Source organism: Papaver somniferum, chromosome 1, assembly GCF_003573695.1.
Source record: "Papaver somniferum cultivar HN1 chromosome 1, ASM357369v1, whole genome shotgun sequence".
Classification (NCBI taxonomy): Eukaryota; Viridiplantae; Streptophyta; class Magnoliopsida; order Ranunculales; family Papaveraceae; genus Papaver; species Papaver somniferum.
The window spans coordinates 192,437,774-192,581,952 of NC_039358.1; the positions used below are offsets into that span (position 1 = coordinate 192,437,774).

General features: G+C 40.0%; 1 protein-coding gene across 1 annotated transcript; it reads left to right on the plus strand.

Moving 5' to 3' along the window:
* The first annotated feature begins 9,051 nt into the window (after positions 1 to 9,051).
* On the plus strand, positions 9,052 to 9,585 carry LOC113356274 (uncharacterized protein Mb2253c-like). Its single transcript, XM_026599370.1, has one exon. The coding sequence runs from the start codon at positions 9,052 to 9,054 to the stop codon at positions 9,583 to 9,585; it is 534 nt and encodes a 177-aa protein (XP_026455155.1).
* Positions 9,586 to 144,179: the final 134,594 nt, after the last annotated feature.

The window sequence follows — 144,179 nt, forward strand, 5'->3', positions numbered from 1 at the left end:
CTAGCCACCCTTATATTCAAAACAGGTGAATGAATCCCCACGAAATCTCTCCTTTCTCTTTGGCAGAAAGTCTCGGCTTTTTATTTTCTTCTCTTACGCGTCTCTGGATTGTTTATTACTTTCCAAACTATCCCTCAGGATCGAACAAAATCAAACAGAATATATTCACTTTCTTCAATCCCACGTAGCATCCAAAATTAAACCCGAGACTCTCTCTTGCCATGTTTTCATGAAACACAAACCTTCCTTTTTCTTCTCCATACGTATCTTCATTTAGTGCAAACTCTTGTAACCATAGAAGTAAATCGTGCAGCGTATATATCCTCCCAATCTCACCACGTTCTTTCCAAGAATACAACCAATAATATCCGATAATATTAATCCCTCCTTGTTTGGTTTCGAATCAATGATCCAGCCCAATTTGATCGATTGAAACACTTATACCAGGCATGTTTTGCTTTAACAGGTCCATGCCAACACAATCCCACAATTGAATCTCTTCAGAAGTCCCTCAAAACTCGAACCCTAAACTGTTCTCGCTACAAAATTATTCCCGCGCCAAAACTGGAAATTCAAATTAGAGAAAAAGATGCCCCTTAACCATTCCCGAGGTATCAATAATACTTTGGATGTGCTGGGGTGTAAATAGCAAGTGGGTGCCCCTTAGTAAGTGAGGTTTCCCTTATCCAAATGAGGGGTGCCTTTGGTGATTTTCTCCCACGAGCGCAAATACCACTTTTCGAGCCAACTTTTCCACACATGTTCATTTCTCCAAAAATACCTACAAAGAGATAAAATACCAAAATAAGTACAAAAATGGGAACTAACAATATACAAAATTGAGATCAGAATAGACACATAAATGCGTCAATCAAATGTTTTGAAAATGAGTAAAAATTCTAGCCCTGTAATTAGAGAAATGTGTATTATAAGCTTTTATACTGCTATGGTTGAACTGTGGTTCTTGAGGAATGCAATTTTTTATGATGATGAGAACCCTATTGTCTATGGTGGTTTTTAGCTTAGGGTTAAAATCGTAAAACCTTGCATCTGATGTGACGTCACTCTGCAAGGAAACAAAACCACGTGTGCTAACCTTTCCACTGGCAAATTTATTGAGCCGCTCAATATACTTACATGAAATTTATCCAGACTGGTGAATCCCAGATGTTCTGTAAATTTCGGCGCCTCGCGTATATTCACTTATTATAAGTTCCTCTGAATGCCTTCTATGCTATGTTCTCCGGATGAACTCTTAATGTTGATATGGCATGACGACTTGTGGTATGACGACTGGCATACCACGGCAACTGACATGCCACTGTGCCGCAGCCACTGGCATGCCACCATGCCGCAGCTCCTGGCATGCCACCATGGCATGCCACCATGCACTATTGTTGGCGCCACTTCGACTAGCTAAAACGAGCCTAGCATCACATGCTATTTACCTGCGGAAAGCCTCTCGATTTTAAATTGCCACACGTAGCAAAGTGCTACATGTTTTCCACGAAAACACGCGATACATCAAAATATGTCACAAACTGGGGGATGCTCATCAGGGTATTGGTCTGGCAGTTTACAGCGTGCGGCGTGCAATGCGCCCGTTACAAGAAAGTGTCATGAAGTGGGATAATTAGTGGTGGTGAAAAGTAACGATGTAAACAATTCATTTCCTCCATCATGGAAGCGTAATGACTGGCGGTTACACGAATTCACTTCCCTCATCATGGAAGCATAACGTCTGGCAGTTACACATTACTCTTTTCTTCCACCACTCAATCGTTTCCACTTCCTAAGAGACCAGGGTACGTTTCACTATGACTTGTATAAATAGGTCTCACCTATTTCCACCAAACAACAAGTTTTGGTCAGGAGAACAATACCACATCCAGAAATCATCTGATAGTTTTCATTCAACTAGCCAGTTCAACTTTCTGATACAAGTCACAAAACACCCACACTTCCAGAATCAACTATTCTGGTCTCAACACTTTCTTCGCTTTCCCCCCTAAGACCAGCCCTTCTCCTTCACTTTGTGACCGAAGCAAGCCTGGAACGACCATTTATTGGTTTAGGCCAGGATTGTACAGATTGATCTCCCGAATCAAAAGTACTCTCGTGCAGTACCTTGTTTAGGGCTTAAACTCGTTTCTCACCCACACACACGAAATTCCTGAAAACAACAGAAACAGTTTTCACCCACAAACAATTGGCGACCACAATGGGAGATTAATCTCTTGGTTAGAACATCAATTTCCAATTTCCAATTACGTTCTTCAACACGATCTCAAGATGGTAGAACTCAAGTCCGGATCGGCAACAAACCCTGAGAACACTAGCGTTGAAATCATCCCTGGTACTAACGCTCCTTCCAGTGGCATTAATACGCCACCCTCCAATGCCAGCAGCGCGTAAAAGGTTCCTTCAGGTGTTACACCATCGATCACCAGAGCCGTTGCCGCCTCTCCCAACGTTTCTACATGTCTAACACCTCCAACCGTCACCAGATCCGCTGCTACTCCATCACCGGGACGAGAGACTGGAGGAGCCAGGGGAAGCCAACCTCCCCTTACCACTGTTGATTTGCCAGAAAGACAAAAGGTTCTCGTAGGGCTCAGACAGACATGGCTATAACTCCGAAGGACATAACTAAATTCCTCAAGACACTAACGAGCGGCTACCACAAGAGTCACGTCAACCCCAGATGGAGCTGATAAGGAATACTTTTAACATCCGGCGTAAGCACTTCAGCAGGATGCACCTTTATAGATGAAGAGTCTCGCGTTTTTCCTAAACACCCAGTAGAAAAGAATCATCAATCCAATTTCATCACAGTGAAGATCAGGAACGGCCTCTCCAAAATTGGGGTAAAGAAAATCAGCAACCCTCCTGAGTTCACAGAGACCCTCTTTCTGTCAGGAGCTGCATGATTTCTGGGAACTTCGCCCACAAAATCGTGCAGTCTATGATGAAACATTTATGTGAGATTCTGTATTTCTCCAAGGCGCAGCGTCAAGACATATTTGCAGCCCTCAACCGCACTGCATCAGGAAAGCAGCTGTTTCCAGCCAGGGAAGCCGTTCCCGAACCCCAACCTCTCCTGAAAAGAACGATTGATAGATGGAACTAAGGACTCCTAACCACTGTTCACTTGAAGGATGTCGAGTTTGACAACACGCTGATTGACGCGGCCTCCGACTTCAACATTGTAACCGTCAAGGCTCTGAGAGTTGCAAGGGAAAATCAAACAGAAGAAGCGTATTCTTTTCTATGAGGAGAAAAACGCTACTTGCCGACCAACATTATTTGTGACGTCTTCCCATATACCATATCGTATCAAGTCGTTTTTTGAAGTCAAGGGTTAATGGCGCCCTCACGGAATTTTTCTTCAGGAGTCGCTTCAACGTTTCTCTCCGGGAGCCGCTTCAACGTTCTCTCCAAAAATCGCTCCGCTTCAACGTTCTCCAACAGCGGCTCCACTTCAACGTTCTCCATCAGAAACTCCACTTTAACGTTCTCTCCATAAGTTGTTTTGCTACAACGTTCGCTCCAGCAGCCGCTCCGCTTCAGCATTTTCTCCATAAGCTGCTCCGGGATCCGAAGCCGAAGCTTCAGCGTTTTGCTCCATGAGATTCAACGTCCTCTCCAAGAGACGAAGCCGCTTGAACGCCACTCCTTCCTTTCAAGGTTCGTGCCCGTAGCCACCACACTCCTCCCTGTCAAGGATCATGATCACAACCAGCAAAGGATCGCAGTTGTGGCCACTTTTTTGATCCATCTCGCCAAACCTCGTGGTCGTGGGCAGTTTACTCGCTTACGCATCCATCCAATCCCTTTGCCTCCATGCTCTCCCATGCAATCCCAGCCAACCTATTTTGGTCCCCACGACGATGTAGTCTCTTCTGATCACATCTGCTGCCAAGAACTGTTGATGCTCGTTTGTCGATACCATCCAGAGCTTTACCATAGCAACAACCACTACAATAAACATATAAACCACACTTGGGGACTGAGGATCTACACGGGATCCCTTCACTATCAAAGCTCAGAAGACACAGTCAACCAAAATTCATAGCTACGACAAGGCCATCCACCCTTCAAAGGTGTAGCGTAAGAATATCATCACCTCTCCGTATAGAAGGCGCCTGCAACACTTTACGAGGCCGCGGCGGATCCCGAGCCTACTCAGAGAAAACAACTTCAACAACCAAAGAGAAGTGCGACTGGAGACTGCTCATCACGGTCCATCCCCGACAATAATCAAGCATTCATGAGATAACTCCAGAGACACGGCTGAAACATTTTTCTTGAAGAGACAGAGGGAGCCACGATTAACGACGCAACCGTCTCACTTCTACCACTTCGTTATCCATAATGTTTCATCCATTCCCAGCATCCCAGCATCACATCCAGAAGAGTATGATAAAATTGTATCAAATAGGCGTGGATTCAAGGCGATGCAATTAAAGTAGGCTACACTTGGGGACTGAGGCCTCCTTCATGTTTGGAAGCTTAAACGCAGTCACCACCTTACCAGTGAACGCAGCAGGAACACATCTTCCACGAGAAAATAGGCTCAGGATAATTACACATGGGGACTACCAGGATGGGACACCTTCACTGCCCACAACCATGTTATTTCCGATTTCAACATCATCACTGTCGAAGTTTTACGAGCCGCAAGAATTTCTCAACATGAAGCTGTACCCGTTCATCAAAGACCCCAAAAGCACGCCACAGAGATACATTCACATATCCGGCCACGCCACGGATCTAACAAAAGTATAACTGGGGACTGCTCACCGCATCCCATTCCATACAATAGTCCAAGATTCAGAAGATGGTTCAAAGGATGTTGCTTGGAATGAAGTCCTGGTATCAGCACATCGACAACGGAGCGCCCCTCAACTCATTTATTTCTCCCGATGGTTCTAGAAGATTTCGACCATACAAGCACCCACTGCATATCATCATCGCAATCAGAAATCCCAGGCACCAAATAACCTAAAGTCAAGGATGGACCAACAACGCAACCACAATCTCCAAGATTAGCCCTCACATGATCATTGCCGAGCTTATATTTCATCCATACATCCCAAGAGTGTAATGGAGTTTGGTAAATTTTAATATCCATTGGAGAGGTTAGATACTCATTCTTCTGGAGTTAGAACCTTATTACACATTCTGGAGAAAATCGATGGTATTGTTGGGTGGCTACATGCTAGAGCACCTACCTTGAGTTCTCCTTGCTCGCCTTGCTGCTAATTATAACTATCGGAGAGTTCTTTGTTGTCGTTAATGCTCACTCTACCACCGACAACAAATGACGAAGAGAAGCCAAACGCTGCAGACGAAAGAACAGAGCCGAACGAGCAACAGAAAATAGAAGAGGATGTAGTGTGCCAATATCTCCGCTCCATGATCGAACCAGCAGCGCGCCAACACGAGGAACACCAGTCGTTCAACCTACAACGCTCCATGGCTCCATCACTCCGTGGTCAAGCCAACTCTGCATGGCTCCAGCACTCTATGGTTAAATTAGCGCCAACGCTCCATCATCACTGTTTGGTAGCCGAAGTTCCAGCGCCTTCATCACCGTTTGGTAACCAAAGTTCCAGCGCCATATTTTCGTCATTCCATGGACTAAAGCCAGATTCAACATTCCACGGACAGAAGCCAGTTTCACCATTCCACAGACTGAAGCCAGTTTCCACCATTCCATGGACTGAAGCCAGTTTCACCATTCTGCGGACTGAACCCAGTATCTACCGTTCCACGAATCAGGAGCCAGTCGTTCCATCTCTGCTTCTCCGCGATCTAGCCAGCCAAGCGCCAACCACCGCTTCACGGACCTAGCCAGAAACACCATTCCATGGATGTAGCCAAGCAAGCAGCGCCGTCCATCATTCATCCATCATTCAAGCCAACTCTGCGTGGCTCCATCTTCACCGCTCCATGGCCATTCCTCCAAGCTAGCCACGCCATTGGCCCTTCCAAGCTAGCCACGCCATTGGCCCTTCCAAGCTAGTCACGCCATTGGTACTTACAAGCTAGTCACGCCATTGGCCCTTCCAAGCTAGCCACGCCATTGGCTCTTCCAAGCTAGCCACGCCATTGGCCCTTCCAAGCTAGCTTCGTTATTGGCCCTTCCAATCTAGCCTCGCCATCAGCCCTTCCAAGCTAACCACGCCATCCACCTTTCCGTAGCCGTTCAAAGAAGCGCCATCTTGGCCGTTCGAAGTAGCGCCATCTCTACCAGCCAAGGAAGCGCCATCTTGGCCGTTCAAGACAACGCCATCTCCATGAATTCCGTAACTTATCCGGCTAGCAACATTCTCCGCTCCGCGGACCAAGTCACAGTACCACCTCTGCCAATTAGTAGCCAAAGTTGCATTGATGAGGCCGGCAACCCATGGCCAAACCAAATTTATGCGAAACCGCCGATGCAAGGATCGCAGATTCTTCGTGCCTCCTGAAAAAGGTTAGCCAAATCTCCCTAACAATCTTTTCATGACTTGTTGTTTCGATTCATCCTCATATGTCACCATCTCATGCTTACCCCGCAACAATGCCACTGTTCCGAGCTAAGCAGGGGACTTAATGTTGATGGTGGTTTTTAGCTTATGGTTAAAATCGTAAAACCTTGCATCTTATGTAACGTCATTCTGCAAGGAAACGGAGCCACATGTGCTAACCTTTCCACTGGCATATTTATTGAGCCGCTCAATATACTTACATGAAATTTATCCAGACTGGAAAATCCCAGATGTTCTGTAAATTTCGGCGCCTCGCGTATATTCACTTAATATAAGTTCCTCTGAATGCCTTCTATGCTATGTTCTCCGGCTCAACTCTTAATGTCGATATGGCATGATGATTTGTGTTCACTCGCAGCAGAGTAACACGAATCTCCAAGTATCAAGAATACGACCTTTGCATAAGGTATTCAATCAGAAAAGCATGCTGCTCTCTGGCAACGAACTTAAAAGAGCTCTGTGTCGACACATAGAATTCAGACGATCGTCTTGACTAACTTGCAAAAGTTAGGGTTTCCCGCCTCGCGCAATATACCAGACCTTGCTTGTCAAAATTAAGCCTAAGCAAACTAAGTAATTAATCCGCCATGGATTAGCAGGTGCAGAACCTCGCTCGGAATAAGAAAAAACAAGGAGTCGCTGCAGCAAGAAGAGGCGTGGCCATGCCCGAGGCCAGCTAGCGCCATTGGCCACGCCTCGACCCTATTTCCTTGACCAATCAAGTCGCTTTAAATCCGCCATACTCACACATAAGTATAGCCACGCCCATGCCTGGCCGACCCTCTTACATTAACCAATCAGGTAACCTTAAACTCGCCATAATGATGAAAAGAAGTAAACCGCGCTGGATGGACCCAAAGCCAATTGGTTTCCCAAAAAACGCACACGTGAGGCACACATGCCAGATGCACATGCCAAACTCGCCAAATATGGCCACTCGCCCCATGCGACGTGCTACATAGGCTAATTAGGGTTTCGACAAGCCAAACCCTCAGCAAGATTTCCACGCCGACGTGCCAAGGTTTCAATGGCTATGGATACACAGCCTCGCCAAAGGCATGCACGAGCCATGCCAGCCATGCCGCATGCCTCTAGCACGATTTGAATGCACCACTGCCAATTGAAGGTAGACATGATCAAAGGCTATCTGTCCTCCTGAGATGCGATCTCAGCCATCCAAGTTCGCCACCAAACTAACAGACTTGTGGCAACATTTGAGAGACCATGCCGCCAAGCCCTAAATTTTGGCCATGGTGCCAAACCCTAAATTGGCCACGACACCAAGCCCTAAACTTTGCCGTGCCGCCAAACCTTAACTTTAGTCACAAAACCAAATCTTAAACTTTGGCCATGCTACAACACCACGGCCACTGGCATGCCACCATGCCGCAACCATTGGCATGCCACCATGCCACGGCCACTGGCATGCCACCGCGCCGCAGCCACTGCCATGCCACCGTGCCACAATCACTGGCATGACACCATGCCACGGCCACTGGCATGCCACCATGACGCAACTACTGGCATGCCACCTTGCCACGGCCGCTGGCATGCCGTCGTGCCGCAACCACTGGCATGCCACCGTGCCGCAACCACTGGAATGCCACCATGCCGCGACCACTGACATGCCACCGTGCCGCAGCTCCTGGCATGCCACAATGCACTACTGTTGGCGCCACTTCGACTAGATAAAACGAGCCTAGCATCACATGATATTTACCTGCGGAAAGCCTCTCGATTTTAACTTGCCACACGTAGCAAAATACTACATGTTTTCCACGAAAACACTCGAGACATCAAAATATGTCACAAACTGGGGGATGCGCATAGAGTATTGGTCTGGAGGTTTATAGCGTGCGGCGTGCAATGCGCTCGTTACAAGAAAGTGTCATGAAGTGGGATAATTAGTGGTGGTGAAAAGTAACTGTGTAAACAATTCATTTCCTCCGTCATGGAAGCGTAATGACTGGTGGTTACACGAATTCACTTCCCTCATCATGGAAGAATAACGTCTGACAGTTACACGTTACTTTTTTCTTCCACCACTCAATCGTTTCCACTTCCTACGACACCAGGGTACGCTTCACTATGACTTGTATAAATAGGTCTCACCTATTTCCACCAAACAACAAGTTTTGGTCAGGAGAACAATACTACATCCAGAAATCATCTGATAGCTTTCATTCAGCTAGCCAGTTCAACTTTCTGATACAAGTCACAAAACACCCACACTTCTAGAATCAACTATTCTGGTCTCAACGCTTTCTTCGCCTCCCTCCCTAAGACCAGCCCTTCTCCTTCATTTTGTGACCGAAGCAAGCATGGAACGACCATTTCTTGGTTTAGGCAAGGATTGTACAGATTGATCTCTCGAATCAAAAGTACTCTCGTGCAATACATTGTTTACGGCTTAAACTCGTTTCTCACCCACACACACGAAATTACTGAAAACAGCAGAAACAGTTTTCACCCACAAACACCTGTCCTTATCAAATTACAACTTAAGATAAATAGGATGGTCCATGACTGTGAAGGGAGAATGAAAGAACTTATGTGGGGTTCTGATTCTGAAAGAGATATTTTACACTACTTCTTTATCCAGGCAAGGAAAATGAGAAGAATGACAATTATTGTGATCTTTTTTCACCTGCCAAATGAGAATGAATTGCTTTTATGTTGTGATGGTGCCTCTAGAGGCAATCCAGGTACTGCAGGATATGGATTTATAGTTAGAAACTATATTGGTGCTTTTATTTTTGCAGAATCTGGTGGTCTGGGAATTACTACTAACTATGTTGCAGAATTTATATTATGTATCAAAGCTATGGAATGGGCTGTTGAAAACCAGAATGTCAGATTAATTCTGCAATCAGATTCGAAGACTTGTATTATAACTTTAAAGCAACAGAAGATTTCATGGTTTTTCTTGGCAAGATGGCAAAAGGTTATGGCTGGTATACATTCAATATCTTTCAATCATGTTTATAGGGAAATCAATTTCTCTGCTGACCATTTTGCTAAAAAAGGAGTTCACTTGCAGAAGGGATAGACCTTGGGTTTCAATGATAAACCTAATAGTCTGGCTTGTCTTGTATTCCTAGATCAGCCTTATTAAAGATTTGAATAGCTCTTTGTATTTTAGTTTTGTTTTGCTTCTTTTCTTGCTTTGCTTTTCTGTTTCTTTGTTTTTATTGGGGCTGTAATTTTTAACCTTGTTATTTTTTAATAAAGTTTTGGTTCTTGGGTTTTACTTTTTTTTTTGTATTGAAAACCCTAATCTAGCTTTAGAGATGAAGGCAAGTCTAATAGATTCCAGACTCAACCAAACAAACATTCAAATCATATAACAATATAAGCAATGAATCATAAACGACAAATTATTGAGACAGATTAAACTAATTCATTGAATAAATATCATGTTTGAGAAATCAACTTAAACCATTAACCAATAATAATAATTTAGCTACTCATATCTATGGAGTTCATCACCGTAATAAATGAAAGAAAGAAGATGAAAATAACCAAAGGAAACCCGAGAAGTGTAATCGGCTATCTCCAAAAGCTCCAAGTAGTAGTGGAATACATCATCTCAACGTTGTAAAATTCTTTCCCTTTATGTCTCTTATTGTTTCCAAAATTAGGTCAAGTCCTCCAAAGTCCAATAGATATAAGTCCTCCAAGCCCATTGATAAACGCATTTATGTGTCTATTTTGTTCTCAATGTTCTGTATTGTTAGACTCGATTAAATACTTATTGTGTTATTTTATGGTTTTGTAGATGTTTTTGGAAAAATAAGCTCTTGCGGAGAAATTGGCTCGAAAAGTGGTGTTTTACACCCTAGGATAGAGTACTAAAGACACCCCAGAAATGCACCGGAGGAACCCAGAAAAATTACTAAAGGCACCCCAAGGGACATGTGTTATTCGGATTCCAGCAACGGATAAGAGGGCGACCAATGGATAAGGGGTGACCTTCTTCACAAATTCAAAAAATATTTTGGCGGGAAAATATTTGCTCTTCATTGGCAGATTTTCTCGATTGCATTTGGACGTGATTTTGTGCGATTCAATCGCTGAAACTTTGTGGAAACATGTAATATATCATAACAAAGCTAGTATGGGTGATTGTCTCGACTGAATTTGGTTGGATAATCACGTGGAAGAAATCAGGGTAACACGGGTTTGAAAATGATATTCACGGATTTTTTCAGCAAGTTTGATGTGTGTTGCTCGTGTTTGGATGACACTTAGTCATTGAAGATGCATGTAGAAGCTAAATAAGGGAGTATCAGAAGCTGTTTACGCGTTGAGAATCATTTCAGGGAAGAAAATATTCGGAAAATATTTTCTTTTAACACCGAGTAATGAAGGATCATGGAGAGTTAATGAGCGTGATTTCTTGTCGTTGTTGGGTATAAATAGGTTCCCTGGGTGTCTTAGAAGGGTGTCGAGAGTTTGGGGAGTTAGTAGAGACAAGAGAACGAAGAAATCACGAGTTGCAGGAAAAGTTTTCTGCTGCTGCAACTCAAGAACATGAAGAACATAAGACCCGTCAAGGAAAGTCGTTGAAAACTGTCGTAGTTTCTCGACAGTTTGCAATACCTTTCCAACGACTTCGGAACAGTGTTTGCGACGCTTTCCTTTTATCGTTCTGTAACAGTGTATTCTGTAACGCCTATAAACGTTGCAGTTTCCCGATTTTCACTATTTTCTTCATTTTCTCTCCATTGTAAACACCATTGGAGCTATAATAAATTATTTTGAGCGTCATGATGATCTAAACCCAACACTAGGATGACAGAGGAGGTTGAATTTCATACATGGGTAAATTTATTTTATTCTTTTTATGACTTTTGCATTAATTTAAAATTGAAATATGATTTGAATTAATTGGTTGTTATTTAATTTGATGATGTATGCTTAGCTTAGTTGTTTTGATACATCATGCTTAGGACTTACAATCAATGTTTTAAGAATCTATCTTGGCAAAATCAGAGTCTATGTTAATTTTATTGAGTTTTATTTCTCAAAGAATATATGAATGAACCTTGTGTAGTGAATTCATCCAAATCCTTAGTCCCAGTACCTCTCACCCATTGTTAATATTTTTGTGTATATAATTTTATTAAACCTAAAATTCCATTTCCTTCACAAGTCTGAAACGAATCCTATTTACTACAACCCCATCAAAAATCTAAAATCATTTTGGCGCCGCCGACGCGGATTTGTGCTTAGTTAAAATTTTTAGGTTTTTTTCTAATTTCATTTGTTCTTTTTACGTTTCTTTGGGTGTGTCTTTGTATTACAGGTTTGAAGTTGGATACTAAAGACTTGGAATCAAAGCTTAAAGCTAAAAGAGAAGGTAAAAGACAAAGCAAAAAAAAAAAAAAAGAGCGAAAGAAAAAATTAAAAAAAAGAGAGAGAGAATTTATTTTTTTTATCTTTTTTAGAGACCTTCCATTTTTGTAATTATTATTATTTTTATTTCTTTTCTTTTGCACTTTATTTGGACTTTGGACTTGGACAATTATTTTATTTTTTTTAAACCCTAAGGAAGGGTACATTAAATATAAAACTGTTTGCAGGGAAGGACGACGATTACAATATCGTCTCGGCCCCTCGGGTTCGCACATGACATAGGAGTCGTGGCCCGAGTCGACTTCAGCGGTTCTGCGCCCGTCTGGTACGGGAGGTAAGCTTTCGAAACACCCGCGAGTCCCCTGTCAGCGGGTTTATTGTATGCCTTAAGGTGAATATATGTTGAGGATTTGAATACGGTTGTTTTAATTTCCTAGTAAAGGGCAAGGCCTGTCCAAATTAAGATAAGGACTCGTATTTCATCACCGTTTCCTTCTAGCCCGCTTTAGGAAAACGAAACCAAACGCGAACCTAAGCTTAAAATTTTGACTAGAACGAGACCTATAGGGTAACGAGCTTAGTAGGAAAGTCGTTCGAAAAATATTGGTTACTCTTTTAGCATACTTCGAAGTTCATGATGATTTCTGTGAGTTGAATGCGTGACTGCGCCGCCTTGTGATAGCAGTGAGGCCTTGGGTATCAAAGCTCCACTGAGCTTCCCTCGCCTCAATTCAACTTACTTTGACTCGGATTGATTCCAGAGGGGTTTGCTTAAATTGTAACGAATTCCCTTTCGAATGATTAAAAGCTGGTCTAGAAACAATCTAAGTGGAGCCATCATGCTTGTTGTTTGCTAGATTTTATAGGTTTGATTTGGTCGAGTCAGCCTTGTTTGTGATTGTGTAGAATTCCCTTGCAATTAAGAATGTCGAACTGGTATGATAGAAGCCAATACAATGATTATCGACCTGAATTTGAATATGGACATCATCCTTTCTATGAGCATGTTGGGAATAGTGGTTGGGAACGCCATCCTTTGGAAGGATATGGGTCATACCCTGGTGAGCCCAATTACTATCCACACATGCATCAGTCTTACGAGCAAGAAGATTATAGTACTAGTTCTTCTTCTCTAGAGGATACAATCAAACTATTGAAAAGTAGTCCTTTTTATGATCCCTATGTTCCTATTCCTCCTTTAGAAGAGTCCGTCAGGGAGTTAACTGAGTCGACGCGTAAGTTAGCTGAGATGAATAGTGTAATTATAGACGAAAGAACTACAATAATGAGTGAACTTTCTATAGAGGAATCCCTCAAGCTGATGGCTGAGACGAACGAAAGACTTGCTCTAAATAATCTTACTTTCCAATATAGTGTTTCCAATAATACCCTTAAAAATGAGGATAGTTATTTGCATAATCAAGATGACGAGGTTAGAATTGGTAACATTACTTGTTTTGATGAGGTTCGATCTTTTTCATGTTATTATGATAAGGATAGTGTTGATGAAGAATCATACTTATGTAGGAATAGTGATCAGGAAATGGTTACTCCAATTGAGTTTTACAATGATAATATTATTTCTAGTTCAAATCCAAATAATTTTAATAATTATTCACCTATTCAAAAGGACGAGGATTTGACTAGAGATACCCTCGTTTTAGACGATGCAGTATTTCCTGTTTACAAAGCCGATAATGATTTAGAGGAACGAGTTTATTTTGAGAATAATGTTTTAAAGTCTAGAGATTTAGAAACAATAGTCTTAGACGAAGAAGATGAAATCGTAGAGATGAGTGAGGATGAACCTGACTTAGAAGAATCAATTGACCATTTCCAGGAATCTGATGACCTAGAAATTAGGGAAGTTGTGACTAGTCTTTCTAGAGACACAAAAAACTCTAAGTTTGGGGGTGATTATCATTTTCAATGTGCTTTAACTCTTAGAAAGTTCCCTCGTGTAGGACTTGACATTTATGCCTCAACCATATTACAAGATTATCTTCATACATGTTTTCCCGAACCTAATGATGTCCATAGAGAAGCTCAGTTGTTAGAAACCCATCCTCTGGTTGATGTGGTTAACCCAGGCTATGATACCAAGATTGACTTTGTTTTCCCACCAACAACTTTTCTTCCAATTGTGGGAACATATGATTTTCAGATGTGTCGGATATTAAGTTTCGAGACTAAACCTAATTACTTTAGGATATTAGGGTCGACACATTTTCTTAAGGATGACCATTATTATGGTCAACTTTGTGAGTCAAATCTAATTGACTTAGAGGATCCCCAATTATTCAGGTTGTTGTTATGTGCTTCTAAGTTCTTAGTTGAGTTTTTCCAGACTCTAATACCTGAACCGGATCTTATCTTTGAGGAAATCCAACCGATGAAAACCTTTTATTTAGACCTTTTTATAGAGCCTGAACCTGAACCACAACTAGATGTAGTTGTCTTAAGCAAGGGTATGTTCGGTATCTTCTTGGTCTGTTGCAGTTTCCTCTTCTTGTGGGTAACACTTTTTGATCCAGATGACCCACAGTTATTCCCGCTACTATTATATGATTCTACGTGGTGACTAATCCTTGCTTAGTCTGGCTGAAGACTTTAAACTTAGCACTTCTTGGGAGGTAACCCAATATTCATGCGACACGGTAATATCTTTCCTTATCTCTTTTGCTTCATTGGTAACAGTTTCTCCTTGTTCATGCTTTTAATTTCATCTTTAGAACATTGAGGACAATGTTAGATTTAAGTTTGGGGGTATGAGAGAAAGTTCTTAGTTGCAATAAATAAGCTTCAGAGACTAGAAATTTATGCTTATTAAGGTTGGCACTAACTAATCTAAGTGGATGGAAGCATTTTGGTTTTAGGATTTGAGGAACCAATCTGATTAGATGGAAACATCTAAAGAGTCTATTCATAAAAGCACAGAGCTCAGGTGTTAGAAAAAGAAAACATGGTAGTTTCGCCATATCCTCGTGATGGAAACATCGAAAGAATCCTGATCACTTCTTTTTTTTTCTTTTTACCATTACTAGGGTGAAATAAAGTGACTGAGATGAAAAAAAAAATTGAGACCAGACCACCAGACCAACCGGAATAAATACAATAAAGTCGACCAATGGTACCCTTGTATATGCCAGCTGAGTTGACCTAGAGTTAGGATTATCGACCACTGGTTCCCTTGTATTTGCCAGTGTGTTGATATTAGTCCAGAACAGTATCTCAGTCCATTAGGATAGGTTCACCTTAGTCAACATCATCCACATTTTTCTCTACATCCATCTTCTTAATCTATCCATGTGATTGGTTGACTCCGGTTTATGATGTCCAGAAACTATCTGAGTAGAGCTCTGTCACTTTATATGAATTTTAGTATGCTTGAGTGCAAACTCGTGTACATCAATTGGAATTTCGCATCAGGGTAATTCCTCATGTAGTCAATAAGTATCCCAACCAAGGAGATTCTTTAGTGCCTTCCAAGGTTCTGCATAGATAGCTAGGGTCTGGAGTAATGGTTTTGTGGGCACACCTCTGGTAAACCCTCCCGAGATTAACTCGGTTTTATTTATTTTTTATTAGTTTTGCTCGAGGACTAGCAAATAATAAGTTTGTGGGTATTTGATAGACGCATTTATGTGTCTATTTTGTTCTCAATGTTCTGTATTGTTAGACTCGATTAAATACTTATTGTGTTATTTTATGTTTTTGGAAAAATAAGCTCTTGCGGCGAAATTGGATCGAAAAGTGGTGTTTTACACCCTAGGATAGAGTACTAAAGACACCCCAGAAATGCACCGGAGGAACCCAGAAAAATTACTAAAGGAACCCCAAGGGACATGTGTTATTCAGACTCCAGCAACAAATAAGGGGGCGACCACTGGATAAGGGGTGACCTTCTTCACAAATTCAAAAAAATATTTTGTCGGGAAAATATTTGCTCTTCACTGGCAGATTTTCGCGATTGCATTTGGACGTGATTTTGTGCGATTCAATCGCTGAAACTTTGTGGAAACATGTAATATATCATAACAAAGCTGGTATGGGTGATTGTCTCGACTGAATTTGGTTGGATAATCACGTGGAAGAAATCAGGGCAACACGGGTTTGAAAATGATATTCACGGATTTTCAGCAAGTTTGATGTGTGCTGCTCGTGTTTGGATGACACTTAGTCATTGAAGATGCGTGTAGAAGCTAAATAAGGGAGTATCAGAAGCTGTTTACGCGTTGAGAATCATTTCAGGGAAGAAAATATTCGGAAAATATTTTCTTTTAACACCGAGTAATGGAGGATCATGGAGAGTTAATGAGCGTGATTTCTTGTCGTTGTTGGGTATAAATAGGTTCCCTGGGTGTCCTAGAAGGGTGTCGAGAGTTTGGGGAGTTAGCAGAGACAAGAGAACATAGAAATCACGAGTTGCAGGAAAAGTTTTCTGCTGCTACAACTCAAGAACATGAAGAACATAAGACCCGTCAAGGAAAGTCGTTGAAAACTGTCGTAGTTTCTCGACAGTTTGCAATACCTTTCCAACGACTTCGGAACAGTGTTTGCGACGCTTTCCTTTTATCGTTCTGTAACAGTGTATTCTGTAACGCCTATAAACGTTGCAGTTTCCCGATTTTCACTATTTTCTTCATTTTCTCTCCATTGTAAACACCATTTGAGCTATAATAAATTATTTTGAGCGTGTTTTCATCATGATGATCTAAACCCAACACTGGGATGACGGAGGAGGTTGAATTTCATACATGGGTAAATTTATTTTATTCTTTTTATGACTTTTGCATTAATTTAAAATTGAAATATGATTTGAATTAATTGGTTGTTATTTAATTTGATGATTTATGCTTAGCTTAGTTGTTTTGATACATCATGCGTAGGACTTACAATCAATGTTTTAAGAATCTATCTTGGCAAAATCAGAGTCTATGTTAATTTTATTGAGTTTTATTTGTCAAAGAATATATGAATGAACCTTGTGTAGTGAATTCATCCAAATCCTTAGTCCCAGTACCTCTCACCCATTGTTAATATTTTTGTGTATATAATTTTATTAAATCTAAAATTCCATTTCCTTCACAAGTCTGAAACAAATCCTATTTACTACAACCCCATCAAAAATCTAAAATCCCATATGTGAGAAAAAATCCATATAGAAACTATGCACAAAAAGTTTTTGCCAGAGTCCATAAAAACTACCAGAAACCGGCTGGAAATGTCGTCGGAAATCGACTTCAGGTAACCGGAAAGTTAACGGTCACCGACAAACTAACAGTCAACCGTCAAAATTGACGGTTGACTAATGGTCAAGGGAACTGAGTCATGTGTCTAGTCAGATGAGTCAGTACTAAGTCAGCAGGTGACTGGTCTTGGCTAAAGGCCTAAGATGTTGCAACGGCCTAAACTAATAATGCGCCACCATCCGTTCCAGCCATGATGGCGCTACATCCAGCAAAATCCTCAAGCTATTATTTCTATTTCAGTTCCCTGCAACCATTGTTTCTCTTAGCATCCATCCATTCAAAATACATCACAACAGCAGCATCATTCTATCATTTCAATGCCACACCCATTATCTCAAGCCTGCACCTGCAATCATCTCAATCTTTCTGTAGCTTCTGAAATATCATCAATTCATCATTCAATGCACTAGTACTACCAACACCATACCCATTGATAACCATAAATCTATAGCTCAATTTTACCCACTTAAACATAGCCATGTCTCCTTCATCTCTTATACATTGCACAAATCTCCCTAGACCTGTAGCAACAACATAAATCCAATCCATAATTCTGTTGATCCGCAATATCAACAACACCAGTTACCTGCTACTTCATTCTCATTTCAATACCCTTTCATTTATCAGTATATTCGACACAGACTCCCTTGCTCACAGACATAAAAATTTATGTTTACAACTCATTCTACCTCAGCCACCACTTTCTCAGCTACGACTACTTAACTGCAACCTTAGCCTATATCTCAACAACACAAGAATCTCCAAGTCAATACATCACCGGTACCATTATTAGTAGCTTATATACTCCTGCTCATATATTCTTGACCTAAATCACCATCAACACTTCCATGCAACCTAGTTTCAACTGATCATCTTCAACTCAGGTCCATCTTAGCCAAACACACATCCAAAATTTCTTCTTATCTATGGAAACACAAACAACACCATCGTCTTCATATGAATAGTCAAGAATATCAAATACAACCCAGAAAAAACCCCTGAATTCTACCATATCTTAACATACATCTAACCCTAGAATTCCAACTAACTCATCTTTCTCGATTTGGACTTCAATTACTGACTCCATCTCTGTTAATCAAGGACAACCCGAGATTCAATTCCACTGTAGAAACTCAAGACCCTTTTTGCAAAATCATACCACCTCGAATCCTAACTCCAATTATTCTTCATAAATTCTTTCATCTGATTCCTCCCTGTGAAAACTAATCTCATCAATTCAGAAGCCAATTCAATAATACTTCATACCTATCATAATTTCATCATAGAACTCATCAAACAAACAACATCAACTCAATTTCTTTCCTGCTCTTCTCGTTTTTGTAATTACAACGTCTTAGTGTAAGAGAGTATAAGGAGTTTGAGAGAGTTTGGTGTTTTGAGTGTAGGGAGTTTGAGAGACTCTCCCAAAATCTCTCTACTCTATTGAGAGATTTGTAGTGAGGAAAAATATACTGTAAACTCCCATGAACTCCCCAAAACAAACCAGCTCCCTAACATTCTAGTTTTTACCATTAACATGGAGTTCAAGAGTGTGAGTGGGGAAAAACGATTTGCTGGTTTTTACGGAATTGAAGAGTCGACCGTGTGGAGACTCGTTGAACCAAGCGAAATGGTGAACCTCACACAGATGCACTGCAAGAAGGGAGTGCTTTAAGTTCGAGAGATCAATCTGTAAAACCCCGACCTAAACCAAGAACAATGGCCATTCCAGAGTCAATTCGGTCACAAGAGAGGATGGGTTGATCTGTAGGAGGGAAGCTGAGAAATGCGTGAGATCAATGGTGATCTGAGATTGTAGGTGTGTTGTGAATTCAGCGTGAAAATGCTCTGAATGATTAAATTTTTCTCAATAGAGAGTAATTTCTGTGAGTTCGTGTAGACAAAAGATTGTCTGTATGAACTTTGATGAGAAATTGCTCGTTTTGGCGAATGTTGTTCGATTGTTCGAAAAGCCTCTGTCTTTTCAATCAGGATTCAGAGACATTTTATAATGTCGTAGTTGAAAACACCATGATCCGATGAAGTGTGACAGTTGTTGGAATCAGAGAATGGGAAATGGGGAAATCGTGTTAAAACCAATTACTCATAGTGCGGAGACTTGGTTAACTTTCCATCCACTACTTTGCTGACTCTTCCAACTGATTGCACAACTTGCTCACATTATCATCGTGGGTAAACACACGTGTCGTAGACCTCCAGACCAAAACCCTAGTTAGTATCCCCCCATGTGACACGATTGAAATCTCGTGATTGTGGAGTCAGTTGCTGACTTTATGGGACGACGAGTCCATGTATTGCTGAGTTGAACATGATTAGCAAATGTTTCTAAACTCATGAATTTAATGTGTCTGCTGAGACGGGGTATCATTATAACCTAAGACGAGCAAAATTGTGTTGCTGAATTGTTGAATATTGGTAGTTGAACCAATATTCTTTGATTTGAGCAAATATTGCTAGTCTGAGCGAATATTGCTAATTGAATAAATATTGCCGGTTCGAACGAATATTGCTAGCTCGAGCAAATATTGTTCTTTTGATGAATTGTTGGTAGCTGGACCAAATAAAATATTAATTTAAGTTACTGACTTCTGGGTCGAGCAAAATAAATATGAATATCAATCATGGAATCAACATAAAATTACCAGAGTGTTCGAATCTGCACAGAATCACGTTTCTGCAGAGCTCTAGATTCAAAACCCTAATTTTACCGAAATGATGATTTATTGCAAATCAACACGGGACTGGCTACATGGGATGACGGGTTCACCATATAACGCCCAGATGCTCGAATGAGCAAAAAATACCAAATTCTCTTGAGGACCAGTTGGTGAAAGAATGATTAAATGCTGGTTTAATCATTTACTGAAATAATGCTCGTGTGAGCAACAAATCATAAAACCTGATGTAGAAAATATGAGGGGACGACCAAGAGGTCATGAGACCGGCTTTTGATGGTTGTGGGATCAGTAGATGGTCGTTTGAGCGAACTTCCAATTGTTTGGAAAGAGTTCGAACCTAATATGAGCAACTGAGAAAATTAGGTTAAAATCATTAAAACATGCGGGACCAGCTGTTTGCAAGCCTCAGGGTCACCCTTGGTCGGTCCAGGGGATGTGCCTGTGTCACCATAGTGTCCGTGCTTCAGTCCTGAGAATTTTGATATTTTCTGATGCACGTTTGAGCAACATTTGGAGAAGATATGCAAAATCCATGGTTTTGCTGAAACCGGCAAAAATACATGAGATGATGTAAATAATAAATAAAACATGGGATTTCAAGGTGTGGGACCGGAACTGCTAGGGCATGGCCGACTGGCTGACAGACGCGGTCCCACGTGTTTATCCCAGTTTTATGTGATTTTATGTGTTTTCTCCGATTTGAAGGAAATTTCATGAAACTGGAGAGTTTGGTGAAATTAGGAACTCTCATGAGAGATAAAATAATAATAAAATAGGGAATGGGATTGTGGGACCGGCATGGCTAAGGCATGGCCGGTCGGCCATGAGCGCGGGTCCCAAGCCACTCTTCCTAATTTTATGTAATTTTTGATGATTTAGCTAACTTTCATAAAATCAAAAGGATTTGTTGAAAACCAAGATATTTTGTTGAAATCAGGGAGTTTTCATGAAATCAGGAAACAAAATACTAAATAATAATAAAATAATGGGCGTGTGGGACCAGCTAGGGCATGGCCGGCCGGCTAGAGCCCGGTTCCACAAGTTTTTCCTAATTTTTTAATATTTTCCATGATTTTAGAGAAAATACATGAAATTAGGTAATTTTAGGGAAAATTCATAAAATCAAGGAATTTTCATAATTTGAGAAGGAATAATAAAATAATGGGACGTGAGGTGACCCGCCGGCCGATGGCCAAGGCATGACCGGCCGGCCAACGGTCCCGCGACACCTTTCCCCAATTTTATTATTTTTTGATAAAATCATGTGATTTAGACAAAAATACATGAAATTGGGTAATTTTCATGATTTTAGGGAAAATTCATAAAATCAAGGAATTTTCATAATTTGAGAGAAATAATTAAATAATGGAGACGTGAGGTGTGGGACCGGCCACGGCCAAGGCATGACCGGCCGGCCGGCGGTCCCGCGACACCTTTCCCTAATTTTATTATTTTTTGATAAAATCATGTGATTTAGATAAAAATACATGAAATTGGGTAATTTTCATGATTTTAGGGAAAATTAGTAAAATATGATAAAAATATAAAATTGGGCGTGGGACTGGTCACGGCATGACCGGACGGTTGGTGAGCCCAGTCCCCTGGCGCCTCTGCTAATATTTTTACTATTTTTCCTTCCTATTTTGCATAGGTTCCTCGTTCATTCGTATTTTCTGAAATGTTCGTTTGCGCATTCAAAATGCTGGTCTGTGTATTATCTGCTAATTACACTTGCACCATTTTGTCAAGGCTTATTCGATGCCCAGATGCCTGTTCCGTTGAATATTTATTACTAACCTGTGGAATTCTGCTGGGAAGAACCACAGATTGAAGTAACGAAATATAACGAGGAATCGTAGAATATTGCTGAATATTCAGGCGATTAATTGACGACTCGTAGAACATTGCTGGATATTCAGACGATGGCTCGTAGAATATTGCTGGATATTCAGAAGATTTAAGATAATTAATTGCTGGCTCTATACTAGAAGGGTTTCCTGTCTAGGAGCATTAATTATCTGAGGGTTGAGCAATATGAACTTGTTGGAGTGTCATATTCCTCTTGCATAGTCGGGAAAAATCTGGTTACATCCCGAAGACGTTGTCGCTCTATACTAGCAGACATGATGTCTATGAGCCGCCTAATCTTTCGATTCTATACAGTGTGAGATGTGTTGTGGCCTCAGCTGAGAGACTGCACATCTTCATCTTCTCTGAGAGATTTCTCCATCAGAGGTGGCATGAGATTTCATGCACAGAGACATGAGTTTCGATACTCATCCGATTGCCGGATCCGGAGTAATTACTGAAATTGCTCAGTATTCATGAGATGTGTCGTGGCCTCAGCTGAGAGACTACACATTTATACGTACTCTGATAGACAACCTTCTCAGTCAGAGATTTATGACATGAGCTTTCATGCTTTAATGAGAGACATGAGTCTCAATACTCATCCGGTTGCCGAATCTGGAGTATAGTTTTACAATTCTACCCTTTGTCGAAAATCCACCATCTACATTAAGTCCCCTGATTAGTGAGGAACAATAATGTTCCTCAGTCAGCATTTAATGGTGATTTTCCAGGTATAAATAAAAATAAGTAATTGAACTTAGTCATAAGATAAGATATTACCGGATTTCGACTAAATGAGCAAAGCATGGTTTGAGCGGAAACCTCTGTGGCATAATATAGCGTCCTCCAGTGAACATAAAACCGTGTAGAACCGTTGGTTCGATGGTGGAACCTTGGTTGGTTTAGGATTCACGGGTCGGGCCCAAAAGGGAAATCCTTATGGAATTAGGTTTTGGAAATAAAATTAGGTATAAAAGGAAATTAATCCCTTTTTTTTTATTTCTTCCCACAGCCGACCACCATCTTCATCTTCCTCCCATCTCACATCCGAGCATCAGGAGCAGCAGAAGAAGTTCGCCGGAATTCTACCGTCGGCGCCGTCCGTTCACCGTCCGGCCGAATTCCGGCCGGTAACGTCCAGGTTTTTTTTTTTACTTTTGCTGGCTGATTTCATGAGTTGTTCATGCTTCCATCATGTTAAAATTCTATACATGTGTATATGTTGACGTGAGTTTTGTAGAAAAACCCTTGTTTTATCAAACGTATGTTCGTTCGATCGTTAGTTTTGAAAACTAATAAAAACCCCTGATTTATGGGAGATTTTTTTATATATATATGGACTTAGGTCCAGTGATAAAACTTAGTATATGAGCTTTCATGTGAACCAAGATTTTACCTTAATAGATGTGAGCTTTCACAAAACCGAAATAAACCCCGTTTTAGAAGACGATGCTCATTCGAGGAAAATAGATATATATATTTTTATGTATGTGAACTTATGTCCAGTGATAAAAACTTATTTATGAGCTTTCATGAGAATTAGTATTTTATCACAATAGGTGTGAGCTTTCACAAAACTAGCATAAACCTTCATTTTTAATAAAACGCTAATACGAAGGAAAATAGATTTTTTTATATATATGTAGCCGTGACATATTTTATGTGTAACATGATGACGTATTTTATTCACATGGATTTGTTCTTATTAGATAAACTCTGAAAATTTATATGAACAAATTGCGTTAATTATTGTTTTGTAAAATCAAGACATGGGTTTTGAGTAACCTTCAAACTATACAACTTATTTGTGATGAAGTCATGTCTTATTGTAAATATCATAGTTCAGTTGTGCGAATGTTCACATTATGAAAATTATGTACATGATTTTATGAGAAAATCAATTTCCATGAACTAACGAAGTGTTGTTCATGATTGCAGGTTTCAAGGAACGAATTGATTTCGTGTGTTAACTCTTGTATTACAACCACTATTGTTAGTGAAATTGAAAGAGGTAAGATTCAAGAATTACCATTTTGTGGATGAATTTATCTGCATGTCGATAACTCCATGCTCCTGGTTTCAGAAAATGCCGGCCTCCGGCACTCGTAGTTATTCCTCCGGTTCTGACGAAGATCCCAAAGCTCCCATAGCTAAGTCGAGAGCCAAGATAATTCGCGATGAGTGAGAAAAGCCCAGCGTACCCTCGAATGAGCGGAGAGTTACTTTTGCCGAACTCATGAAAAGAAAAGCCGAAGACGATGATAAAGATGCTCGTCAGCGCACAAAGGATCGAATCCGGCGCAAAATACAGAGAGCTGAGGAGAAACGCCAATTCTTGGACGGGGTACCCTCTGATTCTGATGTTGATGCTTCCGAAGAAGAAACCACCTAGGGTTTGCCTGATCAGTGTGCCGGAGAATTCGAAAGTCCCATGAACATTGCAGCTAAAACAGAAGAAGATTCAGATGATGATTTTTATGTTCATCCAGACGTCACCAATAGTCATGACAGTGATTCCGAAGAAGCGGATTCCGAGAAGGATAGTGATGAAAACTCTGAGAAAGACAGTGATGACGAATCTGACAACTCAGATGGATCTGATGAGTAGCTTTACTGTCGATCTCTTTTTTCTTTTTTAGTATTTGAATACTCTCAATCTTCGTAGTAGATGTCTTCATTCGAACAACTTTATTGAAGTATTTAGGTCTTCCTTTTGAACGAGAGATTTTATTAATGCAAGTTCTTCTTGATTGAATTAAGCAAACCGAGCCACTCTTCATGCCGAACTCATTGTAATATCCCTTAACCCTTGTGGTTCTTCATCTTATGAAAATATCCAAACATAAGCTGTATAGTACATGGGGATGTAGTTGCAGGAAATCCTACACTACACCCCTCACATAATTTCATTGTTGATCAACTCATTTTTAGGTTTACACTCTTAATTTTATTGATTAATTTTTGAATGTTCTTACAAGAAAGATAAAGAAATCAAGAATGAACTCTGCTCTGAACTTTCTCTCTCCTATTTACTTGTTTCTTACTCAAAAAAGATCCCTCCCTCTTTTTACAACTCGAATGACTATTTATAAGGAAATACATAGTAGATGACAGCTAATCTGTCCTTTATTTCGGATATGGTTTGCGACATTCTCGCAACCTTACAAATGTTAACTTCGTAATCTCTCTAATTTTCGCAAGACTATCACATCTTTCTCATGATCCTTACTGACTTCGTTTCTGAAATTGTTCTGCGACGCTATTGTGCAATACCATTGATAATTTCGCTGAGACATAATTGTTGCGAGATTCTGATCCTACATCCTGCCTCTTCTCATATCTTCTCTGCAAAGTAGAGAATGATGTGAGAAATGCCGCAACTGCTTATCTTCTCATATTCTACATTTATCACACGTATTCTTTCTTCCATTTATTTCTCGACACGTCTTTTGTAACCGTTACTTTTTAACCTCTTAAATTTTTTCGTATTAACCGTGTTTATTTTCTCGAGGAAAAATTTCCTCTATATATATTTCTTTTCATTCTCTTCTTCTTTCCTTTTATTCTCTCTGCAACTTTATCGTTCTTCTGCAAATTCCATTATTGCAATTTTTCTTCTTTCCTCTTCAATCTTTTTAAGTTCTTCTTCATCTTCAAACTAGATCTTCATAGTTCGTGATCTTATTCGAGACAATCTCCCTGCTATCATTTTTCATGGATTCATCAAGGTTAGTCTTCTCTTTTCTTCCTTATAAGTTTTGCTGAAATTGATATATTTGAAATTAATCTTGTTTATCGCCTTATGTGATGTTATTTATGTGATTCCCATACTCTTGTTATTTCAGCAAAAGTGGCTCCATCACTAAATTTACAGTTCAGAACCCTAACAATCCCAAATCACAGCATAAAGTTGTCGCACACAAAAGAAAGTATGCGAATGAGAAGGTAGTAAGAAACACTATCTTTTTCTAATAACAATATTGTTGCCTCTGTTTCTTATCTAGATTGTAATTCGCAGGGCGATAAAGATCTTCATAAACCTCACAAGAAATCTCGCCACCTCAAGACTGTTCTAACTTCTGTTCCCTTCCACCTACTCATTTCTTCCAAATCTTTCGCGACATCTTCGCAAGATAAACTTTTGTCTCCAGTTCGTGAAGATGCTGCCTCTGATTTCATTTCTTCCAAATCTCCTGCGACCTCTTCGCAAGATAAACCTTTATCTCCAACTCGCGAAAATGCTGCCTCTGATTTCATTTCTCCAGTGATCTTTCTATGATTGAAATTCCCCTTATGGATCCTCCTACGAATGAAACCTATTCTCTTCCCATTGAGATTGTTTCTCAACCTTCTATTTCTACTAGTTCTCTACCCAAGTCTCTTCCTCTGTCGAAAGAAACCGTGGAAGGGATAGATATTACTTTCAAGGTTTTATCTGAGATTCTGGATGATGGCAAGAAGTCTTCTACTGATCCCATCAAGTCTAATGTTTGCGAAATTCTGAGCAAGCATTTGGGTTCCGACAAAGCTGCTTCGCAGACAGCTTTAGAAAAAGAATGTAATGATGTTCGTCTTGAAAATCAGAAACTTCAGAATGTTTTGCTGGATCGTGAAAATCTGCGCAAGAAGAATGATGAGTTAAGAGGTATGATTTTCTCATCTATGTCTTTAATTTTCCTTTTTGATGGTTTTATCCTTCCCATGTTTAATTATCCTTTAAATCCCTCTTTCGCATATTGAGCATTAAATCAGAAACGAGTAATGGAGAGATATCAATTTGAATCTGCTGTTGAAGAATCCCGTGTTGATAAAGAAGTTTTAATGGATCAATATAACCAATTAGATAACCTCTATTCATATTCCCTTTACCAAATAAATAATCTTACCAATGAAAATACCCAATTAGTTCAAAGACAAGATCTATTAAGTAATGAAGTATCTCGTCTTTCTTATTCTTTAACCAAATCTAATTTAGGGATGGAAACTTTATCAGATGAGAATAAAACCTTATCTCAAGAGAAGCGAGTTTATTTAAAAAAGATGGCGACATCTTCGCAACAACTTAATATTCTCTAAAAAGTATGTGCTGGATCTTCATTCCTATATTTCTGACTTGGAGGCTAAATATGCAAAAATTCGCAAAGACAATTCCTTGCTCGTCTCTACCTTCACTGGTTCTCGCGATCGAGCAGAAAGAAGACTTGATTACCTTGCTTATTTTAAAGATATTCAAGATAGGAATCATCAAAGAGCACTTCTTCGCCAAGTTCATCTCCGGGATGAAGTCCTTGTAAATGACATCTTACTGTCCAACTCTCTTCCTCCTACATCAATTGATCCTCTAGAAGTAGATGATGATGAAGTTCCTCGTCCTGCTGATAGTGATTATGATTACGAAAGCGGTGCAGAGGATAATTTCCTGGAAGATGAAGAAGTGGTTCCTTCTAAAGAAGTATCTGCTGGTGTTAATCAGAATGAGAAAGAAATTTCTCCTGAAGAAGTAATTGCTGGCGATAATAAAAATGCTAGTCATGGCGAAGATCAAAGCCGAAATGAAGGAGAAGCTTGCGAGAATGTTGGCGAAGAATTTCTGTCATCCCCTGCTACTGATATTAACATTGAAGCTTGAGTTTCTTTTCTAGCTTTTTTTCTTAAGCTGTCTTATTTTTATCACTTTTGAGAGCTACATTTTTCAATAACCTTGAAGTCAACTTTTCCTTTTAATATTTTGTTGATAAGAAAGATAATGCTTCTTGTATATCGATTCCCATACTTGCCTCTCATTATCTTTATTGCACAAAATAATCTGTTGTGAATGCTTATCATCAATTTGTTTTGTCATATGGTCTTATTTTTCCTTCCTAAGTAAAGGTCTTATTATGCCATCTCTTGTCATTGCGACAAAATCGCAGGACGTCCTTGCATTTTCATACAAAAACCCATTGATCTTGTCTTAACCTTTTCTTTTGTATTGTGGCCTCTTCAGGAATGTTGCGACAATATGACAGGCCTAAATATTCTTGCGAAAATAAATCCCCATGACATTGCCGTCTTGCGACGAAATCGCAGGACGTCTTCGCACTTTCATGCGAAAACCCATTGATCTCGTCTTATCTTTTTCTTTTGTATTATTGCCTCTTCAGGATTGTTGCAAAAATATGACAAGCCTTAATATCCTTGTGAATAAAAATCCTCATGACATTTGCGTCTTAAGACACTTATCATCTCCCTAATGGAGGGTGCCACCCTTATCTCCCCCCTGGTTGCCCCTTCAAGGAGGCGTACTTCTACCATACAAGGTTAGCTCCTCCCATCCAGTCTTAACAACAACCAGTTGTTTTCGCAGCATCTTATCCCTTTTTCCTATAGGGCTTATGGTTACGAGACTGCACCCTAAGTGAAGTTTTCTTCAGGCCGAGTGCAGTATAAGCCAAGACTTTTCAAGAATGGCAAGGACGTTTCAAACGCCCCCGGCACCCTTGACTCAACCGTGTACCTCGGCGCCTTGATCATATTCTGCCGTCCTGGAGAGAGTCCTTATTACCTTAGTCGCCCAACCTAAGTCATATGCTTAAGTTGAGAATCCAAGGTGCCTCTCCCGGATGGGCTTCATTGACCCCAAATCTCCATGATTCAGGTTCCGGTGGCGGTGTAGCCTTTTCCTGAGCCATGTAACAGGTACCCCCTAATATGACGTACTTTAGGTCTTACATTTGCCTCTTGCAAAATTTTATTCGCGAACTAGGGTGTACGCCATAAAGGTTCGCCCCTTTCTTTTATGTCATTGTTCTTTGGTTATCTCTGCGACAATTTCACACATCATGATCTTCTTTTGACATGAGTAATTCTGCGATTATTTTTTAAGAATTTGTAACTTCTCAAAGCTTATTACTAATAATATCTTTTCAAATACAACCTGTTCCATGGTCTGTCTAATCTATAACCAACATCTTTCCCTTATGGATCCATTAATCTATAAGCTCCTGTTCCAACTATCTCCTTAATGATATAAGGTCCATCCCATTTTTTCGCTAATTTTCCACCATTTTCTCGCTGATATATTGGTGTTTCTCGCAAAACTAAATCTCCTGGTTGAAATTCACGTATTTTGACACGTTTATTATATTCTCGAGCTAATCTTCGCTGATAATTCTCCATATGTTGTAAAGCTTTTATTCCTTTTTCTTCTAATTCATCAAGTTTGTTTAAAATTAAACCCGCACTAAGATTTTTCTCCCAAGATTCTCTTTTTGTTGTCGGAATAACAACTTCTGTTGGTAACACCGCTTCAACTCTGTATGTTAAACAAAAAGGTGACATTCCAGTAGCTTCTCTTCTAGTTGTATTATAAGCCCATGCTGCATTGTGTACTTGTTCGCACCATGATCTGTGATGTCCTTCCAATTTCTTCTTTGATATATCTGCAATTGTTTTATTTGTTGCTTCTACTTGCCCATTAGCTTGTGGATACAAAGGAGTGGACTTTCCACATTTTATCTTGAATGAATTAAGTAACATTTCTATATTCTGCCCCTCAAACTGTTTCCCATTATCAGATACCAACTGTGTAGGAATTCCAAATCTGCAATGATATTTTCGAATATGAATGTAAAGATATCTTTGTCACGAATATGCTGTACTGCCTTCACTTCTGTCCATTTTGTGAAATAATCTGTTGCGACTATTAAATATCTTCTTTGTCCAGTTCCTGGTAAAAATGGCCCCACAATGTCTAAGCCCCATTTTCCAAAGGGCCGTACACTGGTTGAAGATGACAATGGTGCTCCTGGTGCATGTATTTTCTTTCCATGTCGCTGACAATCTTCGCAACGTCTTGATATTTGTTTGCATCTTCATGCATGTATGGCCAATAATAACCTTGCATTTTTGCTCTATGTGCCAAAGATCTTCCTCCACTATGATTGCCAGCATCTCCACTATGTAACATTTTCAGCACCTTTTCTCCTTCCTCTCGTGTCAAACATCTGAGTGATGGTCCACTAAAAGATTTTCGGTATAGCAACCCATATCTTAATTCATAATTCGTTGCTCGTCTTTTTAACTTGTGTGTTTCCAATCTATTTCTTGGTGTTTCTCCTTTCGCCAAATATGCGTGAAGTTCCATTCTCCAGTCTACGACATTGTTCATTTGTTCTTCTTTTTCATTATCTATCATCATCACATCCACATCTTCCTCTTCTTTATTTATTGATGGTGACAGAAGTGTTTGTATTTTTATGCATCTCACAGTTGGATCTGTCATCATGCTTGAGATAAAAGAAAAAGCGTCTGCGAGTCTATTATCCTTTCTTGAAATGTGCCTCCATTTTATCTTTGGGATTTTCGCAGATAATTCTTCAACCAGCTTTTTGTATTTCTTCAAGGATGGTTCATTTGTAGTATACTCTCCTTTTATTTGGCGAATAACTAGCTGCGAATCACTAGTGATCCTGGCATTTTCTAGTTTCATCTCTATTGCGAATTTTAAAGCATGTATCAGAGCTTCATATTCTGTTTCATTATTAGTGGATGCAAATTCCAATCTGAAAGAAAAAGCCATCTTTATCCCTTCTGGCGAAATTAAGACAATTCCCACTCCATTTTCTTCTCCATTTGATGATCCATCTACCAATATTTCCCATCTATTTGGTTCTGTTAATAAATCTTTTGGATCTCCATGTTCTTCTTCTACATCTATCATTTGTTCTACTGCTTCATCTTCTTCTAAAGGAAATTCTGCCAAGAAATCCGCAACAACTTGTGATTTTGGTGAAGACAAAATTCCATATTTAATATCAAAGTGACCTACTTGTGCATTCCATATCTCTACCCTTCCCGATCTTTTAGAATTCTTCATCATTGGTTCAATTGGCACTTTTGTTAATACCTTTATCTTGTGTGCTTGAAAGTATATGCGGAGCTTAAATGATGCATAGACTAATGCTAAGATTAATTTTTCAATCTTTGAGTAATTCTTCTCAGCAGTATTAAAAGTTTTGCTAATGTAATAAATGGGTTTCTCCACTCCTGCGTCTACTCGCATAACACATCACTTAATGCATGCGACGTTGTCGCAAGGTAAATCAATAATTCTTCTCCTGGTACTGCTTTTTGAAAAATAGTTGTATTCATAAGATGTTCTTTGATTCCTTGAAAAGCCTTTTCACATTCATCACTCCATTTAAATTTTGCACCCTTCTTGAGTATATCAAAAAAATATTTGCATTTGTCTGATGATCGCTAAATGAATCTCCCCAGCGAAGCTAGAAGCCCATTCAACTTTTGTACATCTTTTATTGTTGCTGGTGTTGGCATTTCACGAACTGCTTGCACTTTTTCTAGATCAACCTGTATTCCTTCCTTTGATACAATGTAGCCTAAAAATTTTCCCGATGCAACTCCAATAGTACACTTCTCAGGATTCAATTTAATGTTATACTGCCGCATTTGTTCAAAAATCTCCCTCAAGTCTTGTACATGGTCTTTAGCTTCTTTACTCTTTACTAACATGTCGTCCACGTATACCTCCAATGTTTTATGTATCCATTTTGCGAACACCTTCTCTACCATTCTTTGATATGTCGCTCCCGCATTTCGCAAACCAAATGGCATTTTCGTGTAACAATATAAACCTCTAGGGGAAAAGAAAGCAGTATGTTATTGATCTTCTTCAGCGAGAGGAATTTGGTTATACCCTTTGTACCCATCTAAAGATGATACCCTATCATTTCCCGCTGCAGATTCCACCATTTGAGGAATATCGGGTAATGAAAAACTATCTTTGGGGCAAGCTTTGTTCAAATCAGTGAAATCTATGCAAATCCTGATTCCCTTATTTTATTTTTGGGACAATGACCATATTCTCTATCAATTCTGGGTATTTAGCTTCTCTAATAATTCCTGCCTCAAGCATTTTCTGTAATTCTTCTATTTGGGAATGGTAAGTTGTTTCAATTTTTCTTATTCTCTGTTTAAATGGTCTCACATTTTTGTTAATCTCCAACTTGTGACAAGAAATTGATGGATCTATTCCTGGTATCTCATCCATGTTTCCTGCGAAAATATCTTTATATTCTCGCAACAAGTTGACAGTTCTTTCTTCTTCTTCTACATCCATTTTGGTTCCAATTCTCAACATTAGAGGCTCCTCTACAGTCCCAACATTTATTTCTTTCGTTGGTTCTGCGGAAGTGTAACTGGATTTAGGTTCTCCCATTGGTGTTGGTTCTTTTATTGCTTTTATGGGTTCTTCCCGTTCTTCCGAAATTTCGCTAGGTATTCCTTTTCCTTCTTTTACCCTTATCATATAAACTCTAAATTCTTCTTCCTTCTTTGCTTCCTTTGCCAATTTTCTGCGAAATTGTTTCCTTTTTGCTTGTTCTTCATAATGCTTTACTTCAATTTGATGACATAATTTCGCATTGTCAACATCTCCTCTAATTTCACCTATTCCATTTGGAGTGGGGAATTTAATACATTGATGCAACGTTGATACCACAACTTTTATCGCATGTATCCATGATATTCCTAATAACATATTATATGGTGATTCCATATCCACCACACACAATGTTACATATGTTTCTATTTCTCCAAGTGGAATTCGCACCACTATTTCTCCTTTAGGTTTTGTTGTGGATTTTCCAAAGCCGTAAACAAAATATGCCGAACTGGACATTTCTTCATCTTTAAATCCCATTCCCCGGAATGCATGATAAAATATTATATCAACTGAACTTCCTGTATCGATTAAAGTTCTGTTCAACATCCATTCTCCTGCGGATTTTATTGTTGTATCCTTCTCTTTTCGTGTAACAGGCACTGTGATGACCAACGGAGATGTATGATTTAAATTTTCCTTTGGTATTTCTTCCGCCATGAATGCAATTTTTTGCTTTTCCCACTCTTTCAAGGGTGATATTTTTTCTACCACTATAATTTTCTTTCCTTCAAAATTTCGTTTATGTATTATTCCTTTGACGTTTTCATGAAATTCATTGATCAAGCTTTTTGTTATGATATTACACTCCAATCTTTTGCCATTTTCATTAATTATGCTTATCTTTCTTTTAACTGATTCACTGATTTATTTAATCACTTTATTGATTTGAATATTCTCAACCAACAATCTTCAACTTTCGATCTTCAATTCCCTGTTTCTAGCGTCATTATGTAGTTGCAGGAAATCCTACACTACACCCCTCATATGATTTCATTGTTGATCAACTCATTTTTAGGTTTACACTCTTAATTTTATTGATTAATTTTTGAATGCTCTTACAAGAAAGATAAAGAAATCAAGAATGAACTCTGCTCTGAACTTTCTCTCTTCTATTTACTTGTTTCTTACTCAAAAAAGATCCCTCCCTCTTTTTACAACTCGAATGGTTATTTATAAGGAAATACATAGTGGATGACAGCTAATCTGTCCTTTATTTTCGGATATGGTTTGCGACATTCTCGCAACCTTACAAATGTTAACTTCGCAAGCTCTCTAATTTTCGCAAGACTATCACATCTTTCTCATGATCCTTACTGACGTCGTTTCTGAAATTGTTCTACGACGCTATTGTGCAATGCCATTGATAATTTCGCTGAGACATAATTGTTGCGAGATTTTGATCCTACAGGGGCCGTGTGACTTTCCGATCACAATCGACCTTGGTCAGTCCCCAGTGTACTATTTTACTTCCTCATCTCCAGTTTGACCTTGTTCAAGACTTAGGGTTTCAGTAAAACTCGTAACTGAATTGGAGATAAGTGCTTGTTGTATCTTGTATATATCTTCGTAGATTTAGGGTTTATCACTTGCGCCAATATTTCCTCTATTCCTAAGTTAGTTTCATCACAGAAGAAATTTCGATCATCATACCTCTCATATCATGTCTGCTGATAATACTTCTTCTCAAAACGGACTTCGGTTGAAACATGGAGTAGAAGCGCCCATCTTGGTAAGTTGCACATCTTTTCCATCTCGTTCAGTTGAGGTTACTGATCGTAGAAGATGATTTGTTGCAGGATGACCAGAAGAATCTTTCTTCTCACAATTCTAGGCCTAAGCGGACTGCTAGAACTCCTGCACAGTATAGGTCGGCTCCTGCTGAGACTGGATCATCTGTAAGCAATCTTATAATCCATGAAATTTTACCATGTCTAATTCAGGCGAAATTAAACACTTCCCCATTCATCACAGGCGGATGTTCGTGTCGTTGTTGATGCTAGAAGGAGAAGGGTGGAAAGTACGTGATTGTGGTCGAGGTTGAAGACAGTGGCAATCGAGCATGTGAAGATTCTGCATAATCCGTGGAGACAGAAGACAGTGTTCACGCCTGTGAATACCCGACAGCTGGACTTTCGTTTGAAGCTCTATTGGTTAACACTTTCCCGGACAATGAGATGGTTGGTGGATTTGTCATTACCAAGTGTCATGCACCTCTGTATACCAAGATATGGAAAAAGTATGGGAATATTGCTACTACGGAAGTGTGGAAAGGTTTTCTACCCACTCTCTTTACTACAGTTGCAGGGCTGCTACCGATCATTGAAGAAATGAACCAAATGCACCTGCGAGACGTCAAGAATCAGGAACTGCACAAGTGAGATGAGATGATTTCCAATTTTGAGATATTGCGATTCAATGTGAGCTGGCTTCGTCGTCGTCTTGAGATAATTAAGATCCATAAGGCGGCGGAAGCTGCTGATGCGATTTCCATGACCACTGCTTTACTAGAGGAGGAAAAGATACTAGCTTTGGAGTCAGCGAGAGTTGAGAAGGCAGTTGAGGATTTCAAGAAAAGACTAGGATCTTCCAGAAGAAACTCGACAGGGTCTCCTATAGGGATTATCCATTGCTGGATGGTTTGCTCTAAGTGAATATTCAGGAGAGTTGTAATGTAGGTTTCTGACAAGGTAGAATAATCTGATAGTATGAGGGGTTTTTGTTCAATTGTTGAATATTTGATGAACGAATGAGCATCTTGCATGCTCTTTGAAGTAAATAAATTACATTTGAGATGTATTTGAAATAAAGGTTAATTATCTGCTGTTGATCAATCGTAATAGGCTTTGAGCCATTTATCGTTGATAATATTTCCTTCATTTCCTCCACTGAGTGCTAAAATTTTGTAGTATCCACTAGACACCACTTTGATGATAACATACGGCCCTTCCCATTTCGGAGATAATTTGGGAGCAGACATGTCTTGTTGAATGTGCTTTGCTGTCTTTAATACCAAATCTCCTACTTGAAAAGTTCGGGGTTTTACCATTTTGTTGTAAGCTCTGGATACCCTCTTTTTATAAGCCTCCACGTACTTTTATACTTTAGCTCTCCTTGATTCAAGCATGTCTAGTTCAGCAACTCTTGACTTGGACACTTCAGCTTCATCCCATTGTATTCCGCTAGCCGCTGCAATCCTTGCTGAAGGAATTTTTATCTCAGCTGGGAGTATAACATCATCCCCATAGACGAGAGAATACGGTGACGTCCCAATTGAGCTCCTTGGTGCAGTTCTGTAAGCCCACAAATCCATGGGAAGTTGCTCATGCCACGATCGTGGATTGTCATGAATTGTTCGACTGATAATCCGGATCAAAGTTTTGTTGGTACTCTCTGCTTGACCGTTTCCTTGGGGGTAGTATGGTATGGAGAAGATCTGTTTAATCCCGTACTCCTTGATTAATTTCTCGACATCTTGATTTGCGAAAGGAATCCAATTATCCGTGATGATATGTTTAGGGACGCCGAATCTACATATAATATGCTCCTTGATGAAGGCTGCAATAGTTACCCCTGTGGTACCTCTGAGCGGGATTGCTTCGACCCACTTAGTAAAATACTCAGTAGCTGTGATGATGTATTCATGCTGCTTTGAGGATGCTGGATTGATCTTCCCGATGATATCAAGTCCCCAGCTATAAAAAGGCCATGGACTATTCACAGAGTGTAATGGAAGACAAGGGGTATGAATGAGATTACCGTGAATCTGGCATTTATGGCACTTCTGAACGTATGCGGCTGCATCATCTTCCATAGTCGGCCAGTAGTATTTCTCGTGGATTTGGAGAAACAACTTCTTTTTCCCCTGATGTTCTCCTTCATGAGTTTCTTTCAGGACTGTCAAGGTTTCATCTTCGGCTAGGCATCTCAACAAGTCTCCTCCAAAGATTTTGTGGTATAAGATTTCGTCAAGAAAAACAAATCTCTTAGCTCTTTGTATGAGTTTGATTGCATCTTTCTTTTCTGGTGGCGATTTTTTGTCTCGAAGATATTCGATGTAAGGCTGCCTCCAGTCCACGGTGTGAAGGAGTGTTATTACCTCCAAATGATGAGGAGGTGTCTGACAATTAAGACAAGCTCCCTGAAAAGTCCTCGACTGTGCTTCCATGGAAGGCCAATAGTACTTGAGTCTCTGGAGTCTTCTATAAAGTGTTATCACCAGCGTCTGTCCGCACACTTCTTGATGCACACTTTGGAGTTTTTCTTTCGCTTCTTCATCACCCAGGCATCGTGATAGAGAGGCATCCGGGTGATGGTATAAGGCTCCATGAAGCAAGAAGAAGTTCTTCAGTTCTTTAAGGCTGATCGTACCTTGTGTAATGGAGTGCTAAGTTCATGATGATAGGTGAACTCCAGTCATTTTCTTGAGATTCTTCAGTTTGATTAAGCCACGTGGATGACACAACTCGTCTTTGAACTATAATGGATTTCTCTGATCCTTCGAATTGCAACTTGGAGGCAAGAGTTTCTAAGCAATCAGCATGCCTATTGTTGGTTCGGCCAGTATGGGTGATGGTCGCGTCGGCGAAATGAGTCAGGAGTCGCTGTGCTTCAGCCCTGAATGGAGAAAGTGTTATCTCTTTGAGAGAGTACACCCCATTCATTTGATTGACTAGTAGTTTTGAATCTCCTCTGATCTCCAGATGCATTGCTCCTGCTTGTTTAGCTAAGGATAATCCTAGCAAGAAGGCCTCATACTCTGCTGAATTATTTGTACAGTGGAAATCCAGCTTGAATGAGTGTGAGAATACCTCTCCTGATGGCGAGACCAAGACTATGCTCGCTCCTCCAGTATCATTACTAGGAGTGGCGGATCCATCAAAGTATAACAACCATATTTCTTCTTTAACGACTGAGATTCCTGGAAGTTCTTCTGGTACATCATCTGGTAATGTCGCGGAATCTTCTCCTGGCAACGCTGCTAGTAAATATTCTACTGCTTGACCTTTGATTACTTTGGGGGAAACACACACTATGTCGAATTCCGACATCTGAAGCAGCCACTTTCCAGGTCTTCCTATCAGAGCGGGATTTGAGAGTAAAAACTTTATGGGATCAGCTTTGGATACAAGCAAAACTCTGTTGGATAGTAAATAATGCCTGAATCTTTGCATTGCATGAGCTAACTCTAGGCATGCTCTTTCAGATTTCGGGTATCTGAGTTGGGCATCCTTCATGGTTCGGCTGAAATAGTAAATCGGATGCTCGACGCCTTCTTCGTCTTCTTGAGCCAGTAATGCTCCAATAGCAACATCACTGGAGGCTGTGTATAATATCAACGGTCGACCCTGCACTGGAGACCTCAGGACTGCAGGTGATAAAAGTATCTGTTGTATTTTCTGAAATGCTTCCTGCTGAATATCTGTCCACGTGAAACTCGCTCCCTTCTTCAGCAAAGGGGTGAATGAAGCAGTAAGTTGAGCCAATCCTGGTATGAAGCATCTGATGTAATTCACCTTACCCATGAAGCTCTGCAGTTCCTTCACAGTGCATGGAGGAGGCATGGTGGAGATGGATTTCGCTTTGTCCGGATCGACTTTGATCCCTTCGGCAGTGACCAAGAATCCCAGATACTTTCCAGAAGAAACTCCAAAAGCGTATTTTAGAGGATTCATCTTCAACTTGTATTCTCTGCATCTTTCAAAGACTTGTCTCAAAACTTCTAGATGGGATGTTTGAGCTTTCGATTTCACCACGACATCGTCAACATAGTCCTCTACTTGCTTGTGCATCATATCATGAAATATTGCTGTCATGGCTCGTTGGTAGGTGGCGCCAGCATTCTTCAACCCAAAGGGCATCACAGTGTAGTGAAAATTCCCAATGGGAGTGAGAAACGTGGTCTTGGCGGCATCATGTTCGAACATTTTGATTTGGTTGTACCAACTGTAACCATCCATGAATGAGAACATACCGTGACCGCTGGTCGCATCAACGAGCATATCAATGTTGGGTAAAGGAAAGTCATCCTTCGAGCAGCATTTATTTAGGTTTCTGAAATCTACACAACATCTGATTTGGCCATTTTTCTTCTTAATTGGGACGACATTAGCCAGCCAGGTTGGATGTTGAATAGGCTTGATAAATCCTGCTACCAGCAATTTTTGAATTTCGACCTTGATTTGTTCCTCGACCTCATGCCTGAACTTCCTGGGCGGTTGTTTGACAGCCTTGGAGCCGGTAATGATATGTAGAGGGTGAGTGACCAGTTTGTCATCCAGGCCAAGCATTTATTCATACGTCCAAGCAAATATATCCCGATACTCCTTCAGTAGTTCTACCAGACCTGCAAGCTCTTTCGGTGATAGCGCAGATTTGACAAAGATCGGTCGTGGATCTTCCTCTGTGCCGATGTTAACCGTCTCAAGATAATCAGTGGTAGAACTCGTTCCATCTTGCAACTGTTGTGGAGCTTCCTGAACTTCAGCCTCGGGTAGTTGTTCATTCTGACACGATTCACCAGTGCGGGGAGACTCTTGATCAATCTCCCCTATTAATTGCTAATCTTTGCGTCGCCTGTAAATGACCCTTCCTTCTGCGTCATGAGTGGTCATAAAATTGGATCCTGAGCTCGTAATTTCATCTTTTCGGCACTTGAACGATGTAGCAGGCGATTCGACTAGTTCCGCTTCCGAAGATGGTGATGATGCGGATGCCTCAATAGCCTTCCAACTTGGAAGTGGAGTAGTATAGATTTTCTTAGGAGGTTCAGGGACGCTCTGGGATTCGATGAATTCAGCATCGTAAGACAGAGCATAAAGAGATGATGAAGCAGCTATGCATACGATCTTGTTATTGATTAAGGCCTTCATGCATTGATGGTAGGTTGATGGAACCACCTTGTTGTCATGGATCCAAGGTCGCCCAAGTATCAGGTGGTAGTCAGGCTCTTGCTCGATCACGTGGAATTTCATTTTTTTTGCTAGGTCAAAATGGTTTATTAAAGCAAAAAAACGTAATTACAAGAATTACAAAGTGGGAGGCTCAAGGCCTCCCCACCCCCATAAACCAAAGGGGAGAAAAAATAACATCAAAAAATTACTAGAAACTCATAAAATAAGCTCCTAAACTTAAATAACTAACAAAAAAGAAGAAAAATAGGAACTTAACATCGTTTGCGCCCCTTTCCCACCTTAAAATTCTTCTTCTTAGGTTGGAGACCAGCAAGGATTTCCGCCAAAACATCAGGGTCTCCATAAAACTCATTATATTCATCATCATAAATATCATCATATTCATCTTCATCCGAAGCATAATTACCACCAGGAACAAGCTTAATAGGAGTTTGAGGTTTTTTCTTCTCTCTTTTTTCTTTAAAATACTCCTTTCTATAGGCTGGATTTCTAATAAAGTTAGTCCGAACTTCATCATTCGTAATGGTGCCTACCTCTACAAGCTCCTCTTCATTGAGAATATTTCCGTCCTTTGTTGCCTTAGAGCTTCTAATCTATCAAGAAAAGCTTTCTTCTTTTCTGCATCAATAGTTTCGGTTGAGCTCTCAACTAAATCTGTAGCCTTTGAAACATTGTTATTCTTGTTTTTATTGTGATCACTAATCGTACCCCATTCAGTAGAATTTTTAACTTCAGCTGCCATATTAGCAGCAAGCAATTCAGCCTCTTCCTCATCTAAATCTTCAACAATACTTTGCTGAACTTCCTCCAAATTAGCACCCTCAACGTCATCTCTAAAACCCAATTCTGAACTTAATACTTCATATTTATGTTTCCTAACTTTTTCAGAAGATTCAAGTAAAGCATCAGTTAGAGGCGTAAAAGAAAATTTTGTACCTTTCACTGGTGTCCAATTCTCATTAGATGCCTTAGTAAACGTATTAGGGTTGGAAACTAACTTGTTTTCCAAATCAGACTTGGAAACGGACTTCTTGTTGGAAGTCACGGACGTCTCTTCTAAATTAGCCCCATGCGTATTTACCAAATTAGACACGGTTTCAGAATTTTGCTTGGACTTGATTTCAGAATTCTGGTTTTGCACGGACTTGCCTCCACAAACGTTAGTTGTACCAATCTTGTTCCCGGACATACCAGCATCAACAGGCTTAGTCACAGCTCCTTTACGTGCAGCAATAGCTTCCTTAGCTGCAATCACGTTTTTGCACTTGATTAACCTGAATTGAGCCTCACGGAATTCTTTTGAAGAGATATCAAGCTCATTCTACAACTGTTCATTGCTAGATTGAACTGTAGCCTCAATTCTTTTATCATTAGTAACTCCAATAGTACTTGAATCTGAAGCACAAAGTATAGTTTCCTGATTTGCATGAGCTGCGTGGGCTATTGCAGCCTTGTGCTTCTCAAAATCTTGTTCAATTTGATTAGTATTACCATCCACGCCCACACTAACTTCTGGTAAAACAACTTTAGATTTTATTTGCCATATCTTACCAGCATTAGGATCATAACTACCCTTAAAAGTCTTCTCTCCCACGACTACTTGTTGTTGTTTCTCTTTGTTCCCATCAATTTTAGTCGACTTCTTCTTGCATTCAGCATCCGCATGACCAATAATATTACACTTTGAACAGAACTTTGGACATTTTTGAATATCAATATATTGCCAAAACTCTTTTCCACCTGAGGTTATATGAATTCTCTCTGGAATATGCTTAGCAAAATCAATATCAATTAAAACTGAAGCATAAAAACCATAATCAAGCTGTAAAGTTTTTTCATCCACCACAATTGGATTACCTAGAATCTTACCAATTGAAAGCAAAGACTTTTCAGTCCAAAGCTCAACCGGTAAATCTGGAAACATAACCCAAACAGCAGCATGTGAAGAACGTTGTTTGTTTGGGTTAAAACCTGGATACCAATCAATTAGCTTCAACAAGTGATTGTTAACAGTTGCAGCTGGACCATTGCGAATCTTCTCTTTATCTTCAGCACACGAAAGCATAACTATGAATAAACCTTTAGCCATTGGTAGAAATTTAATCCGTTCAAGTTTCCATTGATCTAAAAGTTGAGTCTTAACTTCAGAAAACTTCAAACCCGTGAAGTCTAATCTAGCAATAAAACTATGTTGAAATCTGATGCAACCCTCTTGAAACAAATCCAAAGGGATTTCTAAAGCAGGTTCACCTTCTTTAAGAGTTGGATTAGGTAACTTGGAAAGATCAACAGATGTTGGAATTAGGGTTTTGTTTCCTTTGAGAATATCAGCAAAAAACCCATGACTACCATTAGGATTTTTAATCCCTGATGTTGTAGGGATTGATGATTCAATCATCATAAACCAACCGTAGCTGATTTAGATGATCATGAAACTGGAGAGTTTAAGTAATTAGGGAACTCTCATGAGAGATAAAATAATAATAAAATAGGGAATGGGAGTGTGGGACCGGCATGGCTAAGGCATGGCCGGTCGTCCATGAGCGCGGGTCCCAAGCCACTCTTCCCAATTTTATGTAATTTTTGATGATTTTAGCTAACTTTCATAAAATCAAAAGGATTTGTTGAAAACCAAGATATTTTGTTGAAATCAGGGAGTCTTCATGAAATTAGGAAACAAAACACTAAATAATAATAAAATAATGGGTGTGTGGGACCGGCTAGGGCATGGCCGACTGGCTAGAGCCCGGTCCCACAAGTTTTTCCTAATTTTTTAATATTTTCCATGATTTTAGAGAAAATACATGAAATTAGGTAATTTTAGGGAAAATTCATAAAATCAAGGAATTTTCATAATTTGAGAAGGAATAATAAAATAATGGGAGGTGAGGTGTGGGACCGGCCATGGCCAAGGCATGACCGGCCGGCAGGCGGTCCCGCGACACCTTGCCCTAATTTTATTATTTTTTGATAAAATCATGTGATTTAGATAAATATACATGAAATTGGGTAATTTTCATGATTTTGAAAATTCATAAAATCAAGGAATTTTCATAATTTAAGAGAAATAATAAAATAATGGAGACGTGAGGTGTGGGACCGGCCACGACCAAGGCATGACCGGCCGGCTGGCGGTCCCGCGACACCTTTCCCTAATTTTATTATTTTTTGATAAAATCATGTGATTTAGATAAAAATACATGAAATTGGGTAATTTTCATGATTTTAGAGAAAATTAGTAAAATATGATAAAAATATATTATTGGGCGTGGGACTGGTCACGGCATGACCGGCCGGTTGGTGAGCCCAGTCCCCTAGCGCCTCTGCTAATATTTTTACTATTTTTCCTTCCTATTTTGTATAGGTTCCTCGTTCATTCGTATTTTCTGAAATGTTCGTTTGCGCATTCAAAATGCTGGTCTGTGTATTATCTGCTAATTACACTTGCGCCATTTTGTCAGGGCTTATTCGATGCCCAGATGCCTGTTCCGTTGAATATTTATTACTAACCTGTGGAATTCTGCTAGGAAGAACCACAGATTGTGTTAGAAAAAACGCTTTAAAATTACCAATTTTTCCATGGACTATGTTTTGATCCCTAGACCTATTGCCCATTAATTGTTTTTTCTTTTGAATAGATAAAACAATAGTCCCACATTGACTAAAATCTAAAGAGTTTTAGACATAAATACCATAGAATTGGCTATCAGGGCATGACCCTTGGGTCATTAGACTTTTGTGCTTGGAGGGAAGGCTTAGACTAGGGCAAGGTTTCCTTTCCCGTACGCGCGGTGCTTCGCACAGAAGCACGCACGCCGCCGCCATCCGTCCGGTCGGTCGGCTCGGGCTCGGGTTCGGGTGTGGGTGTGGGTGTGGGTTCATTAGATCCTATATTTTTGCTGAAACTTTTGGTACGTGTTTTACACACATGTAGAAGAATCTTCTTCTTTGTCTGCACATGTTTGTCTTGGCTTTCTTGTCCATACGTGTTTGTCTTGCTTTCCTTGTCTGCACATGTTTGTCCTGGCTTTCTTGTCTGTACGTATTTGTTTTGGGTTTCTTGTCCGTACATGTTTGGCTTGGCTTCTTGACAACACACTGCTCTAAGCCTGACAAAAGCAACACTGTTTTAACCCAACATTACCAGTATTTCTGTCATACGCATGGTTTGGTTGCATGCATTTTTCCTATCGTTTGTAACGTCTTGAACACTATATAAGGGAGGAGTCTTGAGCTCATTTGATACACCACAGAGAAACATCTCTTCTACTCTCCCTCTGTTTTTCTGTAAACATCTCTTCTACTGTTTTAAGTTCTGCCAAGCTCTAAGGGTACCCTCATTGTATGCTACATTGAGGGGTACTAATTGTAGTTGTATCCTGGAGGTGACTCGCCAACTGCTGTAGCATCTCAGAGGAGTGGCAGGCGATATTGCCTTTAGGACAGCGTAGTTTACGTGCCTCTACATTTTCTGTGCAGCAACATCAGCAACATTATTTTGATCTAAGTATCTTCTTCTCAGTTACATTATTAGTACTTTCTCCAACAATCTAAAGGCAATATCCTCTTTACTATATTTTGTAACAACATGGGAAAGAGTACTGTAGACAAACCCCCAAAGTTTAGTGGCAAAGACTTTAAACGATGGAAGTCCAAAATGTTATTCTTCTTAAAATACCAAAGGCTAGATGAAGTTGCCTTAGAAAGACCCTCAAGAAGGCTTCATGACCGTGGTTATGAAGATAGACTGGATAGGTGGACTAGGAAAAATTACATGTGCAAAAACCATATTCTTAACTGTCTGGATGACTCCTTGTACGACTTTTATAATGCAAAAGAGAATTTTACTGCTTTTGATTTATGGGAAGCCCTAGAAGAAAAATATCTTGCTGAAGCTGCTGGAAGCAAGAAGTTCTTGGTGGCTAGGTTCCTGGAATATAAGATGACTGATGAAAAGCCTGTTGTAGAACAATTCGTCGAACTCCAGCTACTCATCAACGAAATTCTTGCTGAAGGCATGCATATTGATGAATCTCTACAAGTATCTGCAGTGATTGAAAAGCTACCACCCTCATGGAACGAGTACAAGAGGAGGCTGCGACACAAGAATCGTGAAATCACCATGGTGGAGCTGGGGAAAAAGATCCAGGTGGAGGAACTTCTGTGCTGCAAGGACAAGAGCCTGATGTTGAGCAAAGACATGTCAAACAAAGCTCATGTCCTGGACGATAATGCTGCGTCAAAGAAAAGGCACGGAGAATCCAGCAAAAATGGTAAACGTAACAAACAACGTAACTCCAAAGGTAACCATCTTAAGCCAAAGGGTGGTGTCTCCAAAAACACCATCAAAGGCGACTGCTATAACTGTGGGAAAACTGGTCATATGGCCAAAGATTGCAGGGCACCTAAAAAGACCAAAAATGATCCTAAACAGAAAAATAAGGCAAACGTAGTAGATGATTCTGGATATTTTACTGGCATGGTGTCTGAAGTCAACCTTGTCTCTAATGTGACCAATGTGAGAGACTGGTGGCTTGATTCTGGATCCACTAGGCATGTCTGTAAATTCAGAAATGCTTTCTCCTCCTATAACAAAGTAGGAGACGATGAGAAATTGTTTATGGGAAACTCTTCTACCTCTAAAGTGGTGGGAAAAGGCAAGGTTGAATTGAAACTCACTTCAGGAAAAACTCTCGCATTGAATGACGTGTATCACGTCCCGGACATATGCAAGAATCTTATCTCAGAAACCATCTTACTTGGGAAAGGTTTTAAATTTGTAGCTGAGTCTAACAAGGTTGTAATCTCTAAAGGTGGTGATTTCGTAGGAAAAGGATATGTCACTGATAACATGATTAAGCTTAGTGTACTTTCTTTGAACTTGAATGATAATGCATCTTCTTCTGCTTATGTTTGTGACTCCTCACATGTTTGGCATGATAGACTAGGACATGTTAATTTCAAATCTATTGAAAGACTTGCTAAATTAGGCTGCATTCCTAAAATAAACTTTGACAGAGGTCATAAATGTGAAATTTGTGTTGAATCTAAATATGCTAGAAAACCCTTTAACAAAAAGGTTGAACGTAGTACAACTCCCCTAGAACTAATCCACTCAGATTTGGGATATTTGAAATCAACACCAAGTAGAGGAGGTAAAAAATGGTACATCACTTTATAGATGATCACTCAAGATACTGTCAGGTTTATCTTCTTAGAAGTAAAGATGAAGCCTTAGACGCTTTCAAATTATATAAACTTGAAGTAGAAAACCAAAGAGGTGTCACTATTAAAACTCTTAGGTCGGACCGAGGCGGTGAGTATGTGATACCTATAGGAGAATTCTGCAAACTTAATGGCATCATTCATGAAACTACTGCACCTTCTTCACCTGAGTCGAATGGAGTAGCTGAAAGGAAAAACCGAACACTCATAGATATGGTGAACACTATGTTAGCTAGTTCAGGGCTACCTTCGAACCTGTGGGGGGAAGCAATTCTCTCTGCATGCTATATCTTGAACCGAGTTCCATTTAAGAAATCCGACAAAACTCCATATGAGTTATGGAAAGGAAGACAGTGAAGGTTTTGTATGGACCAACCTGAAGGTTTTGTTGTGAAAGGTTATGAAGATAAAGTATGCAAACTGAAAAAATCTTTGTATGGTTTAAAACAAGCACCTAAACAGTGGCATGAAACATTTAATCATGTAATGATATCTAATGGCTTCAAGGTTAATGAATCTGATAAATGTGTTTACATTAAATCTTTGGATGATTCTCATGTTATTGTGTGCCTATATGTTGATGATATGCTCATATTAGGTAGTAACCTTGATAGTATTAATACCACTAAAAGCATGCTTAACGAAAACTTTGACATGAAAGACTTAGGCCCTGCTGATGTAATCTTAGGGATGAAAATCAGAAAGATGTCTGATGGATATAGTCTTAGTCAATCTCATTATGTTGAAACTGTGCTTAAGAGATTTAATCATGAAAATGCTAAACCTGCAACTACTCCTTATGATCCCAATTGCAAATTGAAAAAGAACAAGGGTGAGGGTATTTATCAACTTGAGTATTCTCGTGTTATTGGCAGTCTTATGTATTTAATGAACTGTACAAGACCTGATATTGCCTATACTGTGAGTAGATTAAGCAGGTACACTTGCAACCCTGGGCAGGATCACTGGAATGCTCTCTACAGAGTTCTACGGTACCTGAGAGGAACTTCAAACTATTGCCTAAGTTTTGGGAAGTATCCTGCTGTGCTAGAAGGGTATTGTGATGCTAACTGGATATCAGACTCAGATGAGTGCAAATCCACTAGCGGGTACATCTTTACACTTGGTGGTGCGTCTGTGTCATGGAAGTCTACCAAACAGACATGTATAGCCCGATCCACCATGGAGTCTGAGTTTATAGCCTTGGAGAAAGATGGAGAGGAAGCTGAATGGATACGAGGTTTCCTGGGTGGAATTCCACTCTAGCCCAAGCCTGTGTCTTCGATCGCAATCCACTGTGACAGTCAAGCTGCTATTGGATGCGCAAAGAATAATGTATACAACGGAAAGTCTATACATCTTCGAAGAAGACACAAGACAGTGAAACAACTACTCTCTACTGGCATCATCTCTATAGACTTTGTAAGGTCTAAAGAGAATATTGCAGATCCTTTGACGAAAGGGTTATCTAGAGAGGTAGTTAGATCCACATCGAAGGGGATGGGACTCAAGCTCATAGAATAAATCGCCATGAAGGACACTCAACCTTGTGAATGGAGCTCCAAGATCAAGGTTCAATGAGATAACTAATTTTTGGTGATGTCGAGAGAAAGCACTATCTTTGTCCCTCCCTATGGTGTAACCATATGATAGTGCTGCCTGCATGTTTTAGGATGATCTGTCAGGATCTTAATGAGTTCCATGGCTTTACTTAAAGCGGAGTGTGGTAGGACACTCTTAATGGACTCACCTATGTGGATGTTGGAAGTGGGGCCGCTTCCTATGAGAATTTGAGTTTTTTCTCTAGAGACATTCATTAAGTCCGGGATTTAGCCCACGGCCAAAACGGGCACAACGGCAAGAGCTTGGCAGCTTTCTTTTTCTTTGAGACATCAAAGTGTGGTTGTTATTTCTGGATTGCACTCACTGTTGACGGTTCAAGACATTGTGTTCACCGAAACAACAAGCAGTTCCGGTAACCTCTCACTATGTTAAGGTTCAATCTCTGGGACACCTTAGCCTAATATTGATGTATTATGTTTTCTCGTATTTCGTCGATATGTTTTATCATTCATGTGGGGGATTGTTAGAAAAAACGCTTTAAAATTACCAATTTTTCCATGGACTATGTTTTGATCCCTAGACCTATTGCCCATTAGTTGTTTTTTCTTTTGAATAGATAAAACAATAGTCCCACATTGACTAAAATCTAAAGAGTTTTAGACATAAATACCATAGAGTTGGCTATAAGGGCATGGCCCTTGGGTCATTAGACTTTTGTGCTTGGGGGGGAGGCTTAGACTAGGGCAAGGTTGCCTTTCCCGTACGCGCGGTGCTTCGCACAGAAGCACGCACGCCGCCGCCGCCGTCCGTCCGTCCGGTCGGTCGGTCGGGTCGGGCTCGGGTGCGGGTTCGGGTTCGGGTGTGGGTTCATTAGATCCTATCTTTTTGCTGAAATTTTTGGTACGTGTTTTCCACACAAGTAGAAGAATCTTTTCTTTGTCTGCACGTGTTTTGTCCTGACTTCTTTGTCTGAACGTGCTTGTCTTGGCTTCTTTGTCTGCACGAGTTTTCTCCTGACTTCTTTGTCTGAACGTGCTTGTCTTTGCTTCTTTGTCTGTACGTGTTTTGTCCTGGCTCTCTTGTATGTACGTATTTGGCTTGGCAGCAACACACTGCTCCATGCCTGTCAAAACAACTTTTCTTGCACTATCTTTAACCCAACATAACCAGTTTTTCCTGTCATACGCATGGGTTTTCTTTCTTGTTTGTAACTACACAAACACTATATAAGAGAGTAGTTGTAATCTCATAAGACATACCACAGAGAAATATCTCTTCTACTCTCCCTCAGTTTTTCTATAAACATCTCTTCTATTGTTTTAAGTTCTGCCAAGCTCTAAGGGTACCCTCATTGTATGCTACATTGAGGGGTACTAACTGTAGTTGTATCCTGGAGGTGACTCGCCAACTGCTGTAGCATCTCAGAGGAGTGGCAGGCGATATTGCCTTTAGGACAGCGTAGTCTACGTGCCTCTACATTTTCTGTGCAGCAACATCAGCAACATTATTTTGAGCTAAGTATCTTCTTCTCAGTTACTTTATTAGTAATATACCCAACAATCTAAAGGCAATATCCTCTTTACTATATTTTATAACAACATGGGAAAGAGTACTGTAGACAAACCCCCAAAGTTTAGTGGCAAAGAATTTAAACGATGGCAGTCCAAAATGTTATTCTTCTTAAAAGACCAAAGGCTAGATGAAGTTGCCTTAGAAAGACCCTCAAGAAGGCTTCATGACCGTGGTTATGAAGATAGACTGGATAAGTGGACTAGGAAAAATTACATGTGCAAAAACCATATTCTTAACTGTCTGGATGACTCCTTGTACGACTTTTATAATGCAAAAGAGAATTTTACTGCTTTTGATTTATGGGAAGCCCTAGAAGAAAAATATCTTGCTGAAGCTGCTGGAAGCAAGAAGTTCTTGGTGGCTAGGTTCCTGGAATATAAGATGACTGATGAAAAGCCTGTTGTAGAACAATTCGTCGAACTCCAGCTACTCATCAACGAAATTCTTGCTGAAGGCATGCATATTGATGAATCTCTACAAGTATCTGCAGTGATTGAAAAGCTACCACCCTCATGGAACGAGTACAAGAGGAGGCTGCGACACAAGAATCGTGAAATCACCATGGTGGAGCTGGGGAAAAAGATCCAGGTGGAGGAACTTCTGTGCTGCAAGGACAAAAGCCTGATGCTGAGCAAAGACATGTCCAACAAAGCTCATGTCCTGGACGATAATGCTGCGTCAAAGAAAAGGCAAGGAGAATCCAGCAAAAATGGTAAACGTAACAAACAACGTAACTCCAAAGGTAACCATCTTAAGCCAAAGGGTGGTGTCTCCAAAAACACCATCAAAGGCGACTGCTATAACTGTGGGAAAACTGGTCATATGGCCAAAGATTGCAGGGCACCTAAAAAGACCAAAAATGATCCTAAATAGAAAAATAAGGCAAACGTAGTAGATGATTCTGGATATTTTACTGGCATGGTGTCTGAAGTCAACCTTGTCTCTAATGTGACCAATGTGAGAGACTGGTGACTTGATTCTGGAGCCACTAGGCATGTCTGTAAATTCAGAAATGCTTTCTCCTCCTATAACAAAGTAGGAGACGATGAGAAATTGTTTATGGGAAACTCTTCTACCTCTAAAGTGGTGGGAAAAGGCAAGGTTGAATTGAAACTCACTTCAGGAAAAACTCTCGCATTGAATGACGTGTATCACGTCCCGGACATATGCAAGAATCTTATCTCAGAAACCATCTTACTTGGGAAAGGTTTTAAATTTGTAGCTGAGTCTAACAAGGTTGTAATCTCTAAAGGTGGTGATTTCGTAGGAAAAGGATATGTCACTGATAACATGATTAAGCTTAGTGTACTTTCTTTGAACTTGAATGATAATGCATCTTCTTCTGCTTATGTTTGTGACTCCTCACATGTTTGGCATGATAGACTAGGACATGTTAATTTCAAATTTATTGAAAGACTTTCTAAATTAGGATGCATTCCTAAAATAAACTTTGACAGAGGTCATAAATGTGAAATTTGTGTTGAATCTAAATATGCTAGAAAACCCTTTAACAAAAAGATTGAACGTAGTACAACTCCCCTAGAATTAATCCACTCAGATTTGGGAGATTTGAAATCAACACCAACTAGAGGAGGTAAAAAATGGTACATCACTTTTATAGATGATCACTCAAGATACTGTCAGGTTTATCTTCTTAGAAGTAAAGATGAAGCCTTAGACACTTTCAAATTATATAAACTTGAAGTAGAAAACCAAAGAGGTGTTACTATTAAAACTCTTAGGTCGGACCGAGGCGGTGAGTATGTGATACCTATAGGAGAATTCTGCAAACTTAATGGCATCATTCATGAAACTACTGCACCTTCTTCACCTGAGTCGAATGGAGTAGCTGAAAGGAAAAACCGAACACTCATAGATATGGTGAACGCTATGTTAGCTAGTTCAGGGCTACCTTCGAACCTGTGGGGGGAAGCAATTCTCTCTGCTTGCTATATCTTGAACCGAGTTCCATTTAAGAAATCCGACAAAACTCCATATGAGTTATGGAAAGGAAGACAACCGTCCTATACATACTTTAAAGTGTGTGGGTGTTTGGCCAAGGTGGCCACTCCTCGTTCCAAGAAAACCAAACTAGGACCTAAAACTGTAGATTGTGTTTTCCTAGGATATCCTGAGCACACTAGTGCTTATAGGTTCATGGTAATTGGTGAGAACACCATAATGGAATCCAGAGATGCAGTGTTTTTCGAACACATTTTCCCTTTAGGGTCTGGACCTCATAAAAGGGTCCGCGATGATATCTCAGATGTTCCTTCGACTAGTCAACCCCCGTCTCTAGATGCTGAAACCGAACCTAGAAGAAGTAAGAGGGTCAGAACCGAGAAAGGTTTCGGTCCAGATTTTGTGACTCTTACGGTAGAGTCTGAACCCAAAACCTATAAGGAAGCTATGACTTCTCCGGAAGCTCCCTTCTGGGAAGAAGCTTCAAATAATGAGTGGGATTCCATTCAACAAAATGAAACTTGGGAGCTTGTAGATTTACCTCCTGGTAGTAAAACCATAGGTTGCAAGTGGGTCTTCAAAAGGAAACTTAGAACAGATGGAACTATAAAAAAACACAAAGCTAGGTTGGTAGCTAAGGGGTACAGACAACAGGAAGGATTAGATTTCTTTGATACCTATTCACCGGTCACTAGAATCACTTCTATCCGGATGCTGATTGCTATTGCTTCTATTTATGATTTGCATATACATCAGATGGATGTTAAAACTGCTTTTTTATATGGTGAATTGAATGAAGAAATTTATATGGACCAACCTGAAGGTTTTATTGTGAAAGGTTTTGAAGATAAAGTATGCAAACTGAAAAAATCTTTGTATGGTTTAAAACAAGCACCTAAACAGTGGCATGAAAAATTTAATCATGTAATGATATCTAATGGCTTCAAGGTTAATGAATCTGATAAATGTGTTTACATTAAATCTGTGGATGATTCTCATGTTATTGTGTGCCTATATGTTGATGATATGCTCATATTAGGTAGTAACCTTGATTGTATTAATACCACTAAAAGCATGCTTAACGAAAACTTTGACATGAAAGACTTAGGCCCTACTGATGTAATCTTAGGGATGAAAATCAGAAAGATGTCTGATGGATATAGTCTTAGTCAATCTCATTATGTTGAAACTGTGCTTAAGAGATTTAATCATGAAAATGCTAAACCTGCAACTACTCCTTATGATCCCAATTGCAAATTGAAAAAGAACAAGGGTGAGTGTATTTATCAACTTGAGTATTCTCGTGTTATTGGCAGTCTTATGTATTTAATGAACTGTACAAGACCTGATATTTCCTATACTGTGAGTAGATTAAGCAGGTACACTTGCAACCCTGGGAAGGATCACTGGAATGCTCTCTATAGAGTTCTACGGTACCTGAGAGGAACTTCAAACTATTGCTTAAGTTTTGGGAAGTATCCTGCTGTGCTAAAAGGGTATTGTGATGCTAACTGGATATCAGACTCAGATGAGTGCAAATCCACTAGTGGGTACATCTTCACACTTGGTGGTGCGTCTCTGTCATGGAAGTCTACCAAACAGACATGTATAGCCCGATCCACCATGGAGTCTGAGTTTATAGCCTTGGAGAAAGCTGGAGAGGAAGATGAATGGATAAGAGGTTTCCTGGGTGGAATTCCACTCTGGCCCAAGCCTGTGTCTTCGATCGCAATCCTCTGTGACAGTCAAGCTGCTATTGGATGCGCAAAGAATAGTGTATACAACGGAAAGTCTATACATCTTCGAAGAAGACACAAGACAGTGAAACAACTACTCTCTACTGGCATCATCTCTATAGACTTTGTAAGGTCTAAATAGAATATTGCAGATCCTTTGACGAAAGGGTTATCTAGAGAGGTAGTTAGATCCACATCGAAGGGGATGGGACTCAAGCTCATAGAATAAATCGCCATGAAGGACACTCAACCTTGTGAATGGAGCTCCAAGATCAAGGTTCAATGAGATAACTAATTTTTGGTCATGTCGAGAGAAAGCACTATCTTTGTCCCTACCTATGGTGTAACCGTATGATAGTGCTGCCTGCATGTTTTAGGATGATCTGTCAAGATCTTAATGAGTTCCATGGCTTTTCTTAAAGCGGAGTGTGGCAGGACACTCTTAATGGACTCAACTATGTGGATGTTGGAAGTGGGGCCGCTTCCTATGAGAATTTGAGCTTTTTCTCTAGAGACATTCATTAAGTCCGGGATTCAGCCCACGGCCAAAACGGGCACAACGGCAAGAGCTTGGCAGCTTTTTTTTTTCTTTGAGACATCAAAGTGTGGTTGTTATTTCTGAATTGCACTCACTGTTGACGGTTCAAGACATTGTGTTCACCGAAACAACAAGTAGTTCCGGTAACCTCTCACTATGTTAAGGTTCAATCTCTGGGACACCTTAGCCTAATATTGATGTATTATGTTTTCTCGTATTTCGTCGATATGCTTTATCATTCATGTGGGGGATTGTTAGAAAAAACGCTTTAAAATTACCAATTTTTCCATGGACTATGTTTTGATCCCTAGACCTATTTCCCATTAATTGTTTTTTCTTTTGAATAGATAAAACAATAGTCCCACATTGACTAAAATCTAAAGATTTTTAGACATAAATACCATAGAATTGGCTATAAGGGCATGGCCCTTGGGTCATTAGACTTTTGTGCTTGGAGGGAAGGCTTAGACTAGGGCAAGGTTGCCTTTCCCGTACGCGCGGTGCTTCGCACAGAAGCACGCACGCCGCCGACGTCCGTCCGGTCGGTCGGGCTCGGGCTCGGGCTCGGGTGTGGGTGTGGGTGTGGGTTCATTAGATCCTATATTTTTGTTGAAACTTTTGGTACGTGTTTTACACACATGTAGAAGAATCTTCTTCTTTGTATGCACATGTTTGTATTGGCTTTCTTGTCTGTACGTGTTTGTCTTGCTTTCCTTGTCTGCACATGTTTGTCCTGGCTTTCTTGTCTGTACGTATTTGTTTTGGGTTTCTTGTCCGTACATGTTTGGCTTGGCTTCTTGACAACACACTGCTCTAAGCCTGACAAAAGCAACACTGTTTTAACCCAACATTACCAGTATTTCTGTCATACGCATGGTTTGGTTGCATGCATTTTTCCTCTCGTTTGTAACGTCTTTAACACTATATAAGGGAGGAGTCTTGAGCTCATTTGATACACCACAGAGAAACATCTCTTCTACTCTCCCTCTGTTTTTCTGTAAACATCTCTTCTATTGTTTTAAGTTCTTCCAAGCTCTAAGGGTACCCTCACTGTATGCTACATTGAGGGGTACTAACTGTAGTTGTATCCTGGAGGTGACTTGCCAACTGCTGTAGCATCTCAGAGGAGTGGCAGGCGATATTTCCTTTAGGACAGCGTAGTTTACGTGCCTCTACATTTTCTGTGCAGCAACATCAGCAACATTATTTTGAGCTAAGTATCTTCTTCTCAGTTACATTATTAGTACTTTCTCCAACAGATTGAAGTAAAGAAATATAACGAGGAATCGTAGAATATTGCTAAATATTCAGGCGATTAATTGAAGACTCGTAGAATATTGCTGGATATTCAGACGATGGCTCGTAGAATATTTCTGGATATTCAGACGATTTAAGATAATTAATTGCTGGCTCTATACTAGAATGGCTTCCTGTCTAGGAGCATTAATTATCTGAGGGTTGAGCAACATGAACTTGCTGGAGTGTCATATTCCTCTTGCATAGTCGGGGAAAATCTGGTTACATCCCGAAGACGTTGTCTCTCTATACTAGCAGACATGTTGTCTAGGAGCCGCCCAATCTTTCGATTCTATACAGTATGAGATGTGTCGTGGCCTCAGCTGAGAGACTGCACATCTTCATCTTCTCTGAGAGACTTTCTCCATTAGAGGTGGCATGAGCTTTCATGCACAGAGACATGAGTCTCGATACTCATCTGATTGCCGGATCCGGAGTAATTACTGAAATTTCTCAGTATTCATGAGATGTGTCGTGGCCTCAGCTGAGAGACTACACATTTATACGTACTCTAAGAGACAACCTTCTCAGTCAGAGATTTATGACATGAGATTTCATGCTTTAATGAGAGACATGAGTTTCAATACTCATCCAGTTGCCGAATCTGGAGTATAGTTTCACAATTCTACCCTTTGTCAAAAATCCACCATCTACAAAGAGTTTCTTTCAAACTCCCTCACGACCAACAGGGTTTTCTAGGGAGTTTGGGAGACTCTTCTAAACTCTCCAACGTCTAACGGGGATCTTGAGAGACTCCTTCGAACTCCCTTACGACTAACGGGTAAAAACTGAACTACACTCAACTCCCCCGAGGACGAACCCTCTGTTATTCAATCTCAGTCACGCGGCCCCTCTTTATGTTTTCTCTAATTTTATGGTGAATGGCAATGAAGATTTGTCTAGGCACCCACTGCTTGGATCCAGGCAACCAAACTAGGGGTGCCACTGTTCTACTCTCTCAACTCCAGCTGGTAGTACTTTATCTTCATATGAGCTCCTAATATCATTCGTTTGTGAAATAATAATTTTTCGCTTCTGACTCCAAATTGATGATTTCTTCTTATTTTGCTCCAAATAACTCCGAAGTACCCAAAAGCTCAAAAACACACATAAGATACATAATTTACAAGAAAACTAACAAAGAAAGCATAAATAATAGATAAATATCGAGGTGTTTAAGACACCTATCAGAAGCCTTCTCTCGATCATACACAAAGAATTCTTCACATACAATAATACACATCAATCACGTTTCATTGTGTATTACACTCTGATCTTAGCACTTTCTCTACTTCCAACCCTTTTCTCTATTTGTGACCAAATCAAGACATGAACAAGACAAAAGATGACCCTGATGTGTTAGATGTTTTTTTTTCTAAACTTATAGAGGTTTTTTTCCGTTAGCTTTTTGTAATTAACTTAGTTATTAAATAAAAAAATTTCCTAGGAAAAAAAAACACAAAGAAAAAAAAAAGAGGAACTCCAAGTTCCTTGGACTCGACGCCCACAAAATTCTAGGGATCAATTTCCAGGTATCCCTGGGACTCAACGTATAAAATGCATGTATATGGGTAACAGTATGCCACCGAATGATCAGTGTCAAACATTTACATTTTGTAAGATTGATCCACATAATGATCATTGTCTAATATTTAGGTTTTATGTCATTTGATCACATAGACTGATCAATGTCTAATGTTTGCATTATGTGCCATTGATCCACAAACTGGAAAACACTTGATATTTGTGTTTTATGTTTTTGATCCTGATCAATGTATAATATTTACTTTGTGTGCCATTGATTCCATAGTTCGATCAATGCCAGTAAATTGAATTTCATTGATCCCACAGACTGATCAATGCTTCATAAATTTCATTAATGTCATTAGTCTACGCGTTCCCAGACGTTGTACTTGTTGAGCATCCGTTAATGGGAAAAAAACGATTTGCTGGTTTTTGAGGAAAAGTGGAGAGTTGTGCAGTAGGCGGATCCTCAATTAAGAAAATTTCCCAAACCTTTAACATATGCACTGCACAGGAATGCTTTGAGTTCGAGAGATCAATATGTATGACTCTGGCCTAAACCAAGACAAAAGCCGTTCGAGAGTCAATTCGGTCACAAAGATGGATGAGGGTCGATCTGCAAGAAGGAAACTAAGAATTGTGCGAGATCAATGATGATTGATGTATTGTGGATGTGTTGAGACTTCTGAAAATTTGATGGACTGTCGGTAAATCCTGATCTGGTTGAGTTTTGTTCAGTTAAGTTCGATTGAGAATATAGAGTTATCAAATAGGTTGATGAACCTATTTATATTGCAGGGTAGTTAACACATTGTTATCCAGTAAGTGTGACAGTTGCAGAGGAGTTGAAGAATGGGGATGTGAGAAATCGTGGTTGAATCAGTTCCACATTTATGCAACATTTTGGATTTTCAGAAGAATTTGATCTTGACTGAGATTCTCAATTTTTCTTGAATGAACAAGTAGGATTATTGTTTAAACGTACAATATTTAAGAATATTAAATAATAATATTTTAATATTTATTGGTGAAAAGGACCTAATGGTCATGGGACTATTTGATTTGTAGGCTTTCTGGAGAATATAACAATATTTGAAAAAACATGAAGAACCGAGGGTTTGCTCGAATGTGGGAGTCCAGGATTATTGTGGAATAATAACAAAATAAAATAAAAGAAACGGAGATGTGTGGGACCGTGTTGATGGGTAAAATGTGGGAAAGAGGAACTAGCCCTAGTCACAGAAAGTACTCCCAAGGAAGGATAAGTTTAGGGAAGTAGTGGGGAATTAACGATGCCTCAAGAAGTGTACCTTCTTTCCCTTTTATAATATCCTTCTTATGTATAAGTGCCCATAAGATTATCATATTACTAAACTACTATTTCCCTTTCCTTAAGTTAATATCAAACCCTAAAGGGCTTCCCCCTTTAAGCCAAATCCCAACTGCCCATGTGTACTCTTGGGTAAAGTAGGACTTCCCTATCTTAATGGGTTTGGCCTAGTCCCCAAGCCTCTTTATCCTAAAAGGGAACCCTTAATGGCTTAAGGGGCCGCCCGTTCTAGGAATGGTTATTTTCATGTATCAACATTAGTCCCCTGACTTTTTGATCGGTCAGGGACCGTGTCAACAGTCACCTGTTGATGCTACGGTTGCAATAGGCGGTTATAGGCAGTCTTGATTCACGACTCTTGATATGTTGCTGTTATCATTGGGGAGTTATGGGCGGTTAATGCTTATGACCTTTAGGATACGACGGTTACTAATCTGCTCAGTAACTGCTCCTTATTTTACCCTCCTATAAATAGAAGAGACCTCGCCCCAGAATCCCATCTTTTCACTGTCTTCTTTCCTCTCTCTCTGTCTCTCTGCTGCTTACCATGTCTAACGAATCACCTATCCGCGACTCGCCTCCCCGGCTCGAATCTTATACACTCGACGAGTTCAAGAATAATCCCTGTCTCAAGGATGAAATTCGACCGCCCGTTGCGGATGATGGTACCGTTCTTTTCCCAGGCGATGATATTTGGATTACTCGCATGCATAACCCCCATCCATTTCCTCCGTTCGGGTCATAAGAATGGCTTATCCGCCCTCAGGCAGAATCGCCCCCTGCGCTTTCCTTTGAGGACTTGCCCCGCTTGGCGGTACATAAAGGAGATTATGTCTTCCCTCCGATCCATTTACGTTCATCCGCTGAATCTCATGCCGCTTGGGATCCCTGGAACGACTACATTCGCTCCAATCCGGAGAACGCAAGGGTCATCCGCTCTCTAGGTATAAAAACAGCTCTACAGGCCTCCACGTTTAGATACTTCCTACAGGACCACGATAGCATAAATCGCTTATGTGCACGTTGGGGGATCGATCCTCACACGTTAATATTTTCCTGGGGAGAGGCGACCCCTATCCTCGAGGAGGTGGTGGCGCTCACGGGTCTACTCGTCCACGGTGACGTAGTTTACGGCAGTTGCTTCCTTCACAAATCTTTAAAAAAGGATGACAGAGATCTCCGCGACCGTTTGCTTAAAGCCAAGGCAAATTCTATAACCTATCAGCTTCCTGAGGAGCTTAAGGCTGAAGCTCCGGACGAGGTTGGAGTCCCAACGGATAAAGGGAAGGGTAAAGCCTCCGCGTCAGCTTCTCAAGGTTTTCCCGCAAATGTCTCATCTTCTTCGAAACTCATGGCGTCCGCAATAAAAGTTGCTCGACCATAGCCTTATGCTACTGAAGAAGCTGATTATGTGAAAGAAGTAAAGAGCGACCAGAAGCCAAAATTCGGGCAACGTCCAGCTTCCTTCTCGTGCTGGATCAAATAATGGGATCCTCTGCAGTCTGGTGCTGGCAAAGGTATTCCTCCTCGAGAAGGGGAAACAGATAGAGCAGAGCTGGATGCTTTCCTCCTCTTTTGGCTGTGTCACGACGTCTTCGAATACAGTCCCCGGGACACCATCAAGAATGAACTGATTCCTATGGCCATGTTGATGTCTCGCGGCGTGTCGTTCTTGCTTGCTCCCATGTTCCTGGGTGGTTTGTACCACCATTTAGATTTGCTGGTAAGTGACATCCGTCGCGGGACTGATCCCATGAGGTTGAAACTTTCCTTCCTGCTAACTTTATTCAGGCATGGGCTTGGGAACGTTTCCCCAAGTATAGTCCCTCTTAGCTGAATCCCCTCGCACTTTCTCGGCAAGAAGAAGTTGGTCAAGAGGATGGTTCCAAGCGTATAGTGACAATAGCTGAGTCTCATCCTCGGATGGCTCTTTACCACAAGAAGGGTCATCTTCCAAAGGAAAATCTCAAGGATTACATGGATAAGGGTGCGGATTTCAACCCTATCACTTATCAGGACGGTCGCAGTGGTTCTCTTCATTATACTTTTGCTAGCCAGTCCCGGAGGAGGATATGTTCAACGGAGATACCTTCGGCTGAGGAGTTTGACATGATTGTTTCTATTTTACCCGGGCGTCTCCCCGGCTTTTATGGTGGGAAGTTCTCTTCTGAGGCTTACAATACCATCCATGTGGCGTGACAGCTAGGGTTTGACCAAGGAGTTCCTTATGACCCTCCTCTCCCTTCTTCGATAGAGGAAGATAAGGAGGTCCGGAAGAGCTTTGATCGCTTTGTTTTCAAAAGAGGTCTTCGGATGAGCGACCACACATGCTTCTTTGATTTCTGCCAACCTCAGCTCCGCCGGCATGTAGGTGTTACCAATGAGTGGCCCGGCTATCGTAATAATGTTAATCGGATTCTGCTGAATCTACTCATCAAAGAGCCATTTGCTCCTCCAGCTTTAACCAAGGAAGACCTCAAAGAAATGCATGCATCAGGCCACGTTAAGCTAAATGCCGAGGTTGCCAAGAAGTATAGGCTATCTTCTAGTAACAAGGGTCGTCCTCTTCTCCCGATAGTTACCAGCTGGGACCCTCCTTCGGGCGCCCCGTCTTCTCAAGAAGATGGGAAGGGTAGTGCTCTACCTCCATCTGGCTCCAAGAAAAGAAGGCGCGTTCCGTCATTGAAGCCCTTGCATATCCCTTCAGCCGCATCTCCTCCTGCTAAGGTATCTTCCTTCTCCTTTGGTTGTCAATTTAATCTAGTTCCGCGTTTAGTTTCTTTATGCTAGTTTGCCATATTCTTTTAGAACTCTCCGCCCATCGGCTGCAAACCTAGAGGTCTCTTCTTTGAAGTACATCAAACTGCCTCTTGATGAATGGAGGGACGGTCGGCTGGCTAAGAAGATGAAGCGGGACGTCGGCGTGCTGCCTATTCCGCGGTTGCCTTTCATCCGCACTGCTAATGTTTTTTCCTCCGTTTTCCATGCAGGCTCCCAAAGTGGGGTCGTCATCCGCGAGTACTTTCATCGAGCGTGTGGAGCAGTAGCTTGGTCGATCAGTTAGTCAAAGTGGTCCTGAGATACTCTCTCCTCGTATGATTCTTCACTCTACTCGTCCCCTAATCGTACAGACAATTAAAGATCCCAATCATCCTCTTCACACTCCCTCCTATATGTTAGATGTAGGGGATGAGTCTGAGTCGGATTATTATGTACGTGACTATTCCCAAAAGGGTAGTGGTCTTCAAAGTGGCGCCCGAAATCAGAGATCTTCCCCTTCTAAATCCCGTGAGTGTACTATGTTCATAATTGTTAAGTTTCATATACCGACACGTGCCGGTAGTAATATTTATATTATAGTTATTAAATGCATTTGGTGATCTATATATACATCTTCACTTTCTATACTTCTTGATAAGATTATTTTATTTTCTTCATTTCTCTTGCTTTTTATCTCTCATCAGGTCACTCGGAGCCGGCTACTTCGAGTTCTCCTTCTTCTTCTCGCCAATCTGTTCATTCTCCAGCTAATTCCCTTCTTCCCCCAATCAGGTATACATTATATTTAAATTTCATTTCCTTACTGTATTAGGATGTTTTGCTTATGGTTTCTCTCTCTCTCTGTCTTTCCTTTTTTTTAGAACATAGGAAAACGAGACGACGCTCATGGTAAAGGAAGCGGCTAGAACCAGCAGGTCAAAGGCAGCGAGTCCGGCAGTTCCAATGACAAGCGGCAGAAATCTTCCAAGACGACCCATAAGGTTTCTCAAAGCGTGGATGCGGATGCTGAGTTTATGGTTGTTCCTGAGGATCCTCGGTTCAAATATCCCCGTACCATTTCCGCGGCGGAGGCTGGTGTGGACAACCATTATGCGCTAGTATATGGATTTTGGGTCCCTTCGTCCAAAGAAGCTTTGCCACATGTGTGTTCATGAGGAAATTCCCATCAATTCTTTGATCGTAGCTAATGAGGATTTGCTCATCATAGCGGAGGGTCTTTCCCTGGAGGATGAAACTCCAATTGGTCCAGATATCTTGAGGAAGTGGGACGCTACCTTTCATACTTATCTAGTTCTTCGATTCCCCATTCAGTGGCTCAAGAATCTGCTGGACCAGGCGAAGGCTAGCCACAACGCGTGGACCACGTTACCTTGTGAGATCGAGGAGTTGGAGCGGGAACACCAGCAACTACTCGATGTTGCAAATGGTAAGAAGGAAGCTTATGATCAACTTATGACGGATATAGGTCGAGCTACCAAGGATCTGAAGACCGCTCGGGATGCTGCCGAGGAGGTCAATGGGCGCCTAAGTAGGAAGAGGGCCGAGTTGGTTGCTCTGAATATTTTCTGATGATGATTTCTTGAACAATTTATTTGTTTTGTTTTGTTTTGGTGGGACTGAGGATTTTATGGCTTTCTTTTCTTTTGCAAGACATATTTTACTATTTGGTTTAACTGCATTTATTATTATGGTTGGATGGTATTTAATATGGTATCACTATGCATTTCTATAAGTAGGGATGAGTGGAGTTTCTCTGACATCTTTCAAATTTCTTTCTGTATTTCATTCACCCTCTGGTTGCTAGCTATATATTTTTGTGCAGCTGATGGCTCATCGTCTTCACGGGCATACTTTGGCCTTAGCCCCATATTAATACTAGTTATCCCTTATGAAAAGGATCATGAGCTGACTCGCTTTTTATTGGTAAAAGCTGAAGTGGAGGTACTTAGAGAGGTTAGAATGGTGAACAGAGTGGCTACGCGCGCGATTTAACGAGCAGTATGATACTTATTCGATGGCTCGGAGGTCATAGACGTCCGAACGCATAAAATTATCCGTGCACTGGATGATGCTATAGCTGCCCGAAACAAAGATGAGCGCCTATTTTAGGAAGCGCTAATTATGACGACTGATATTGAGCAAGCAATAGCTGATTGTCGCGCTTTCATCACTCAACAAGCGGGTCTGAATCTCCGTGGGTGTGTTTTGACTTTGTGTGCCGTGTCTGCTCTTATTCGTCTTGCTGACATGAAAGCGGAGTTGGCGCGTCTGTTCATTTTGAAGGATGAAGTCGGGATGCTACAGACTCATCGTCTGATCGCTCCGGATAAGGCCCGCAAAGCTTATGCCGAGCATAAAGAGACACTAGATATGGCTCAAAAAGCGTGTGCTTCTAGTGAAGTTATGTATAAGGTTCATCAAGTACTGGAGGAGGTGCGTAGTGCTTATACCGATTCCACTACCCAGTATGGGGAAGCACAATTAATGATGTAAGACTTGGAAGAATACATTTCCTACTGCCGCTTACTTATAGCTGAATCATCCTCATCTTGAAAAGTTCTCCCCCGTTTTTTTTTTTAATATTCGTTGCCTCGGATATTGCGTTATCTTGATTATATATATGAGAGTTTATTTTGATTAATCACCGTAAATATTCCTTGAGTTTCTTTCTCCTTTTTTTTTCATTTGTTTCGGGTTTATGGCTAATCGTGTGAGATTAGTTCTTGAAATGGAATGTCTAAACCGTCTTTTCCGGGTGATGTGCCTTTCTCGAGATACTTTCAAGATCGAGAACTCAAGTTGGCATGAACGACTGTCTGTTGCGGATCATCTGGTGAGGAGGATTCAGAGTGAAGGTGGTCTTCCTAATTTAACCTTTTTGGAGTGTCGTGGTTATTGCCGTGAGCAACGTATGATTACCCATTTTCGATGTGTTGAGGCGGATCACAGTGTTAGATCCATTGAGATTTACCTTGCTGAAGTTCTCTTGGAGATTAATATGTTGCCATGATGATTTTTTTTGTTTTTTAGTGGGAATTATGACGGTAGCTGTGGGGTAATAAATGCCTTGGTGCATGTATTTCCTATAAATAGACTATTTGTGTTAGTATGAAGTCTTCATTTTTATACTCTGTTCATTGTCTATGCTATTATTTTCTACATGGCTGAACATTTGCATGGTTATGTGCTATCTTTGGCTTCTGTGTCATCATTAATATCCCCGTATAGGAGATGATAAGAGCTAGATCGCTTGCGGCTCGTGAGAGCCTAAATAGAATTGATTAGGGAGAGAAGGCTTGCGAGTCGTACGAAAGCGCGCGCTCAGTTCGACAAACAATACAAAATATTTTTAACAGCTCGGAAGGCTCAAGTGTCCGGGCCAGTTTCTTTCAGGATTCATAGTGCATTGGATGATGCTGTCTCCGCTCACCATGAGGCTGATCGACTGTTGCGAGAGATAAATCTCATGATCATGTATTAATCAGGTCATCACGGATTATGATGTGTCCTCTTCTCATCTACCAAGTCGTCGTATGCATGGTTATGCCTTGTCTTTGTGCATGATACGCGCCTTGGTGCGTCCTTCAGATAAACAGGTGGAATTGGCACGGTTGCTAGTCCTGAAGAGTGAATTGAGAGCTTTGCGGATTCATAGGTTGGATGTTCAAGAAAATGCACACAAAGCATTCGAGGAGCAGGATGAGACCTCCAACATGGCTCGCCAGAATAATGTTTCTGAGAGGATTTTGTATGAGGTAGATCAGGTGCTAGGAGATTTGCGGGCGGCTTTAACTGTGGCTACTATTCAATGTGAAAAAACACTTGTGATGATGCAAGATGTAGAACAAGAAATCACACGTTGCCGCATGCTCATAACTGAATCAACTTAAAAGTTCTCCCCCGTTGTTTTTTTTTTTTTTTTTTTGGGTATATAGCCTAAGTATTCCGAGCAAAAGTTCTCCTCCTGTTTTTGTTTTAGCTCTAATGGAAGAATCAGTCAGTGCTTTATGTTTGTCTCTTAGGAAACAAAAAATGAAATTGTTGCAAGCTACTGTTGCTGGTAATGCCCGACTCGTTCATGAATGTGAGGAACTATTTGGGGTTAGCCAAATGCAGTATCTCCATGCTATGGATCTTTATCTGGATCGACTGAGTGCTAGTCGGATCGGTCCTTCAATAGAAAATGTGATGGCTGCGGATGAGGCTTCTGAGGTGATAGACGCATTTATGTGTCCTCAATGTTCCGTATTGTTAGTACTCGATTTCGTACTTATATGGTGTTTTATGTGTTTTTAGGGGAAATAAACATTCTTGGAAAAAACGGCTCGAAAAGTTACTCAGGGCACCCCCGGAGGACAATTGCTATACGGACCCTCACTTTGGATAAGGGGTAACCTAATTACTAAGGGTCACCCAATTTCTAGGAAGATGTTAATCGCACCCCAGGACCGGATAGGGGGCAACCCTTCTTCTTCATTTCAAATTCATTTTTTGGCGGGAAGAAGAGTTCACTCCTGGCAGTTTTCTCGATCGAATTTTGGATGGGTTAGAGGTAGACTAAATCGCTGAAACTTCATGGGTGGACGTGATAGAGCCTAAAAGGCTTGGTAAAGGCCTTTGGTTCGATCCAAATTGGCTGGATATTCCGCGAGAAGCAAAACAGGGAGCACGTCATTGAATGGAGATATTCACGGGATTTGCATGAGTTGGAATGAGTTTGCGTATGCTAGGATGACTCTAACAACCATATTGAGTGTGAAGGAGATAAATATGGTAATTTGACAGCTTCAGAACTCGTGGAGAAATCAAATATCTAAATTATTTCCTAAACAGACAGTGAAGAATAATGTCGAGTAATGGAAGATTATATGAAGTTATGGCGAGATATTTTGGTCCTGTAGAGTATATATAGGGTGCTGGGAACTCATAGAGGGAGGATGGAGAGTTAGGGGATAGAATAGAGCACCACAGAGTCGAAAAATCAAGCTGCAGAGAAATCTGCAGCAACAACAGAAAAATACTGAAGAACACGAAGAACGGACCAGCAAAGACAGTCGTTTTTCTACAGTGATAACGACTCACAGCCGAGGGTCGTACATCAGAGGAAGACTTATTTGCTACAGTATCAGTGACACATATTGTGGATCGTTCTGGTTTGTAATACATATAACTGTTACAAACCGGTTTTCATTATATTTCTCCCTTTTCATCATTTGTAAACCATTTTTGAGCAATAATAATGAATTTCGAGCGTGTTTCCAATAACATGATGAGCTAAACCCTATCACTGGGACAACGGAGGAAGCAACTTTTCATGATTGTGGTAAATGAATTAATTCTTTTATTGACTTTTTGCATAGATTTAATTGCTTTGTGATTTCTGTTAATTATTTGTTATTTTGTTAGATGCCGCATGCTTAGTTCTAAATACTTTAGATGCGTCATGCTTTTAACTTACAAATAATATTTTACGAAATCTATTTTTGGCAAAGAACTAGAGTCACAACTTCTTTTGTTTGAGCTATATTGTCTAGAGTTAATGACTAAACCATAACAATATGAAAAGTAGTGGAATCCCGCGTCTCAGCGTCTCTTCATCTTGTGACAAATTGTGTATATATATTTTTCCTTATTTTCTTTATTAAGTCTTAAAACAAATTCTCAACAAATCTGAGTGAACGAATCATCTTACTACAACTCAATTGAAAATCACATCAATTTTTGGCGCCGCCGACGCGGATTTGTTTATAAATTTGTTTTTAGTTTTTTTTTATTTGTTCCTTTTTACGCCTTTTGGTATTTCTTGTTTTCTTTCAGATTTGGAACTGAGCTAAAGAAAAGGGGAGAAAGTGCTGAAAACAAAAGCGAAGCCAAAGAAGAAAAGAAAGGAGGAATCCAAAAGGAGTGAAGAAGAAATTTTTTGTATATAGATATTCTATTTTATTTTATTTTTTTAAGAAATTGTAAATAGGGTTATATTTTTGTAATATATATATATATATATATATATATTTTTGGACCTTTTTTCTTTTTGTACTTTATTTTTGAACATTGGACATTAATTTTTTTAAACCCTACAGAAAGGTAGTTTCAAATATAAACTGCACAGGGAAGGACGGCGATTACGATATCTCCTCGGCCCTTCGGGTTCGTACATGACATAGGAGTCGTGTCCCGAATCGACTTCAACGGTTCATCCCCCGTCTGGAACGGGAGGTAAGAATTCTAAACACCCGCGAATCCCCTGTCAGCGGGTTTACTAGATAATTTTGTATGCCTATATGTAGAGGACCTGAAATCGGATTTAATTTTCTAGTAAAGGGCAAGGCTTGGCCAAATCAAGATAAGGACTCGGATTTCATCACTGTTTCCTTCTTGCCCGCCTTAGGAACACGTAACCTAAGCGAACCTAAGCCTAAAATTTTGACTAGAACGAGACCGATAGGGTAACGAGCTTAATAGGAAAGTCATTCGAAAAATATTGGTTACTCTTTTAAGCATACATCGAAGTTCATGATGGTTTGTGTCAGTTGAATGCGTGATTGCGCCGCCTTGTAATGCGGTGAGGCCTTGGGTATCAAATCTCCATGCAGCTTCCCTCGCCTCTATTCAACTTACTTTGACTCGGATTGATTCCAGAGGGGTTTGCTTAAATTGTAACGAATTCCCTTTCGAAGGATTAGAAGATGGTCTAGAAATAGTCTAAGTGGAGCCATCATGCTTTTTGTTTGCTAGATAAATTAGGTGTGTTGTGGTCGAGTCAGCCTTGTTTGTGCTTGTGTAGAATTCCTTTGCAGTTAGGATGTCAAACTGGTATTATAATAGCCATCACAATGAATATCCAACTGAACAATATGGACATCACTCTTTTTATGACCATAGTGTGAATAGTGGTTGGGAACGCCAACCTTTTGAAGGTTATGAGTCATACCCTGGTGAGCCCAATTACTATCCACACGTGCATCAGTCTTACGAGCAAGAAGATTATAGTACTAGTTCTTCGTCTCTAGAGGATACAATCAAACTATTAAAAAGTAATCCTTTTTATGATCCCTTTGTGCCTATTCCTCCTTTAGAAGAGTCCCTCAGGAAGTTAGCTGAGTCGACGCGTAATTTAGCTGAGATGAATAGTATAATTATAGACGAAAGAACTACAATAATGAGTGAACTTTCTTTAGAGTACCACCTCAAGCGGATAGCTGAGACGAACGAAAGAATTACTCGAAATTACTTGAATTGCCAATATAATGTATCCAATAATACCCTTGAGAATGAAGATAGTTATTTACATAATCAAGATAACGAGGTTAGAATTGGTGACACAACTTGTTTAGACGAGGTTCGATTATTTTCATGTTATAATAATGATGACTATGATGAGGATAGTATTGATGAACGACATGAAATATGTAGGCATAGTGATAAGGAATTTGTTACTCCAATTGAGATTTATAATGATAGTGTTGTTTCTAGTTCAAATCCAAATAATTTTAATAATTATTCTCCTATTCAAAAGGATGAGGATTTGACTAGAGATACCACCGTTTTAGACGATGTAGTTCATGATCCTTTAGCCTGCAGTGTGTTGGATAATCCATTATTTGATGTGCCTATCAGTGAATCAGAGGAAGTTATTATGATTAACACCTTGGTTAATGAGCCTTTATATGAAACTTTCTCTGATAATCCTTTATATGATTGTGATGATGGTTTAGAGGAAAGAGTTTACGCTGAGAATATTATTTTAGAATCTAGCGATTTAGAAACACTAGTCTTAGAAGATGATAAACTCGTAGAAATGAGTGAGGATGAACCCAACTTAGAAGAATCAATTGACCATTTCCAGGAATCTGATGATCTAGAAATTAGGGAAGTTGTGACTAGTCTTTATAGAGACACAGAAAACTCTAAGTTTGGGGGTGATTATCATTCTCCGTGTTCTTTAACTCTTAGAAAGTTCCCTCGTGTAGGACTTGACATTTAACCATCTTACAAGATTATCTTCATACATGTTTTACCGAACCTAATGATGTCCAGAAAGAAGCTCAGTTGTTAGAAACCCATCTTCTGGTTGATGTGGTTAACCCAGGCTATGATACCAAGATTGACTTTGTTTTCCCACCAAAAACTTTTCAACCAATTGTGAGAACATATGATTTTCAGATGTTTCGGTTATTAAGTTTTAAGACTAAACCTAATTACTGTAGGATATTAGGGTTGACACATTTTATTAAGGAAGACCACCTCTTTAATTGTGGTCAGCTGTGTGAGTCAAATCTAATTGACTTAGAGGATCCCCAATTATTCAGGTTGTTGTTATGTGGTTCTAAGTTCTTAGTTGAGTTTTTCCAGACTCTAATGCCTGAACCGGATCTTAGCTTTGAGGAAATCCAACCGATGAAAGCTTTTTATTTAGACCCTTTTATAGAGCCTGAACCTGAACCACAACTAGATGTAGTTGTCTTAAGCGAGGGTATGTTTGGTATCTTGGTCTGTTGCACTTTCCTCTTCTTGTGGGTAATACTTTTTGATCCAACTGACCCATAATTATTCCGGCTACTGCTATATGATTCTACGAGGTGACTAATTCTTCCAATGTCTGGCTGAAGACTTTAAACTTAACACTTCTTGGGAGGTAACCCATGCTCATGCAACATGATAATATCTTTCCTTAACTCTTTTTCTTTCAAGTGGTAACAGTTTCTCCTTGTTCATGTTTTTAATTTTATCTTTAGAACATTGAGGACAATGTTAGATTTAAGTTTGGGGGTATGGGAGAAACTTTTTAGTTGCGGTAAAAAAAACAAACTCCAGAGCCTAGAAATTTATGTTTATTAAGGATGACACTAACCAGTCTAAGTGGATGGAAGCATTTTGGTTGTAGGAGTTGAGGAACCAATATGATTAGATGGAAACATCTAAATAGTCTATTCATAAAAGCACAGAGCTCAGGTGTTAGAATTAAAAAAAAACATGGTAGTTTCGCCATATCTCGTTGAATCCTAATCCTTCTGTTTTTATTTTTTTAAGTGATTTGGTGGGGCACACGATTCAAGTTGTTACCTTTGCTAGGGTGGAATAGGGTGATTGAGATACAAAAAAAGAAAAACAAAATTAAGACCAGACCATCAGACCAACAGGAATAAATTCAATAAAGTCGACCACTGGTGCCCTTGGATATGCCAGTTGTGTTGACCTAGAGTTAGGTTTATCGACCACTGGTCCCCTTGTATATGCCAGTTGTGTTGATATTAGTCAGACCGGTATCTCAGTCCATTAGGATAGGTCCATCTTGGCAGAGGCCTTCAGACAGATATGGGAAACACCGTTCACTTTAAACCATCTATCTTTTCTCTTCATACATCCTCTTAATCTTTCCATGTGATTGGTTGACTACGGTTATGATGTACAGAAACTATCTGAGTAGAGCTCTGTCACTTTATATGAATTTTAGTATACTTGAGTGCAAACTCGTGTACAGCAATTGGAATTTCGCATCAGGGTACTTCCTCATGTAGTCAATAGGTATGCCAACCAAGGAGATTCTTTAGTGCCTTCCAAGGTTATGCATAGGTAGCTAGGGTCTGGAGTAAAGTTTTTGTGGGTACACCTCTGGTAAACCCTCCCGAGATTAACTCGGTTCTATTTTTTAGTTTTGCTCGAGGACTAGCAAATAATAAGTTTGGGGGTATTTGATAGACGCATTTATGTGTCTAATGTGTCCTCAATGTTCTGTATTGCTAGTACTCGATTTCGTACTTATTATGGTGTTTTATGTGTTTGTAGGGGAAATAAACATTCTTGGAAAAATCGGCTCGAAAAGTTACTCAGGGCACCCCCGGAGGACATTTGCTATACAGATCATCACTTTGGATAAGGGGTAACCTAATTACTAAGGGGCACCCCATTTCTAGGCAGCTGCTAATCGCACCCCAGGACCGGATAGGGGGCAACCCTTCTTCTTCATTTCAAATTCATTTTTTGGCGGGAAGAAGAGTTCACTCCTAGCAGTTTTCTCGATCGGATTTTGGATGGGTTAGAGGTAGACTAAATCGCTGAAACTTCATGGGTGGACGTGATATAGCCTAAAAGGCTTGGTAAAGGCCTTTGGTTCGATCCAAAATGGCTGGATATTCCGCGAGAAGCAAAACAGGGAGCACGTCATTGAATGGAGATATTCACGGGATTTGCATGAGTTGAAATGAGTTTGCGTATGCTAGGATGACTCTAGCAACCATCTTGAGTGTGAAGGAGATAAATATGGTAATTTGGCAGCTTCAGAATTCGTGGAGAAATCAAATATTTAAATTATTTCCTAAACAGACAGTGAAGAATAATGCCGAGTAATGGAAGATTATATGAAGTTATGGAGAGATATTTTGGTCCTGTTGAGTATATATTGGGTGATGGGAACTCATAGAGGGAGGATGGAGAGTTAGGGGATAGAATAGAGCACCACCGAGTCGAAAAATCAAGCTGCAGAGAAATCTGCAGCAGCAGCAGAAAAATACTGAATATCACGAAGAACTGACCAGCAAAGACAGTCGTTTTTCTACAGTGATAACGACTCACAGCCGAGGGTCGTACACCAGAGGCAGACTTATTTGCTACAGTATCAGTGACACATATTGTGGGTCGTTCTGGTTTGTAACACATATAACTGTTACAAACCCGGTTTTCATTATATTTCTCCCTTTTCATCATTTGTAAACCATTTTTGAGCAATAATAATGAATTTCGAGCGTGTTTCCAATAACATGATGAGCTAAACCCTATCACTGGGACAACGGAGGAAGCAACTTTTCATGATTGTGATAAATGAATTAATTCTTTTATTGACTTTTTGCATAGATTTAATTGCTTTGTGATTTCTGTTAATTATTTGTTATTTTGTTAGATGCCGCATGCTTAGTTCTAAATACTTTAGATGCGTCATGCTTTTAACTTACAAATAATATTTTACGAAATCTATTTTTGGCAAAGAACTAGAGTCACAACTTCTTTTGTTTGAGCTATATTGTCTAGAGTTAATGACTAAACCATAACAATATGAAAAGTAATGGAATCCCGCGTCTCAGGGTCTCTTCATCTTGTGACAAATTGTGTATATATATTTTTCCTTATTTTCTTTATTAAGTCTTAAAACAAATTCTCAACAAATCTGAGTGAACGAATCATCTTAGTACAACTCAATTGAAAATCACATCATGAGGTGTTTGCTAACGCTCGTGACCGGATGGAGTGCAAAGAAGGCGACTTGGTTGTCGTCCGTGGCCGACTGAGGCGCGCGAACTCAATTCTATCTTCATTTCTTTGACTTAGTGGATTCTGCCACATAGTATATTGTTTAATGTTTTATGTATGTCGTGTGGGATGCTTATGAACATATTATTTGTGCTATTTTTTGTGTATCGTATGCGCGCGTAATTTCCTTTAAGAATATTACTTCTATAAAATATCTTATTACTTGGATTAGTCGGAACCTACACTTATAGCGTTCTTTATTGATCATGCACGGAAACTATCATTCTCCGGAGCTACTGACATGCTTCGTCAAGCTAAGTATAAAATCTAGTCCTTTCTGGGACTATTGGTGCACTTTATTAAGTCATGCACGGAGCCTAGTCCTTTCTTGGACTATTGGTGCACTTCATCTAAACCGTGCACGGAGCCTAGTCCTTTCTTGGACTATTGGTGCACTTCGTCTAAGATGTGCACGGAGCCTAGCCTTTTCTTGGACTATTGGTGCACTTCATCTAAGTCGTGCACGGGGCCTAGTCCTTTCTTGGACTACTGGTGCACTTCATCTAAGCCAAGCACGGAGCCTAGCCCTTTCTTGGACTATTGGTGCACTTCATGTAAGCCATGCACGGAACCTAGCCCTTTCTTGGACTATTGGTGCACTTCATCTAAGCCATGCACGGAGCCTAGACCTTTCTTGGGTTATTGGTGCACTTCATCTAAGACATGCACGGAGCCTAGTCCTTTCTTGGACTATTGGTGCACTTCATCTAAGCCATGCACGGAGCCTAGCCCTTTATTGGACTATTGGTGCACTTCATCTAAGCCATGCACGGAGCTTAGTCCTTTCTTAGACTATTGGCGCGTCCTATCGGGTCGTACGCGAGAATTTAACGTGACTCAAAGTATAATATAAGATAATTGTTTTATAATTTCTCATCCATCCGGCGTACATTAAGTTACTTAAGCGTAATAAGTTTTAAGTCATTTATCATTGATAGGAGTATTGATACGTGAGCCATTCATTCGCTTCAGATAGTAATATCCGCTTTCTGCTGCTTCGCTAACCATATAGGAACCTTGTCAATTTGCAGCAAATTTTCCTGCCTTTTCATTACGCTGGACATGTGGTGCGATTTTCATCACTACGTCATTTATGCTGAAGACTCGTTCTTTCACTTTCTGGTTATATTATCTTGTCGCCTGTTGCCTATACTTATCCGCGAAACGTTCAGCCTTGGCTCGTCGTTCTTCTAAGGTATCCAGGTGAGCGAAACGACTGACCTCATCCGGGGTAGTGAGGCTGGACATAGCCACGCGTGCGGACGGTATTGTAATTTCTGCTGGCAGTATTACATCTTCTCCATACACCATGGCTGGAAATTCGGGATTGGATAAAACAGAGTGACACGAGATTTTTGGGCTAAGTATGGAAGGATTATGGCGAGATTTTCTCCTGGATTTTGATTGGGAATATCCTGTTATTCTAAAGCAGGAGTCGTAACGTGATGGAATAGAAAAAGAGAAGAGTTCACTCAAGATTGAGTGAACAGGGTATTCACACACGTACATGAGGTATTCTCGGGATTTTCCGAGACATTTTGGAATTCTGCGTGTGTATGGGGAGAGTTTGATTCCTTCTGATCGTGTTCTCAGTGAGGTTGGAGTATTTCGACAGCTGACAGAAGCATGCAGCAGATAAAAAAGGGAAATTATTCCTGTGACAGCAAGAAAAGAATAATCGGATTAATGAAGATATTTGGGAGTTATTACACAATATTCTTGACCCTGTGAAGGGTATAAATAGGTGCTTCGAGTATCAGAATGGGGAGGGAGAGTTAGGGGTGAGAATACAACAGTGAATCGGGAGTTGCAGAGATTGTCTCTGCTACTGCCATTGAAGAACATAAGACTACAAGGATCAGTCGTAATTGCTACAGTGGTTGCGACACATAGTGACAGTCGTAGAAGCTACAACGATAACGACCCACAGCTGAGGGTCGTAGTTCAGGAGACAGTCTTAGAGCAACAGTAGTTCTCTGATTTGTAACAAACATAATTGTTACAAACCCGATTTTGAATTATTTCTCGATTTTCTCCTTGAAAACACCTTTTTGAGCAATGAAAAATTCCTTTGAGTGTGTTTTCACCATGCGGAGCTAGACCCCATCACTGGGACGACGGAGGAAGCAACTTTTCATGATTGTGGTAAATGAATTAATTCTTTTATTGACTTTTTGCATAGATTTAATTGCTTTATGATTTATATTAATTATTTGTTATTTTGTTAGATGTTGCATGCTTAGTTCTAAATACTTTAGATGCGTCATGCTTTTAACTTACAAATAATATTTTACGAAATTTGTTTTTGGCAAAGAACTAGAGTCACAACTTCTTTTGTTTGAGCTATATTTTCTAGAGTTAATGACTGAACCATAACAATATTAAAAGTAGTGGAATCCCGCGTCTCACCGTCTCTTCATCTTGTGACAAATTGTGTATATATATTTTTCCTTATTTTCTTTATTAAGTCTTAAAACAAATTCTCAACAAATCTGAGTGAAGGAATCATCTTACTACAACATCATTGAAAAATATCATCATCGCCTCCTTGGTCATTAGATGCAGCGTTAACAGAATGTAATTGCCAATTGTGTCCGCTTGTCCCCGAGTTCATAACATCCACGCAGTCTGATATCTGGGCTGCAGCCTCTTCGACCTCCACAACAGTTTGATATTTGAAATTCGTCAAGTTTAGCCGGAAGATTGCATCCATTCCTCGAATAAAAATATCCACCAAGCGCTTCTCCGGGATGTCCTCATGACATTCTAGTGTGAAATCTTGGAAGCGGGTGATATACTTCCCGATCTCTTCTCCGACCCGCTGGGTGCACCTTCCCAAATCTATTGCTGTGACTCTTCTTTGTGCGGAATAAAACTTATTCAGGAAAAGTTGTACCATGGAGGACCATGAACTGATACTTCTAGGTTTCAAGTTATCATACCAGGTAAAGGCATTGTCCGTAAGTGACTTAGGGAACTCTCTCATGCAGAGACTCTCATCCTGACCGTAAGCATTCATCGCTAATATGAAGCGTCTCACGTGTTCCCGCGCATTCCCTTTTCCTCCATATGTCTTGAATTTGGTGATGTGTAATCCTCGGGATATAGGTAATCATCCACCTCTGCAGAGTACGAGGGTTCCAGTGAATCGTAAGCGTTGTGCTTCGTTACTCAGTAATTGGCCTCCAGATATTTGGCGATCGCATCTTATGTTATACCCGGAGTTGTGTTTTTTGTGCCGACTGTTTTAGTGGCCACCGCGCTCTGTTCCTTCGCTCTCTTCAGACGTACGCGCAGCTCCTGTTGCTTTTTAATGGACACGTCTAACTCCTCTTGTATTTCAGACATCTCCTGCTCGCTGGTCTGAGCTACAACTTTCTCTTTAAGCATTTCTCATTTATTCTAGAGTGCTCCTGCACCCTGGAATTCTCCTGCCCCTTGTACGATAGGTGTTATGACTACCGCTCGGAAATATATCTCGTCATCACTTTCCCATGTACGTCTTCTAAGAAAACACCATACAGGTTAGGTATTGCTCCTCCTGCTGGTACTTCCTGACTCACACCTGGGAGTATCATGCTGGAAAAGAGGCTAACAACCTCCCACTGTGGTCGCAATGTTGATGGGTAAAATGTGGGAAGGAGGAACTAACCCTAATCACAGAAAGTACTCCCAAGGAGAGGATAGGTTTAGGGAAGTAGTGGGGAATTAATGATGCCTCAAGAAGTGTACCTTCTTTCCCTTTTATAATATCCCTCTTATGGATAAGTGTCCATAAGATTATCATATTACTAAACTACCATTTACCTTTCCTTAAGTTAATATCAAACCGTAAAGGGCTCCCCCCTTTAGGCCAAAGCCCAATTGCCCATGTGTACTCTTGGGTAAACTAGGACTTCCCTATCTTAATGGGTTTGTCCTAGTCCCCAAGCCTCTTTATCCTAAACGGGAACCTTTAATGGGTTAAGGGGACACCCATTCTAGGATTGGTTATTTTCATGTATCAACATACCGGCCACGCTCACGGCATGACCGACCTGCTGGTGAGCCCGGTCCCGCGCCTCTTTTTTTTTTTTTTTTTTTTCTTTTCATTTTTTGGTTAGCTCTCCATATCATCATTCGTCCATATTTGTGTGCTCGTTCGTGCATTATTAATAAGTACACCCACATCATTTTCTTGGGGCTTACTCGGTGGTGGCCCATATGCCCGAAAGGTGCATATTCATTATTAATCCTAGGGATTCTGCTAAGAAAAGGTGTGAATTGAAGTAATGAAATATTATGGTGAAAATAGAATATTTTCTAGTAATTCAATTGACGAATACTGCGCTAGAATTAATTAATTGATGGATCTATACTGGTAGGCAATCTGTATAAAGAGTATTATATTTATTCGAGAACCGATGTATGAGATGGTAGAGGAATCATACTCATTCTGAACGTTTATTCTGCATAGTCAGGGATTATTTGCGATATCCTGAAGACGTTATTGCTTCATGCTAGTGGTCAATCCACCTAGGAGCCGCCCAATCATTCTCGATTTTATACAAAAGTGTATACTGGAATTGCTTAGTATAAATGATGAAAAATGCAGAATATTGAAAGCTCGATTGAGAGATTTTAATAATTACATACACATGCATGCTCTGAAGAGGCTACACACTCAGTCAAAGATTATCGTGACATTATCTTTCATGTCTAAATTCCAAAATATGAATTTCATATATTCGTCTGAAGCTAGGTCAAAAATATACAAAACTATGATTTTACAATTTTAGCTTTAGTCAGAAATCCACCATCAACATTAAGTCTCCCGCTTAGTGAGGGACAGTCATGTTCCGCTGTAATCACTGGATGGTGATTTTAGTAATTATAAATGAAATAAGTATTTTAATTTAGTCGTTAGAAATATAACAAGAATGCTTGACTTGCTCCAATGATGTCACATACGAACAATGATTTGAATGGTGGTCCTGGCAATATGACAGATCGTCATTTGGAGAGCATGAATTGACGAAGCACCGCTGATTTGGATGGTAGAATGACAAACTTGGTTTTTTTAGCACTCGTGGGCCTACTGCTTGAAAGAGGAAATCCTTGTTCCACCAAGTACTAGTTGGTCTTCAAAGCACCAAGTATGTATCATCAATTGCAGTGAAATTGCTTTCGCTGTTGTTCTAACTTTCCAAATGATTTATGGAGGAACCAAATAAATATTTATTTTGTATCATCTCGATAGATACATGAACTCGTCAATTGATGGTTGAATAGATGAAAATCCATATGGACGAATGAGGAATTTCATCATAACTCGTCATCAGAAATTCCAGAAGTTAGGTTTTCGTTAAAAATGTTGTAGAATCTTCATACGATGTCTGTTTTTAACGATACACCCCAACCTATTGATGCCCAGGAAATTTTTTAGCTATATTAAAAGAGATTCTGATTTTCGAGCCCATTTGGTGGTCTAAATTGATGAAAGAGTAAACTTCCAGGAAGTCTTTAGAAACTTTTCAACTGCCATGTAGTTTTGTATTTTTCCCACATCTTTTAGCTCGTTCATCCATTTTCTGTGAATTTTGGATATGTTGTAGAGGACATCAATACGAAGAGACATATGACACATCATAGATTCTTCACCAATTGCTCCCAGATCATTATTTTGTGCGAGATAATGTAAAATTGCGCAGACGAGTTTGTTGCAAAACGTCTTTTTTAGGTTTTGGACCATTTAATTGTTTCTCGAATGTTTTATGAAGGTACTTGATGTTATTATTCCACCTATACTCTGAATTATGATAGGTGCACAAGTCTCGTGTTTTTGAATTGTCCATTCATGAAAATATCACCTTTGAAACTTCTGGGGCCGTAATGGAGAGACGTGAAGCATCATGGTCGGCAGACTGTCAGTCCCCAGCATTGGTAGGGTATTCTCTTTGTTCTTTATATTTAATATTTCCTATTTATAGAAAGATAGAGATATCGAGGCTTAAGGACTTGGTAGAAATACCTAGGTGGATGTTTATCGATTGTGAATGCTATGAATTCCGTCGAGAAATTTTTGTCTGCCCATCGTCCATTCTGGAAGTTGTAGAAACTTCATACAATGTTGGAATTTGGTGTTTGACCCAAACTTTTGAAGCTAGGAGATTAATATATCACATGCAAAAAGAAATACTCAATTTAGAGTTGTTTAGGTCAGTTAGATTTCGTAGACTTAAGTATATGGGCCATATCTCTCAGCTCGTATGTCTGATTGAAGAGCCCTTTTGGTATGTTGTAGCAAACACATAGAAAAACATCTTTTTACAAGGAGTAATTGTCTTATTCCTGACCGACAGGTACATTTTTCTGAATCAATAACCCTGAGTGTGTCGTATCCCATCTGCAGAGGACGTGAAAACATCTTGTAGAAGACTTTAACTTGTGCCCGTCTGTGGTCGGAATTTTGAGATGAGTTTATATTAATATGTTTCCACGTTTGAACGTCTTGACATGAATCTTTTCTGCATGAATAAATCTGATCCATTGAGAACGTTTCCAGATTGAGGCTGTAGAGGATGGATGGTTGATGAATCCGACCATAAGGATGTTGTTACTAATACCGTTACTGATACTGAGACCATGACTGGTGTTGCTTTAGAAACCATTATTGATGCTGATACCCAAGCTTAGTGTTTCTACAGAGACCAAAAGGGTTGAAACCATGATGATCGACATAGTCGTTAATCTTCCATCCAGTGAGCCCTTTACATTCACGAACTAGTTGGTGGATTTAGCATTCCGAAGATGAAGGTGTACTGGGAATTCAACTTGAATGCTTTTAAACGATATTACTTTAATGTGAAGTGGCTTTATCAGGGAATCGATGTTGTTGCGGTAGATAGCAGCAACAGTGTCCACTTTGGATGTGATCGGTGAAGAGAGAAAGTTCCTCAGTCGTGCAGGGTTTTTGATGTAGAGAGGTTCCATTGATAATGTTTTACTTCCTTCATGACATCACATCAGGTTGCAATGACTTCTTATGTGGATCACATTGATTGAAATAGATTTGAGTTGATCTTTAAAATAAGATCAAGTTCCCAAGTTCATCCGAGAGGTGTTCATTCACTTAGCAGAAAGATATATATTGAAGGAGTTTTTGACATCCATGGAAGAATAACGTTGTATCTGATTCAGGAGTCTTGTCATGAGGATAGTGAATACCTATCGATTGTGGTTCAGTTACACTTTGGTCATCTGGGTCTTAAATCAATATATCGTCATCAAGATGTTCGTGCTCAAGCTAGAGGTGCCATTACCAAAGATGTACTCTCTGATTAGGAGTACAATTTGAAGGCTTCTTAAGAATCTAACACCGAGGATAAGGGATTTTTTTGCTTTCGTCTGACCCTTGACAAGTAGGTGATTGACAGTTATAGGGATTTTCTTTTTATTTGATAGAGAATTTGATTTAAATGAATTAAGATTGATTGCTGAAAGAGATTCAATTACTGAATGCAAGTATTGAATACATTTTGGAGGAATCGAAAATACGAATAAAATAAGAAAATCTTAACTGCTTCAAACTTCAAATGCTTGATCATCAAAGAGTCACATCCCTTAAGCGTGGAGTGTCTTAGGATTGATCGTCTTGTCCCTAAATACCTTCTGTTGGTCCGCATCATAGATAACGAGATTCCACGTTCGTGCAGACATTAGAGCCTTCTTGTAACGATATTGTGGTATATGTGACATTCCTGTAATGTAGCAGGAAAGTATCTCAGACATTCACTGTTGAACATCATCTCCAGAATGAATATTCCGGTGTGGTGTTAGATTTGGGGAGGAACCAGATTCAACCACTTGGTAAAATATCGCAGTGGTGAAGCTATCCATTCATATCGAAGAATAAAGTAACAATTTATTTATGTTTGTCAATTGTTTTCCTGTTAAGAAAGCTGATTTAAATGCCTATTCTTGCTTTTGTTTAAGGAAAAGTTAGATTAAATTGTTTATGTTTTAATTGATTCCGGCTAAGAAAAACTAAATCAAGTTTGGTTGTTGTTCTTGCTTAACGAAATAAGAGGTTCAATTATTTTAGTCCAATGGATTCCTGATATAAAAAAACTAAGTTAATTCTTATCTTTGTTTAGGCTTATCAAAACGAGGTAAAATTATTCAAGTCTAATCGGATCCTTGATAAGAAAACTAGTTACCTAGTTTTGTCTTTTCTAAATGAGGTATAATTATTTATGAATAATTGGATCCTGATAAGCAGCCGAGTTAATTGTTATCTTTTTCTACTTATCAAACCAAATGGAAAATTGCTTCAGGAAATTGTTTCCTTGATAAGGTGCTAAAAAAATTTACTCAGGTATTTTTAGCTTTAGCATTTCTTATCTAAAATGGTATGTTAGACCACCGTGATTAACTCTAATAGGTTGTATGAGTTCTTATAAACTTGTAAGATCCTTTCGGTTTGTTGTTGTATTTTTTCATGTCTTTGTCATTTTTGTCGCAAAAAAGGGGGAGAAATATATGGAGTATATGGGTGATTTACAATCATTGAGAAAGGATATATGTGATGAAAAGTATATATCTAACGAAAGAGTAAAGCATAGACCAAGGGGGAGAAACATATCATCTTGATGTGTAGTATTTTATATTACAAAAGAGGAATAACAAATAGGTTCGTATTGAATATCAACCTAGATTTCCTTTAGGGGGAGTAAAGCTTTTGTGATTCAAATGTGTCAACAACAACATTTATTTTTCACTATGTGAAGGTTATGAGCTGTTGAAACTTGGAATCAATTGTATCAAGAATGATTTATGAGAATGTTATGTAATGTAATATATGTATCTTTTAATTCGTGTATTCTTCATATATGTAATAGAGTTTTGTCACTAAAATTGACAAAGGGGGAGATTGTTAGAGCATTTCTCAGTTGAACCCACCAAGTATTGGTATGTCAAGGTTGGTTGTCATATTTTAGTATCAACACTCATAAGTCGCTTGATTATATTACTAGAGTCAACTTCGTTAGGTTAGAGTAGGAAGTGTAGAAATGCTGAGACATACAAGTATTACTCTGAAGACCTGAAGATTCCGAAAACGTATCGACATCAACGATAGCATCATCCTTCCACTTGAGATTAGAAATACATGAATTTCCTTTTTCCATTTCTATATCGTAAGCTTTCAAGTCATTTCTGAGTGGAAACATAACATGCGGAGTTATATACACGAAACTCTAATATAAGAGGCTTGATTATAATATTGTGATCAAAGTGTCAAGGAACAATATATCAATAGTACTTTATATTAGTATATTGAATTGCGAAGTATAACGCTTATCTTTTGAACTTCGTAATTACGACACCCACATAATCTTTGTAACTCGTTACTAGATATTGTGTAGTGAACTTAGATTTGATTTCATGCCTAAAAAACTATGTTTAATTACATGAGTTTAAGGAAGTATATGTACGGATTTTTTTCGTAGTTGAAAGGAAATCAAGAGGATTGAAGGTCCGATTTTTATTGAAGATCTTAAGGTTGGACAGATCTTAACCTATATAGGTAGAACATATCCTAGCTTATGTTGGGAGTCAAGGTAGTTACGATCCCTACCTATATTGGGAGTCAAGGTAGAACTAATCCTAACTTCTTCTAGAAGTCAAGGTGGAACGGTCCTAATAGGCAATATCGATTTGTCTAAGTCACGTATACTCTAGGGTTTGTGTAATTTGGAAATTGGTTTTGCAAAATAGGAAAGTTCAAGAAGTCGACATTAATTTTTCAAAGATATTCCTTGACCAAACCGAAATAGTAGAGAATCTTTTTAAGATTTTTGAAATTAATATTTTTGTTTTACAAGAAATCAAAACATATCTCTGGAAAGATATATTAGTTAAGTGCTAGCTAATATTGAGATGTCCATGAAGATTTCAGTTATACAGTTGGATATTGGTTAGAATTAAACAAAACCGAATTTAGGTGCTTTATTGTGTATCTTAAGAATATTTACGGTTATGGAAATACCTTGGTGTTCAAACTACCTTGGTCTATAAATAATGAAGTTTGTTCTTTTTACGAACTTATCCTGAGGCAGGCACTTCATTTCGTAGTCATTGATATAGCCGACTAATAGTATTCTCGTAATACTATCTTGGAGAGAAGAGTAACCTAATTAGGCGAAATATTTACGTCCGCTAGTTTAAAGACTTCTTTGGGATCAAGAAGCGTCTACTAGTACCGTTGGTGGGAAACTAGAATTACATTGTTATTTTAGTTTTCAATTGTTTATTTGATTGACTAGCGGTTTGTTAACTCTTAATTGCACTTAGTTTTGATTATTCTTGAGAATAAGTGATCGCTGTCGTACGCGTCAAAAATAAATTCACGGGAGGCTTTTGTTGTTACGCAATTTCAGTTTCTAAGTAACCAAGAGGGGGATTTTCAGATTTTATAATACAATAAAAAGTAAATCAAAAGCAATAAAATAATATTAGAAGTAAACAATAAGAGGAAGATATTGGTTAAGGAGTTCATCTTCAATCTCAAACAAGTATTTGCATATATGATTAGAATTACGATTTAATCTCTTTTTCATCAAAATCCCTAGACTATCAAGAGAGCAAGATAATCTGTTAATTTCTTAAGTTCATCAACAAACACATTAAAGCTGTGAATGTGAATTCTACTTATAGAATAACCTAACGCCTTGTGCTAATTAAGTTCAATTCCTAGGAGTATTAAGTTTCAGAAATAGGCTAATCAATGCAATTGTCATACATTGCGCATGACAATTCGGACAAAGGTAAAACTCTACATATGATTACAAGATTCTATCACTACAACCCGTAATCGTATCATGCTACTTGTATTTAGGGTAATCGCTCGATGATAAACCCTCAATTAGCTATGGACAAGGATGCAAATTCAATTAGTTGTCCACTTAACTAAAAAAACATCTAAATCCTATTGTAATACATCAATCATGCAATTATGAAAAAAAGTTGAAGTTTGACAGATAACAAAGAGAGAAAACTAATGCATTAATCAAGCACAAGTTCTCGAAATCAGACTACATCCTTAACCAGTAATATAAGATTTAGCTGCTCATAGCTATAGAGTTCATCAATATAATAAACGAGATACAGAAGATGAAAAATAATGAAAGCAAACACTAGTCGTGGCTATCTCCAAAGATCCAAGTAGAATACGTGCCCTCAAAAAGTTGTAGAAGTCTTCCTTTAATAGATATCATGTTTCCAAAGTCCATCACCAAGGTGTCCACCAAGCCCATCAAACCCATGTGTGATAATAGCCAGTAAAGTCTCTGCCAAAAAGGAGTCGAAGAAAAACTGGGGTCATCACCGGAATTTGGCCGGAGAAGTCACCAGAAAACTGCTTAGGATGCCGGGAAAATCAAACCGACTAATGGGTCAAAGTTTGTCAGCGGGTCAACTCGGGAAGTCAGACCGAGTCAAACCAGGTCAGGTATGTCAAGTCTGAGAGTCAGCTGGGTGACTCATTTAACTAGTCTGAGTAGTTAAGGCCAAGGTTGTTTTACACATGCCAGATTTGTGCTGCACCATAATTGCACTAACCATCCCAAGTTGCAATCACCAACTCAATCTACTCAGGCTTACGTATCCTCCAACAATCAGCTGCTCTTGACTGCAATACCTAGCTGCAGTGTATTCATTTCTCCCATGTAATATCAACCTCAGCAAGCACACCACTGCACAAACATCAATAATAATTCTATGGATTCTACTATTAGGCGGTTCAATTGATGCCACTTCCACCACCTACAGCTCAGACGACCTCAATACCAGCAGCAACACATCACTGCAATTCCATCCTAAACATACATCTATTTCAGGCAGTTCAGTCAAGCAGTTTCGACTGAACCAGGCCCCGCAATTACTTCAACTCCATATTCTGCAGCAGCAGTTCATCATCTCCTCTTGTCGACTCTCAACTGCACAAACCGTACAGACTCAAACACCCTAATCAATCTCTTAGATTTCTAGATTTGATAATAAATTGTCTCACTGAGTTGTGGACTGTGTAGTTTCATTCAGTATTTATATGATCAGAAATACAAGTTTGTTACAGCTGATGTATACAAGTTCAGAGAGAATATGGGAAGAATACAACAACTAAGGAAGAATACAACAACTAAAAGAACAAAGGACTCAGACTTTATAACCAAACTTAGCTGTTGGACGCCGTAATACTTTCTCGTGTTGGTTAACTTTGTTACGCAGCAGCTGGCGGACTAGTGTTAGGTTGTTGTTACATTTACACGTCCAATACCCCCCTCAAGTTGGAGCAGGAGACGAATGAGGTTGAACGCCCAACTTGCTTGTAAGACGTCGAAATTGATGCACCCCTAGTGGTTTGGTGAAGATATCGGCTAATTGTTCTGCTGATGGAATGTGAGTCGGTTTGATGAGACCAGAACGAAATAACAATCGATTTCGATATGTATAGTTCTTTCATGAAATGTGAATAGCAGCCTGATTATCACAATAAACCGGAATAGGCATTGGAATAGTGACACGAAGGTCAGTGAATAAATAATGCAACCATTGGAATTCAGAAGTTAATCTTGCTAGAGCACGATACTCTGCCTCAGCAGAAGATAAAGAGATCGTTGGTTGCTTCTTATATTTCCAAGAAATAAGATTATTTCCTAGCATGGTAAAATATCATGTTGTTAAACGTCGAGTGGTTGGACAACCTTCCTAATCAGAATCAGTATAACCAGCAAGGGAGAGTGAGCTAGTTGCAGAAAGAAAGATGTCATGACTAACAATGCGTTTAAGATAGCGAACTACACGGTATGCAGCATCCAAGTGACCAGTGCAAGGTTGATGCGTAAACTGACTGAGATAATTAACCGAGTAGGTAATATCAGGACGAGTCACTTGGAGATAAATAAGTCGATCAATCAATCGTCGAAAAACACTAGGGTCAGGGAGAGGATCACCTGAAGTTGGTATGAGCTTAAGATGTTGTTCCATAGGGGAAGGAGTGACCTTAGCCCCTAGGAGTCCAGAATCATGGAAAATGTCAAGAATATATTTACGTTGATAAAAAAAATACCTTTCGGAGAACGAGAGACTTTGTTAGAGCATTGCTCGGTCGAACTCGCATGCGTTGCTATCTCAAGCATGTTTGTCAATGTTAGTGATCAAAACTATAAGTCTTGATCAAAACTATAAGTGATAAAAAATACCTTTGGGAGAAAGAGAGACTTTGTTAGAGCATTGCTCGTTCGAACCCACTTGAATTAGGCAGTTGGTCGCCTGAAGCTTGCCACAAGTCTGTTAGTTCAGTGGCGAACTTGGACGGCTGAGATTGCATCTCATGAAGAAGGATGGCCATTGATTATGGCCATATCTTTTCGTATAGAAAAGTGACGCCATTGGCATAGTGGCGCCTGGCGTAGCAATGGCATAGCAGCATGTCAGTGGCGTAGCCGTGGCAGCTGTTTTGGCATATTGGTGTTAGACCCAAATATGGCTCTAGCAACATTGGCCTTGTTGCTAAGTTAATCTTGAGGTATTACGAGAGTCACTGGACCCAGTTGGCATGACAACTTTTAGCTAAATTAGGGTTTGGCGCATCGCAACTCTATTTAGCACGTGCGGCATGACTATGGCATGGTGGCGTGGCTGGCATAGTTGGCACATGCCAGTGGGACGCAGTAGCGCCATGGCCGCTAGACTTTGGCACATCGGTGTTAGACCCAAATGTGGCGTGGCAACATTGACTCTGTTGCACATCAATCCCAACGCTCCGGGAAACGTTACTTGGTTTGGTTGGCGTAGCAACTTTGCCCAAATTAGGGTTTGGCATGTCGAAATCCTAATTGGTGCGTGTGGCATGCGGTCGCGGCATGGCGACACTTTTTTGTGAAAACGGTGCCATAGTTATGCCAAAGGAACTATGGCGAGGCCATAAAGTGGAAAAGGCCGCAAGAGTATGGATTGTCATGGTTGGCTATGATATGGTGCCATTCCTAGGGCTTCCTGGGTCCCACACGGCTCGTGGCATGTTGTGGGGCCGAAGTGGCATAATTTGTGCTGCAACCGGAAATTAGGGTTTTGGCTAATGCAGGGTCGTGCTTCCGACTAGAAAACCCTAATTTGAGCTTATCATGGCGTTGGCCCCGAACAGGAGGTAGGTTAGCACGTAGGGCGCTATTTATGGCGCATTGGCATGTTACTGCGACATGTTGGCATGCCGATTAATATGTTGTTGTGGCAGGGCGCGTTTTGCTTGCCAATTAGTATGGTGACGCGGCAGGGTGCGTTTGGCCTTTAATGTATGGTGACGAGTTTAGGGCGACTTGATTGGTCAAGAAAAGGAGCCGACCAAACATAAGGCGCGGCCAAACCTCTAGTGCTCGTGGCGCATTTTAAAGTGACCTGATTGGTTGGTAGGAAGGAGAGGGTCCGACCAAGCATGGGCGTGGATACACTTCTGATGTGAGTGTGGCGGCTTTAGAGTGACCTGATTCAATGGGAAGTGGGTCCAGAAAGTAAGGGCCCAACCATAACTTATGTGCGCGTGGCGAGTTTGAGGCGACCTGATTGGTCGAGGAAAATAGGGTCGGTTTAGGATGGGGGCGTGGCCAATGGAAAATGGCGCCAGCTGGCCTAAGGCATGGCCACGCCTCTCTTTGCCGATGCTCTTATCTTGCAGTCCCGTGTTTTCTGATTTTGGGCAAGATTTTGCATCTACTAATCCATGGTGGATTAATTACCTAGTTTTCCTAGGCTTGATTTCGACAAGCAAAGTATGATATACTGCGCAAGGCGCAAAATCCTCACTTTTGTAAATTAGTCAAGGTAATCGATTTAATTCTATGTGTTGAAACAGAGTTCTTTTAAGTTCATTTCCAGAGAGCAGCATGGTTTCTGATTGAATACCTTATGCAAAGACCTTATCCTTGATATTTGGAAATTCGTGTTACTCTGCTGCGAGTGAACACAAATTGTCATGTCATACCAACATTAAGGGTTCAGCCTGGGAACATAGCATAGAAAGCATTCAAAGAAACTTAGATTAAGTGAATATAGGCAAGGCGCCGAAATTTACAGAACATCTGGGATGGTTGCTACATGCGCCAATCTGGATAAATTTCATGTAAATATATTGAATGGCTCAATAAATATGCCATTGGAGAGGTTAACACCCATGGCTCCGCTTCCTTGCAGAGTGACGTCACATCAGATGCAAGGTTTTACAATTTTAACCCTAAGCTAAAAACCACCATCAACATTTATTATTTTGTACCGCAGAATCACAATAACAATTTACTGTCCCTTTTATTTGTGGTGTTACTTCACTCAACCACAGATCAGAATTGGTTGTCATCTACATAACCATTTCATGTTGTGTGGATTGTTCAAAGAACAAGTCTTGTTTCCATTAATGAATATCTTTTTGTAACTCATTTTTCCAGATGATCGAGTTATAATACTTCTTTAATGATCTATCAATTATTAGCCTATAAGACCTCATCTTTGGTTCATAGGCAAATCAGTTTCCATTCGTTGTCAAACTGATCATTCACAAATCAGTTTTTATTCTCATATAAGACCGTTACTTAGGTTTCCTCTATCAAATGTTGCCCTATAACATCATAGCAAATCAGTTTTGTTTTGGTTTTCTCAAATAATTCAGGCCTTTACTTACGTTTTGGCATTAGCAGTTATCATTTTTTTTTAGAACTGCTACAATTTTTTTAAGTTCACCTTCAGAGTGATCCTCATCAATTCAGTTTATGTTGGTGTTCTTTATCAACTACAAGCTGCAACACATTTCTATCAAAATGTCTTGCCAATATTGTTCACTGCAAGATTTCATTATTTATCAATACCTAACTCAAAGGGTATCATGTCTGGTTTACAACTGTGTCATTAATCTTTTGCACCTTGTGCAACTGGGAAATATCTTTCTGTCTTGGCATTTAATTCAAGATGCCTCGTTTTAATTTCCTTAAATCTTGTCATATTAGTTGTTTTTCATTCTATGTGACAACTAGTTTTGACTGTTGTTACAGTACATCTTATATGGTACAGAGCAGGAAAAGATCCTTACTATTGTTTTCTTTGTCGATGATGTTATCAAAAATTTTCTTCTATTTGAAGTACAATGATGTTAACAAGTTTTTTTCTTCTATTTGAAGTACAATCAGTCTTGCACTGATTTCTTAGGGTGAACATGTATGCGATCTATGTGTTTTATCTATTCTTCAAGCTCGTCATCAATAAATTGCTTCCGCTTCCTAATCAATTAACTGATTCTATCTTTCTTAATCAGTTTTCACTCACCAAAACTCTCTTTGGTGATCAAGTATATTTTTTTTAGTTTGTCATTTTCCTATCAACTAAATAAATCTTCTATTAAGAAAATATTTATTAATAAAAAAATCTATTAATAAATAGATTAAAGGCACTTAAAGAAGATAATTATCAACTAGGTTATCCATCCCTCTGGGATAATTTACAGTTATATGATGAATTCTATTTATAGGATTATTTAACAAACAATAAACCTAGAGTAACACATTATCTTGACTAGGTAAACTTAACTTATCCAGCCACATTACAGGATTTACTAGCCAGATTACATAATCTTCTACACGACTTGGTCTTGTAAATAACTTCTTTTTAGTTTACAAATAAATCCATAATTGTAAACTATTTATGAGAAACTAGAAGATAATTAATATACGGAATACCACCATAATTGTTCTAATTTTCACTTCTTTTTAGTTTGCATTATTTATTCTAAACTATTTATTTAAAATTATCAACTAAATAAATCTTCGATTAAGAAAAATCTATATCGTTAATGATAAAGAGAAATGCAAGTGCAGTTCACACAATCACTTGAATCAATTATCATCACCACCTGCAAGTCAGGTTCAACCACCACTTGCTCTCCCAACTGCAGCAGCCGCAATGATAACTGAACTGCACCAACACCTAACTGTTCATCTTAGCCGTCATTCCTTCATCTGTAATTGCATACTTAATCTTAGCACCATCATCTGCCAGTTCTTGTTCTCTACTCAGCCATCATCTTTGTAACAGTAGCAAGTAGCTACAACTTCACCAACACAAACCACCATCATTGTCTGTAATCAACAGCCACACAAACTCCATTCAACCAAAATTAGAACAACCCATCTTCAAATCACCACCAGTTCCTTAGTCACCAGAACCATTGTCATTTTCAGACTTCAACACCAGATTCATTAGCTCAAGAACACTTAAACCCTTGAATTCCAACCCTATGATCAAACAACCTCAAATAACACATCAGAACCAGCACAAGTTCAATCCATTTCTGTAATCTTCCATGTTGATCCAACATTGATTCCAACACAAACCCATCTGAGTCTTCTCATTGTCCAGCTCTATCTGACAGCAATTTATTCAATTGTAGCAGAAACGATCAATTTATGAACAACCCAGTCTTAAGATCGTATCAACTCTTAAAACCCCCTTTTAATCTTCAGCAATTCTTCGATCTGATTGACACAACCCTAATTTCATTTTCTTCTTCATCTCTATGTGTTCCTCTTCTCAATCTCTTCAGCTATTCTTCATTTGAGCATCAACAAAACAATAATCAAAATCCCTCTCAATTTCATCTCTGAATTTCTCTCCCTTTTTTTGCCGCCATTTATTTTCTCTCTACTCTCGATTTCAGGTGACACTTGGAAGTAAAAGAGAAACATTTCTCTTAAAATTAGGGATCGGTAATGATGAGAAGTGCTACAAGCACCCATCGAATTGATACAGGCATCCACTTTAGCAAACTAGTTCAGCTGGCCACCCCTTCTCCATAGATAGACTCTTCATATCCTTCGCCTGTGAAATGACCTTTGTGATTCTTTCGCTCCAAATGAATGATCTTCTTATTTTGTGCTAAATGACTCCAAATCACCTAAACATTCAAAAGCAAACATAAGATACATATTTTACAAGAAAACTCGCAAAGAAAGCATAAACCATAGATAAATATCAAGGTGTTTTAGACACCTATCAAATTCCTCCACACTTATACTTTATTAGTCGTCGAGAAAATCAAACTAAAGTTATTCTAAAACATACAACTCCATTTTGTTGAGGATACGGTTACACTTAGCATGTATAACAAGCCTTTGAAAAATTTAAATGAGGTATACCACAAAACATATATTTCCAAACTCCAGTTACATGTGAAAAACTTTAAAACGACACTAAACAATCTCCATAATTGTCATACTGTCAATGACTACAGGAGGAAGTACCCTGATGCGAATCCAATTCATATATAAGTCACATACCTCTACTCAGAAAGTTGAAAAAAACTACAATGCTTGGAGTCTAACTGACACGATCACATGTATGGATTAAGAAGATGGATATAGAGATAGATGGTTTGCGAATGTTGACTATGATGAACGGTGTTTCCCATATTTGTCTGAAGGTCATTGCCGACATAAAACATAGAAATCCTATTGGATTGAGATACTCGTATGAATTCTAGTATCAACACAACTGGCACATACAAGGGAACCAACGGTCGACAATCTTCATTCTAGATCAACTCAGCTGGCACATACAAGGGAACCAACGGTCGATTTTATTGAACATTAATAAATAAATAAATATTCGAATTGGCAACATGATTAGATCTTTTGGTTCCAAACACATGTTTCTTGTCAGCAGATTACATGGTAATTTCCATTGATTCTGCATTCCATGCTTGTTTAGGCGACGGAGACAGGGAAAACACACACATATTGCTATCCAAGTGTCAATCTATTTTTTATTCCGATTGGTTTAATTGGTCTGGTCTCTTTTTTTTTAGTAACTCACTCTACTTCATCCTAGTAGTGATATTCGATGTTGGTGGCCCGCCAAATCACTTAGAAAAACAAAAAGTTTGCAAAAAGATGAAAACAGAAGGCGACATAGTGACGACTCCAAGATATGGTGACAACTATCATGTTATTTCTAACACCTGAGCTTTTGTCCTTTTCTGACTAGACTCTATTGTTGGGTTCCTCAACTCCTACAACCATGATGTTTCCATTAGTGTAAGGCACAAGTTTCTAGACTTAGGAGTTTATCATCATTTTTTAAAATTTTTTAATTTTATTTATAAATATATACACAAGGGAAAAATAACAAGGATAAAAACTCTATATGATAAACACTCCCCCACACTTAAACTTTACATTGTCCTCAATGTCAAATTTAGTCATTTAAAAGTAAAATTTAAAGTGGGAAATTCCTAACATGATACGCAACAAGAAATCAGAAATTAGAAAATAACATTGACTTGGGGGCGTGATGGTTTTACAACCACCGCTGTAATTTGCTGCATCATTGCCATCATATTGCTCATTTGATGACGTAATTCAATAATCTCGTCAATTTGATTAACTCCCTTGATAGGTGGCTCTGATCCACGACTTGAAAATTGTTGAAAATTTGCTGTCATACTCTCAATCAACTCTCTAGATTGTGTCACCGTCTTGTTCATAAGTGCACCACCACTTGTAGTGTCAAGAAGACTCATATCACTTGCTTGGAGACCTTCTTAGAAGTACTGAATAATCATTGCGTCACTTAATTGGCGATGAGGGAAGCTTGCCACCAATCTCTTGTACCTTTCCCAATATTCGTACAATGACTCCACCATATTTTGCTTCATCCCACAAATCTCCTTGCGAATTTTAGTAGCATTTGATGCAGAAAAATATCTTTCTAGAAAAAGCTTCTTCAGTTCATTCCTTGTAGTGACACTTCCGGACGACAAATAGTAGAACCATTCCTTAGCACTATCGTCCAAAGAAAATGGAAAAACTTTCAACATTACACCATCCGCATTAGTCTATGTTGGTAGCATTGCCATGACTATGGTGTGGAAGTCCATAAGATGCTTGTTTGGATCTTCATTCACTATGCCATGAAACTTTGGTAACTCTCTAATCAACCCCTGCTTGATCTGGAAGGTTGAGTTTGTTTGCATACACCATTGTTGTGTATCCAGCTTGTGAGAAGCCAAGTCCTTGGGCATACAATCACCCATTGCTTTTTCTTCTTCAACTAGTGGTTCTTGTGGAACCGGAACCTCTTGTTCTTCTTCTTGATATAGAACTTCTTCTTCCACTTCCAACTCTAGTTATTCCGTCTCGTCAAGTCTTTCTTGTGGTATTGTTCCTCTACGAGTAACTATCCCACACCTTGGATACTTCCAACTTTTGGGAGCCAAGGATTAAGTACCCGAAAAACAATTATTACAGACAAGTGAGAAACAAGAGACAAGAAATGAAAAGCAAATATGAAGGTAGAAATAAAAATAAGAAACTGAAACGTAATAACAATCTGAATGCCTCCCTGGCAGCGGCGCCAAATTTTGATCATTGTCATATGCGTCAAAAATAAATTTACTTTCTCATTAAACCAAATATCAATGAAGTATGTGATAAGAAAGAGTTCCTTCCACGGGAGGCTTTTGTTGTTATGCAATTTCAGTTTCTAAGTAACAAAGATGTGGGATTTTCAGATTTTATAATGCAATAAAAAGTAAATCAAAAGAAATAAAATAATATTCGAAGTAAACAATAAGAGGAAGATATTGGTCAAGTAGTTCATCTTTAATCTCAAACAAGTGCTTGCATACATGATTATAATTACGATTTAATCTTTTTTCATCAAAAGCCCTAGACTATAAAGAGAGCAAGATAATCTGTTAATTTCCTAAGTTCATCAACAAACACATTAGAGTTGCGAATGTGAATTCTACCTAAAGAGTAACCTAACGCCTTTGGGTCATTAAGTTCAATTCCAATGAGCATTAAGTTTCAGAAATAGGCTAATTAATACAATTGTCATGCATTGTGCATGACAATTCATACAAAGGTCAAACTCTACATATGATTATAAGAGTGTATCACTACAAACTGTAATCATATCATTCTACTTGTATTTAGGGTAATCGCTGGATAATAAACCCTCAATTAGCTATAGACAAGGATGCAAATTCAATTAATTGGCCACTATTTAAATCCTATTGCAATACATCAATCATACAATTATGAAAAATAGTAGAAGTTTGAATGATAACAAAGAGAGAAACTAATGCATTAATTAAGCACAAGTTCTCGAAATCGGACTACATCCTTAACCAATAGTATAAGATTTATCTACTCATAGCTATGGATTTCATCAATATAATAAATGTGTTGATGGTGGATTTTAGTTCAGGGATAAAATTGTAAAATCCAAATTTGATACGCTGATCCTACAGAGGATAAAGTTGTTTGATAAGTGATGAGTACCTCTTAACTTTACTAATTCACCTATAATGGAGCATGTGGCAACAATCCTAGTATTCGGTGAATTAAATACACAAAATTCATCCAGGTGGAGCATGTAGCAACAATCCCAAAAAACCCTGTGAATTTTTAGCATTATTTATAATGCATGATTAGCCTTGTATTTCATGTGTTGTTCCCACAGAACTCTCATTATTGGTGTGGCATGACGACTGAATGTTACTCTCAGCGGAGTAACACGAATCTCCAAGTACCAATAGTGAGGCATGCACGAGATACCCGTACAGGCTACATCTCTCGGTGTGTTATACTAGCCCGATTGCGCATATCTGGAATGCCCGTGTCAGTCTCAGAAACAATCACGACCACGCAAGTTGGCCGCATGATTTAACCATCCTAGACGATTCTCAGCAGGAGCAGGCTACCACCTTAATGACCACCAGCGGGTTCGTTTTTGCCCTGGTCGGTCGAATACATACCACGCCTCCCAAACAACCACCGAATGCCAGTCTAAAGTAGGATGGTTGGACTGGTGTGAAGCAGCTTGGGAAAACTTATACGCACAAGACTGTCAATGTCGGTCTCAAAATAGATCGCGGCCGTCCAACTTCCCCCGCATGGTTGGACGGTATAGATCGTCCCATGACCGGTTGGACAAGCGTTGTCCTGCACACCGGCGGCCCCCGTTTCTACTTACTTGCCGACCTTCTCACGACCTAGCCAGGGAGGAGCAAACGCTTTCTCGAAGTTCGTCCGGCGTGATGCTTTAAGGGTCACAGGAAAGTCCACTAGTGTCTTAAATTAATCCCGACCATCCAACTTCACCTGCATGATTGGATGGCTTAAATCAAGCCTATGACCGTGGGACAGGTACACACATGCTCACCACCGGCTCACTGTGGGCCCCACATGGTTGGCCTCCCCAAAGGAGGAGCATAGCTTGCCAAACCGTCAGGTTGAAGTCTTGTACACACGACCGATCCAAAACCCTAATTAGGGTTTGCGGCATGTTACATGTGTCGCTAATTGATCACGAGCGTCCATCTTCGCAAGCATGGATGGAGGGTGTAGATGTATACTTAAAAGGTCCCGAGCATGTCAACATGATCATCGTGGGCCCATCTACACGCCTGACCGATCGACCAAGGCCAATCATGGCTGAACGCCTCGAAATGCACGCCCGAAGTAGGCATGTCATGCAGCTTCCAACTCCTTTGCGGCAACGGATTTCTGCCGCAAACCGATCTCAACCACTCAACTTTGCCGGAAAAATTGAGTGGTTTAGATTACATCTTCATGGGACAGTGAGGTACGGACGTGTACACCGGCAAGACGCCTACACGCATGCCCGGTCGGTCCTGCCTAAAAAATCTCCCCATGCTTGGTTTCGACCAAGCTGAAGAGTGATGCTTGCGCACCTTTTTAAAACCCTAAAATTCTACCAACGGTCGCAGGTGAGCGTCATAAGATCATCTCGTCCGTCCAACTCTGCCAGCTTGGTTAGGCAGCCCTGGCTAGGAGTTAAACGACCAAAATCCCCATGATCACCGTCCGCCACTCTTCCACATAGAGTGATCGGCCAAAGCAAGGCTCGCCCATGCAGCGACGTGATGCTATTTTAAGACACTTGATCGTGACTTACTCCGTTAAGCCTTAAAATAGCGATGCTTCATATATGCTGAATATATTCGATGCATTACATGCATCGACGTGATGCTATTCGATGCATTACATGCATCGAATACACACGATATTTCATAAATATCGATTTTCCAAATAACTTAGTTATTTAACCTAGCACCGTATGCTACCTTCTGTGGGTCCCACGATCCACACAATCGAGACATCAAGTATGTCACAAATTGGGGGATACTTACTGGGGTATTAGTCTGGTGGTTTACAGCGTGCAGCGCGCCATCACAAGAACGTGTCAGGAAGACATGGACGGTTAGTGATGATGGGAGAAGTGGGCAAAGACTGATCGTGTGACACTAACATGACTCCACTACTCCATCATTCCACTTCCTCCACTTCCCACGAGAGACGAGGGTTGTGCTTTATGACTTGTATAAATAGGTTCTCCTCCCTATTTCCATAACGGACAAGACAAAAACCAAGTGTTGATATAACGTATTCAAACACTCAGAGCTGATTGCTTACATTTTTTGCAAGCCAGTTCATCTTTCTGATACAAGTCATAAAAAACCAACACCTTCACACTCTCAACACCTTCTTCCCTTCGTTCCCTAAGATCAACCCCATCTCCTTCACTTTGTGACCGAAGCAAGTCTGGAACGGCCATTTCTTGGTTTAATCCAGAATTGTACAGATTGATCTCTCGAATCAGAAAGCATTCCCGTGCAGTGCATTAGGGTTTAAATTCGTTTCTCATCCACACACACCCAAATTTACCAAAAAGCACAGAAACAGTTTTCACCCATAAACAATTGGCGACCACAGTGGGAGATTAGTCTCTCGGTTGTGAAGTCAATTTCTTCAAAATCCAATTCAATTTTACTGATTTTTAAAATGGTGAATCTTAGGTCTGGATCAACAACCAATCGTGATGGGACTAGCGCTGACAACACTCTCGGTGTTGATATCCCAGGTGTCACCGTGCAGTCATCCAATACCATCAATGTATCTCGTGGAATTACTTCCTCTACTACCAGCACCAGCGGAGCAAGAGGAGATATTCCATTGGGCGCGACACCTCCTATCACCAGCGCCAGACCAGCTGCATACCCCGACATCTCTTCAAGTGTAACGCCTCTATCTGTCACCAGAGCAACTGTCACTCCTCCATCGGGACGAGGAGATGGAGGAGCCAGAGGAGGACAACCCCCTATTACCATAGTGGATTTGATGGATAGACAAGAAATCCTTGCTAAGGCACAGACAGACATGGCTACAACTCAGGAAGAGGTACTCACTTTTCTTAAGACATTAACTGATCGATTGCCACAAGAGCCGCGACAGCCTCTGGAACCAACAAGGTACGCATTCAACGCACCCGGAGAAGGTACTTCAGCGACGCAGGCCTACATGGACCTGATCAAAGAAGCGATAAACGACATACTCAATCTCCTCATCAAGATGACATCACATATGAGTGCTCCTGTCATGGAAACTCCTACACTAGTGACCGATCATCACAACGATCCTCCTCAAGTCAATAGTTTCACTATGAACCAGATGTCGGTGGATCAGGAAGCGGCTTCTCTAGTGGAAAGTTTATGCGAACCTTTACACCTCTTGAATAATCAGCGGGCGGAGATGTTTGCTGCAATCAACCAGAGGAAGGTCACAACCGTACCCTACATGTTATCGCACGCATCAAGGATTCAGAGTTCAAGAGGGCCCTTATTGATGTTTTTTCAAAAGTTGTTGTAGATTGTGGTAAAAGGGGTTCTTTTCGAACTTGTGAAGGTAACTCTTTTTTTTTTAGATTTAATAAAAATAAAGCAAATTAATTTTCAAAGAGTGATGTCAAGATTTAAAATGGACTAAGGCTCCGGATTCACTATTACTTCAAGTTGATTGGTTACAAAAATATTTCATAATTATTATCTAGCTCTTTTTCCATTAAATCACTTATTAATCTATAAGGTGTCCAAATATTAAATTGTAATCCTTAAGCATGATTTATCAAAGAATTAATTCTAAGCATAAAACATCAAACTGATTCACAACTAATTAAGAAAACCATTTTTATCTCTTTTTTTTATTGATCCAAGTGAATTAAATAAAATAAATAATTAAGAAATTATAAAAAGAATTTACCAATCAAACATGAGTGAATCGCTCCTCCGTCGCCTCAGTCACCAGGTATTTTAGCCGCTCATCATGTTGGAAAACCTCTCAAAATATTTCATTGATGCTCAAAAGTGTTTTACAATGAAGAGAAAGACAAGAAAATGATATAAAACAGGATTCTGCGACCCACAGAAGGTGTCCAGAGTCAACGACAAAGCTGAAGTGCTGTTGTCGTTGGGAAACTACGACCCACAGGTGACAGTCGATGTCACTGTTGATAAACGACGGTCTTGGAGAGTCTGTTCTTCACGTTCTTCCTCCTCGCAACAGCAGCAGCAGTAGCAGAGCCAGAATCTCTGCAACTTGGATTTTCTTGCTCTGTAGTGCTCTAAACCTCTCCCAGTTCTCTCCAAAATTTTCTAAACTCTTTAGCCTTGTATTTATAGTGTTTTAGAACAAAAATATCCGACCATAACACCGTATAATCTCCCATTAATCCCGTCATTGCTCGCTGCCCATATTTAACAATAATTTCCATTTTTGGCTTCTACACACGTTAGATTTGATCCTGCACGCTCTAGTTAGCCTTCTCAACGTCTCAGCACTCTTTCAACGCTAGTAGAACTCCTCCATGCACACAAGAACTTCAATTTTGCTCGTGTTACAGTACACGTGCTCTGTTTTGGGTGTGTGAATCATCACGCGTTTTCCAGCCAATTCCGATCAAACCCACTGCCCAAAATGTGTTCCTTAACCTATATCACATCTCTCTATCAAATTTCAGCCATTGAATCGACCCGTAACCCCTTCATTTTTGTGATCAAACTTCTGCCAGTTGAGAATTTCATTTCCCGCCAAAAAACAGTTTTCAAACGAAGAAGAAAGGGTGTCCCCCTATCCTGAACTGAGGTGCGAATAGCAGGTGTCCACTTAGGTGCCCCTTAACCGATAGTGAGAGTCCGAATAACAATTGTCCTTCAAGGGTGCCCCGGGCAAATTTTCGAGCCGAATTTTCCAAAAATGTTTATTTCCTAAAAATATATAAAAACACAATATTAATGCAAAAATAGAGTTCCAACAATACGGACATTGAGGACAAATTAGACACAAAAATGCGTCTATCAAATACCCCCAAACTTATTATTTTCTAGTCCTCGAGAAAATTTATTCTAGAAAGGAAAATCATTTGAACCCCTAGGTGGCCCTAGTGGCGGAGTGTTGTCTCCGGAGGGTTTACCAGAGGTGTACCCACAAAACCTTTACTCCAGACCCTAACTATCTACGCAAAATCTTGGAAAGCACTGAAGAACCTCCTTGGTTGGCATACTTATTAATTATAGGAGGAAGTACCCTGATGCGAAATTCCAATTACTGTACACGACTTTTAACTCAAGCATACTAAAATTCATATAAGTGACAGAGCTATACTAAGATAGTTTCACGATGGACATCATACTCGGAGTCAGACTAATCACATGAAAATATTAAGAAGATGGAAAAAGAAAAATGTAGATGGTTGAAAAGTGAACGGTGTTTCCCATATCTGTCTGAAGGCCTCTGCCAAGGTGAACCTAACCTAGATGACCGAGATACCGGTCTGACTAATATTAACACACTGGCATATACAAGGGAACCAGTGGTCAATAATCCTAACTCTAGGTCAACACAACTGGCATATACAAGGGTACCAGTGGTCGACTTTATTAAACACACATTTATTTAAGAACTAACAACATGATTGGACCTTGTGGACCCAAGCGCATGTTTCTTGTCAGCATATTACATGGTAATTCACGTGGATCCTGCATTCCACGCTTGTTTAGGCGACGGAGACAGGGAGAACACACACATATTGCTATCCAAGTGTTAGTATTTATTCCGATTGGTCTACTGGTCTGGTCTAATTTTTTTTTTTTTTTTTGAAAAGGTAACTCAGTCACTCTATTTCACCCTAGCAAAGGTAACAACTTGAATCGTGTGCCCCACCAAATCACTTGAAATAAAAGAAAACTGAAAATAGAAAGTGAAAAGGACTCGACGAGATATGGCGAAACTATCATGTTATTTCTAACACCTGAGCTTTGTGCTTTTATGAATAGACTCTATAGATGTTTCCATCTAGTCAGATTGGTTCCTCAACTCCTAAAACAAAAATGTTTCCATCCACTTAGATTGGTTAGTGCTATCCTTAATACGTATAAATTTCTAGGCTTTGGAGTTTATTTATTGCAACTAAAAGATTTTCCCATACCCCCAAACTTAAATCTAACATTGTCCTCAATGTTTCCAATGATAAAATTAACAGCATGAACGAGGAGAAATTGTTACCACTTGAAGCAAAAGGGTTGAGGAAAGATATTACCGTGTTGCGTGAGATTAGGTTACCTCCCAAGAAGTGCTAAGTTTAAAGTCTTCATCCAGACATCAAATACCTCAAAAAGGATCTTCACCTTCCAAAGTCATATACCAATAGCCGAAAGAGTTGTGGGTCCATAATACCAAATAGAGCTAACACCAATATGAGACAACTGCACTGGTTCAGAAAAATGAACAGAAGGAGCACATCCTCATCTAAGGTTTCTTGCAAGACAATCGGATCTATCCAGAGCCTCCAGTTGGGCTTCATAAGAGTGTCTTCAAAAATAGATTCATCCGAAAAGTGGGTTTCTAATATATGGATTTCCTCCTGAAAAGTATCAGGCGGATCAGGTTGTGGAGTCTGAATAGGCTCAAGCGATACCTCAGATGCACTAGTCTTGAGTCCCAAGTTAGGGACTTCTACTGGGGATAATTGACAATCTCTACCCCCAAATTTAGGGTTTTGGGTGTCCCTAGATAAACTAGTCACAATATTCCTAATTTCTAGACCATCCGGTTCCTGAAAAAGGTCAATTGCTTTCTCTGAGTTATAATCAGGTGGTTCATCCTCTAAATTCTTTTGAGGTATACTAGCTATAGGACTTATATGTTTCATATCCTCTATGGTCATCCCTAGAGTTTCCTTATTGTGTTGAAGCACGGTTACTGTCCTAATCTCATGATCACCATCCAAATCGGAAGTTATAGGTAAAATATCAGATGAGCCTACAAATGCATAATTGGGGTCCAACTTAGGAGGATCTTTAGGCTCTTCGAAATAATGGATTAAGGTAGATTCAGTAGCTAGTAATGGTTCAAACCTAGATTTCCATCTATCGGTATCTAACATAGGAATAGAATCCAACAGAGCATTTACTTGTTCAATGTTGCTATCATCGTCGAAATCCATGCTAAAACGGGCTAGACAACTCTCTAATGGATCTTCCGATTCGGTGTTTGGTACAGACTTCGGAACTAAGGTTCCTATCATGTTGACCTCTTCAATGCACGTGTCATCTAGCTCAGATGGTAGCTTACTAATATTAAAAATGTTCAGCTCAATAGTCATATTACCAAAAGACAAATTCATAATACCATTTCGACAGTTAATGATCGCATTGGATGTAGCTAAAAACGGGCGACCTAAAATCACTGTTATTTGGTTCTCTGGGTCAGGGATAGGTTGGGTATCTAGGATAAAAAAATCCACCGGATATATAACTTGTCGACCTCTATGAGAACATCCTCGATCACACCACGAGGAATTTTAACGGACCTATCAGCTAACTGAAGTGTCATCTGTGTAGGTTTCATCTCACCAAGTCCTAGCTTAAGGTACACATGGTATGGCTAAGTTCACACTGGCTCCTAAGTCAAGCAACGCTTTCTCAACACGGTACTTACCTATTGTACAAGCAATGGTAGGGGACCCTGGGTCTTTATACTTAGGAGTAGTGGTATTCTGAATAATAGAACTCACATGACTAGCTATGAAGGCTTTCTTCTGGACACTGAGCTTACGCTTTCGCGTACACAAGTCCTTAAGGAACTTGGCATAAGAGGGAATCTGCCTAATTGCATCTAATAATGGAAGGTTGATATTAACCTGCTTAAAAACCTCCAATATATCGTTAAAGTTGGACTCCCTCTTAGTCGGAACTAGCAGCTGGGGGAACGGGGCTCTGGGAACAAACCGGGCTCATCAGGACCCTCATTGGTCTCTTTGGAGACTCTATCAGTCTCCTCATTTTCTGGCTCATAAGGGTGAACTACACATGTTCACTATCAGGCATGGCAACCTTATTGTCAACTTTCTTTCCACTCCTAAGGGTTGTAATAGAGTTCACATGATTGTACGATTTCTCTGCTTTAGGATTGGGTTGAGTTTGACTAGGAAACTTACCTTTTTCCCTCAAAGACTCATTTATATGACTAACCTGGGTTTTCAACTCGGAAATAGCCTGAGAGTTAGCCTGACCTATTCTCTTATTTTCTTCTATACCTTGAGCAACAGATTGCTGAAACTCCATAGTGTTACGAGTTAACAAAGCAAGAGACTCTTCTAAACTCATAATCTTCTTATCCGAAGGGTTCTGAAACTGTCGGGGCTGAAGGATTCTTAGGATAGCCAAAACCTGGGGGAGCTTGAGAGTTACTAGACTGACCTTGATTCTGGCCCTTAGACCAAGAAAGGTTGGGATGGTTTCTCCACCAGGGTTATAGGTTTCTGAATAAGGGTCAAACTTCTGACGGTTATCGAATCTAGTGTTGTTATAAAGAGCATTGGCTTGCTCTTCAACAGTATGGTCTTCCCAAAAAGGCTCTATTCTACCACTAGTACCACTAGAATGACCTAATTCCAACGCTTCTAACCTTTTGGCTATGGCTGCTATTTTAGCATCTGACTCATAGGATCCTTCTACCCTATTGACATTTCCTCTACTTAGAAGAATTGTTTTCTGGGGTTCCCTATTATTTTCCCATTGTTGGGTCTTATTGGCGATTTCATTCAAAAATGTCATCGCCTCATCAACAGTTTTATTCTCAAACCCACCTGTGCATAAGGACTCAACCATGGTCGTTGTTGAATAGTCTAAACCCTCGTAGAGGATCTGAACTAACCTAACCTTCTCTAAACCATGATGAGGACATTGAGAAATTAAGTCATTGAACCTTTCTAAATACCTATATAAAGATTCTCCCTCTTGTTGAGCAAAAGTACAAATTTGTGTCCTAATAGACGATGTTTTGTGCCTTGGGAAAAACTTATGTATAAAGGCAGATGTAAGTTGTTCATAGGTTTCAATTGACTCAGAATCCAAACTATACAGCCAAGATTTGGCTTTATCTTTTAAGGAAAAGGGGAATAACCTAAGTTTCAGTGCATCATCACTAAGGTTTTTAATTTTCAGAGTACTACATACTTCCTCAAATTCCCTAACATGAAAATAGGGGTTCTCATTCTCTTTTCCTAAAAAGGTTGGGAGCATCTGTAAAGTCCCAGGTTTGAGTTCATAATTTGCCTCGGTTTCAGCTAACTTGATACAAGACGGACGAGAGGTCCTAGTTGGGTTCAATAAAGCTTTTAAAGTTGCCATTTCTGGCACTACCAAAGGACTAGGAGAACTTTCTTCACAAAGACGCAGATTCTCAAAACTGAAGTTTCCAAAAACGGGCTCTCAAAGAACAATCTTCGAGCTCCCTGCTACATCAGAAGAACTACTAGGTTTTGCTAATCAATCGACCTAGAGTATCTCTTTTCCAAGCCCTATTAACAAAATCGGGCATACACTAAAAAAATCAAAAAGAAATAAAAATCCTAACAGGAAGGTTCTAGCAATCACACAGCAGGCTGACTCGACTTTACCACAGCAAACCTAGAGATTTCTAGCAAACAACAAGCATGATGGCTCACTTAGATTGTTTCTAGACTAGCTTCTATATCTCGAAAGGGAATTCGTTACAATTTAAGCAAACCCCTCTGGAATCAATCCGAGTCAAAGTAAGTTGAATCGAGGCGAGGGAAGCAGTGGAGCTTTGATACCCAAGGCCTCACCGCAGTACAAGGCGGCGCAGTCACGCATTCAACTCACAGAAACCGTCATGAACTTCGAAGTATGCTAAAAGAATAACCAATATCCTTCGAAAATTTTTCCTAACAAGCTCGATACCCTATAGGTCTCTTTCTAATCAGATTTTAAAGCTTGGGTTCGCGTTAGGTTTTGTTCTCCTAAAGCGGGCAAGAAGGGAGCGGTGATGAAATCCGAACCCTTATCTTGTTTAGGCCAGGCCTTGCCCTTTACTAGGAAAATAAAGACAGTCCAAATTCGTCCTCAATCAATGATCACCTTAAGGAATACAGTAACTCGCTTACAGGAGATTCGCGAGTGTTTCGATTGGACTTACCTCCCGTACCAGACGGGGGATGAACCGTTGTCGTCGACTCGGGCCACGACTCCTATGCCGTGTGCGAACCCGAGGGGCCGAGGTGATATTGTAATCACCGTCCTTCCCTGCACACAGTTTGTATTTAACTACCCTTCCGTAGGGTTTAAAAAAAATAATAATAAAGTCCAAGAGTCCAGTCCAAAGTCCAAATAAAGTAAAGTGCAAAAAAAAGAAAAATAACCTAAAAAAAATAAAAAATCTCTCTTTTTTCTCTCTTTTCTATTATAAAACAAAAAAAATTCCTCTTTCGCTCCTTTCGCTTTAAGCTTTTCCTTCCAAGGTCCTTAGTACTCCACTTCGAACCTGCAAATCAAAGACAAAAAGAAACGTAAAAAGGAAAAAAAATAATAAACCTAAAAAAAAAAAATTCTACCTAAGCACAGGTCCGCGTCGGCGGCGCCAAAAATTTAATGTTTTTTCAAAAGTTGTTGTAGATTGTGGTAAAAGGGGTTCTTTTCGAACTTGTGAAGGTAACTCTTTTTTTTTTAGATTTAATAAAAATAAAGCAAATTAATTTTCAAAGAGTGATGTCAAGATTTAAAATGGACTAAGGCTCTGGATTCACTATTACTTCAAGTTGATTGGTTACAAAAATATTTCATAATTATTATCTAGCTCTTTTTCCATTAAATCACTTATTAATCTATAAGGTGTCCAAATATTAAATTGTAATCCTTAAGCATGATTTATCAAAAAATTAATTCTAAGCATAAAACATCAAACTGATTCACAACTAATTAAGAAAACCATTTTTATCTCTTTTTTTTATTGATCCAAGTGAATTAAATAAAATAAATAATTAAGAAATTATAAAAAGAATTTACCAATCAAACATGAGTGAATAGCTCCTCCGTCACCTCATTCACCAGGTATTTTAGCCGCTCATCATGTTGGAAAACCTCTCAAAATATTTCATTGATGCTCAAAAGTGTTTTACAATGAAGAGAAAGACAAGAAAATGATATAAAACAGGATTCTGCGACCCACAGAAGGCGTCCAGAGTCAACGACAAAGCTGAAGTGTTGTTGTCGTTGGGAAACTACGACCCACAGGTGACAGTCGATGTCACTGTTGATAAACGACGGTCTTGGAGAGTCTGTTCTTCACGTTCTTCCTCCTCGCAACAGCAGCAGCAGTAGCAGAGCCAGAATCTCTGCAACTTGGATTTTCTTGCTCTGTAGTGCTCTAAACCTCTCCCAGTTCTCTCCAAAATTTGCTAAACTCTTTAGCCTTGTATTTATAGTGTTTTAGAACAAAAATATCCGACCATAACACCGTATAATCTCCCATTAATCCCGTCATTGCTCGCTGCCCATATTTAACAATAATTTCCATTTTTGGCTTCTACACACGTTAGATTTGATCCTGCACGCTCTAGTTAGCCTTCTCAACGTCTCAGCACTCTTTCAACGCTAGTAGAACTCCTCCATGCACACAAGAACTTCAATTTTGCTCGTGTTACAGTACACGTGCTCTGTTTTGGGTGTGTGAATCATCACGCGTTTTCCAGCCAATTCCGATCAAACCCACTGCCCAAAATGTGTTCCTTAACCTATATCACATCTCTCTATCAAATTTCAGCCATTGAATCGACCCGTAACCCCTTCATTTTTGTGATCAAACTTCTGCCAGTTGAGAATTTCATTTCCCGCCAAAAAACAGTTTTCAAACGAAGAAGAAAGGGTGTCCCCCTATCCTGAACAGGGGTGCGAATAGCAGGTGTCCACTGAGGTGCCCCTTAACCGATAGTGAGAGTCCGAATAACAATTGTCCTTCAAGGGTGCCCCGGGCAACTTTTCGAGCCGAATTTTCTAAAAATGTTTATTTCCTAAAAATACATAAAAACACAATATTAGTGCAAAAATAGAGTTCCAACAATACGGACATTGAGGACAAATTAGACACAAAAATGCGTCTATCACTTATCGACAAAGGAGCGTCTTCGAATGTGATTATTCTCAAGACTCTCAAGACAGCCAAGGTTCGCCCAGGCAAGATCGTACGGAAGCCTACTACGATGACAGACTTCGAGGGAAACCAAACCAACGCATACTGGTATGTCAACCTGAATTTATCTGTAGGGCCCGTCCAGTCAAAAGTGAAATTCGAAGTCATAGAAAAAGAGTCAGACTACCACATGATATTGGGGAGATCGTGGCTTCATGACAGTAGGATTGTCCCTTCGAAATATCACCAGTGCCTGGAGACTATGCTGAATAAAGAAGTCGTTCGAATGCCTGCATTGTTGTCTCCCTATGCAGCGATATGTGGAGTAGAATTGTTTAAACCAAGAGAAGCTCCCCAGGAAGGATCAGACAAATTTCATTGCATCCCACTCCTCACGTGGGCGTCGATTCAGGAGTAATACCGACTCGCATCATTGAGGGCTAAGCCCCACGATGCATCTTTGCTGACAAGGCGTTCTTCTTCATCTGGTGAAGCCGCAACCCACGCTCACGCTAAGAGGGAATGAACTTTTGTGGAAAGCCGTGACCAGAAAAGAAAAATGGACAGATCGGGTGCTGCATGGATTTCAGAGTCTTGAACAAATACCGCCCCAAAGACGATTTTCTTCTACCTAACATTGACATGTTATTAGACTCCATCAGCGGACAAGACATGTTCTTCTTCATGGATGGATATAGCGGGTACAATCAAATAAGGATGTACGAGCATGACGCAAGTAAGACATCTTTTCGAACTACTCTCGGAAATTTTTATTATCCTGTAATGTCATTTCTCTTAAAGAATGTCGGTGCAACGTATCAACGCTCTATGACGGAAATATTCCACATACCTCAAGGGAAGCAGCCTCAAGAAGATAACGATGTCCGCGCGTCATGTCGAGAAAGATCCGGGCGAATCACTCTATCAGACGATGGTGCATGTCTATCGTGCTATGTTGGAGAATCTGCGCTTTTGGTCATCCTCTGAACTTCGTGAAGCTGTTGAACGCTCATCTACAACAGCATCTGTCCTGCTATAAAGAACCAGGCTTGCCAGTAATTAAGAGCCTCATGATGTTCGTTACTCAGCATACATCTCGCCAACAGGCAATACAACCTTCAGCCTTTCGTAAGCAGTTTCGCTGAAGCAGCAAGAGGAAAGCCACCGAGATAAAACATCTTGCGCGTCCAAAATTGCCAACTTCAACTCTAGTACCACATGCACGACTGTCACAATGATGAAACAACGTCCAAGATATTCTGTATCTGGATCGACGGTAACTACATCAATGAGAGATGCTTTCAGAATTTGTCTCCCGTGGAAGAAGTAGTTGCGTTACCAAAGGAGATTGCACCTTGGACTTAAGAGGAACTTCCCTACTCCTCAAAGACACGATTCAATGATGATAATGGCAAAGGAATATGACTGGGGACTGCTTAGCACTTCCCATCTCAAAGATGGTGAATTTATAGAGATGCAAGCACGTTATCATTATGATTCCAAGATGTCCAAAGACTAGGATATACTCAAGTGAGCAGACGTAAAGATGGCCTCATGAACCTAGCGTGACAATATCTATCAAGTCGAAAGCTCAGTGGATACTCGTGGGTAGGGGACTGTCTCCCTCTTCTCTATTCCATGAAGAAACATCAAGAAATCCATCGTTTCCAGCTTCTCCCTCTAATAACGAGACGATCTCTACCATTGTATGAAGGGTGCCAAGTTCGTGCAAGTTTCCACCACGCCTCTCCCTGCCAGTCTCTTCTGATCACAGCTGCTGCCAAGAACCGTTGTTGCTCGTCGATTGATACCATCCAGAGCTTCACCATATCGACGACCACTACGTACAAAAGGTAATCTATACTTCTACATATTTTTACCCATGGAGAAGTAATATGATTACTAGTACGAAGGATGGATGGCGATACCTTTATTATGGTAGACCCATCGGACATACAAGATAGAGCCACGTAGAGCACGCTTGGGGACTGAGGCTCAGCATGAAATTCCTTCGCCGTCAGTCAAAAACTTTTTCAACACAAGAGAGATGGTCAATAAAGAAGCATGTAATTCGCAAGGGGGAACCAAACTGAAGAAGAAGCTGCTTCAACACTCCTTCCAGCAGAAGCCGCTTCAATGCTCCTTCCAGCAGAAGCCGCTTCAATGCTCCCTCCAGAAGAAGCCGCTTCAACACTCCAATGCTCACTCTCCAGAAGAAGCGCTTCAACGCTCTCCGGGACCTTCTCGCTCCAGAAGCTGCTTCAACGCTCTCCGAGACCTGCTCGCTCCAGAAGCTGCTTCAACGCTCTCCAGAACCTGCTCGCTCCAGAAGCTGCTTCAACGCCCTTTGCAGGACTCACATTCACATTTGAGCACACATGGTTCATTTTTTAGCAAAGCAAGCACGCTGTGGGTCTCACGTTCGAGCGAAGCAAGCAGCAAGGCCGGTGTTTGGTCAAGGAAACAAGGACGGTGTTTGGTCAAGATAACAGGGTCGATGTTTGATCGAAGTAGCAAGGATGATACTCGAGCAAGCACATCAATCGTACGGGTAAAGCATGTGCAGGACAGGGACGACGTTTGAAACATGTACACAGTGGACCTTCGTTTAACCGAAACAGGCACAACAAGCCCACGTTTGATCAAGCAGGAGCATGATGAGTCCCACGGTTGAGCGAAGTAGGCGGACCCACATGCCTATCAAACAGGTGCAACAGCGTGACGTTTGGTCGAAGCATATACATGGTGGGGTCCACATTCGTCCGGGGTTACATGCACGGTTTTCAATGGGAAGAGGAACATACAAGTTTTATTCCCTTCTTGGCTCAAATACCCGAAGGAGGGAACCGGTCCCACTAAGGTCATGGTCACACCTGGCGTACTCACATGGACGATTGCCAACGCGGTCGGCCAGAGTCCCTCCAGGTAAACTTCCTTTCTCTTTTCTTTTTACGTTGTATACGTCACCATCTCATGCCTACCCCACAATAATGCAACCATTATGTGCTAGGCAGGGGACTTAATGTTGATGGTGGATTTTAGTTCAAGGCTAAAATTATAAAAACCAAATTTGATACGTTGATCCTGCAGAGGATAAAGCTGTTTGATAAGTCATGAGTACCTCTTCACTTTACTAATTCACCTATAATGGAGCATGTGGCAACAATCCCAGTATTATGTGAATTAAATACACAAAATTCATCCAGGATGGAGCATGTAACAACAATCCCAAAAAACCCTGTGAATTTTTAGCATTATTTATAATGCATGATTAGCCTTGTATTTCCTGTGATGTGCCCACAGCACTCTCATCATTGGTGTGGCATGACGACTGAGTGTTGCTCTCAGCAGTGTAGGATCAGAATCTCGCAGCAATAATATTTCAACGAAATTATCAACAACACAACACAACAGCGTCGCAGAATAATTTCAGAAATGATATAATAAACAACGTTATCTAAAATCATGAGAAAGATGTGATGATCCTGCGAAAATTAGAGAGTTTGCGATATTAACATTTGTAAGATTGTGAGAATGTCGCAAGCCATATCCGAAAATAAAGGACAGATTAGCTGTCATCCACTATGTATTTCCCTATAAATAGTCGTTCAACTGGGAAGAAAGGAGAGAGATCTTTTTGAGAAAGAAACAAGTAAATAGGAGAGAGAAAGTCTAGAGCAGAAGTCATTTTTGATTCCTTCATCTTTTCTTGTAAGAATATTCAAAGATTCATCAATAAAATTAAGATTGTAAATCTAAAAATGAGTTGAGTATTAATGAAATCGTATGAGGGGTGTAGTGTAGGATTTCCTGCAACTACATAATCGTATGAGGGGTGTAGTGTAGGATTTCCTGCAACTACATAATGGCGCTAGAAACAGGGGCGTATTGAAGATTAATTTTGAGATTTGTGAAGATTTAGAGTGATTGGTTAAGAATTTTACATAATTTCTTGCAATTTGTTAACATTGAAGAAATGGCTAGAAGAAGAAATACATCCGAACAACCGACTACTGTTAGAAGAAGCAAGAGATTGCTGGGAGAGAAAGAAGTGAAATGGGAGAATCTACTAGAATGAGAAGTAATAGAGAAAATCAAATTCAATCACCAATTCAACAAACACTAGTACAAGGGAGGAATACAGATTATGATAGGGTGAGTATACACACTTGGCAATCAAATTCGGCAGAAGAAGTAGAAGAAGAGCAACAAACCAGAAACCATAGACAGGTAGAGAGAAATCAAGAAGCAGATGAAGGAATAATTCATGGAGATGAGGAAATTGGAGCGTTAGAAACTTTGAGACGATTAATACATGAAGAAAGAAGAGCTGAGGCAGAAAAATGTGCAAATCTAACAAGGCAAAATCAGGAATTGAGGATGGAAAATATGAGACTACAGAGTAGAAGATCGAGAAGTATTACAGAATCATATTCAAGATCGACTAGAAGAGAATGAGGCGAAACTCACCCACAATTAATGCTGGAAACAATATTCAAGAAGAAATATCAAATCCTAATGAAGAATATCGTGAAAATAGAGAAAGAGCTGATGATCGTTACGCTCCACAAAATGAAACTTTTGATGATGGGAAAAATGGTGGAAATCAATAGAACGGACAACGTCAGGGACGAAATGACCAAGATGGCGAAGGAAATCGAGAGGAAGGAAGAAGAATTTTACATGAAAGAGAAACTCAAAGAAATCAACAGACGATTGAAGAAGAAATTGAAAGACATTATGCTGCACAAGCACGTTTAATTTGCGAACCTGAAAGATTGAGAGCGGAAATGGAAGAACAAGAGCTTCAGGAGACAATTTTCCAGAACAATCACGACAATCGAGAAAGAAGGCGTACGCAAAATCGGAATAACGGTAATATCAATGAAGAGCACGATAGAATAAAGAGGATGGCTGAAAGACAGTGAATGGAATTAATAAGAAATGAACAAAATCATGAAGGGGAAAATGAGAGACATAATCATTTGCAAATTCAAGATAGAGATGAAGAAGAAACTCGCAGAAGAAGACGAGATGAGGATAATGCAGAAGAAATGCAAAATTTCACGAGAGAAGAAAGAGATGAACGCAGAAGAAGAGAGGCGAAATTAAAAAGACCAATGGATCGAAATTCAGGTGTAAATAAACAAATCTTGAAAGAGTTAGAAGAAATGAGAGGAATGCTAAATAATAGAGGAGAAGTAGGCAGAAGACAATTGGATGAAGCTATAGAAGAAGCTGCGAAAACTCCATTTACAAGGGAAGTACAATTAGGAGGAATACCACCGAAATGCAATTTACCCGCATTAACCAGCATTTTTGATGGAACAACTTGTGCAATTCAACACATTAAATCATACGTGAGGTGCATGTTGCAATGGGAAAATCATGATGTTGTATTATGCAAGTATTTCGCATCCAGCTTAATAGAGGAGGCGTTAAAATGGTTTGAAGGTCTACCAAAGAATACAATAACATCCTTCAATCATTTGAAGACCACATTCCTAGGGGCATATATAAGTAATAATTCTTCGCGACTTGGTATAGAAGACGTGTTTGGATTAAAACATAGGATTGGCGAAAGTTTGAAACACCTGAATAAAATATGGAGAACTATGTGTAGCGAAATGGATGGCCGTGTAGATGAGAGATATCTTATATTATCATTTATCAATGCTATATTTGCAACAAACCTATTGTATGTCCAAATTTTCAGAGTCAAGAATACGATCACAATGACTGAATTGCGAGAACTTCAAGAAGAATACATTGCTCTAGAGGAAAAGGCAAAATGAAATGGAATCATATCCAATTGTGAACACCAGCTCACAAACAGCGAATGCAAGCTTATTACCCAAGATAATAAACACAATAGCGAATACTTTTCAAGTACAACAAGAGAAGGTGATGGGTAACAATCAACAGAAACTGGTGGTTATGGGAAGCCGAGATCAAGAGGAGTATGAAAGAGAAAGAAATTTCTACAATCGTGGTGGACATAACAAGATTCAAAGACTTGATCAACCACAAGAAACTTATGGAAGTCAAAGACAAAACTATAATAGAGGACAAGGAGGTCACAAGGTAGTATGGGAAGAAATCAAGATGCCACCTCTAAATGCAAGTGTGGAGAAAATATGGGAAGCTATAATTTTGATGGAGAATATACCAACACCATGGAAAATAGGAACGAAACCACTTCCAAAGCACAGAATCCATGAGTTTTGTTCTTATCATCATTTTCATGGACATACAACAAATGATTGCAGAAATGCAAAAAGAATTATTCTGAGAATGAGAGATCAAGGAAAACCAAACCAATTTTTGGTAGGGCACCCACAATCTCAACCATTGCCACCACCACCAGAGCATCACAAAGTAAACACGATGAAAAAGAAGGAAACATTCTTCATAGAAGTTGGTGCAAAAGGAAAGAATCTATTCTGTCACTCTATCGTACATTCATATAAGACAATCGAAGATTTTCATGACAATGTTTTGAGTAGAGTGTTCGCAAGAGATAACGATGAAAGAGAAATTATGAATATTGCGAAAATCTCGCCACTAGAGGAATGACAGAAACAGATCATTTCTTTTACCACAGAAGAAATTCCCGAAGGTGAAGAAGTGAATGATAATCCATTGGTAGTAAAATTAGAAATTAATCCAAAACCAAAAGAAGATGAGGATGATGAAGCTGGATATTCATGGGCAATTAACAGAATTCTAGTCGATACTGGAAGCTCTGTGAATATCTTATTTTATCATACTTATAAAACTATGGGAGGAAGAGATGATGATCTTATACCATCAACATATAAGATATATGGTTTTAATGGTACTTCTAAAAAGCCTAAAGGGGAGGTTACTATGCGAATCCCATTTAAGGGAATATCTTCTGAAATCTTATTATGTGTCGTTGATGTAGAATCACCCTACAATGCATTAATTGGTCGACCTTGGCTACATGGGATTCTAGGTGTAGCTTCAACTTTCCACCAGTGCATCAAATTCCCTCACCCCAGCTGTGTAGGAATCATAAAGGGAGATTGGATTGAAGGAAAGAGGTGTTACGAAACTGAGATAGAATCTTGCGAAGGAAGAGCAAACAAGAAGGAAAATTGGTGACACAAAATCAAAGAGACACAAAAAAGTGAGAGGTTGATGGTGGATGCAATCGAAAGAAAAGAAGAAGAGATGTTGCGAAATTAATGCTAGCTCAAAATAAAAATGATGAACATACCACTACCTAGGAAGCAGTAGTAGAAAATAATAAAGAAGCAGAGGATGGAAAAGGTAATAAAAACAAGAAATGTATGAATGATTAAGTTGTTGCGACACTCTCTCAATAAGTAAAATTCTCAAAAATACATTTTATTGAATGACAAAATTGAGATTGCGAAATGCAAATACAATATGATGATGTACGAGACTCTCGCAGAGGTAATGAATTTTACAGAAGACAATCAGAGAAAAATGACAAAAGAGAAAGGGGCGAACCTTTATGGCGTACACCCTAGTTCGCGAATACAATTTCGCAAGAGGAAAATGTAAGACCTAAAGTACTTCATATAAGGAGGTACCTGTTGCATGGCTCAGGGAAAGGCTACACCCCCACCGGAACCTGAGTCATGGAGATTTAGGGTCAATAAAAGCCCATCCGGGAGAGGCACCTTGGATTCTCAGCTTAAGCATATGACTTAGGTTGGGAGACTAAGGTAATAAGGACTCTCCCAAGGAGTGCAGATCTGATCAAGGCGCTGAGGTACACGGTTGAGTCAAGAGTGCCAAGGACGTTTGAAGCGTGCTTTTCCATTCTTGATAAGTCTTGGCTTATACTGCACTCGGCCTGAAGAAAACCCCACTTGGGGTGCAGTCTCGTAACCATAATCCCTATAGGTAAAAGGGATAAGAGGCTGCGAAAACAACTGGTTGTTGTTAAGACTGGATGGGAGGAGCTAACCTTGTATGGTAGAAGTACGCCTCCTTGAAGGGGCAACTAGGGGGGAGATAAGGGCGACACCCTCCATTAGGGAGCTGATAAGTGTCTTAAGATGCAAATGTCATGAGGCTTTTTATTCGCAAGGGTATTAAGGCTTGTCATCGTGCAACAATCCTAAAGAGGAAATAATACAAAAGAAAAAGATAAGACGAGATCAATGGGTTTTCGCATGAAAGTGCGAAGACGTCCTGCGATTTTGTCGCAAGACGACAATGTCATGGGGCTTTATTTTTGCAAGAATATTTATGCCTGTCATATTTTCGCAACATTCCTGAAGAGGCCACAATACAAAAGAAAAAGTTAAGGCAAGATCAATGGGTTTTTGCATGAAAGTGCAAGGACGTCCTGCGATTTTGTCGCAATGACAAGAGGTGGCATAATAAGACCTTTAATTAGGAAGGCAAAATAAGACCAAGGAATGAGATTTTGAAAAGAATCAAAATTCACTTCGCATAAGATTGCGAAATTATAATTAACTGCGAAATTGAGGCATAAAATAAAGAAAAATTTATAAAATCTCTCATTTGGATACAAATAACAGAGGCAAGTATGGGAATGAATGAAATTAGAAAATGTTATTTGTCTCCATATGATAGATTTCACAAAATTCAAAAATTAATGATTATATTGATTAACTGTATTGCAAGGAAGAATTGTTTTAATGAATGCAGGTCAAAATGAAAGAAACACAAATATACAGAAAGAAGGAATAAATGTACAAGTATTACAGAGAATCAAAGAAAGAAACAAAGACTACTTCTTAGTTGATCCTTCATTATCTTCATCAGACTTGTTCCCTTCTTCGTATGCGTCAGAATCTTCATCACCATCAGATTCCTCATCATCAGCTTCGCTATCAGAAATAATCATACTGGGAGTATTCTGTGGGATCTCTTCCAAGAGACAAGGATAATCAGAATGAGGGATATTATGATCGTCACAAACCATTTGGATAGTTTGATTGCGAAAATGCATAGCATCATTCTTAAAATTCGCAACAGTGATCTTGATTTGATTCTTTAATCTAGAATACTTGTCGTTGCGAGAAGAAAGATTCTTTGCGAACTCCTTCTTTTCAGCTTCGAGTTCCTCAATCTTTTCACGATATCTATTTTCAGAATCTGCGAGCAAAAGACAATCAATTATTAACTTGATGAAAATTCATAAGAAGCAAAAGATTAGTAAAGAAGAGCAGTTAATAACCTTCTCTGTCAGAAATCATATCTCTAATCAAGGCTGTATGCTCAACTTGGAGACTAACATTTACACCTAAATCTTTTCTGGCATCATCTAAGATTTTCGCAGCCCAAACAAATTCATCCTCATTACTTATAAGAAGACGAGAACGAATTTGATTTTCCCTTTCGCAGAGCTCGATGTTCTTGCGGTTAGCTCATCTCGTTCAAGTTGAACTTCAAGAAGAGTCTCTTGGAATTTCGCCAAAGCCTTAGCACCTTGATCAGAGATGCGATCCTTATCATCTATGAGACCGCTAATTTTGGTTCTTAACTCATTGGTTTTCTCTTTAGAATCAAGAAGGAGACGCTTAAATCGGTTGGCTAAGCCTAAACTAGATCTATGGTCAATTTCTAAGAGGCGAAATTTGATCTAAGCTCATTAGAGAAAGAGATGAAATTCTATCATTTGAGAAACTATTTAAGAATTATTAAGACGCTCAAGAAGGGTATCATTATCCAAGGCATTAGGAAATGAACGAAGAAGGGTAGCTTCATCAGAAAGACCATAAATGTCTGCAAAAAGGATCATTTAAATAAGATAAAACAACAGGATGAATGAATGAAGGGAAAGAGAAAAGTAACATACCATAAAGCTGATTATTAGCTTGCTGAAGACTAGAGATTTTGTTCTTATACGAAGAAGAATCAATTTCTAGTTGTCTATTTTTCTCGCGAAGACATTTACTTCAGCTTCCAATTCTTCATTCTTTGTGCGAAATTGAAGATTCTTCTTTTCAAGATTTTCGCGTCTCCTCTCTAGATCTGAGGCAACAGCGAAAAAGCTTTTCCAGCCTGCGAGAAAATATAAAAAATATTAATATAAAAAATTTTGAGTTATGACAATGAAGAAGTAAAAGGATGAAAGTATACCAGACTATTAAGAGAATGCAAGAAGTCGGGAGTCACTGATCTAGAAACTCCACGAAGAGAACTATCACCATCCAGTAAAGGGACATCGCAAATTGTAGCGAGAGCTTTGCAGGTATTAGCGAATTGGCTATCTCCCATTCCTTGCAAGAATCAGAAAAGAGGCCAGAGAGCTTAGCCATAGAAGATTCAGGTGGAAAATCTTCACTTGCGGCAAGGTCATCATTATCCTCATCATCCTTGTCACTTTCGGAATTTTCATGAGAAGGAATATTTGAAGGAGAAGAAAAACGGACTTTTCTTTTCTTTGAAGGAGGGGAAGTTGATTTTTCCCTGCGAAGAGCACCTTTGCCTTTATCACTAGTCTTCGCAACATCGGCAGGTTCTTCTATTTCAGCAATAATCTTCACACACAGATAGAAATAAGAAATGGAAGCAACAGTGTACTGTTTAAAATCGTAAGAGAAAATTTCTTACCTCATCTGTGTATGAGCGAAGAGCTAACAAGGTACTAGTCCTCCCAGTTTTGTTATAACTATCTTTCAGTTTTTGGATCTGTAGAATATCGCAGGGGTTAGCGAACAAAATAATAAAGACAAATAAAGAAATGTAAAGTGAGCGAAATTGGAAGAAACATACCTCTTTCTACTTCTCGGGCCAAGAGAATACCCAAGGTTGATAGGTAGCGAGATTCTCAGGAAGAATATTTGATCCAACAATATAAGGCCCTCTTAGCATCAAGGGAAAAATACACCATTTATCATCTTTGGATTGGCGAGGAGTTGTGTTCTTACCAGAATGCCAATCAATATCTTGCATAAGTATTTTCGCTTCATCAATATTATCTTTCCTTTTCAAACGAATACCCCAGCGAGTATTCTCTTTCTTCATGGAGATCAGTTCATAATTTTCAAAGAAGCTCGTTACTGTATATTTCTCATCAATTATTTCTAAGTCTGCGAATTTAGGATCTCTAAGTTCTTTGGAGTATAGAGATCCTTTACCAGCACCACGATTAGAGAACTCTAGCATCAGATGGATGCAATCCCCACTCAACTGGAAAATAGCTCGCGAAAATCCCGAATGAGCGAGAATTTCATAAAACAGATGGATATCTGGGTCGTAAAGAGGAATGGGGAGACCTGCGAGAATTTGACCTAGCGAAATTATGATTGATTTATCATCACAATATTGATCAGAAAAAAGTTTGATAGAAAGAATTGATTTGGCACTTTCACCAGGAATGGTAAAAAGTGTGAAACCTTTCTCTACAAGATCTTTTTGGACGTCTTTTAAGTTTTTCTCATGTTTATGGCCACTTGGAGGCATATTTGAATATAGAGTATGGGAATGAATAAAAAGTAAGAAGATTGAAGAAGGAAGAACTACAGTAGCGGAATTTACGGAAGAACAATAGGGTTGCAGAGATGAGAGAATTAAAAGAGAAGAGAAAATAAAAAGAAAGTGAAAACAAGAGCAAGAAGAATATATAAGGAAGATTTTTTACTCGAAGAAATAAAAAACGTTAAGACGAAAAGACATGAGCGGTTGAAAAGCAGCGGTTACAGAAGACGTGTCAAGAAACGGATGGAAGAAAGAATACGTGTGATAAATGCAGAATATGAAGAGAGGAACAACTGCGGCATTTCTCACATCATTCTCTACTTTGCAGAGAAGATATGAGAAGAGGCAAGATGTAGGATCAGAATCTCGCAGCAATAATATTTCAGCGAAATTATCAACAACACAACACAACAGCGTCGCAGAACAATTTTAGAAATGATATAATAAACGACGTCAGCTAAAATCATGAGAAAGATGTGATGATCCTGCGAAAATTAGAGAGTTTGCGAGATTAAAATTTGTAAGGTTGCGAGAATGTCGCAAGCCATATCCGAAAATAAAGGAGAGATTAGCTGTCATCCACTATGTATTTCCCTATAAATAGTCGTTCAACTGGGAAGAAATGAAAGAGATCTTTTTGATAAAGAAACAAGTAAATAGGAAAGAGAAAGTCTAGAGCAGAAGGCATTCTTAGTTCCTTTATCTTTTCTTGTAAGAATATTCAAAGATTCATCGATAAAATTAAGATTTTAAATCTAAAAATGAGTTGAGTATTAATAAAATCGTATGAGAGGTGTAGTGTAAGATTTCCTGCAACTACATAATCGTATGAGGGGTGTAGTGTAGGATTTCCTGCAACTACAAGCAGAGTAACACGAATCTCCAAGTACCAATAGTGAGGCATGCACGAGATACCCGTACAAGCTACATCTCTCGGTGTGTTATACTAGCCCGATTGAGCATATATATCTCGGTGTGTTATACTAGCCCGATTGAGATCTCTCGGTGTGTTATACTAACCCGATTGAGCATATCTGGACTGCCCGTGTCAGTCTTGGAAACAATCATAACCACGCAAGTTGGCCGCATGATTTAACCAGCCTAGAAGATCCTCAGCAGGAGCAGGCTACCACCTTAATGACCACCAGCGGGCTCGTTTTTGCCCTGGTCGGTCGAATACATACCACGCCTCCCAAACAACCACCGAACGCCAGCCTAAAGTAGGATGGTTGGGATGGTGTGGAGAAGCTTGGGAAAGCTTGTATGCACAAGACTGCCAATGTCGGTCTCAAAACAGATCGCCGCCGTCCAACTTCGCCCGCATGGTTGGACGTCATAGATTGTCCCATGACCGGTTGGACAAGCGTTTTCCTGTACACCGGCGGTCCCTCTTTCTACTTACTTGACCGACCTTCTCACAACCTAGCCAGGGAGGAGCAAGCGCTTGCTCGAAATTCGGCCGGCGTGATGCGTTAAGGGTCACAGGAAAGTCCACTAGTGTCTTAAATTGATCACGACCATCCAACTTCACCTGCATGATTGGATGGCTTAGATCAAGCCTATGACCGTGGGACAGGTACACACATGCTCACCACCGGCTCAATGTGGGCCCCACAAGGAGGAGCATAGCTTGCCAAACCGTTAGGTTGAAGTCGTGTACACACGGCCGATCCAAAACCCTAATTAGGGTTTGCGGAATGTTACATGTGTCGCTAATTGATCACGAGCGTCCATCTTCGCAAGCATGGATGGAGGGTGTAGATGTAGGCTTAAAAGGTCCCGAGCATACCAACATGATCACCATGGGCCCATCTACACGCATGACCGATCGACCAAGTCCAATCATGGTTGAACATCTCAAAACGCGCGCCCGAAGTAGGCATGTCACGCGGCTTCCAACTCCTTTGCGGCAACGGATTTTTGCCGCAAACCGATCTCAACCACTCAACTTTGCCGGACAAATTGGGTGGCTTAGATCACATCTTCATGGGACAGTGAGGTACGGAGGTGTACACCGGCAAGCCGTCTACACGCATACCCGGTCGGTCCTGCCTAAAAAACCTCCCATGCTTGGTTTCGACCAAGCTGAAGAGTGATGCTTGCGCACCTCTTTAAAACCCTAAAATTCCACCACCGGTCGCAGATGAGCGTCATAAGATCATCTCGTCCGTACAACTCTACCAGCTTGGTTAGGCATCCCTGGCTAGGAGTTAAACGACCAGAGAAGCATCCCCATGATCACCGTCCACCACTCTTCCACATAGAGTGATCGGCCAAAGCAAGGCTCTCCCATGCAGCCTCCAAACGATCACTTGAAGATGGTTGGACGTGATGCTATTTTAAGACACTTGATCGTGACTTACTCTGTTAAGCCTTAAAATAGCGATGCTTCATACATACTGAATATATTCGATGCATTACATGCATAGAATACACACAATATTTCATAAATATCGATTTCCCAAATAACTTAGGTATTTAACCTAGCACCGTATGCTACCTTATGTGGGTCCCAAGATCCACACAATCGAGACATCACGTATGTCACAAACTGGGGGATACTTACTGGGGTATTGGTCTGGCGGTTTACAGCGTGCAGCGCGCAACGCGCCATCACAAGAACGTGTCAGGAAGACATGGACGGTTAGTGATGATGAGAGAAGTGGGAAAAGACTGATCGTGTGACACTAACATGACTCCAATACTCCATCACTCCACTTCCTCCACTTCCCACGAGAGACGAGGGTTTTGCTTTATGACTTGTATAAATAGGTTTTCCTCCCTATTTCCACAACGGACAAGACAGAAACCAAGTGTTGATATACTGTATTCAAACACTCAGAGCTGATTGCTTACATTTTTTGCAAGCCAGTTCATCTTTCTGATACAAGTTCTAAACAACCAACACCTTCACACTCTCAACAACTTCTTCGCTTCCCTCCCTAAGATCAACCCCATCTCCTTCACTTTGTGACCGAAGCAAGTCTGGAACGACCATTTCTTGGTTTAGGCCAGAATTGTACAGATTGATCTCTCGAATCAGAAAGCATTCCCGTGCAGTGCATTTGTTTAGGGTTTAGATTCGTTTCTCATCAACACACACCCAAATTTACCAAAAACAGCATAAACAGTTTTTACCCATAAACAAAATGAAATAAAGAAGATGAAAAATAATGAAAGCAAACCCTAGTTATGGCTATCTCCAAAGCTCCAAGTAGTATACGATCCCTCAAAAAGTTGTAGAAGTATTCCTTTAATAGCTCTCTTGTTTCAAAAGTCCATCACCAAGGAGTCCACCAAGCGCATCAAACCCATGTGTGATAATGGCCCAGTAAAATCTCTACCAAAAAGGAGTCGATGGAAAACTGGGGTCATCGCCGGGATTTTGCCGGAGAAGTCACCTAATGTAAAACCGGCCACTGGGTCAAAGTTTGTCAACGGTTCAACTCGGGAAGTCAGGCTGAGTTAAACCAGGTCAGGTGTGTTAAGTATGTGAGTCAGCTAGCTGACTCATTTAACTAGTTTGAGTAGTCAAAGCCAAGGCTGTTTTGCACAGGCCAGCTTTGTGCTCCACCATCGTTGCGCTAACCATCTCAAGTTGCAATCACCAGCTTAATCTACTCAGGCCTTCTTATCCTCCAACAATCAACTGCTCTTGACTGCAATACCTAGCTGCAATGCATTCATTTTTCCCCTGTAATGCCAACCTCAACAAGCAAACCACTGCACAAACACCAACAACAATTCCATGGCTTCTACTATTAGGCGGTTCAATTGATGCCGCTTCCACCACCTGCAGCTTAGGGGACCTCAATACCAGCAGCAACACATCACAGCAATTCCATCCTAAACATACATTTATTTCAGGCAGTTCAGTCAAGCGGTTTTGACTGCACAGGCCCTGCAATTACTTCAAATGCATATTCTGCAGCAGCAGTTCATCATCTCCTCTTTCCGACTCTCAATTGCACAACCATACAGACTCAAACACCCACAATCACTTGAATCAATTATCATCACCACCTTCAAGTAAGGTTCAACCATCACTTTCTCTCCCAACTACAGCTGCTGCAACACTAACTGAACTACACCAACACCTAGTTGTTCATCTTAGCCATCATTCCTTCATCTGTAATTGCATACTTAATTTTAGCACCATCATCTTCCAGTTCTTGTTCTCTGCTCAACCATCATCCCTGTAACAGTAACAAGTAGCAACAATTTCACCAACACAAACCCCTATCACTGTCTGTAATCAACAGCCAAACAAACTCCATTCAACCAAAATTAGAACAAACAATCTTCAAATCACCACCAGTTTCTTAGTCACCACAAGTACCATCATTTTCAGACTTCAACACCAGATTCATTAGCTCAAGAAAACTTAAACCCAAGAATTCCAACCCCATCATCAAACATCCTCATATAACACATCAAAAATAACACAAGTTCAACCCATTTCTCTAATCTTCCCTGGAACTTGATCCAACCTTGATTCCAACACAAACCCATCTGAGTCTTCTCGTTGTCCAGCTCCATCTAACAAGAATTTATTCAATTATAGCTGAAACGGTCAATTCAGGAATAACCCAGTCTTAAGATCGTATCAATTCCTAAACCCCCTTTTAATCTTTCAGCAATTCTTCGATCTGATTGACTGAACCCTAATTTCAGTTTTTTCTTGTTTATGGGTGAAAACTATTCCTGCCGAATTTGGTAATTTGGGGTGTGTGGATGAGGAATGAATCTAAACCCTAAACAAATGCACTGCACGGGTGTGCTTTGTGATTCGAGAAATCAATTTGTACAATTCTGGCCTAAACCAAGAAATGGTCGTTCCAGACTTGCTTCGGTCACAAAGTGAAGTAGATGGGGTTGATCTTAGAGAGGGAAGCGAAGAAGGTGTTGAGATTGTGAAGGTGTTGGCTATGTATGACTTGTATCAGAAAGCTGAATTTGCTTGCATAATGTAAGCTATCAGTTCCAGTGTTTGAATACGGTTGTATCAACACTTGTTTCTGTTGTCTTGTCTTGTTTGAAAATAGGGAGGAGAACTTATTTATACAAGTCGTTGAGCCTAACTCACGTCTCTCATGGGAAGTGGAGAAAGTGGAGTGATGGATTAGTGGAGTTGCGTGTGTTAGTGTTACACGATCAGTCATGCCCACTTCTCCCATAATCACTAACCGTCCATGACTTCCTGACGCGTTGTGCGCTGCACGCTGTAAACCGCCAGACCAATACCCCAATATGTATCCCCCAGTTTGTGACATGATTGATGTCTAGAGTATGTGGATCGTGGGACCCACAGAAAGCAGCATGTGATGCTAGATTAAATAACTAAGTTATTTAAGAAGTCGATACTTGTGAAGTATCGTGTGTATTATATGCAAGTAATACATCGAATATACCCAGCATTTATGAAGCCTCGTTGTTTGAGCGTCTTAAAATAGCTTCATTTCCAGCCTACTTCATGTGATGGTTTGAAGGCTGCGCAAGCAAGTCCTGACTTGGCCGACCACATGTTGTGGTAGAGTGATGGATGATAATCACCACGACACCTCATTGACCAGTTAACTCCTGACCAGGGTTGTATAACCAAGCAGGTGAAGTTGAACGGACGAGATGATCTTTGAGACACTCATCTGCGACCTTTAGTGGAATTAGGGTTTATGAAGAGGTGTGCAAGCATCACTCTTCATCTTGGTTGAAACCAAGATTAAGACGCAATTTTGGTCGGGCCGATCGTGCATGCGTGTAGACGGCATGCCGTTGTAGGCGCCCATACCTCATTTCCTCGTGAAAGTGTGATCTAAGATACTCAATTTGTCCGGCGAAGTTGAGTGGTTGAGATCGATTTGCGACAGAAATCCGGTACCGCAAAAGCCGCGCGTCATACCAACTTCGGGCGCGGGTTTCGAGACGACCAAGCTTGGTCGGTATTGGCCGATTAGTCTGGTATACAGATGGCGGGCTGGTGTACACGTCCATACCTTAATACCCCATAGAAACATGATCTGAGCCACTCAATTTGTCCGGCAAAGTTGAGTGGTCGAGATTAGTTTTCAATTGGGAGGTGTGACCACGCCTAGTTTGGGCGTGCGAATCGAGACGACCAGGCATAATATGCCTTGTCCGATCAGGTGTGGAGATATGTGGGCCCATATTGATCGTGTTGATACACACTGGACCTACTTAATCGACTCCTAGACCTTTCGTTCGATCAGGTGAAAATGGACGCTCGTGATCGAAAACCCAAATTAGGGTTTTGCCAGCCGTGCGTCATGCCTTGTTTGGGCGCACGAATTGGGACGACCATCCATGTTTGGTCCTGACCGATCGGTCATGTATGTAGGCGGGACCACGGTGTTTGTGTTGACATGCTCTGGGCCCTTTTAATCTACATCTACACCGTCCATCTATGCATGCGAATATGGATGGTTGAGACTGATTTGCGACACATGTAATGTGCCGCAGACCCTAAATTAGGGTTTCACGTCCGTACTGCTTTGGCTTGACGATTTGGCAAGCCATGCTCCCTTTTGGGGAGGCCGACCATGCGGGGCCCGCATTGGGTCGGTGATGAATACTCCAATACCTGCCTGAGGGTTATGGATCCGATCTAAGCCATCCAATCATGCTGGTGAAGTTGGATGGTCGTGATTGTTTCTGAGGCTGATACGGACAGTCCAGATGCTCGATCGGTCTAGTATAACACTCCGAGAGTCATAGCATGTACGGGTATTTCGTACGTGCCTCCTTATTTAATTCTTGGAGATTCGTGTTGCTCTGCTGAGAGCGATCACTCAGTCGTCATGCCGCACCAATAATGAGAATGGAGTAGTACAGGAAATACAAGGCTGGTCATGCATTAATTGGTAATGATATAAGTTTATAGTGAAGAAGTATTCTCCACTTTATCAGTGGCTTTATCCTTTGCAGGATGTTAGCGCGTAGTTTTGGCTTTTACAATTTTAGCCATAAATGAAAATCCACCATCAACATTAAGTCCCCTGCCTAGCACATAATGGTTACACTATTGTGGGGTAGGTATGAGATGGTGACATACATATGTGAGAAAGACAGGATAAAGGATGCTTACCCGGAAGAATTTTGACCGATCGCTAGTAATTGTTCATGTAAATACCGCCGTGCAAACATGGAATCCTTTGGTGGGACCGGATTCCTTCCTTGGGTGTTTGAATCAAAAGAAGAATCCAAAAAGAGGAATCCCTTTTCTATTGGGATTCTTCCAATTTTTGTCTATAAAAGGCCGACCCCCTTTTTTCTTTTCTCACGATTTTTTTTTGGAGCTCCCTTTTCCGTCCGCAGCTTCACGCCGCCGATCACGCCGCCCGTCGCCGCCGCCGTGCGTTCGTCCGCAGCAAGGTAAGCTTTTTCGTTTTTTTTTTTTTTGAAAAAACCCTAATTTCTTAGGTAAAACCCTTTTGCAAGACATATCAAGCTTAGTTTTCCACAGAAATTGATAACAAAAACCGCCAATATTTGCTAGGATTGCTTAGTAATTGTGAATCCATGAATATGTTGTTTTTGCTTCCTTGTCATCGTTGCATGAAAACCTAGCTTTTAGGTTGTAGCTTGGAAAGAAGTTTGCCTTGAATTTCGTAAACACGATTCCCATGAATATAAGAAAACCGTGCTATAATACGTGCACATGAATGCGGACCATCGTATGTGTTTGATTGAACGCGGTTCCACCGCATATGCCTGACCGAAAGACGACCTTATACCAGCCTTGCTTCCTCGACCAACACCGGTTTTGTGATTTGAGCAATACCAGTCTTGTATGTTGTCATGGCTTAATGCCAGCCTCGTTTGAATCCAATACCAGCCTTGTGACTTGATGAATGCCGGACTTGTAAATTGATCAATACCGGACTTGTGACTTGATGAATACCAGCCTCATTTGCTGACGTGGCCCGATACCTGACTTTGACGTTTACAAATATCGTACTGGCGTGACTAGTCTTGTCTTCACGTGAACCCATACCAGTCTCGTGACCTTGACTTGGCTACTATGACTTTATACCATCCTGCTTGCTTTCCCTGCTTTGTGTGCTTTAACGCGAATGTGTGTCCTGTCATGTGTGACTACATATCCCATGCGTTTTGTATAGGTGTTGACCTCCATGTTTGCTTTTCGTAGGATGAACAAAAAGACTTCTGTTGAAACACCTTCTGGAGATAACGCTGGTGCCAAGTCAGGGAGTGTTAACAGCTTCAAACATATGTCGAACATAGATGATGAGTTGTTCACTGTGCATTTTCCGAACATTAGGAAATATCCTAGTCACAAGATAGTCCCGCTCTCTGGTTCAGAAAATATGGAAGCTGATCCATCCTCTTCTTCAGCACTTGTGATGAGGTTCTGTCTTCGAAGGAATGAATATCCGCCTTCACCTATTGACTTTAAGATTTGTCATACTCCACTGGGTTCTTACGAAGGATGGATGAGACGCATGCTGAATAATAAGAGTATTAAAGCTAATTTGATCAAAGCGCCAATCCTCAATGCAGTCATGGCATCTGCTACTCTTGAAGTTAAGAAAGATGTTGCAGGCTTGATCATTTTCATTTCTAGGTGGCACCCTTCTACTCATACAGCCATATGGCGGTGGGGAGAGTTGACTATTACTTTGGAGAGCGTAGCCGTGTTGATGAACTTTCCTATCGCCGGAAGCTTCTTTTACAAGTTTTCTGATGCAGAACATCGAAATTATGATGCTATACTTCTAAAGGCGGCAGAATTCGATGATCTGGATAAGGAGGAGAAGAAAGATTCGAGATGCTTTCACACATGGTGGGTGTCGGAGTGGTCTCCTGCAGACCCAAAACCAGGTCAGGAGTTGGAAGACGAGCTTAGCATAATTTCATTCATGTCTTTGTGGCTATCCAGAGACATATTTGACGATGGTTCTGGAAAGAAGACTATAAGAGGTGACCATGTTAGGTTTGCCATAAGGCTGGCAAAAGGTGAGGTGCTTCCCCTAAGCGCCTTGTTCCTTGGATCACTGTATTCGCATCTGTACGCCTTAGTAAAAGACATGCATGTTTCCAACGGGTACAAGAAGGTAGAGTCGCATATCCACATCGATTTTCTTCAGGCGTTTTTGTGGGAACATTTCAAAAGTTATGCTCTTGTTCCTGCAAATTCGCTCAGCAGTTTGTATGGTGATTCCATAATACTCTGTTGGCAGAAGAGACGTCCCAAAACCGGTGTGAAGCTCGTGGATGTCTTCGAAAATGTGTCCTCCATAGATTTTCGTCCATGGGGGGCGATTCATCCTTCCATTGTTCGGCCAAAGACTTTTGCTCCTGTTCCTGATGTCGTGTTGCGTACTGATGTTGAAACCACGAGTCTTGGAGAACTCATTTACTTGCGAAGCTGCACTCCGGGATATGTCCCGTCTTTATTTGACGAAGGATTTACCGTGACTTCGTACAATATTGACAGGGTTGCTCGATAAATGGGATTTGACCAGGGTGTTCCATTCCTTCGTCCGTTTGAGGCCCCAAAAGAACTTTTCCCGGATATTCTTAATGCTGACGCCTTTTCATCAGTGCAGAGCCTTCCTTTCTTTCCTATCGGAAGAAATGCGACGGTGACCAGCAAGTATAAGGAGTTTTGGAGGACACAGTTGTTGGCTTTCAAAGAGTTTTCGGAGGAGATTGTAACAGATCCACGCAGCGAACCATCTCTTAACACTTTGAAGGAGCATCCTCGGTTAAAAACGCTCCAAGGTAAACGAACCAGAGCCGATGATTGCAGTCTCCAAGCAGGAGTGAGGTCTAAGAAGCAGGCATGTGGTTCGGTGATCCTCAATTCCTCCAATATGCAGGTATTTAAATTTCTTTCTATTTGATCCCTTGGTTTTGTTTTTCCTGAGAAACTTTCACTAAAGATAATCTTTTGTTGACGGTCAGGGAATCCTGAAAGAAAATGCTTTTGCAAGGCTGGCTCGTAGTCATAACGAGAGGTCTGGCGATACTGGTCTTCATGAGAAGTCTGGCGATGCTGGTCTTCATGAGGAGTCTGGCGATGCTGGTCTTCATGAGAATTCTGGCGATGCTTTTAAAGAGAAGTCTGGCGATGCTGATCCTCTTCAAGATAATGACAAAGATGGTGCAAGCTTGACTGAACGGAATGCCTCTCCAAGTGGTAACCTTAGTGAGCTTGTAGACGAGGCCGTGACGGAAATCAACATTCAGAGTGAAGTGGACATCCGGAGGAATGCAAGAGAGGCAACATCTGCTAATGCCGAGGCGGCTCCCCTTAAAGATCTTCCTGAGCAGGTTCCCATTGATAAGGAAGTCATGGTGACTTTTTCTGAAAGGCCTCTTGCAGCTGACAAGGTTCCTGATGAAGCATTGTCAAGGCAACCTGTTCATGGGGCTATCTTCGATCCTCCCTTTGATGTCCCTCGTCCAGGTCATGTGTTGGTTGGGGGGTTCAATGTGTCGGCTCAGTTCGAGGAGTTGTGCACGACGATATGGAAGAAGCACGACCACATTACTACCACCACGAAGCTTAAAAGTCGCCTTGCATTAGTCAATCGCGTCCAAGAAGCTTTATTCTCTATTCAAGGGATGAGCGTCACGACCGGTCGCAGTGTTTCTGAGGAGGTGATTGAAGATTGAAAGTGCTATCGGGACGTGTTTGTGCAGTATGGATTCATGCTCCTTGGTTCTTCAAAGGGTTCTCTGAAATCCAGGAGCTTCAGAAATTACAAGACGAAGCTCCTTCTGCAGACTGTATTGCTCGCCAGGAAGAAGAGGTTGAAAAGTTGTCTAAGGAGTTGAAGCTGAAGCAGGCCGCACTCCAAAGGATGAAAGCTGATCTTGCCCAGAAGGATGAGTTGTTGCTGAAGGACTTTCCTTGAAGGATTCGTGTCGCCTACTTGTGTTCTTTCTTTAGATGTTTTTGAGTGATTGTGAGGATTTCCTTTCACAATTTGATTTCAAGTTTTGAACTAATAGGTGGTTGGATTGGTTTATTTTGAGATAGTTTTGTGAATAACTTTTCTGAAAGAGATTTATTTTAAATGGAATTTATATCTTGGTTATGAATGATAGCACATGTCATATGAAATTGAAAATATCATACGAAAAGGGAAGTATGAAAGAGAAACAAACATGGTGTTTGGTTATCAAATATCTTTCTCATGTGTGGGATGTCAAGTCCCCAGTAAATTCTAAAACTATCTTTCTCGTAAAATTGTTTGATAGAACTTACTTTCTCTTTGGAGTCTCATTTGTACGAAACTGAATCTTCCCGAGCAACCTCTTCAAGGAAACCGTACGCATTAATTTCCAGAGAGGGAAGGCAACTCCTCCGAATTAAGCTTCTCCTGAACGATGCGCTTCAAGGCGTTGCATTCACTGGTAGGGTGATGAAGGAATCGATGATAATGACAATACCTCGGGTCTGTCATTTCTTGATTAGTCGGCGGACGCCACACAGAAGGCAGTTGCACTTCTTCATCTCGTACCCATGCCTTCAGCAATTCCAATATATTCTCCATTGGAAGCGGGAAACGTGGATATCTTGAGTCTAGATTCTCTTGCGTTAATGGACGTCGTGACGTCTCTCTGTGGCTTTGGTGTAACACACGCTTCACAGACGGAGTTGGAAGACTAGTGAGCGCCATCATATCCGCGGGTCGTTTGACTTGGTGACAGAAAGTGGAAGGTGTCGCAATATCACTGCTGAGTGAACGAATTGAACGCTCCCATCCTCCATACTCACGTGTTTCTTGATTAATCTCTCCTTCCTCGAGCATTTCTTCACTTGGTTGAAAGGTCGATGCGGATTGGGCAGTCTTCTGAGCTTCGACAAGAGTATTGAGATATAAATCTTCCAGCGAGGCTCCGTAAGCTGCAAGCTCTTTTTCTTTATCCGGCAGATGTGCATCCCGACAGTTTTTCTTCTGTGGAGTTGCCTCGAGTCTTTATCGCCGGATGGACCATGTTGTTCGTTTCTCCTGAGTCCCCCAGTGGCCACGCGTTCTTTCTGCATCTCCATTGGTAAAGGTATGACTTCCGGATAAGGATTCAGCGTTTCTTGCATTGTCTGGGTAAATGTCCGCCGATCCCTCTTGTAATTGCGTTGTTATATCATTCAAAAGGCGGAATGTCTCGCTCTTCCTTCTAGCGATACCAGCTTGATTTTCCAAGACATCCTCCAGCATTCTAGACACACTTCCCATGATATCTGAACTATCTGTGGTTTCCGGGCGAGGGTACATCGTGAGATGAAGACCGAAAACCGAAATTGAACATGCTAATGATTGAATCAAACCCAAGATCTATCCTAGAAACGAGAAGATTGGGATGAATATTGAGAATTCAATTTTGCAACCGAGAGATTAATCTCCCACTGTGGTCGCCAATTGTTTATGGGTGAAAACTATTCCTGCCGAATTTGGTAATTTGGAGTGTGTGGATGAGGAATGAATCTGAACCCTAAACAAATGCATTGCACGGGAGTGCTTTGTGATTCGAGAAATCAATTTGTACATTTTTGGCCTAAACCAAGAAATGGTCGTTCCATACTTGCTTCGATCACAAAGTGAAGGAGATGGGGTTGATCTTAGGGAGGGAAGCGAAGAAGGTGTTGAGATTGTGAAGGTGTTGGCTATGTATGACTTATATCAGAAAGCTAAACTTGCTTGCATAATGTAAGCTATAAGTTCCAGTGTTTGAATACGGTTGTATCAACACTTGTTTCTGTTGTCTTGTCTTGTTTGAAAATAGGGAGGAGAACCTATTTATACAAGTCATTGAGCCTAACTCACGTCTCTCACGGGAAGTGGAGAAAGTGGAGTGATGGAGTAGTGGAGTTGCGTGTGTTAGTGTTACACGATCAGTCTTACCCACTTCTCCCATCATCACTAATCGTCCATGACTTCCTAACACGTTTTTGTGATGACGCGTTGTGCGCTGCACGCTGTAAACCACCAGACTAACACCCCAATATGTATCCCCCAGTTTGTGACATGATTGATGTCTCGAGTGTGTGGATCGTGGGACCCACAGAAAGCAGCATGCGATGCTAGATTAAATAACTAAGTTATTTAGGAAGTCGATACTTGTGAAGTATCGTGTGTATTCTATGCAAGTAATGCATCGAATATACTCAGCATGTGTGAAGCATCGTTGTTTGAGCGTCATAAAATAGCTTCATGTCCAGCCTACTTCATGTGATGGTTTGAAGGTTGCGCAAGCAAGTCCTGACTTGGCCGACCACATGGTGTGGTAGAGTGGTGGATGATAATCACCACGACACCTCATTGACCAGTTAACTCCTGACCATGGTTGTATAACCAAGCAGGTGAAGTTGAACGGACGAGATGATCTTTGAGACACTCATCTGCGACCGTTAGTGGAATTAGGGTTTATGAAGAGGTGCGCAAGCATCACTCTTCAGCTTGGTCGAAACCAATCTTGGGACGCAATTTTGGACGGCCCGATCGTGCATGCGTGTAGACGGCATGCCGGTGTAGGCGCCATACCTCATTGTCTCGTGAAAGTGTGATCTAAGCCACTCAATTTGTCCGGCGAAGTTGAGTGGTTGAGATCGATTTGCGACAAAAATCCGGTGCCGCAAAAGCCGCGCGTCATGCCAACTTCGGGCGCACGTTTCGAGATGACCAAGCTTGGTCGGTCTTGGCCGATTTGTCTGGTATACAGACGACGGGCTGGTGTACACGTCCATACCTTAATGCCCCATAGAAACTTGATCTGAGCCACTCAATTTTTCCGGCAAAGTTGAGTGGTCGAGATTAGTTTGCAATTGGGAGGTGTGACCACGCCTAGTTTGGGCGTGCGAATCGAGACGACCATACATCATATGCCTTGGCCGATCGGGTGTGGAGATATGTGGGCCCACAGTGATCGTGCTGATACTCACTGGACCTGCTTAATTGACTCCTAGACCCTTTGTTCGATCAGGTGAAAATGGACGCTCGTGATCGAAAATCCCTAATTAGGGTTTTGCCAGCCGTGCGTCATGCCTTGTTTGGGCGCACGAATTGGGACGACCATCTATGTTTGGTCCTGAACGATCGGTCATGTATGTAGGCGGGCCCACGGTGTTTGTGTTTACATGCTCTGGGACCTTTTAGTCTACAACTACACCGTCCATCTATGCCTACGAAGATGGATGGTTGAGACTGATTTGCGACACATGTAATGTGCCGCAGACTCTAAATTAGGGTTTCACGTCCGTAATGCTTTGGCTGGACGATTTGGCAAGCCATGCTCCCTTTTGGGGAGGCCGACCATGTGGGGCCCGCATTGGGTCGGTGATGAATACTCCAATACCTACCTGAAGGTTATAGATCCGATCTAAGCAATCCAATCATGCTGGTGAAGTTGGATGGTCGTGAACGTTTCTGAGACTGATACGGACAGTCCAGATGTTCGATCGGGCTAGTATAACACTCCGAGAGTCATAGCCTGTAATGGTATTTCATACATGCCTCCTTATTTAATGCTTGGAGATTCGTGTTGCTCTGCTGAGAGCGATCACTCAATCGTCATGCCGCACCAATAATGAGAATTGAGTAGTACAGGAAATACAAGGCTGGTCATGCATTAATTGGTAATGCTATAAGTTTATAGTAAAGAAGTATTCTCCACTTTATCAGTGGCTTTATCCTTTGCAGGATGTTAGCGCATAGTTTTGGATTTTACAATTTTAGCCTTAAATGAAAATCCACCATCAACACTTCTTCATCTCTATGTGTTCCTATTCTCAATCTCTTCAGCCGTTCTTCATTTGAGCATCAACAGAACAATAATCAAAACCCCTCGCAATTTCATCTCTGAATTTCTCTCCCTTTCTCTGCCGCCATTTGGTTTCTCTCTGCTCTCGGTTTCAGGTGACACTTGGAAGTAAAAGAGAGACATTTCTCTTAGAATTAGCGCTTGGTAATAATGAGAAGTGCTACAAGCACCCATCGAATTGATACAAGAAGCCACTTTAGCAAACCACTTATCCATAGATAAGACTCCGCATAACCTTCGCCTGTGAAATGGCCTTTTTTCTCCTTTCGCTCCAAATGAATGATTTCTTCTTCATTTGTGCTAAATGACTCCAAAGCACCTAAACACTTAAAAGCAAACATAAGATACATATTTTACAATAAAACTCGCAAATAAAGCATAAACAATAGATAAATATCAAAGTGTTTTAGACACCTATCAAATTTGTCCACACTTAGACTTTGTTAGTCCTCGAGCGAATCAAACTAAACTTATTTTAAAACATACAACTCAATTTCATTGAGGATACGATTACACTTAGCATGTATAACAAGCCTTTGAAAAATTTAAAAGAGGTATACCACAAAACTTATATTTCGAAACTCCAGTTACATGTGAAAATTTTAAGAACGACACTAAACAATCTCCTTAATTGGCATACTCTCAATGACTACAGTAGGAAGTACCCTGATGCGAATCGAATTCATATATGAGTCACAGAGCTCTACTCGGAAAGTTGAAAAAAACCACAATACTTGGAATCTAACTGACCACAATCACATGAATAGATTAAGAAGATGGATATAGAGATAAATGGTTTGCGAATGTTGACTAAGGTGAACGGTATTTTCCATATCTGTCCGAAGGTCATTGGCATATACAAGGGACCCAGCGGTCGACAATCTTAATTCTAGATCAACTCAGATGGCAAATACAACGGAACCAACGGTCGATTTTATTGAACAATAATAAATTATTATTTTTTTTAAAAAAAATTCCCGAACTGACAACATGATTAGATCTTTTAGATCCAAGCGCATGTTTCTTGTCAGCATATTACATGGTAATTCCCATGGATCTTGCATTCCATGCTTGTTTAGGCGACTGGGACAGGGAAAACACACACTTAAAAAGCGGGGGTATAATAACCACACCCAATAATTCGTTCGACAATCTGTTTGGACAAACTCCAAAATAATTCCGAAAACACCAACTTAACAGCGAGCTCAATCAAGAGATATATCAAAGATCTTAATCTCAATTTCTCAACACAATTTGTAATCGAACAGATAGAAATCCGTGAGCCTGATTTTTATGAGAAATAACTTGGACGGTACCAAAGACCAATGCCCGAGTGCCAATCAATTCCTATCCGACAATCAATGTCGAAATTACCAATTGATTGAACTACGCACAACCTGTGATATTTCAATTATATAAAAAATATAATGCGGAAAAGAAATAACAAAACCACCGAAAATTTTGTTAACGAGGAAACCGCAAATGCAGAAAAAACCCATGGAACTAGTCGTCCAGATTGAACACCATATTGTATTAAGACGCTACAGACATTATCCTACTACAAGTTAACTTCAGACTAGAATATAGTTGAGCCCTAACCAAGTCTCACACTGATTAAGGTACAGTCGCGTTCCTTACCCCTCTAGAACCACGCTGGATTCTGTGCACTTGATTCCCATAGTTGATCTCACCCACAACAAAGAGTTGCTAAGACCCAAAGTCGAAGACTTATAAACAAATCTGTCTCCCACAGATAAGTCTATTCTGATAGATAAATCTGTCTCCCACAGAAGTATCTATAAAGTTTTGTTCCGTCTTATGATAAATCAAGGTGAACAAGAACCAATTGATAATACGGTCTTATACTCCCGAAGAGCAGCCTAGAAATATCAATCACCTAATAATAACTTAACTATATTGTGGTAAAAGAAATTACTATGGAATCAAAAAGTCTGAGACGAAGAACTTTGTGACTACCTATCGAAGATAAATCTCGAGCAAATCTTAGAGAAGATAGTACTCAACACGATAGAACAAGTAAGATCAGAAAAAGCAACTACAGAGAAAATAGCTGGGTCTGGCTTCATGAATCCCAAATGAAGTATTCAAGTCGTTAACCTAATAGAGTTTTAGAAAAACCTAGGTTAAAGGAGAATCAACTCTAGTTTGCAACTAGGACACAGGAAAGTGTCGGGATTAGGTTTTCCAGTTGCTAGAGTTCTCCCTTATATAGTCTTTCAAATCAGGGTTTGCTTAAAGTCAAAATAAGATAACATAGTAACAAAGTATTAAATATTTCACCGTTAGATGAAAACCTGATTTAAGATTCAAGCTAAGTCTTCTTTTAAATAAAGCAATCAATCTCCATCGTTGGATGGTCTTAGCTTATTACACACAAATGAAATATACCTTCATTTAGATATGGGTAACAGTACCTAAACGTGTATATTGAGTTGGCTCAATAACAACTAACCGGAGTTAGCCATATGAACACTTTTGTCTTAACAATATTCATCTAACACTTATGAATCAAATATGATGATCAATCAATCATGAAAGTTAATCAAATGAATCTTATTGTGTTTCAAATAGAATTGTTAAATTGTTCACTATCTCATAGAAATATATATGAACCAATTGAAACAAAATCGGATTGATTCGTAATTGTACAAAGTACTTATACATGAATCGATTCATGAGCATTAATCCATGGTTTGCAAAGATTGCATTCCTTAATTCATAAATGTTTAGTTCATGAGTATGAGAATCATACTTAACCGTACTTAGAACTTAAACCACCGTGTTCGCAAACCAGGTATGCAAACAACAGCTCCGTACCTTGGCCTGTCCAGCCGTTCGCAAACCAGGGACGCAAAGAGCAGTCCCGGACCTAACTCAAGTAGAAATGTTCGCATACTAGGTACGCAAACAAGGTTCCCGGACATGAATCATAACAATACAGTTCACATACTAGGTATGCGTATCGTGTTGTATCTAGACATGGTCAATGTTCTAAACTCCCATTTCAATCATTGAAATATCCTTAGAAGACGACAATAACTGTCTAACACAAACTATTAACTTCAAGTAATTTTCAAGTGATTGAATGATCAATACGAAACATTCCAAGTCGACATCAAATGATTGTCTTATATAAATCATATAAAGATGTTTCAAGGAAATTTTCACATGATCATCTTTTGACTTAATATTTAGTTTTCAACAAATAAATTATTTCCAACTAAACTTGTCAAGAATAATGATGAACATAGTCACAGCAAAAAGCTTCCGACACATATTTCGAGAAATAGATAACCGAGATAAACTCAGCTCGAAATATCAAATGTGTATAATGTAAAAGTCTATATAGCTATACGACTTAGTCTCATTAGGAGATAGAATAGAATAAACTTCTGAGTGATAGAGAAGTTCTAGTCTTTGCATACCTTTTGTTGATGAAGTTCCTCCAAGCTCTCCTCAGTAGATCTTCGTCTTCAATCGATGAACGCCGTGAAATCTAAAGCTCAACTACAGATTCTATCTTAATCCGAGACATAGCTATAAGAAGACAAGAAATCAAGACTATAGTTTTGATCAACTAAACTTGACAAACAAGCTTGAGATAGCGACGCTAATGAGTTCGACCGAGCAGTGCTCTAACACACGCATATTTCTATCCAAGTGTCAATCTATTTTTTATTCTGATTGGTCTAATTGGTCTGGTCTCTCTTTTTTTCAGTAACTCAATCACTCTACTTTATCCTAGCAGTGATAACAATTCGATGCTGGTGCCCCATCAAATCACTTAGAGAAACAAAAAGTTTGCAAAAAATAAAAACACAAGGTGATATGGCGACGACTCCAAGATATGGTGACAACTATCATGTTATTTTTAACACTTGAGCTATTGTCCTTTTCTGAATAGACTCAATTATTGGGTTCCTCAACTCACACAGCGATGATGTTTCCATTAGTGTAAGGCACAAGTTTCCAGACTTAGGAGTTTATCATCATTTTTTTCTTCATTTTTTTATTTTATTTTATAAATATATACACAAGGGAAAACTAACAAGGATAAAAACTCTATATGATAAACACTCCCCCACACTTAAACTTTACATTTTCCTCAATGTAAAATTTAGTCATTCAAAGTAAAATTTAAGGTGGGAAATTCCTAACATGATATGCAACAAGAAATCAGAAATTAGAAAATAAAATAAAATAAAAACATGACAAGAAAAGAAAACAAAAATAAAATAAAAGATAAGAGATACAAAACCAATGGGTTGCCTCCCATGCAACGCTTGGTTTAAAGTCGTCAGCTCGACTATCTCCTTGTTCGCTACGGGTTGGTCGGCTTCCAACACATTATGGAAATCAGATTGAATGTTACTTGGGTGTTTCCTCACCTCAAAGATGTTGAAGTGTATGACTTCTTCGTCGAACTCCATAGTCAAGGTGTCATTGTGGATATCAATCTTCGTTCTAGCGGTACTCATAAATGGTCTACCCAACAATAAAGGTGTAGACGAGGATGAATTCACATAACTCATGTCTAAAACATAGAAATCCATTGGAAATATTAGTCATTTTACCTGCACCAAAACATCCTCAACAATCCTTTTCGGGTAAACATTAGATCTATCGGCAAGTTGAATAACTATGTCGGTTTTCTCGAGAGGACCAAGATTTAAAGCATCATAAATTGAAGTAGGCATAACATTAATAGAAGCTCCTAAATCTAGCATAGCTTTTGTGAACCTTTTTATTTTAGAAGAAAACAGAGAGAGTGCCCAAACAAGAGCAACTAACTCTAATATACATAACGGTGTTCAGATAGGCTAAGAATAACACCATTCTGAACAGCCACAATCGGATGAGAGTTATAAGTATTCGTCTCAGCAGTGGAAGCATGAACTGATTGGAGAGTATCAAAAAACTGTTGGAGGTTAGGGCCTTTCCAATTTAAGTTATGTAATAAGTTTGACGGAATAGAAATTTTTTCTAATCTAATCGCCGACAGGTTCTGCTGAGGAGCTACTTTAATTATGTTGCCTATAACAAAATCAATAGCTTCATAATTGCCTCCATGAGTCTGGTTGAATCCTACTTGAAATCTTTCTTAAACCTCCATCTGGTAACTCGAAGTGCATGGAATAGTGAACCTTGTTTCTTGAACAAAATCAATAGCTTCAAAATAGATTTCTTTTGAACAAAATCAATAGCTTCAAAATAGATTTTGTGAACCTTGTTTTACCAATAGTGCATGGAATAGTGAAACTCCCGGGATCCTTCAATTTAGATGGGAGTTTCTTTTGAAGATTCGCTGAAGCGTTCTCCCACATACTGATTATCTCATTACCGGTAACCTTGTGCTTGTTAGTGCACAATTCCTTTACACTCTTTTCATAGCGGGGAGTTTGCCTAATTACTTCAATGAGTGGAATATTCACTTGGACCTTCTTAAAAACATCCCAAATATCCCTATCTTGTTCCACATTCTTATTAGCTTTCGCGAACCTGCCAGGAAAAGGTAGAGGAGGAACATAAGTAGGAATAGGAGTTTTAGAGTTGTAAATAGGTACCTCGGAAGTTTGTTGGAAATCAGCATTCCTTTCCTCCAGAACCGGTTCTTTTTGGATCTTCATGTTACCCGTATCGGTAACTTCAAGTTGCACAAGTTGTGTACCACTTCTCAAAAACAACATTGACACCCTCTCATGGGGTAAAAAGTTGAGAAGGGAGTTTCTCACCATTTTGTGCATTCAAGTAATTAATCTCCTCAGCCATTGAACCAAGTAGTTTTTGCAACTCCTTGACTGCACCATCCGTCTTTTGCATAAAAGATTTCAGCAACTTTTCCATATTGGACCCTTGATTTTGAGGTTGTTATTGTTGCTGGAATTGTTGTTCTTGTGGTTGACCAACTTTTGCTTTCAACTCTTTAATTGCATTATCTGTTTTCTGTTGATTTATGCGCGCTAGTTGTTGATTTTGCTGTACCATGGAAATTAGAGTCTCCACCAAAGTAGCCATCTTTTTTTAATTCTAGACTTTGAACTTGTTGTGGTTTTTGCACTTGTTGTTAGAACTCACTAAAAAATGACGGTTGTAAACAGTACTTGTACTTGAAACTTGCTCATTACCATAGCTCAAATTGGAGTTGTCTCTCCATCCTTGATCGTAAGAGTTAAAGTAAGTATCAAACCACGGATTTGAGAAAATAGCATTGACTTGATTTACGATCTCATAAGCGGGGCGTGATGGTTTTACAACCACCGCTACAATTTGTTGCATCATTGCTATCATATTGCTCATTTGATGACGTAAATCAATAATCTCGTCAATTTGATTAACTCCCTTGATAGGTGGCTCTGATCCACGACTTGAAAATTGTTGAGAATTTGTTGTCATACTCTCAATCAACTCTCTAGCTTGTGTCACCGTCTTGTTCATAAGTGCACCACCACTTGCAGTGTCAAGAAGACTCCTATCAATTGCTTGGAGACCTTCTTAGAAGTATTGAATAATCATTGCGTCCACCACATTTTGCTTGGAGACCTTCTTAGAAGTACTTAATTGGTGATGAGGGCAGCTTGCCACCAATCTCTTGTATCTTTCCCAACATTCATACAATGACTCCACCACATTTTGCTTCATCCCACAAATCTACTTGCGAATTTGAGTAGCCTTTGATGCAGGAAAATATCTTTCTAAGAAAAGATTCTTCAACCCATTCCATGTAGTGACACTTCTGCACGGGAAATAATACAACCATTCCTTAGCACTGTCCTCCAAAGAAAGTGGAAAAGCTTTCAACATTGCACCATCCGCATTAGTCTCTGCTGGTAGCATTGTCATTACTATGGTGTGGAAGTCCATAAGATGCTTGTTTGGATCTTCATTCACAATACCATGAGACTTTGGTAACTCTCTAATCAACCCCTGCTTGATCTGGAAGGTTGAGTTTGTTTGCATACACCATTGTTGTGTATCCAGATTCTGAGAAGCCAAGTCCTTGGACGTACAATCACCCATTGCTTCTTCTTCTTCAACTAGTGGTTCTTGTGGAACCAGAACCTCTTGTTCTTCTTCTTGATATAGAACTTCTTCTTCCACTTCCATCTCTAGTTATTCCGTCTCGTCAAGTCTTTCTTGTAGTATTGTTCCTCTACGAGTAGCTATCCCACACCTTGGATACTTCCAACTTTTGGGAGCCAGGGATTAAGTACTTGAAAAACAATTCTCACAAACAAGAGACAAGAAAAGAAAAGCAAATATGAAAGCAGAAATAAAAATAAGAAACTAAAACGTAATAACAAGCCAAATGCCTCCCCGGCAGCGACGCACAAATTTGATCGCTGTCGTATGCGTCAAAAATAAATTTACTCATTGAACCAAGTATGAATGAAGTATGTGGTAAGAAAGAGTTCGTTCCACAGAAGCTTTTGTTGTTATGCAATTTCAGTTTCTAAGTAACCAAGAGGGGGGATTGTCAGATTTTGTAATGCAATAAAAAGTAAATCAAAAGAAATAAAACAAGTTCTTGCATACATGATTAGAATTACGATTCAATCTCCTTTTCATCAAAAGCCCTAGACTATCAAGAGACCAAGATAATCCGTTAATTTCCTAAGTTCATCAACAAACACATTAGAGCTGCGAATGTGAATTCTACCTAAAGAATAACCTAACACCTTGCGCTAATTAAGTTCAATTTCTAGGAGCATTAAGTTTCAGAAATAGGTTAATCAATGCAATTGTCGTACATTGCGCATATGACCATTCGGACAAAGGTCAAACTCTACATATGATTACAAGAGTGTAGCACTACAAACCGTAATCATATCATGTTACTTGTATTTAGGGTTACCGCTCGATGATAAACCCTCAATTAGCTATGGAAAATGATGCAAACTCAATTAATTGGCCACTTAACTAAAAAGAACATCTAAATCCGATTGCAATACATCAATCATGCTATTATGAAAACAGTGGAAGTTTGAACGACAACAAAGAGAGAAAACTAATGCATTAATCAAGCACAAGTTCTCGAAATCGGACCACATCCTTAACCAATAGTATAAGATTTAGCTACTCATAGCTATGGAGTTCATCAACATAATAAATGAAATAAAGAAAATGAAAAATAATGAAAGCAAACCCTAATCGCGGCTATCTCCAAAGCTCCAAGTAGTAAACGTGCCCTCAAAAAGTTGTAGAAGTCTTCCTTCAATAACTATCTTGTTTCGAAAGTCCATCACCAAGGAGTCCACCAAGCCCACCAAGCTCATGTGTGATAATAGCCGGTAAATCTCTGCCAAAAAGTACTCACCGGAAAACTGTGGTCATTGCCGGAATTTGGCCGGAGAAGTCACCAGAAAACTGCTTAGGTGGCCGGGAAAGTCAAACCCGTCACTGGGTCAAGTCTGAGAGTCAGCTGACCGACTCATCTAACTAGTCTGAGTAGTCTAGGCCAAGGCTGTTTTGCACATGCCAGATTTGTGTTGCACCATCATTGCGCTTCACCTTGCACCTGCACCTGCACCACACATTGCACTGCTATTACCAGCACCAATCCCCATCACACTGCCTTTGTCCTTCATTGCAGCCAACAACACTGCACAGCTGCAACTAAATCAGTACCAGCACTTTTCCATTGTAGTATCCACTGCTGTAACTTCTCTGCAATACAACTCTGCACCTCAAACACACATAACTCCTTGACATAACCATCTCAAGTTGCAATCACCAGGTCAATCTACTCAGGCCTTCCTTGTTTAAAGATGGGTTTCTTTGTTTCCTTCTAGCCTCCAACGATCAGCTGCTCTTGACTGCAATACCTAGCTACAATGCATTCATTTCTCCCCTGTAATCCCAACCTCAGCAAACACACCACTGCACAAACACCAACAGCAATTCCATGGCTTCTACTATTAGGCAGTTAAATTGATGCCACTTCCACCACCTGCAGCTCAGACGACCTCAATACCAGCAGCAACACATCACTGCAATTCCAGCCTAAACATACATCTATTTAAGGAAGTTCAGTCAAGCGGTTTCGACTGCACCAGGCCCTGCAATTACTTCAACTCCATATTCTGCAGCAGCAGTTCATCATCTCCTCTTGCCGACTCTCAACTGCACAACCATACAGACTCAAACACCCTTATCAATCTCACACAATCACTTGAATCAATTAGCAACACCACCTGCAAGTCAGGTTCAACAACCACTTGCTCTCCCAACTACAGCAGCTCCTAGCTGTTCATCTTAGCGCCATTCCTTCATTGGTAATTGCATACTTAATCTTAGCACCATCATCTTCCAGTTCTTGTTCTCTGCTCAGCCATCATCTATGTAACAGTAGCAAGTAGCAGCAGCTTCACCAACACAAACCACCATCACTGTCTGTAATCAACAGCCAAACAAACTACATTCAACCAAAATCAGAACAAACCATCTTCAAATCACCACCAGTTCCTTAGTCACTACAACCACCATCATTATCATACTTCAACACCAGATTCATTAGCTCAAGAACACTTAAACCCTTGAATTCCAACCCCAATCATCATACAGCTTCAGATAACACATCAAAACCAGCACAAGTTCAACCCATTTCTGTAGTCTTCCCTGTAACTTGATCCAACCTTGATTCAAACACAAACCCATCTGAGTCTTCTCGTTGTCCAGCTCCATCTGACAACAATTTATTCAATTGTAGCAGAAACGATCAATTCATGAACAACCCAGTATTAAGATCGTATCAACTCCTAAAACCCCCTTTAATCTTCAGCAATTCTTCGATTCGATTGACACAACCCTAATTTCAGTTTCTTCTTCAATCTCTTCAATCTCTTCTCAATATCTTTTCAATCTCTTCAGCCGTTCTTCATTTGAGCATCAACAGAACAATAATCAAAACCCCTCTCAATTTCATCTCTGAATTTTTCTCCCTTTCTCTGCTGCCATTTAGTTTCTCTCTGCTCTCGATTTCAGGTGAAGCTTGGAAGTAAAAGAGAAACATTTCTCTTAAAATTAGGGCTTGGTAATGATGAGAAGTTCTACAAGCACCCAGCGAATTGATACAGGCAGCCATTTTTGCAAACTAGCTCAGCTAGCCACCACTTCTCCATAGATAGACTCCGCAAATCCTTCGCCGGTGAAATGACATTTTTGCTCCTTTCGCTCCAAATGAACGATTTCTTCTTCTTTTGTGCCAAATGACTCCAAAGTACCTAAACACTCAAAAGAAAACATAAGATACATATTTTACAAGAAAACTCGCAAAGAAAGCATAAACAATAGATAAATATCAAGGTGTTTTAGACACCTATCAATAAGGTCACTCAAACTAGATCAGGATATTAACAGTAGTTCAAATTTGTCTTTAGATCCGACATTGACTTGTGCTTATCCATTGTTAATGGACTGCGTTCTGTGTTGATCGATCATAAGTGGGAATCAAGTTTGTTATTGTGCAGGAACAAAAGACTATTGAAGATTTTAAGACAAGAAGGTTTCCTATCTTTGTGATTTGCTTCATGCACAAACTTGATCGGCTAGGATCCGACTATATCTAGTTCATCTTTTGATAGACTTGTTATTGCTAGTCGTATTTAGATCGACAAGCTATCATTCGGTGGTGCTCTTCAGTATCTGAATCTGGTATTCTGTTTGAATCGATCTGGTTAACTTGCTAATCCATATCTTGGAAGATCTAAACCCGACAAAGGAGTTTAATTGATTTTAAACAGACTAGCCTTTGTCACGCTCAACAAAAATATCTCTAATTGATTTCCTGAGATAGGAGAGTGGTTACCAAACATATTAGTCCTTCACTGTTTAATTGATTTTGAATAGACTAGCCTTTGTTACGCTCAACACAAATATCTCTAATTTATTTCTTGAGGTAAGAGAATGGTTACCAAACATATTAGTCCTTTACTGTTTGGAAGACGATCGTAAGGGTTGAGTGCTTAAAGTCTTCAGAGAGGTTGAAGCAACTTAAGATATTAGAATTTATCTTAGGATTCGCGTGCATTAGCCAGGTTGGTTGTAGGCGCAGGGATACTGAGGAAACTAGGTAACTGGGGGTAGTTTACTTGGTCTCAACTATACGAAGTTGATAATGTCTTTGTATAACGGTTTAATTATGAGAGTATCCAAAATTGGACTAGGTCCCGGGATTTTTCTGCATTTGCGACTTCCTCGTTAACAAAATCTTGTTGTGTGCTTTTACTTTACTTTCCGCATTATAATTTTTTTAAGTTATAATGAAAGTAATTGCACTTGTACGTTAATCCCAAGCACTTGGGTTCATCCCTATAGTTTAAAATTTGTTTTCGAACTAGAAACTATATACCATGTGTATACCTTGTGATTGTTATCTTCTTGACAGCTTCTTTGTATATTAGATCATGCAAAGTATAGGATTATAAGTTGATCTTGAAAAGATTGTGGTGTACTTGGTACCCTCTTCATTTCAGATCGATATCGATTTACTAGATTATCAAAACTAATATATATTCAGTATACCATATATATACTCTTGGAGCATACAATTAAAAAAACAAGAAAAGCAGAAACAAAAAGAACCAACTGAAAATATAAAATACGTTGAAATTGACAATCTACCCAATCAAAAATAGTATCAATTACAAAAACAGATGTTGATTCATTAGATTGTCGAACTAATGCTTATTCTCATACAAAGCACACAAACATAGTTTAACAAAACCATTTAGATTACACACACAAACAGGGTTAGGTCCCCCCCCCCCCCCCCCCCCCCCCCCCCCCCCCCCCCCCCCCCCACCCCCACACACACACACACACACACTTCTTCTTTAAAAAAACCCATTAACAACAATCATTCTCTGCTCAGATACAGTCCATGATTTCTTCATTATTTCTTGTTTTCTAGGTTAGCTAGTAGTTTTATCTTAGTTTTTTTTTTTTAATGTTTTCTACTCATTTACACCTATGGTAATTTTATCTACTCTTTTGAGGTTTATCTTCGCTTTAATGGTGTTTCTTGGTTATTGGGTTGGGTTTTAAGATCAATAGTGATACTCTCCAGCGAGAAATTTGTCTATGGCGACGAAATCTTTGTCGGAATCCTCATCATCAACTTATCCGACGAAGGAATCTCCATCGATGATTTCTTTGATGATGGAAGCTTCATAATTAGTTACAAGAGATTTGAGCAAATCATTCCTATTTTGGGAGTTTATCTTTCTAAAGAAGAAAAACAAACTAAATGGTTGGAATACGATTACGAGAAAAACCATTATTCCTCTGATTTAATCGGATCTTATTCGTACTTGTATTTGTCTTACTATGGTAATCCTTTTATTTCTCTTATCGGATTCTTCGGTATTGTACTTTTACGGTATGTTTTTGTTACTTTGTATTATTTCATTTTCGATCTTAAACTCTTCGTAACCTCGAATTTCCATTGATCAAAAGGTTCCTAGTTTTATCAACAAAAAAAACTAGAATCGTGATAATAATACCTATTGGTAATTTTTACTTTAAAATTTTTCAAAAATCAGGAGAGAGAAAGGTGAGAGGAGAGAGAAAAGAAGCTATGGTGAATCTAAGGGGCCCGAATCTAAGAAGGACAATTGATGAAGAAGGATTTACATCGGTAAGAAGAAGGAGATCACGATCTTTGACAAGGGTTTGTGAAGTTAGAAGGGGGTATGACAAAAGCATGGGTAGGAAAACAGTCTAAAATCAAGAAAAGGTGAAAGTGTTAAGATCGAAAGAAAATTATTGGAGGCTCAATGGGAAAAAAAGGTACGAGAGATGTTCTTCACCTTGCAGTTTGGTCAAGGATTAAGATAAGTTTCTGTTGGTTAAGTTACAAGGCAGGGTTATGGTTTTCTAGACTGCTTAAGAGGGAAGCTAATGGTTGTAATGGTAAGCTCTCTAACTGGAATTTCCGAGATAACGAAGATTGGATTTTTGCTGCTCGCGAAGAGAACAAGATGGGACAATATATTTGTATTCTGGTTTCACATAATAAGGAGTATCCGACGTCTCTGTTTTTTCCGGTAGGGGACAATGGTGTAGGATGGTGGGAAACAGAGATGATGCTTGAAAGTTTATTGTTTGGAGTTTCAAAATCAAAAGGGTGTAAGATGATGGAGGAAAAACCAGTTATCAATGTGGGCAATGCTTGGTTAGATGGCAACATAAAACATAAATCTCAGTTTGACGGAGGTTCATTTCTAGTGAAATCTAAGCCTGAACAAGTTGCTAATTCTTCTTGGCATCGTACTATGGTTGTGGAATTGGTTGATGTAAATTTTAATTTGAAAGAAATGGGCAGATGGATTATGAAAAGACTTGGGTGGAGTCTTAGCTTTGAACTTCAGCAAATTGATGATCTTAAAGCAGTTTTCACTATTAATACTACGAAGGAATTTAATCGAATTAGAGATACTGGTTTATGTAAAGTTAATGATAGAGAAATTCGTATTTATCCTTGGCATGAAATTATTAATGCAATCCCTAAACCCAATCCTTGGAGCATCAAGAAGAAATGGATCATAGTGAAAGGAGTTCCTTTTAATTTATGGTGTTATTCAACATTCAAATCTATTGGGGATAAATTTGGGGGTTTGGTTGAAACAAGCCCCGAATCTTCGATGGCTACTGATTTATCTGAGATCAAAGTCTCTGTTAATGGCCATGTTAGTAATGGGGTTTGGTGTGAGGAAATAATTATCGGTAACAGAGGATTTTGGGTTGAGATTCGTTTGATTGGTGAAGAACTTGATCCATCAAGACCCGATATGAAACCAATTTCTATCGTTAAGGATCGGAAACCAACGTCGATAACTGAGGAGGAGGAAGAAGAAGATGGAGGACGTGAAAGTTTGGGA

What these genes read in the sequence shown, in the direction of transcription:
- LOC113356274 (XM_026599370.1), top strand. Translation starts at nt 9,052, where the DNA reads ATGGTCCATGACTGTGAAGGGAGAATGAAAGAACTTATGTGGGGTTCT.